Consider the following 120,184-nt stretch of genomic DNA (forward strand, 5'->3'; position numbering starts at 1 on the left):
CAATTCTAAAACGTTAAAATAAATATGAAGATAAGAAATGTTTCAAACACCTTTTTATATGTGGAAATCAGAATGTATAATATAGTTTATTATTTACTGCAATCTATAAAAATTTACTTATAAAGAGGTCATGCAAGCATTTTGTTGGCCTTGGAAGAATTATGTGTCTTAAGAATTAAAGGTAGAGGCTGGGTGCAGTGACTCACACCTGTAATCTCAGCATTCTGGGAAGCCTAAGTGGGCAGATCGCTTGAGTGCAGAAATTTGAGACCAGCCATTGGTACCATGGTGGAACCCCATCTCTGCAAAACAAAAAACAAAAACAAAAACAAAAAAAACCAAAAATTAGCTGGTGTGCTGGTGTGTGCCTGTAGGTCCAGCTACTCAGGACACTAAGGTGGGAGGGTTGTTTGAGCCCAGGAGGTAGAGGTTGCAGTGAGCCAGGATTGTACCACCACACTCCAGCCTGAGAAACAGAGCCAGACCCTGTCTCAAGAAAAAAAAAAAAAAAAAGAATTAAAGCTAGAAATTTGCTCATATTTTCAGACTTAGTAAGAACCTAAGCATACCATGACTTAGTGTGCTTTCTGCTTTTACATTAAAAATGACATATGCTATAAATGCTGTAATTCAAGAATCATTTAAATTTTAAACTGGAGGCCAGCCACAGAGTCTCATGTCTGTAATCCAATCACTTTGGGAGGCCAAGGCAGGCAGATCACTTGAGGTCAGGAATTTGAGAGCAGCCTGGCCAACACAGTGACACCCCATCTCTACTAAAGATACAAAAATTAGCCAAGCATGGTGGTGCATGACTGTAGTCCCTGCTACTTGGGAGGCTGAGGCAGGAGAATTGCTTGAACCTGGGAGGTGGAGGTTGCAGTGAGCCAAGATTGCACCACTGCACTGCAGCCTGGGCAACAAGCAAGATTCCATCTCAAAAAAAACAAAAACAAAAACAAAAACAAAAACAGAAACAGAAACAAAAACAAAAACTGGAAAGAAACTTAGAGGTCATGTGGTAAAATCCATTTAAAAGCAAACAAACAGAGGCTGGCAAAATGAGTTGCCTCAACAGTTAGTTGATTGGTAACCTGAAGAGTTTCTAATTTATAGGTAGATATTCTTTGCCTTGCACCAAGTTGCTTTTTAAAAGGAGGCGAAACGAGGGAGTCTTCCTATGCATTCCTTCATGACAAAGGTTTCTCCAGTCACTGCTTATATTGGTAAATGAAGTACTTTTCTTAGGTTCTTTGGGACACATGCTAAATACTGGAAATTTGCTATGACACGAAGGGTACCAGAAGTCAGTCCTGCTATAGGCTTACCATGATATAGATTATTTCTGAATTTCCGATTTACCCCTTACTCTACAGTGCCCATATTAAGGCACATAAAAAATTTAAAAATCTCTCTCCTTGTGGGACATTCCCTCCCTAAACATTAGTGTGCCCCTGAAAGGTTCTTTTCCCTGAGTAGAATGAGTAAATCAGAAGGCAACATCTCTATACAAGGAGGTCAGAATTCATCAAGCCAATACCCTAGGTCCAGGGCTGACAAGAAGAAAGAAGGTCGAATATAAAGGCCAGTCTACGTTTGGCTCTTCCTATTGGTCTCATTAATCAAATTGTGATTTTTAAAAATAAAGATTTCTAGTGTATTTTTCCTCTAAAGCTGTTTATTCCTTTTTCTTCTTTTTCATTGACTGTCAATAGGCTATGACTAGTGGATAAAGCAACAATTACCTATATGTTAAGACAGATTTATGTACACGAATATGTTCTGAATATGGAAACAAAGTTATCTCAGCTTTTGTCTGGTCTAAAACCCTTGGAATGGGATAACTAATTTATAAGTATTTTACTGAAGGTTTGAGAACATTTTTAAAGAGAATTTTCTGTGTTTAAATTGGATTAGGACTATCCTAATAACATGACAGTGTGCTTCATTGCATGCTGCTGTATTTCCTGTCCTCTTTTTCATTCACTAATAAAAAAATGACTTAAGGAATAAACAGTCCTTGGGACACATCTGAATCAATTATCAGTGCATGTGAAATTTAATAATCCTGCAGTAATTTTTGTGTGTGTGTGAGAAAGAGTCTCGCTCTGTTGCCCAGACTGGAGTGCAATGGCGTAATCTTGGCTCACTGCAACTTCCTCCTCTTGGGTTCAAGCAATTCTCCTGCCTCAGTCTCCTGAGTAGCTGGGATTACAGGCTCCCACCACCACGCCCACTTAATTGTTTGTATCTTTAGTAGAGATGGGGTTTCATGGTGTTGGCCAGGCTGGTTTTGAACTCCTGACCTCATGATCTGCCTACCTCGGCATTCCAAAGTGCTGGGATTACAGGTGTGAGCCACCGTGCCCAGCCAACTCTGTAGTAATTTTTTAAAAAAATAATAAATGACCCACATTAATATTATCTGGGGAGAAGATATTTTATCAAAAGTTTCCTTGTTCAGCTGTCATTTTTTTAAAGAGCATCAACCTTTGAATAAAATATTTGTTCCTTAAAACTTTTCAGACAATTAATATGTTGAGTAACATGTGAAAGAGTGGGGACTACAGAATTTCATAACATAAATTTTCCACACAGAAAATCAAGTCCTTGTTACACTAGCTTTCCTGAGTCATTTTAGTGTAACATTTCAATGGGATGGAATAAAAAGATCTTTTGTGATTATTTATGGTATACCTAGGAGGCAGTTTTCAGAATTGTGACTAGTGACGAAAGAAAATCTCACTGAACGCAGCCTTTCTAAACTTGGATTCTTTGTCATATAAATAATCACAATCAATTGTACTTCTTAATTAACTTTATATAACTATCATTATCATTTTATGTAACATGGAGGTATTTACTACTGTCCCCTGTAAGATGTTTTTTGGGTTGATAATGATTCTGGTTATCTATTGCTACACAACAACCCCAAAACTTAGTGACTTAAAATAAATATTTACATTTGTTCACAATTCTGCAATGTGGGTAGAATTAGTGAGGACAGATGATCTCTATTCCACTTAGCATTAGCTGGCGTATCTGGAAGGCTGGACACTGGGATCATCTGAAGCCTCATTCACATACATGTCTGGTCATGAAGGCTGCTTGTCATCAAGACACTGCTGGGCATCTACACATGGCCTTTCCAGATGGCTGTTTGCCTTCCTCACAGTGTGGTGGCTAGGTTCTGAGGGTGAGCATCCAAAGAGGACCAGGTGAAAGCCATATCACTTTTTATGGCTTAGCTTTAGCAGGTACATAATGTTGCTTCCAATGTAGTCATAGGTCTACCCAGTTTTATGGGGAGGAAATATCTCTCAATGGAAAAGTATGTTTCAAAGAAGAAGTCTCCCAATCTCTCAAAGGAGAAAAGTTGGTGTATTAGCCTGTTCTTACACTGCTGTAAAGAACTGCCTGAGATTGGGTAATGTATGAAGAAGATAGGTTTAATTGACTCACAGTTCTATAGCTGTATAGGGAGCATGGCTAGGAGGCCTCAGGAAACTTACAATCATGGCAAAAGGGCAAAGGGGAAGCAAATACATCTTCAGATGGTGGCAGGAGAGAGAGAGCTACAGGAGAGGAAAGTGCTACACACACAAAGATCTCAGGAGAACTCACTCACTACCACCAGAACAGCAAGGGGGAAATCTGCCCCTATGATCTAATCACCTCCCACCAGGCCCCTCCCTCCACATTAAGAATTACAATTCAACATGAGATTTGGGTGGGGACACAGAGCCAGACCATATCAGTCAGTATTACACGGAAAGAAGATCACGTTGGATAGAGTGTACTGGTGTGGACATCTCAGGAAAACATAATCTACCACAATACCACAGTTATCATGGGAAACCTAAAGGACTAATTTTTGACCAGTGCTCTCCTTGAGAAGGATTAATGTCTATTCTATTTATCTAAATGCAAACCTGGCTTTAAAAACTTCTAGTTATAGCAACGTGATTATGTGTACCTTAATCAGAGTCAAAAGCAACTCTTGCCTCATAAAACCATGCCCCATAATCACAAGTCAGGAAACAAGGAAAATATAAAGAAATACAAAGAAAATGATGAATCATATTGAACCATTTCCTGAGAGAAACAGAAATTAGGAACCAAAGTCTTCTAAATGACCCCTGGTAAAATTACATAGGCAATCAGTATCAAGTGGCCTCTTCTTGGCGTGAGTTTTTCAGAGCTTCTAATTAATATTATGGGATATTTTGCAAAATCTATGGCCCAATATACGGGAATCACTGTTGTGTGACTGTCCCATATCCAAGTTTTTCAAGATGAGCAAGGGTTCAACCCCATACATATATCGAGATGAGAAGTAAAAAAGTGCTTCCCTTGACCTTTCCCATTTTCCAACTTGTTTTGTCCTTCTGAAGAAAATCTAGTACGAACCATATCTAATGGCTTAAAGGGTTTTGACTTAAATTATTTTACTCCTTTCTTCTCAAAGTTTTCCCAGATTCAGGTTTCTAAACAACATATTGACACTATAGCCCATCTTCTGCCTTTTCAAAGAAAACAGAGCATGACAGGGCAAGGAAGGGAAATTCCTCAAACTGTTCAGTGTTTTAAATGACTTCTAATGAGAACCGCTTTTACCTTTTAAAACTCTACTTTTTATGTGTATGCTTTTTTCTGGTTTAGATTTGATTTGCAAATTTTCTTTGCTTTGATTTTCTTTTAGGATTTAAAGATGCTTTGCCCTTTGATTTGTCATCAACATTCCGTTGGTGCCTTCAAGCATTTTGTACTGTGGACACACCTCTTTCCCATGGCTGAAGAGCTGTATGTGTCCCTATGTTATACATACACAGAGAGTGCTAAGACGATACCCAAGGTAGACAGTCTGTAAATCCTAGAAGTTGTGCATACACTATCAAGGTATATTGGCAAGTCTGGATTCAGACCAGGATGGATCCAGAAAATAAGTATTTCATCTTCTCACTGAAATATTTCCACCCACCTTTCTTAAAGAATACTATACTCAAAATGGACAGTTCTCTTCAACCTGTGCGGGAACTCTTATATTAAAGATTTCCAGAGACTGGATATGTCCAGCAATATTGAGGGCTGTGCTAATTTCTCTTCCTCCCTCCCTCCCTCCCTCCCTTCCTTTCTCTCTCTCTCTCTTTCTCTCTTTCTTTCTTTTTCAGAAGAAGTCTTGCTCTGTTGCCCAGGCTGGAGTGCAATGGTGTAATCTTGGCTCATTGCAACTTCCGTCTCCTGGGTTCAAGCAATTCTCCTGCCTCAGCCTCCCAAGTAGCTGGGATTATAGGTGCCCGCCACCACAGCCAACTAATTTTTGTATTTTTAGTAGAGATAGGGTTTCACCATGTTGGACAGGCCGGTCTCGAACTTCGGACCTCAGGTGACCCACCCGCCTCAGCCTCCCAAAGTGCTGGGATTACAGGAGTGAGACACTATGCCTGGCCAAGCTGTGCTAATTTCTTACGAACATAACCTAGAGAGGCTGAAAGTCCCTCAAAAGCCTCCCACTTGGCCTGGTGCACTGTTGAGAGTTGGGCAGGAGGGTGGTGATATTACCTGGCTAAGGACTGAAAGGAGTGACTGAGGGCAGACTCACTAAGTGTTGCACACTGCAGCATACAGCTGAGAAAACACTCGACGATCATGAGCCCTGCCAAGGGCAAGAAAATGCTAAATGTTTTGTTGGGCCAATAGGCGTGACATAAAAACAGGGAGGCCTCCTGAGGGCCTTATCACTGGATGCAGTGGTAAAGTTCAAGGGCAACAGTGGTGATGTCAGCACCCAGGCAACCAAACCAGACCAACATCATCTCATCATTTTCAAGACCCAGATGGAATCTGTCCTATGCAGTGGAAGTCACTGGTGCCAAAGATGAATATAAGCATTGTTAGAGTACTTTCTATATGCCTGGAGCTGCTCTAGACACTTTAATGAATTAAGCCATTCAAATCTTCATGACTTTTTAGAGTAAGTTCAATTTTTATCCTCAATTTCACAGTATGACCCTAAGGTCCTGAGAGGAGAAGCATTTGGCCCAAGTTTACGCAGTGGCTCATGCCTGTAATCCTAGCAATCAAGAAGCTATGCAGGAGGATCCCTTGAGCCCAGGAGTATGAGACCAGCCTGGGCAAGATAGTGAGACCTCGTCTCTACTAAACATAAAAGAAATTAGCAGGGTGCGGTGGAGCATGCCTGTAGTCCCAGAGTGCAACCAAAAGTATCTGAGACAGGTCTCAATCAATGTAGAAAGTTTATTCTGCCAAGGTTAAGAATGCACTTGTAACACAACCACAGGAGGCACTGCTGACATGTGCCCAAGGTATTCAGGGTACAGTTTGCTTTTATACATTTTAGGGAGACATAATACATCAATTAATACATGTATTTACATTGCTTCTGTCTGAAAGGGTGGGAAAATGTGAAGATGGGGGGGGCTTCCAGGTCATACATAGATTTTCAAATTTTCTGATTAGCAATTGGTTAAAAGAGTTATTATCAGTAGTAAGGAATGTCTGGGTTACAATAGGGGATTGTGGAGACCAAGGCTTTATCAAGCTATTTTCTTTCCTTAGCCTCCCAAGTAGCTGGGATTACAGACATGTGACACCACGCCCAACTAATTTTTGCATTTTTGGTAGAGATGGGGTTTCACCATGTTGACAAGGCTACTCTTGAACAGGTGATCAGTCCACCTCGGTGTCCCAAAGTGCTGGGACTTTACAGGTGTGTGAGCCACTGCACCTGACCCAGTAATTTCTTCTTAACTCCTATATCAGAATTTACACATTTAGGCTGGGCATGGGGGCTCATGCCTGTAATCCCAGCGCTTTGGGAGGCTGAGGCAGATGAATTGCTTGAGCTCAGGAGTTTGAGACCAGTCTGGGCAATATGGCAAAACCCCATTTCTACAGAAATAAAAAAAAATTAGCCCGGCATGGTGGCATGACAGAGTGGATAACAGAGTGAGACCCTGTCTAAAAAAAAAAATTACCCATTTAAAGTGTACAGTTTTTTTAAAAAGTCTTTTTTTTTATTCTTTCTTAAGTGTACAGTTTTTAAAAGTGGTTTTTGATATATTTTCAGAGTTCTGTGACCATCACCACCCTCAATCTTAGACCATTTCCATACCCCATAAGGAAACTTCCTGTCCATTAGCAGTCACTCCCCAGTTCTCCCAACCTCCCCATCCCTAAGCAACTACTAACCTGCTTTCTGACTCTATGGACTTGCCTGTGCTGGAAATATCAAGTAAATAGAATCATGCAATGTGTATTTCTTTTGGTTGTGCATACCCTAACAAAGTATATTTGGCAAGCCTGGATTCAGACCAGGATGAATCCAGAAAATAAGTATTTCATTTTTCACCGACGTATTCCCCCCCAGCTCAGAAGACTGACTTCTTTCACTTCATGTGAAGTTTTCAAGGTTCATCCAAGTTGTAGCTTATTATCGGTACTTCACTTCTTTTTATTGTTGAATAATAGTGCACTCTGTGAATAGATCACATTTTATTTTTCCATTCATCAGTTAATGAACATTTCAGTTGCTTCTACTTTTGACTCCTATCAATATGCTGTTATGAATATTTGTGTACAAGTCTGTATGTGGACATATGTTTTTGTTTCTTTGGAGTATATATAAAAGATATCTTTAAATCTAGAAATTTCCACTCATCTCCCTCACTGCCTTATCACCCACTCTCTTGCACTCTCTCATTCCTTGCAAATGGTGTCCTTTTCTAGACTATTACTAATATTGGTCTCCAAAGTCATGAATTTCTTACAGATACATTTATTTTTTATGTTATAATTTTATTCAACAATAATTCAAGAACATTTATTTTATTTATTCTAGTTTTGTACCAGCCACTACACTGGATGCGAGAGATACAAGATAAACTAAAGAGTGTCCCTACTTTTAAGAAACTTACATCTAACTGGGTAAGAGAAGGGAGTAGAAGTTAACATAGACAATTAGAATATCATTAATGTGTGTTGTAGCAGAAACAAAGAGGGTGCTTTGAGGGCAAACCGGAGGAACACTTATGCCGCAGCGTTAAGGAAGGTGTCGGAGAATGTGTGATGCAAGCTGGGCTCTCCTGAGCAATAAAGAGGGAATGCGGATAGATGGGCATTCTAGGCAGAAGAAATAGTATGTGTGAATGTCTTGAGTCAGGAAGAGCATGGCTGAACTTGGAACCATAAAAGTGGGAGCTGAGACACAGAGTGCCTCAAGTCTGGTGGTGGAGGGGTGGCAGCTCAGGTGGAAAACCAAGCAGCACTGACATCATAATGGAACTCCTATGTCTTTCTAAGGGTTTGGACTTATTTTGCAAATAATGTGGTTCCATTGAAAGATGTTTAACCTGGAGAACTGATTATTATTAGAGCGTTTACAACGACATGAACTTTTGAAAAAGTGAGTATCATAAAGAACTCCTGAAACATTATATTTTGGGATGAAGTGTTTGACAGTCAGAAAGCTCAGCGTTGGTGATTGAAAGAACCTATCTGTGCAGGAAGAAGATTTCACCCAGGTGGTGTCGTTTTGCTTGTGTTTCCCATTTACTGGTTCATGTCTCAGTGTAGAGCCCTTTGACTCTTCTTTTTTGCTGCACGGCATGACTCTGCCTTATGAAATGCATGACCCTACCATTACCTTTGCAAGGTTTTAGTATGTTCTGCATTAAGCTCTATAATACCACACAGAAATTAAAAATCACTGAGTCTTCTTTGAAGATCCGTTTCAGCATCTCTAAATACCTTCTTGTTTGCTTGGTTATGCTGTCAGCTTTTCTGTCAAACATGGAATTCGCAGATGGCCTCGAGTCCTTTGGGGGCAAAGCTTTGTCTTGATGAAGGACCTGGTCATAGGATCTTGCCAATTTTTACTCAGCTGGATTTCTGTCAAGAAACAAAGTGGGGCGCAGAGAGAGAAAGAAAGAGAAAGAGAGGAAGTGAATAATATGTGAGAGGAAAGTAGTCAGGGGGAATTGCAAAGAGGAAGGTAAGAATATTATTCGTTCAGACACAGGGTTATAGAGGTAATTTGTAATATCAATAGGAAAATAAAGTCATCTGTTTATAAATTTTACAGATATTTGGTAATAATAATCAAGATGAGTAGATTTGCATTATTAATGTATAATAACACGTATAATTCACAAGTCCTCAAAACAATCACAAAACTGCAAAGGACCCCAAAGGATCTTTCCACACACCCATGACATTTTATAGTTTGCAGCATAGGCCCTACTTTCCTAGATATTTAACTAGAAAAGTCTAGAAATTTTCTTATATACTATGTCAAACGTCACAATTATAACTATCTTCTGTCCTTCCCATTCTTCCTTTCTATTTTGGAGACAGACTCTCGCTCTGTCACCCAGGCTGGAGTGCAGTAGTGTGATCTCAGCTCACTGCAACCTCTGCCTTCCAGGTTCAAGTAATTCTTCTGCCTCAGCCTCTCAGGTAGCTGGTATTATAGGCGCCTGACACCATATCTGGCTAGTTTTTGTATTTTTAGTTTCATCATGTTGGCCAAGCTGGTCTTGAACTCCTGACCTCTGGTGATCCACCTGCCTTGGCCTCCCAAAGTGCTGGATTACAGGCACTTTGGTGCTTTTTTGAGCCACTTCACTCGGTCAAGTTCTTCCTTTCTTAGAATGACTAAGATCAATTTCTTTGTTTCTTTTTAATAATTATGGAGTACAGGTGTCATTATAATTTATTTACCAAACCTTATATGAGTATTTAAGTAGCTAACAAGGATAGTGCTATTTTAGAACAACAGAAAATTTTAAGTGCAAAATGGATCAGTAATCACACTTAAATAGATGTTTAGTTTTAAATAGAGGGTAGAAACAGACTATACTGTGATGAATATTGATACATTGCTAAGTAAATTCTAACTCAGATGTATCACAGTGCTTAGTTTTTATTTATATCTTTAAAACAGGACACTATAAGTTGGGTGTGGTGTCTCATGCTTGTAATCTTAGCACTTTGAGAGGTGGAGGTGGAAGGACTGCTTGAGCTCAGGAGTTTGCGATCAGCTTGGGCAACATAGTGAGAACTCGTCAATACGAAGAAAATAAATAAATAAATAAATAAAACACTATGAGGCATAAAGGAAACATCTGAAATATATGTATATATTTCACATTAAAGATAGTAATGAAAATTCCATTTAAGAAATTTTTACACTTTTTAATTTGGTTTTTAAATTGAGGTATAACTTATTATCAAGAGGTGCATAAATTTTAAATGTACAGTACAATAAAATTGTACACATGTATAAAACCTTATAATCCCAATCCAGATCAATATATAGAACATCTCCAGCACCTATGAAAGCTTCCTTTAATTCTCTCTTCCCTGACTCCATTAATATTGACTTCAAAAGTAACTGTCTTTTTGTTTTTTTTTTTTGAGACAGAGTCTTGCTGTGTCACCAGGCACCAGGCTGGAGTGCAGTGGCGCAATCTTGGCTCTCTGCAACCTCTGCTGCCCAGGTTCAAGCAATTCTCCTTACTTGGCCTTCCAAATAGCTGGGATATTACAGGCACATACCCAGCTAATTTTTGTGTTTTCAGTAGCGATGAGGTTTCGCCATTTTGGCCAGGCTGGTCTCAATTGCCTGACCTCAGGTGATCCGCTCACATCAGCCTCCCACAGTGCTGGGGTTACAGGCATGAGCTATGGCACCCAGCTTAATTTTTCTTTTTCTGCACTGGCAAGTATATAGAGCAATCATTCTGACTTCTATCACTATAGTGTGGTTTTGCCTGTTCTAGAATTTCACATAAATAGAATCAAAACACATTCGCTTTAGGTCTGGCTTCTTTTGGTTCGCTGCAGCCTTGACCTCTCAGACTCAAGTGATCCTTCAACTTCAGCCTCCCGAGTAGCTGGAACTACAGGTGCTGGAACTATAGATGTGTGCCACCATGCTTGGCTAATTTTTGTACTTTTTGTATAGACAGGGTTTTGTCATATTTCCTAGGCTCGTCTTGAACCCCTGGGTTCAAACATTCCTTCTGCCTCAGCTTTCCAAAGTGCTGGGATCACAGGCATGAGCCACTGCACCTGGCCTTGGTGCCTTTTTGAGATTATTTTAGCCATTTTAGAATCTTTGCATCTCCATTTAAATGACAGGATCTGACTGGCAAATTCCACACATGCACACACGAAACCTGCTAGGATTTTGATTGAGATAACACTGAATATAGATTAATTTGGGGGGAATTGACATCTCTCCCATTTAACATAATAATAGTGACTTTTCCAATCTATGAACATGGAATATCTCTCCATTTAATGCGATTTTCTGTATTTCTCTTAGCAATGTTTTCTAGTTTCCTAGGATTTAAAAAAAAAATTACCTAAGTTAATTTTTTTTTTTTTTGAAATAGGGTCTCACTCTGTTGCTCAGGCTAGAGTGCAGTGGTGCAATCAGGGCTCACTGCAGCCTTGACCTCCCTGACTCAAGCAATCCTCCCACCTCAGCCTCCCTAGTAGCTGAAACTGTAGGCACACACCACCATACCCGGCTAATTTCTGTATTTTGGTAGAGACAGGCTCTCCCTACATTGCCCAGGCTGGTCAAACTCCTGGGCTCAAGCCATCCTTTAGCTTTGGCCTCCCAAAGTGTTGGATTACAGCACTTGAATTATATACCTTATATATAAATTATATATACAGTTGCATATATATACCTTATATATATATATACCTTATATATAGATTATATATATAGTCGTATATATACAGTTGTATATATAATTTATACAACTACATTCACAATTTTAAACAAATTTTACAATGTATAAAATATACAATTTTGTGTATTGGTCATGCTAATTAATTTATTAATTTTAATAGTTTAATTGCACTTTACCTTGATATTAAAAAAATATTTACATAGCATCAAAAATATATGGAGTAGGCTGGGTGCAGTGGCTCATGTCTGTAATCTCAGCACTTTGGGAGGCCAAGATGGGCAAATTACCTGAGGTCAGGAGTTTGAGACTAGCCTGACCAAAATGGAGAAACTCCATCTTTACTAAATACACAAAAATTAGCCAGGCCTGGTAGCACATGCCTGTAATCCCAGCTACTCAGGAGGTTAAGGCAGGAGAATCACTTGAACCTGGGAGGCAGAGGTTGTGATGAGCTGAGATTGTGCCATTGCACTCCAGCCTGGGTATCAAGATTGAAACTCAGTATAAAAAAATAAATACGGAGTACTTGGCTGGGTGTGGTGGCTGAACGCCTGTAATCCCACCACTTTGGGAGGCCGAGGTGGGTGGATCACCTAAGGTCAGGAGCTGGAGACCAGCCTGGCCAACAAGGCGAAACCCTGCCTCTACTAAAAATACAAAAATTAGCTGGGTGTGATGGCACATGCCTGTAATCCTAGCTACTCAGGAGGCTGAGGCAGGAGAATTGCTTGAACTCAGTAGACAGAGATTGCAGTGAGTGGAGACTACAGAGAGCAGAGATTGCCACTGCACTTCAGCCTGGCCAACAAGAGTGAGACTCTGTCTCAGGAAAAAAAAAATATCTATCTATCTATCTATCTATACATACACACACACACATACACACACACACACACACACACACATATATATACACACGTATAGAGTATTTAGAATGAAATCTTCAAAAATTGTGCAGGACCCAGTCACTGAAAAACAAAAAGCATTATTAAGAGAAATCAAAGGAGACCCATATCAATGGAGAGACATATGTTATTCCTGTGGTGAAAGAATGCTGAAGTGTCAGTTTCCCCTAAATTGATCTATAGAGTAAGGAAAATACGAGTTAAACTCAGAAGGAACACGTGTAGTAATTGAAAAAGCTCATTTTAAAATGTCTGTGGAAATACCAAGGACCTAATATAACTAAGTAATCTTTGAAAAAATAGAACAAAGTTGGAGGATTAACATTACTAGATTTTCAGATTTATGAAGCTGCATTAATCACGACAGCATGGTAGTAGTGTTAAGGTAGATCAATAGATCACTATATCAATGGTCCAGAGATAGACTCACACCAGCAACTGATTCTTGATAAAGATGTTGATGGAATTCATTGCAGAAAGGACCTTTTCTTCAGCAAATGGTGCTGGAACAACTGAATGTCCATAATAAGCAATAAATAAACTTTTTAAAAATTTATTTTTATTTTTTTTAGACAGGGTATTGCTCTGTTGCCCGGTTCACTGCAACCGCTATTTGTTTCTAGGGTTCAAGTTATTCTCCTCAGTCTCCTGAGTAGCTGGGACTATAGGCGCGTGCCACCATGTCTTGCTAATTTTTGTATTTTTTAGTAGAGGTGAGGTTTTACTATGTTGACCAGGCTCATCTTGAACTCCTGACCTCAAGTGATCCGCTCACTTCAGCCTCCCAAAGCACTGGGATTACAGGCGTGAGCCACCACGCCCAGAGAAGAAATGAACTTCGATCCAAACCTTTCACCATATACAGAAACCAACTGAAAATCAACCATAAACCTACATGTAAAATCCCAAATTGTAAAACTTATTTTAAAAAGGAGAAAATTTTTGTAACCTTGGATCAGGCAGAGATTTCTTAGATACAAAATCAGTAGCACAATCTATTAAAGAAAAATTTGATAAACTGGACTTTATCAAAATGAAAAACTTCTATGCAAAAGACACTGTTAAGAGCATAAAGAGATGAGTCAGGTACTAGAAGAAATGTTTCAAAATTTCATATCAGATAAAGAAATTGTATCCAGAATGTAGAAAAAATTCTCTACCACAAACACCCTATTAAGAATTGGCCAAAGATTCAAACACTTCACCAAAGCTGATACAGAACTGTCAAATAAGCTTAAGATCTTTAAACCATGTGAAGTGTTGGCAAAGATGTGGAGAAAATAGAGAAAATGGAACTACACTGCTGGTGGAAACGTACAATGTTACAACCGTTTTGGAAACAGTTTGGCAGTTTCTTTAAAAAGCTAAAGATAACCTATCATATTCTGCTCCTAGGTATTTACCCAGGAAAAATTAAAATTTATGTGCATACAAAGATTTGTACACAGATATTTACAGAAGCCTTATTTATAGTCGTCAAAATGGAAAACAACCCAAATATCTCTCAGTGGGTGAATGGAAAAACAAACTGTGGTATATACACATAGTGGAATCCTCCTCTAATAACAAGGAATGAACTGTTGATTCAAGCACCTACATGGGTGAATCTCAAAATAATTATGCCTAGTGAATGAAGACAGATAAAAAGGAATACATACTATATGATTTCACCTAAATAAAAGTTAAAAAAATGCAAACTAAATAAAAGTTAAAAAAATGCAAACAACTCATAGTGACAGAAAGACGATTAGTTGTTGTGAGGGGCCATGGTAAGGAGGCCTTGACTGGCAGGAAGGATCCCTGGATATTCTGGAATTTTTATTTTGGATATAAAGGTACTTTAGGAAACTTCTGAAAGTCTGGATATGTTTATTATCTCAATGGGGTTGATGGCTTCACTGGTGCATACATATGTCAAAATGTATTAAAATTTACACATTAAATATGTGCAGTTTATTGTCAATGATACCTTAATAAAGCTGTTAACATTTTTTCAGTAATGTAGTTAAGATTCTTTCATTCATAATTTTTTTCACAAATCCATATAAAATGATTTGTCTTGCTATTTATGACATTTAACTATTCCATAGCAAGAGAAATGTCACTTTATTTCTCTTCTTTTACTCTTTAATTCATTTAGCAAACATTTATTTAAAGTGCCACATGGGCTGGAGAAACAAAGATAAAGCTTTGTAATTAATGGGGGTAGAGAACTAGTATTTATTGAGTACCCACTCTCTCTCTCTTTCTCTCTTTCTCTCTCTTTCTTTTCTTTTACGGAGTTTCGCCTCTGGTCTGGAACTCTTGACCTCAGGCGATCCACCCGCCACGGCCGCCCAAAGTGCTGGGATTATAAGCGTGAGCCACGGTGGCCGGCCCACACCTACAGAGTCCCGAGGGGAGTGGAAAAATCCTAACTCTTTCTGAGGAAGTCAATGAAGGCTTTGCTATTGAGGCCATATTGTTTGAGATGCAGTAGAGACTCTGCAATATTCAGACGTTTAAAGGAGTGATGATTGACAACTCAAGGGCAAGTTATGTATTATCTGGCAGAAGTAATGTTTCCTTATTCATTGCTCCTGTAGTACTTTGCTTATGTGGTCAATTTGTAACTTCATACCTCAGTGAGTTGTATTTTTGCCTGTAATGGACAATTACAGTGGAATGGAAGCTGCCATTTGTATTTTAATAACACTATTTTTTTTTTTTTTTTTTTGGAGACTAAGCCTCACTCTGTTGCCTGGCTGGAGTGCAGTGGCATGATCTCGGATCACTGCAACCTCTGCCTCCTGGGTTCAAGTGATCCTCCTACCTCAGCCTCCCGATTAGCTGGGACTACAGGCACGCACTACCACGCCTAGCTAATTTTTGTATTTTTAGTAGAGAAGGGGTTTCACCATGTTGGCCAGGATGATCTCCATCTCTTGACCTCGTGATCTGCTGCCTTAGCCTCCCAAAGTGCTGGAATTACAAGAGTGAGCCACTGCACCTGGACAATAACAATATTTTTAAGCACCTACTATAATTTGTGATAAATCCTCTTATATGGATAAATTATTATTCACAACTTGCGAGTTAGTATTACTATCTCCATTTTACAAAGAAACAGGCTGCAATATAAAAATTACCTAAAGGTGTAAAATAATAAAATCACTTAAGCCATATAAAATTTGCAACTATATTTTTCTGTAAAATTTTATCTTGGAGCTACATTAAACAACTATTTTTGTAGTCAAACACATTCAAATGCATGAATAAATTACATTCCAAGCCACTTACAAATATAAATTAAATTTGGATTACTCTTATTTCTTTCTATTGTGGATCGCAAAAAGCTGAGTAAGCTTTTAATTATCTCTAGAATTCGACATTTGCCTTTGATGTGAAGTATCATTTGAAAAACACAAGCTAAGACTGAAGTGGTTTGTTCAGTATGATAATGAGGTTGGTTTTTTATATAGCATTATTAATTTTGTGTTCTAAGACATGAGGACATTTAATAGTAGATTACAGAGTCAGGCGTCAACAACATTCATCATTACCAACCAAGGCCAGTGATATGTCTAAAAAGCTATATTTAATACTCCCAATGTTACACACAATTATGTGTTCAATGAATGTTCAGTGAATCCTTCTTTATGATGTTGATAAATATCGTTTACATAGCTAAAACCTTTTACATAGCTAAGGGCAAATCGCTGTTTACTAGAGATACTTATGCCGAGCGGAGTGAATACACGACGTTGTAAATTATATGAAAGCAGGTGACCTATTATAGCCAGGGTCTCAATTTAACAATATATGCCCGTTTAAAAATAGCCTTATTTCCTCCTCTAAAGCTTGGACTCTGTTTTTTTTTTTTTTTTGAGGTAAGATCTCACTTTATCGCCCAGGCTGGAGTGGAGAGGCCCGATCTCAGCTCATGGCAGCCTCAACCGCCCGGGCCCAGTCTCCTCAGTTGCTGGGACTACAGGGGTGCGACATGGGGCTGGCTAATGTTTGTATTTTTTTGTAGAGACGGAGGCTCATTCTGTTGTTCAGGCTGGTCTCGAACCCCTGGGTTCAAGCGATCCGCCCTCCTGGGCTTCCCAAAGTGGTGGGATTACAAGCAGGAGGCACCGCACCGGCCTCGGCTAATTTTAATACCAAGTTAACACAGGTTTGTTGAATGCCCACTGTATGCCTAAAAATCAGTTTGATAAAACAAGGTCCCTGCTCTTACTGAGCACATAGCTTTCTCAGATTATCAGTAACCAAATTTGGAAAATAATCCAGAACGCTGGCGTAGGTCAAGGATTCCCGCTTGCAACATTCGGTCCAAACCAGTCAATTCTAGGCGGCCGGATTTCCCCTCGCCCCTCTATCCCGCAACCTCTGGGTGGGGCCACGCCCAGACTCTCCCTCCTTACGTCCCGCCACGCTCAAGAGTGCGCATGCGCCCTCAGGGAGGAGGGCCGTGTGACCCAGAGTCTGTCGCGCGGTGCACAGATAAGACGTCGCTCGTGCGCAGGCGCTCGGCGTAGAGGCCTGCCGGAAGCTAAGATGGCGCAGAGGTGTTCTCCAGGCCGCAGTTGGCGCCGTATCCGTATCTAAGCGGAGTGTTTTGGAAGGAGTTAAGGGGCTGTGGCAAACGCCCTCTCAGCTGTCATGGCCCGGCATCGGAATGTTCGAGGTTATAACTACGATGAAGGTAGGTGGCAGGGTCATGCCGGGACGTTTTTTCGCGGTTCCAGCTGGGATCCTAGACCGTTGGCATCCACTTCCATCTGTTTCTCGTCTGTGCTGCCCTGTCGGAATTGGGAGAGCCTCAGTTGGGGAAAATTACAGGACTTCTAGTGCCGCCAAATGCCTTTGTTTTTAAGTCATGATTTCTGCCCTCTGGGGTTGATTTTATTTGGGGAGGGGGAGGTGCTGCATAGCGTCATGTGGGTAGGACATTGGTGAGGTTGGGATCCGTTGGTATTTAGGCACGTAAGCATTATCACCTCTTCCATTGTTTCCTCCCAGGTCGGGCACTCACATGCCTGTGTCTTGCTCCTCTCCCCCAAAACCCCTTTGAGAAATGTCCATGAAACGTCGCTTATTTGTAAAACACAGATCAACTTAATGCTTACATTCAACAGACGTGTATCTGTGTTAGATTTACATGGTAAATCTTTTGTGTATGTCCATACATGCTTGTGCAGAACCAGCTTGCGCTAATTTATTTTTCAACGAATTTCAAAGTAGAAACTTAGGAGACAGTGGAAGACACATATTAAAAAGGTCCAGAGAGTAAGTTGATCAGATGATCGTGAAGTTTATACTCAGTTCTTGGCTAGTAATGCTTGATATGAATGTATTTTGAAATGTAAATAAATGACTACTAGAGGAAAGAGTGTATGGGAAAGGATTTTTTGATATTAAAAAAATGAAATAAAAGAAAAATATCTGTATCTATATGAGTGTTCTGTAGAAGTTCACAGGAGTTAGAATTAGTTTTAGGAGGAGCACATCCCTCTTCATGCAGTGGATAACTATAGGCGTCACCAAGCATCACATAAACTAAAAATATAAACAAATACGAACTAGTGCAGAAGAAGAATAAAGATCTATACTTTGCGAAGTGCAGAACATGTAGTGCTTAATATGTTGGTGATTGTCATTGGCACTCCCAATAGATTATTATAGAACATCAGTGTGCTCTAACTATAGTGGGGGCAGCGAACACTCTGTTCTCCATTTGGAACCTGTGACCCCAGGCCGTCTGGAACATGTGAATTTTCTGGTGATTACTTTAGAATGGAGTCCCTTTTAAATAAGTATTGCGGTGGATGGCATTGCATGTGGACCATTGTCACCTAAGAAATGACTTTAGACTGAGAGATACTTTTGCAAATATAAAGTACATGAATAGGCCTAAGTAGTATTCATACATTTCTTTAATAGTCATTTATCATTTCCTCAACCACTAATTTAGTGCTTAGAATACTGTTCTAAGATTTGGGGACTGACAGTAAGGTATTTGAGGGTAGTCTAAAAGGAGATTATACCAGTTACACATTATTAGAGTATGAAAAACGCCACAAAAAGTATTGACAAAACGCTACGGGAGGGATACACAGATGAGAACACTAAATTCAGAATGGAGTGGGGAGATAAGCAGGATTACTATGTGAGGAATCCTTCATGGAGGAGAGGTGCTTGGCCTGAGGGAGCACCTTGGCTACTTGAGATCAAGTTGTCATGTTTCTTTGGAACAATTGGTGACATCATAACCAAGCTGTTCCTGTAACATTAAGGGGGTTCATCGTTTTTTCTTGTTTATAAAAGTTTTACTTATCATCAAGGTCTAGTTTATTTCTCTTCTTCCCAGTTAGGCTTTCTCTTGAATTCTCAGAAGAATAATTTTAAAATTGTCTGAAGTAATATAACCTCATTAGAGAGAGTTTGTGTTCTAAAACCTACTGGTTCCTCTACTTAATTTCCACTTTGTTTTTCTCTGTAATTTATGTAATACTTTGCATGACTGCCTCAGTTGCTGATTTAAAAGTCCCAGGAAGGCAAAATCCATACTTTTTAGTAGTTGACACAATGTTCTTTACATGTAGTAAATACTCCATAATTTTGTTGATTGAGGAAACAAACTACAAAGATTGCAGGAAAGAATTCTCTTCATCTTTTTATGTTGTGGCACTTTAGGGTCAACTTCAGCATTGACAAACTGACCTAGTAAAAAAGAGTCTTTTTTTTTTCTTTTTTTTTTAACTTTTAAGAGTGAGGATCTCACTGTGTTGCCCAAGCTGGAGTGCAGTGGCTTGCTCATAGCTCTCTGTGACCTCTGACTCCTGGGCTCAAGCAATCCTCCTGCCTCAGCCTCCAGAGTAGCTAGGCCTAAAGGCATGTGCCACCATGCCCGGTTAATTTTTTGTTTTAGTAGAGACAGCACCTCACTATGTTGCGCAGGCAGGTCTCAAATTCCTGGGGTCAAGCCAGATCTTCCCTCCTTGGCTTCCCAAAGTGTTGGAATTACAGGTGTGAGCCACCATGCCTGATGTATTGCTGTCTTCAGTATCTAAAAATATTTTGTTTATGAATGGCCCCTTGTTTGCAAATAAATTTTTTAACTTCGGATTATGATCTAATAATTTATTTAATCTTATACGTTTTTTGCCCAGTAGTAGCATTTACATAATTTTTCTTTGCCGTAAGCATTTGGTCTCAGCCTTTGAGCATGCTGTTCCTGCTGCATGAATACCCTCCTAAACTAGCTAACTCTAGCCTTTGGAATTGTTTTGGGTATTATATTCCTGGGGATCTTTTCCCTAGCCACCCCACTCCCAGTTCTAGTTTTGTTGTTCATGTGCATGTTCCCAAATTGCTCTGTGTTTCTCACGTCAGGCACTTGTCACATGGTTTTGTAATTGCCCATTTTCTTGTGTGTATTCCTTGTCAGATTTTAGGTGTGGCTGGATATGTGGATAACTGGAAATGTGTTCACTGTTATACCACGGTTGTCTCAACTCCTCCCTGGCATGGCGTTAATGTTTGTCAAATGAAATTTATAAATATACTTATGTTCTTTGTGTGTTTTTAGTTGTAATTAGTTTGATTCATTAATTTATAATAAAACAAATATTAATTTAGTGCCACATTGTGCCAGGTAGTTGTCTAAACCCAGTCTTGCCCTGAAGAAGCTGATAGTCTCATGGAGTGAACAGGTATAGTGCTTTGAAGACATACCATAAATTGGAGAAATATGCTGGAGGGTGACAGTGGCAGAGGGGTTTACTACTTTACCCAGAGTGCTCAGGGAAGACTTGTGCAAAGAGGAGGCATTTGAGCTGGAATGTTAGCAGAAAGAATGACCTTAGGAAAATCTAGGCAAAGAGCATATCCCAGGAAGCAGGAAAAAAAAAAGGGCAGTTAGCCATCAACGGGTGAGTACAGGGTGTTTAGGGTAAGTTGGTTTGCATAGATGTTACCTAGCTCTCCATGAAGAAATATTACTTTCATGATCTATTGTATACCCCCATGTTAGTTCTGTGGAAGAAAAATGCTTTGGTTATAGAGGGCATTGGATGAAAAAAAAGGAGAACCATTCAAGTATTTTTTTTTTCTTTTTTGAGACATAGTCTCTGTTGCCCAGGCTGGAGTGCAGTTGCATGACCTTGGCTCACTGTAACCTCCGCCTCCTGCGTTCAAGCAGGAGCCTGCCACAGCCTCCTAAGTAACTGGGATTACAGGCACGTGGCACCACACCCTGCTAATTTTTGTATTTTCAGTAGAGACGGGGTTTCACCATCTTGGTCAGACTGGTCTCAAACTCTTGACCTTGTGATCTGCCCGCCTTGGCCTCCCAAACTATTGGGATTACAGTTTTGAGCCACTGTGCCGGGCCTCAAGTATGTTTTTTATAGGATTATATTATATTTTGATCACATGAGGTGAAAACTTGGGACTTGGGAAAACATAAACCCAATTAACAACTGAAGAAATGTGTATGTCTTTATAAATATAGAGGTAGTAAATACCTATTTTGTGGGTGAAATTCTTAGAATTTTTTTGAAAATAGACATTCTAGATTCCTTAAATTTTGATAAACAGTTTATTTTGAAGAGGATTCAGATGCTTCCTCACTAATAACTAAGAATATAAAAAGAACTTGTAAATGAATTTATCTTTTTTGTCTTTATTTTAGATTTTGAAGATGATGATCTCTATGGCCAGTCTGTAGAGGATGATTATTGTATTTCTCCATCAACAGGTGAATTTTTAGAAATAATTTGATTCCTTTGATTTGGCGTTTAAACACGTAAATGTTATTGTCATTCAAGGACTAGAGTGTTCGGTAAGATTGTAATATGTAACATTTAAAAAGATAATTGTATGTCAGTTTTTAAAGGCAAATAAAATAATTTCTTTACCTGTGAGTAGAACTTAAAGTTATGATTCTATTATTTAGTTTTAAACAATATGAAAAAGACTGTGGCTTTTTTTCCCAACATACTTTGCATCATGCAGTTAATCTAAGAGTGCTAAAATGGTAATTTAGTCAGTAATGAATTTCTGAAGCCTCTGGAGGCCGGCAGCCATTATCTCCCCAAGGATCTTTGAGTATTAGAAACATGGAGGTGTTGTGCAAAGACTTCCCTTTATATAATACTTTATCTGTTATTAAACAGTTCAGTAAATAAACCAAGTACATGTAGTTCAGACTTCTTTTGGAGCCACAGAGGGATTTGGCATTCATATTTCTGTATGATTCCACATCAGAGCTGCGTCTTCTAGATTATCAGCCCAAAGCTTTCTCCTCTGCCACCATATATGGAAAACATTCATATATTCTTTCCAGCAAAGACTGAGTCATTAATCCTGATCTTCCTCTCACTTATTTCCCTAACACTACATTTGTGTTCAAATTTCAGCCTACTGTCTATACAAGTTAAAATGCCCTGCTAAGTTTTAGTATGGTATAGACCAGGTGTGGTGGCTCATGCCTGTAATCCCAGCACTCTGGGAAGCTGAGGTGGGTGGATCACCTGAGGTCAGGAGTTCGAGACCAGGCTGGTCAACATGGTAAAACCCTGTCTCTACTAAAAATACAAAAATTAGCCGGGCCTGGTGGTGAGTGCCTATAATCCCAGCTACTCAGGAGGCTGAGGTTGCAGTGAGCCTAAATTGCACCATTGCACTTCAGTCTGGGCAACAAGAGTGAAACTCCATTTCAAAAAATGAAAAAAAAATTTTTTTGGTATGGTATAATTTACCTATAGTTGGGTGTAGCATAAATGTAATTCAAAAAATTAATTTTTCACAAGTTTAAATATTTAATATAATGAACATTTCTTTCTTTCTTTCTTTTTTTTTTTTGAGAGGAGTCTTGCTCTGTCTCCCAGGCTGGAGTGCAGTGGCACTATCTCGGCTCACTGCAACCTCTGTCTCCTGGGTTCAAGCAATTCTGCCTCAGCCTCCCAAATAGCTGGGACTATAGGCATGCACCAACACCTGGCTAATTTTTTTTTATATTTTTAGCTGAGACAGTGTTTCATCATGTTGCTTAGGCTATCTCGAACTCCTGACCTCAAATGATCTGCCTGCCTTGGCCTCCCAAAGTGCTGGGATTAGAGGCATGAGCCACTTGCCTAGCCCTAATTAACATTTCTTCCAGAACCTTCTGCCATGGTCTGAATGTTTGTGTTTCCCTCAGATTTACATGTTGGAATCCTAACCCCCAAGGTAATCGTATTAGGAGGTGAGGCCCTTGGGGGGTGGTTAGGCCATGAGGGTAAAGCACTTATAAATAGGACTAGTACCCTAATAAACGAGGTTCTAAGGAAAACTCTTGATTTTCTGTCATGTTAGGACACAGCAAGTAGGTGCTGTCTGTGAGCCAGAAAGCAGGCTTTCACCAGACACAGACTCTGCCTTGATTTTGGACTTCCCAGCCTCTGAACTGTCATGTATTTCTGTTTATAAGGTGCCTAGTTTATGGCATTTTGTTATAGCAGCCTGAATGGACTAAGACATCCCCCTTGTCTTAATTACCCTGTAGTTGCTGGGCTATCTTATGAACTGTACCTGCTTTAATCCCATTTTTAGACTCTGTAGACCAACTATGTCCCTTCTGACTTTAATAATTATTTTTCTTTATAAATGCATAGGTACGATAGAAGTTTCTTTATCATATCTACTCTTATCTGTCATCTTTTTCCTGCTGACTGGTTATTCTGAAATGCATCTAGCTCTTCATAGACCTGTTCTTCTGGTCAAGTATTTCCTTATATCTACTCTTTCTGTCATCTTTTTCCTGTTAACTGGTTATTCTGAAATGCATCTAGCTCTTCATAGACCTGTTCTTCTGGTCAAGTATTTCCTTATATCTACTCTTTCTGTCATCTTTTTCCTGTTAACTGGTTATTCTGAAATGCATCTAGCTCTTTATTTATAGGCCTGCTCTTCTGGCCAAGTACTTTTCTCATTTAGCTTAATCATGGCTTTTCCTCTCATCTTTTAATGTTTCACTGTTATCAGTACCTATTCTGTTAGGAGATAAAAATTACACCAGTTATTTTATCAGAGAGCATTTAACATAAAAAGTTGTTAACCAGGTATTATAGAACAAAAAATGCAAAAAGTACAACCAGGATATCAAGAAGGTCAAATTGCAGGTAAATTCAGGAAACACTTTACTGTCCCTAGTTCTTAGGGGAACAAATGGAAAGGTTGAAACCACCTTTAAGAAGCTGGTGTAAGCTCCTCGGAACTGGGACTTGGATCTTGAGGAAAGGGTTCTTTGCTGCTTTGCCTCTCAAGTTCACAAGAGGGACTCTGGAGCCGGGACTCAAACCTCTGGGCAGGGAGGTACTGCATGGCTGATGCTAGTGCCTCAGAAGGTCCCTGAATCTTCTTGGAGTTGGAATTCAGCTTTTAAAGAGGGAATTCCAACCACCTGGCTGGTAGTGGTGTCTGTGGAGTGAAGAGGCAAGTTCAAGCTGGTTCTGGGAGTTTTGGAAAAACTGAAAACGGATATTAATTGCTGTTACTGGAACAAACTGCTTCTGGAAGGTGAAGTTAGTATTGCGGGGTGATGCCGGAACAGGAAGCAAAAAGGAAGGAGCATGTGGCTGCCATCTCTGGCTTTCCAGTGTCCCTTTAGTATCTCCTTACTGGCTGATCCTAAAAGGGAGCCAGGTATCGAAGAAGAAATGTGCTTTGCAGTGACTTCAATCTAGCATCACAAAGCTGAGTAAAGGGTGGTGGGTTAGAAGCTGAAAGATGGCTTAATAAGCAGCCTTCCTTTACAGATCCTTATTCAGGGATTCAAAAGAGAAGACATAGTGATTCAGGAACAAAACAATTTCTAGGAACTCCTAGGCATTTGCCCTTTGCGGCTGCTATAATTCGGCATCATAGTTGACTAGGTAGCTTAAATATTAGAGGTGACAAAGTGATGTCTGGTAGCACTATCCTCATCACTCACATTCTAAGCACATTAGAGAGCATGGCATATTCATGGAACTGGTTATGTTAGATTTGAGTTAAAAATCTCTAATATATGGATAATGAATTAAAGGTGGTATATGAGTGGATGTAAGTAGACTCGTTAGGAGACTATTATATGTATTTATCTAGAGGAGATGAGGCTATTTTAGGACAGTGTTCTCAAAGTGTGATCCCTGAACCATCAGCATCACTTGAGAATTTGTTAGAAATGCAATGTTGGGGGCTCTACCCAAGAGTCAGAAGCTGGGAGTGAGGCACAGCAGATGTTTTAACAAGCCCACTGGGGTACGCTCATGGTATGCATTGAGAACCATTTGTTTAGGGCAAGAGTGGTAGCATTGGATTTGGGAATACATTCCAGAAAAAATTTATAGGAGTTGCGGTCTACAGGACTTGGAAGTTGTTGAATATGGCTTTGTGTAAGTGTGGAATCTTTCACAGAGCTGGGGATTACTGAAAGACACCTTAATATTACACGTTAACACAGTCATTTATCTAGGCTTCTCGGATAAATAATATGTTATCTTGAATAATAAACTAATAGTACACAAGGTCAGACTTGCAAAGGCTGTTTCTCTGAGTTTTGCATTTATGACCTAGCTTTCTTGAGAACAGGGTCAGAGTTTATCCATGTGTCTCTCATAGCTTTTGATGTGGCTCTTGCATGTGGTTTGTATTCAGGACAATGTGACTCTGAGAGTTACTTTTTGTACATACCAAGAAGTCAACTGATGTTATCAAAGCAGGAGATAGTTAAATGTTTTTGAGTTTCTTCTGTGACAAACTGATATTTTTAACAAAAGCATACGACTTTGGATTTTTTATTTTTTTAATTTTGGATTTTTTGAAATTTGCTATTTCAAAACATTTTAAAAATAGCAGTAACATCAGGTAAGAAACTTAATTTCCTCTTAATGGTCTATTTTCCAAGTAATTTTCAATAAAAAATTGAATAGTTTTAGAAGAATATTTTCTATTCTTAAAGAAGCAGCCAATGTCATTGAAAAGCTGATGATATTCATGGTGTAATGAAGTGTGATAATTGAATGACTTTACCATTTAATTGGAATTTCTATCAGATTCATCAGCATGTGTGTATTTTTTTGAATTCAATTAAGCCCAGTTTTCCTGGTCTCACTATGTTGCCCAGGCTTGTCTCGAACTCCTGAGCTCAAGTGATCCTCCTGCCTCGGCCTCCCAAAGTGCCAGAATTATAGATGTGAGCCACCATGTCCAGCCTAAGATGGTGATTTTTAAATGTTAACTTTTCTTTCTTTTAGAAAGGTTGACTTTGATACTGAGTATTGAACCTATATTCAAGAGTGGGGATAGCAAAAACAGTTTATATATAAAACTTTATTTGAATGATGATGTATTGTTTCAACTAATATGATTAGAAGTAATCTTTAGTTGCTCCACTCTAATTTCAAACCTTTATCGTATATTCATTTTTTTGTAAGAGAATCCTATTCTAGTAAGTTTATAAATTAGTTTGGTATAAGGAAACTTGTTGTAAAGTCTTGTTCAAATAACTTGCTACAACAGTGTGGTGGGTAAAGAAAATAACCATGACTGAAGGAGTCTGGGAAGGTTTCTGGAAGGAGTTGGGATTGGAGCTAGTAAATTGGGAGTAAGAATGGCATCCCAGCTAGAGGAAACAATGTTGCTTAAGCAATGACCTGTAAATGAGGCTTGTTTCATCAGACTCCCAGGATTAATGCAAGTGGTGGGAGGAAGGAGGGCTAGGAAAGAAAATAGGAACCAAATTGTGAAAGACAGTTTTTAATTTTGTGTGTTTAGTGGCAACTTATTGGAGTTTTTTGAGTATGGGAGCTAGTACTTTGTGCAGATAACCGATCATGGTCCACAAAGTGGCGTATAGGTGGGACAGAAGAAACGGGGGGAGACTTGTAGGTCACCAGTATTTCCTGATCTTTCCTTGTGATATTAATCAGCTGGCAATAATTCCTTTTTTTTTTCTTTTTTTTTTTTTGAGACTGAGTCTCATTCTGTAGCCTTGACTGCAGTGCAGTAGCATGATCTCGGCTCACCTCATCCTCCACGCGGCTCCCAGGTTCAAGCAATTCTCGTTCCTCAGCGTCCCAAGTAGCTGGGATTGCAGGCACCAGCCACCATGCCCAGCTAATTTTTATATTTTTAGTAGAGATGGGGTTTCGCCATGTTGGCCAGGCTGGTGTCAAACTCCTGATCTCAGGTGATCCACCTGCCTGGGCCTCCCAAAGTGCTGGGATTACAGGCATTAACCACTGTGACCAGCCGGAATAATTCTTAAGAACACAAATTTCCTGCTTCATTCCAGCACCACTGAATCATAATCTCCAGGGGAAGATGCCTAGAAAGCTGTGTTTTTAATGAATGCTACACTTGATTTTTATTTTAAGATGTTAGAAAACAATTTTAGGTTTTGAATTCTTTGGACTTTTTTATGTTTGTCAAAATAACTTAAATTTAAAAAATTAGTATAGGTGTCCATTTTTTCAAAAAGCACTTCCATCAAAGTTTGTGATTTAAAATTTTAGAGAATAACATTTTGTATTTTTCATTTTCTCACCATTACTTTTCTCTCTCTCCATTACTTGTTGTATTTGTTGCTTTTGGGTCAGTCAGTACAACTTCAGAGGTTTGGACCACTCCCCGCCTCACCCGCCCACTTTAAAAGTAATGGCAAAACCTGCAGTTTTGTACCAAGCCAATATTTCTTCTGGGGGAGTTTTCTTACTCTTTTTCTCTCCCTGGCAAATCCAACCATTACTACTTCAAAAATAGTGGCCACAGTATAGGTTTCTGAGTTGGAGTTAGGTGTGGGGTGTGTGTGGTGGTATAGGACCAACCCCAACCTCATCACTAAGAAAAATTAGCTCTTAGGAGGCAGAGGAGGAGCCTGTACATTGAAAACTTCCTCTTCCCTGTTATTATTTCATGAATGAAACTTGTTGAGGGAAACATCTGATTTCATGTCTTATTTATTTTTTATTTTTATTTTATTTTATTTTTGTCTTAGGTTTCTCTCTCATAGTTCATGGGTATGAGGAGAAGTTGGGGAAGTATGTTTGTTACTTTTAGGCTAAACTGAATACAGTTTATTAAAGCCAGGAAAGCACCATGCACAAAATGGCCTCATTTATACCGCATTTTATTAAATCTAAAACGCTATGAATTGTAAGGTATATCATTATATACCACTTTAAAACAAAAGGCTATCAGTCTAAGTATTATGTAATGCTAAGATGTCATTTGATTGAAAGACACATCTCTAATTCTGAGATTTGTAATGTGAAAAAAAGTGGTTCTTTTAGAGAATTTATGAAATAGGATGTGTCTTCTGCTATTTAGCCATGCTGACTTTATACCAGTAGTGTTACCTCCTTGCACACGAGGGGGAAAATAGGGATATATATATGTGGGGTTTTGTGTGTGTGTGTGTGTGTGTGTGTGTGTGTGTGTTTGTGTGTGTATATATATATGCACAACATAATGAACATTCTTAAGCTCTGTGGTCTTCAGAATTATATACTAAAAATAACAACTTATGGGAAAAATAGGATCAGGACAGACCACTCCACCTATAGAGTGCTAACAAAACCAATAATCATCATAATAAAAAGCTTGCACATTTGAAAAGATTCATTAATTTCTTAATAACTACTCCAGTAAATACAGGATTTTACACTAAAAAAAGGTGAAAGCTTGACAGGAGATCTAAGAAAGGGTTGAAACTAAAGAGTCATGTTGCAAAGGCACAATGCTCACAGACCTTGGAGAGCCAAGCATTAAGGGCTCTGCAAACAGGGCACATGTCCAAACTGAGCCAAGGGGAAGAATGTGGAGCTATGTAACATTACAGTACAATTACACTTACAATATAATATTCTGCTGTGGTTCATGTTATCAAGCTTTATTCAACCATTGAAGTACTGGGAGAAAAATTTCATAAACTAAAGCATTCTCAATGTTACACTTTCATCATTCTGTATATCCATGATATGTACTAGTTTGTCTTAAGGAAACATGCATTATAGTAGAATGGATTGAATTATCTCAACTGCACTTTACTAATATTTCTCTTACTCTGTCCTTGTTCAGGATCTCTTCCACCTCTTCAAGTTTCTCTGTATTCCTACCTCCTTTATTATAATGCTCCAGTCTTCATTGGTTACTTCTATGCTTCCACAGTGCTTGTTGTCTGTATTAGTCATTTGGCTTTTAAAATAAATCATTACATTTTTCTTCTTTGTCTTGCCTGCTAATTTGTCAGGCCATTGACTTTTTTTTTCTTTTTCTTTTGAGACAGAGTCTTGCTCTATCACTAGGCTGGAGTGCAGTGGTGCGATCTTGGCTCACTGCAACTTCTGTTTTCCAGTTTCAAGCAATTTTCCTGCCTCAGCCTCCTAAGTAGTTGGGACTACAGGCACGCACCACCATGCCCAGCTAATTTTTTGTATTTTTAGTAGAAACGGGGTTTCACCATGTTGGCCAGGATGGTCTCGATCTCTTGACCTCGTGATCCACCCACCTCGGCCTCCCAAAGTGCTGGGATTACAGACGTGAGCCACAGCGCCAGGCACAGGCCATTGACTTTTACAATGAAGAGAGAATGCTTATTAACCTTCTGAGTACAGGTGTTACACATACACTGCAGCTTTATGTTCTATACATTATTTATAAATTTTGATTTCTTTTTCTCTACCCCTCATGTGATCTTTTGTCTTTTTGAATGTAGCTTCCCTTTAATAAATATCTTCCTAATGACCTATACACAAGTCAATGGAATTAACATGTTTCGTGCTCTTATAGAAAGCTAGATAATACCTCTGATAATACCTTGCCTTTTGAATATTGTATCTATATTTCTGTACTTCTTAACATATTCTTTAATTTTGTTGCTTTACAATTGAACAGTCTCCAGGATTAAGTTCAGTAGCCATCCAATAGAGCTGGAAGCATTAGTACTTTGCATATACCTGTGATTTTCTCCTTTGCTCACTTGTATTTCATTTATGATACTCAGGCATGTATTGGCACTTTGATAATCTGCCTTTTCTTTTCTTGATTTTTTATATATATATACACACACACACACACACACAATTATATATTGAGTGATGATATTGGCAGTATTGCAGAGTAGCACAGACGTCTGAAAGTTAAAGTTAGGTATATGACACTAGTTTACAGTGTCAGTGTGTGATTGGAAGTGTATGACTGAAAGCATGAGTTGTTTAAAGATTAAAGTTTGTATTTTTCATGAACTCTTAGATTCAGGCAAAATCAGCACTTTTTGGGAAGTGAAAATTAACCTTGTGTTTTCTTTCTTTTTCTTTTTTTTTTTTTTTTCGGAGACAGAGTTTTACTCTTGTCATCCAGGCTGGAGTGCAATGGTGCAATCTCAGCTCACTGCAACCTCCGCCTCCTGGGTTCAAGTGGCTCTCCTGCCTCAGCCTCCTGAGTAGCTGGGATTACAGGTGCCCACCACCACGCCCAGCTAATTTTTATATTTTTAGTAGAGATGGGGTTTCAACATGTTGGCCAGGCTGGTCTTGGACTCCTGACTTCAGGTGATCCCCCTGCCTCAGCCTCCCAAAGCGCTGACATTACAGGGGTGAGCCACGGCATCTGGCCACCTTGTGTTTTCTTCATTATGCAAATTAGAAGTTTGATATTTGGTTTGAAATGTTTGTATCAAAGAAGAGAACGTTTCAGGGGACACAGAATAGTATACAAAGAAGAGATATTAGGAAAGGTGAATTTTGGAAACCATGAAGAAAGTAGGCTGAGTGGAATGGTTTCAGAGATTGGGGGAAAGAAGGAAGATTATAAGAGATTAGTAAGTAATAAGCACATTCGAGTAGGATTTTGGGTATATGTTTTGGTATGATATTGTTTTTGTTTGCATTTCTTATGAAATGTGGGTAACTATAGGTGATTGATCAGAATTTTTTTTTAATTTTAACTTTTGTAAAAAAAGTTGATAGGAAATGGCTATACCATAGCATTCTTTGATCGTTTTATATTCTAGCTGCTCAGTTTATTTATTCACGGCGTGACAAACCTTCCGTTGAGCCTGTAGAAGAATATGATTATGAAGATCTGAAAGAATCTTCCAATTCTGTTTCAAACCATCAGCTCAGTGGATTTGATCAAGGTATAGCAAAAAGTAGTGTATCTGTGTTTCTTATCTGAAAAGTGATTAATAACCAAATACACCAGAATGTATCAGTTTTATTGTGATTGTTTATAACAGTGACTGGCAACAGTAACAATGTAAACATGTCTTTCATATTCAAGGAAAGTTTATGTTTTATTAAGTATGTTTTGTGAGGAATTTATTTAACTATGATTGGAAAATTGTATGGCTCTTGTTTAGAAACTGGAATTTTAATTGAACTATCCCATTTAAAAATTTTTTTTCGAGGGAGAGAAACTCCAGTGATTTGCTAAAAAGAACTTTTGGAGATGATTTAATTGTTTAATAAGCTGTATGTGGAGCTTATGATTAGAATACATAAACTCTTTTACTTACAAAGATGTTAAGTTCAAAAGGTTTGAAAAACAACAGTTGAAGTCTAAAGTATACTGTATAAGTGTCCTCAGGATTTACATCTATGTGAATTAAGTTTCAAGATAGAACTTGGTAATGACACTTATTCTGAGTTTGCATATTTTCAACTCTTTTAAACATTTTAAAGAACATATTTATATTTTGGCTTTCTTCTTTTATAAATAAGTTTCGAACATGACATGGCTTCAAACACCACTCAAGCCGTAGATTTGATAGCAGAACTAAAATGACCAGGTATAACAATAATGCCAATTGTTGATAACATGGCTGAGTTGATTCGATCTTTCTCTGGAGTGTGTTTTTGTTCTATAATTTTTTTTTTTTTTGAGACAAAAGTTTCACTTTGTCACCCAGCCTGGAGTACAGTGGTGCAATCTCAGCTAACTGCAACCTCTGCCTCCCAGTTTCAAGGGATTTTCCTGCCTCACCCTCCTTCCCCCACAGAGTAGCTGGGATTATGGGCCCCTGCCACCATAGCTGGGTAATATTTGTATTTTTAGTAGTGGGGGTTTCACCATGTTGGCCAGGCTGGTCTTGGACTCCTGACCTCAAGTGATTCACCTGACTCAGCCTCCCAAAGGGTTGGGATTACAGGCGTGAGCCACTGTGATTGTTTTTACATTGAAAATTTATAATATTTTTTAAAACAGAAGAAATTTATGAATCTAGGAATTGATCTTTGACTGGCTAATTTTTGTATTTTTAGTAGAGATGGGGTTTCACCATGTTCTTCAGGCTGGTTTTGAACTCCTGACTCAGGTGATCCACCTGCCTTGGCCTCTTAAAGTGTTGGGATTACAGGTGTGAGCCACCACACCTGGCCTTATAACCTCTACTTTTAACCCCCTCACTATACTGCCTCTTTGGGTGTGTATAGAAAATAGTTTCTACAATTAGAAGAGGCCTTGATGCTAGCTATGCTAAGTATTTTGTTACAGTTTCCATAATTGATGTATTTATCAAATAAATATTATTTTCCCAGTATAGCTTATTAGCCTTTAAAAGTTAATTTTACATTGAAGCAAAGCAGAATTGCCCAAATATTTCAGGAATTTAATTTTAATAATTAAATGGGCCAATGGAAAAAGTATTAAATACGTTTTTTTTTTAAAGAAAGGGTATTGCCAGTAGATTACTTGTTCATCATGTAAACATGTACAATTAAATATGAATTGCATTCTATGAAATGGTTTTATGGACTAGGGAGTTTGAAAACCTCAGTTCTATTTTGATTATTGCTAACTTCATAGTGTCATGATTTTCAATCTTATCTTTATTAAGTTAGAATTTGCCTGATATATCTAGCTCATAGAGTTATTATGAGGATGACAAAAGAAATATATGTAAAAGCATTGTGAAAATTGTGAAGTGCTATACAAATATAAAGGAATATATCATTCCTTTTTATTCATTGGCCCCTAGTTACCTGGTACTGTTTTAGGTTCTAGGGATACAAAGCTTCTCTGCTCTTATGGATTTTACATTATTGATAAGTATTACTAATAAATACTTTTTATAATTATGTCATCATCAGAAAATTAAAATTCCTAAACAGCTTAGATAATTCCAGACTTAATTTTTTTTTATTTTAAAAATGAATGCTGGCTGGGCGTGGTGGCTCACACTTGTAATCCCAGCACTTTGGGAGGCCGAGGCAGGTGGATCACCTGAGGTCAGGAGTTTGAGACCAGCCTGACCAACATGGTAATACCCATCTCTACTAAAAAGACAAAAATTAGCCAGGCCTGGTGGCAGGTGCCTGTAATCCTAGCTTAGCTACTTAGGAGGCTAGGGTGGGAGAATTGCTTGATCTGGGAGACAGAGGTTGCAGTGAACTGAGATCATGCCACTGTGCCCCAGCCTGGGCAACAGAGGGAGACTCTGTCTTAAAAAAAAAAAAATGAGAATGCCTATTCTCCTCTTAATCTATTGGACTTTCTTATTTTTGTGGCATGTTTATATTGCATTATCTTGCTGTTTCTAAAAGAGTCATTAAGGATTATTTTAGTTGACTGGGAAGAACTGAAGTTAGCCAAAAAGGAAACTTAAGGTAGCAGCTTGAGAAATATAAGAAATATACTTCGTGAGTAATTGGGTTCACTAACAAATTAGAAATAGTTCCACACTCACCCCTCCCTTTGTGTATATGCAAAAAATGATCAATGCAGATACCATCATTATTGTTGACTGAAAATAGGTATCAGTGTATACTTTGCAATACACACTTTTTTTCAAACATCTCAGGAGACATTTTATTATGGTGATTTTTAAATTAATGAAATCATTCTTCTGATAAGGGAAGATGGATAGATTATAGATAAAAATGTGATCAATAGAAATAATTTTTGCCAAAGAGAAAAGAGAGTTGAATATTCTAGTACAGCTGTAAATTTTAAAATCAGTTTTGAAGATTTAAAGTTCTTTCATTGCACCATTTAGTGTAGCTTTTGATCATTGTTGTCTTTTCTAGCTCGTCTTTATTCATGCCTTGATCACATGAGAGAGGTACTTGGAGATGCTGTGCCAGATGACATATTAATTGAAGCAGTTCTGAAGAACGAGTTTGATGTGCAGAAGGCTTTGTCAGGGGTTCTGGAACAAGATAGTGTGCAGAATTTGAAGGACAAGAATGAGGGAACTATATCTACAGGAAAGATAGCAAAAGGTATGCCTTTACTGATTCTCTTTCACTTGTTTTGGTTAGTGCCTAAAGAGAGGCTTTCATGTGCTTGAGCTTTTAAGAAAAAATTTAATTTGCTTGAGCTATTAAGAAAATCTTGCATATTACTGTCAACTTTTGATTATCAGTTGATCTTCTAGTGTGTGAACTTTTAGGATGAGTAACGTGTTTCCCATCTTCTGTTGTAGCCTGTTTTCTTTGGTTATTTCACTACTTGAATTTTTTTTGTTTTGTTTTTTGAGACAGTCTCACTCTGTCACCCAGGCTGGAGTGCAGTGGTGTGATCTTGCTCACAGCAACCTCCACCTCCTAGGTTCAAGTGATTGCCCTCCCCTCAAGACTCCGAAGTAGCTAGGATTACAGGTGCATGCCACCATGCCTGGCTAATGTTTTTTTCTTTGTATTTTTAGTAAAGATGGGGTTTCACCATATCGGCCAGGCTATCCTCGAACTCCTGGCCTCAAGTGATCTGCCCACCTTGGCCTCCCAAAGTGTTTGGATTACAGGTGTGAGCCACTACACCCAGCCTCACTACTTGATTTTATAACTAACAACATAGTGGAAATAAAATTAGATAAGATAAGACATCTTTTTCTTTTTGTTAGTAGCTTACAGAACTTTTAAATTTTTTTTTTAACTTTAATGTGATAAGAAAAGGAAATTAACAGCCAATTATGTTAAAGAAAAATCCCTTTATCCTTTTACTATGTATAATTTTATTTTATTTAGATATCATTAGATATAAGTATTATAACTACACTAGTTTGCATTTTATAGCCAGATATTTAATTTTAAATTTGTAAAATTTGGTGTTAAATTTGGAATTCGTTGGACATAAGAGGGAACTGAGGTGGTACCATTATATTAATTGGCATGCTATCTCTCAGTATGAGTATGGCGATTTGTTAACTATGTCAGTGTTGATTGTAAACTCTGGGCTAAATTTTTGCTACAACAAAGCTGCATACAGCCTTGTTACCATGAAATAAGAGTGTGTTTTGAGGGGGACGGTGGGCGCACAGATGGGCACTTTTAACTGACTGTGATGGGAATGAGTCTGGAATATGTCATCTTGTATTGATAGTGTATACAAGATTGTGGTAGAAATTACCAGGGGTTATTTTGCTTGTTTGTTTCTAATACATTAAAATACAGAAGAAAATGAACTTAGTTTTTCCTGTTTGTTTTTTTAAAGAAGTTTTTGAATTTGAGACAATCCTGACTATAATTTAATTATGGTTAAAACCTCACATTTTAAAATTCATGAAAATTAGAACATTGATTGACTTGATACTTATATTGTATATGTCAGTGAACGTATAAAGGTTACTTTAAATTGCTAAAGGAAGGTAATATTCCCTTATTGTGTTTTGGAGTATTCACTTAATGTTAAATAATGATCAAGTATCACTTTATTCATGTCATCATCAAAAGAAGCATTTAGTAATTAAATGCCTCGTTTCATGTTTCCTTTTGGTTGCTGTGACTGTCTTCTTCGTATATCCACCTATTCATCTGAAAATTAATGGCTCTTGTAAGGTAAGGAGTCTTATTTTCTTCTGAAGTTTCAACTGATAATGGTCAAAGTTCTTATCCTCAGTCAGCAAATCATTTGGATTACAGTAGCAATCCCTTTGATTTTTCTAGCTCAGTAGGAAAATATGGATTATCTCTTAATTCTTCAGTTCCAAGTCACTGTTTGCTCCATAGAAAAAAGCAACTTGACAGACTTAAATGTGAAAAGAAACTAGAATCATGTAAGTTAACAAAAGAACTTTCATTAGCTGACCTAATTCATGATATATCAAGAGATTCCTGTGAAAGTCAGCCATCAGTCAGATTATCATCTACAGATAGTCTGGAAAGCCTACTTTCAAAGAAACTAGATGCTGATTTGTTGAGACCTCATGCATCTGAATGTGTTTCCAAAGATGATTCTGCATTCAAAGAAGTACCAGATTTAAAGTCCATAATGATAAAGAGCACAACACCGAATAATTCTTTATATATTCAAAATAATTCACTATCTGGTTTTCAAAACATTCCAGTACAGGATAGTTTAGGAAGTTCAAATAATCCTTTGTACTTAACTAGCTCATTGGAAAATATGACTGTTGATAATTTAAACGCTAGTAAGAAAACTGAAGTTGGAAGTGTTCCTTCAGTTGAACAAAGTGCCAAGAATTACATTTTTAAAAATGACAATTTGCAAGTTTCTCAATGTGAAAGTCCATCCCTAACTGAACTGTTTCAAGAACACAAGGAAAACAATATAAACCAGTGCTTTACTTTATCTGATCTTTGTAACCAGTCATCTGCCAGTTTCACAGATCTAAGTTTGGGATCCTTTCCATTGTCACAATTAGCAAATCGCTGTCAGTCTTCACCTGGAATATCAGAATTAACAGGATCTCTGTCATCATTGGCATTTCATAAAGCTTCTCCCACAAGAGACCTTGAGAATTTGTCACTTTCTGAATTGATTGCAGAAACAATTGATATAGACAACTCTCAGATTAAGAAGGAGTCCTTTGAGGTCAGTTTATCTGAAATTAGGTCTCCTGGAATAGATTCAAATATTGATCTTAGTGTCCTTATAAAAAACCCAGATGTTGTTCCAAAGCCTGTAGTAGACCAATCGGTTGCTCCATCATCACGATCTAAAGTTCTAAGTTCAAAGCTAGGGAAGAATTCCAGTTTTGCTAAGGATAATAGGAAAAACAATAAAGGCTCTCTGACTAGGAAACCACCTTTTTCTCTCTCTTGGACCAAGGCCCTTGCTGCTAGACCTTCAGCTTTTGCCACAACACTGTGTCTTCGTTACCCACTGAAAAGCTGCAAGCGACGCACCCTTAACCTCTATAAGACTTTTCTTTATAGTAGACAAGTTCAAGATGTAAAGGACAAAGAAATAAGTCCTCTTGTAGCGATAACACCATTTGACTTCAAATCAGCATCACCTGATGACATTGTAAAAGCTAATCAAAAAAAAGCATTTACTAGAGAATAGTAACACAAGGAAAACTCGATTGCTGTTGTAGAGCTTTTTATTTTTAATTAAAGTCTTCAGAGGATCACTTTATATTATGGGATTCAAATTGTGTTTTTTATGAAAATTGTTATAGGTCAGTTGATTAGTTGATACATATTTTTGCACTGAATTTTTTTTTTAAACTACGTCTTCTTTTAGTGATAACTGACTATATTTAAGTTGGTAACCTATACTGAGTATATGTTTACAAAGTGGATATGGAAACTTGATGTTGTGAAATCAGACCTCAGATATTTCTGTTTGAAACATTCAACTTTCTATGTTTTTTATGATGAAAATTTTTTTTTCTATGAAATATTTTTGTACTTTGTTCTTAAACGAAAATGCCAGCACTTGGGATTATTATAGTTTAGTGTGAAGATTATTCTTATGTGGCACAGCATAGCTGATACATTATATTTTAAAACAGGATGTAATTCTTATTTTTCTGTAGATAAATACTAAAATTTTTCTATTAGGAAGTCTTAAAATTCCTGACTTTTGAGAGCACTGTGGAGATTGTTGAAATACATTTTTGATGATAATAAAATGAAAATCTTTTAAGGGACCATGTAAATAGAGAAGTTGGATTAATATGTGAATTATTTTTATACATTTTTAAAACCATTTGTCCTGAATATACACTTTAAAGTAAATAAATATATAAAAGTGTTTTCAAGTATGGTTGCATGCTTTCTTTGAATGGAGAATTTTACCAGATCTCTTTAACTTGTTCTTTTTTTTTTTTGAGACGGAGTCTTACTCTGTTGCCAGGCTGGAGTGCAGTAGTGCGATCTTGGTTCACTGCAACCTCCGCCTCCCAAGTTGAAGCGGTTCTCCTGCCTCAGCCTCTTGTGTAGCTTGGACTATAGGCACATACCACCATACCCAGCTAATTTTTGTATTTTTAGTAGAGATGGGGTTTCACCATGTTGGCCAGGATGGTCTCGAGCTCTTGACCTCCTGATCCACCGCCTCAGCCTCCTAAAGTGCTGAAATTACAGGGGTAAGCCACTGCACCTGGCTTAACGTGTTCTTTACAATAAGTAATGGAATGTGGAGCTTTCCTTTTTGCTTCTGACAGCTTTGTGTCCCACAGGACAAAGTTTCAGCAATGGAGGATCAGTAAGAGCTTTTTTAATCAGTAGAGTTAAGTATGTAATTCATCCCTTAAAGCAGTGGTTCTCAACTAGCAATCAGAATCACTGGAGGAATTATTTCAGAACACAGATACTGTAACTTTACTCCATACATGCTTAAGCAGTCTCTGAGGAATGGCACTTGGGAATGTGTATTTTCAAAATTATCCCCCCAAATGATGTGTATTTCTGTCTGAGAACCATTGCCTTAAAGAGAGAAATCAGTGGAATGGAGTTACCAATGCTAAGAATAACGTCTGACCAACTTGAAAGAATAATTTCTAGAAATCAGGAATACCAAGGAAAAATGCAACTTAGGAAGTATGGCTTTTTGCAAAAAATGATGCAGATATTAGTAGTATTCTTTGTAAAAATGTATTACAGTAATATCTAAAATATTATTTTATTGTTATTATTTTTTGAGATGGAGTCTCACTCTGTTCCCCAGGCTGGAGTGCAGTGGCGCAATCTCAACACAAACTCCACCTTTCGGGTTCAAGCAATTCTTCTGTCTCAGCCCCCCAAGTAGCTGGGATTATAGGTGCACCCCACCACACCTGGCTAATTTCTGTACTTTTAGTAGAGATGAGGTTTCACCACGTTGGCCATGCTGGTCTCGAACTCCTGACCTCAGGTGATCTGCCCGCTGTGGCCTCCCAAAGTGCTGGGATTACGTGAGCTACCATGCCTGGCCAAATAATATTTTTTTTTTCCTCTGGCAGCTACTTCACTGTGCATTTGATAATTTTTTTGTATTATTTTGTTTCTGTTTATTTTCAGAATGACATTCCAAAATTTTAATCTCTGTGTGTTATTTTTATGTTCAGTATTTTGAGGGAAAAGTTAAGATGGCATTATGTCCTGTTTTTTTTTAAACCAAATACTTCTTTATTTCTTGTGGTGTCTTCAGGTTTTTTTTTTTTTTTTTTTTAGACGGAATTTTGCTCTTGTCACCCAGGCTGGAGTGCAACGGCCCAATCTTGGCTCATTGCAACCTCTGCCACCCTGCCTCAGCCTCCAAAGTAGCTGAGATTACAGGCATATGCGCCACCATGCCCAGCTAATTTTGTATTTTTAGTAGAGATGGAGTTTCTCCATGTTGTTCAGGCTGGTCTCAAACTCCTGACCTCAGGTGATCCGCCTGCCTTGGCCTCCCAAAGTGCTGAGATTACAGGCATGAGCCACCACGCCTGGCCCAGGTTTTTTTTTTTTTAATTGAATATTTCGGTGCACCGTAATACTAATGCTTAGGAGATCGTTTAAATCACAAGCTATATTTTGTAATTGATTTTAAAATTTGAATTATCCCAATGGTTGAGATTGTTTTTCTAGTCTTGAAACTTGATCAAACATTTTAGTAACTTTGAATTAGTGTATGACTGAACTAGTGTGTGTACGTATATGAATTAGTGTATGTATGTATAGGCAGTCTACAATTTAGGAGTGAATTAATTGAATTCTAAAAGTTTGTAACTGATGATATTCCTGATGGATTATGTGCTACACAAGTGGTCCACATTGCACATGAATCCACAAATACTTATTTAATGTATACTGTAGTTGAATAGCAGCACTATTGTGTTACCTTCTGTTTTTTTTTTTTGAGACGGAGTTTTGCTCTTGTTACCCAGGCTGGAGTGCAATGGCGCGATCTCGGCTCACCGCAACCCCCGCCTCCTGGGTTCAAGCAATTCTCCTGCCTCAGCCTCCCGAATAGCTGGGATTACAGGCACACGCCACCATGCCCAGCTAATTTTTTGTATTTTTAGTAGAGACGGGGTTTCACCATGTTGACCAGAATGGTCTTGATCTCTCGACCTCGTGATCCACCTGCCTCGGCCTCCCAAAGTGCTGGGATTACAGGCGTGAGCCACCGTGCCCGGCCTTGTTAACCTTCTTTTATAACAAAGTAATTTTCAAGTGAAAGTGCAGTACTTTTAAAGCCATGTAGTAGACCTTGTAGGGTCAACTAGGTCTGCATTTGTTGGCTGATTAGGGTTGTAATTACCACGTATGAGATTCTTTTGGTGGGGGAAAAAATTCTATATTATAGGGTGGTAAGAGAAGACAACAATGTCTTAAATAGGTTTCCAGGCTTGGCTGCTGGCCTGTCAGGCATGTATATGACAAGTACTTGCCCTGTAGACTAAGGGAACGTCACAGTCTCTGAGATTGCGAAGGTGGAACGGTGCAGACCCTTCCATCTAACACCCTTGGCCATTGGTCCTTGGTAAAAAGGCAAGTGCCTGCTTGTTCATGAATATATTCCTTGTGATGATTGTTGGCACTAAGTGTATATTCTGTACCAGCTGCTGTTCTGTTGATTGACTGCTGTCTTAGTAGCTCAGGTATGCTAGGTGTTTTAGTTTACTTTATTTTTCAATTCACTTATAAATTTTAAAATGCAAAGCTGTTTTTATTTGCATTATGATGAAGGGCATTAATAATTTATTTTAGGAATAGAAATAATACTATAATTATATTCTAAATGATATACAATAAATTGCCAAGAATCAGGGTTTCATTTCTGTACAGAGTACTTCTTAAAACTTTTCCTTTTTGTTTTACCTTTTACCCCTTTCTTAGTTACTAAACTGGCATTTTAACCTCTTTTTCTCCTTTCAGCTTTACATCTGTCTTTCTTAAACTCATCCTTTGCCCTTTTACTTCTCATATGTAATAATAACTATAGTCAGTATTTTATAATTAGGTTTCAGTACTCAGTGGGGAGAGTCATGTAACTAATTGTCATACCAGGGATAAAACTAATAAGGTGCTCATTTTTTGTAAGTAAAAGGAACCACTGAAAATAAATACAGTTAAAGAGAAAAATATGAGTAAATATGATTATTTACCTTTTTTAATTAACCCCAAATCTGTATGTGGACCATTGGAAATAAACAAGTATACACTGTATGTTGAGAAAGAACTGTGTATCAACATGTTTTCTCTTTTGTGTTCATTCAAGTACATATTTGGTTATAAAGTCAGTTTTATAGTACTTTAGGAATTGTTTTCTATTATATATAAACAGTAGAATGTATATAGATAATGTAGAGTGGACAGGGAGGGATTAATATGCATTTCTATAATAATTTTCCTTTACTTATATACTTATAATGACTTAAAGCTCAGCTTATGTAGTTATACAATTTTAGTTTTTAGATTGTAAAAAATGTGTTACATTTTGAGTGTATATATACATTTTGTAAAAACTACATTGAAAGAAATTAAAATTCTGAGCTTTTCCTAAATCAAATGTAAAAACATGCAATCTATCCATTAGGATTTTCTATATAAACTTGATATTTCTGAATGGTCTTTTAATCATTTATGTTGAAAGTACTGTTTTATTTCTATAAACAAATTAAAAAAACAAACTACCTGGTTGTGAAAATTTTCTTTTAATGTATTTGGCATTTAGAATTCTTGCTTTCCATGGGGTAAAATTTTATATATTCTTTTTACTTTTTAGTACTCACATAGAAACACTATTTAAGTATAAGTTGTGGTAAATATTGGTAATGTAATTGCAAAGATGACAGTAGAAGGCAAAAGAAATGATAAGCTGGGTGTGGTGGCATGCACCTAGAGTCCAAGCTGTTTGGGAGGCTGAGGTAGGAGGATTGCCACTTGAGCCCAGGAGTTCAAGTTCAGCCTGGGCAATGTGGTGAGACCCCATCTCAAAAAAAAAAAAAAAAAAAAGGAATGATAAAATGCATATTTATTGCTGACATTGATGTGCCAGATTTATATTAGATGAGTGCAGGAAGGTATTTCAGATGCAAGATATGACCCAAGATGAACAAAGATAAGATTCTTACTGTCAAAGGGGAGGGGAGATATGCACACCTTAACACATGATTATCTTTATTACAGTGTGGCATATTACACCTTTCAAAGCTGACATCTTTGTCTTCCTTATTCAAGGTTCCACCTTCTCTTCTGTTTCCTGTCTTTGTTACTACTATCACCATCTAGTTAACCAAAATCAGGAACCTAGTATCCTTGGTTCATCTCTCTTCACCTACTACTCATAATTGATTACCATTCCTGTTATTCCCACCTTATAAATAAGTAAATATATGTGTGTGTGCACATAATATGCATACATATATAGTCGACTCTTGTTATTTGCAGTAGTTAGTTTTATAGTCAGTACGAACACTGAATCAGTGAATACTGAACCATTGCTCCTACAAGAAATACGGGGGTAGGTACCTGTGAGCTTCTCATAACACTTTTATCAATCAGTGAATACGTAACATTGTTTTATATGTGTCTCTATTTGAAGACACCTTATTTAATATATATGTATAGCACGGACTCATTAACACTGAACTCAGAGGCAACAGCACTGTAATTCATGCCTTATCTAACATATTTTATTTGTTAGGCACATCCTAGCCTTCTTGTGCTTAGAATGCTAAGTACTTGCGGGCCATTTAAAAAATTACCAATAAAAAGTACAAAATTACCAACAAAAGGTACAAAACTGGAAAAAATGTGACACTAAGTAGACCATGAAAAGGACATTTGTTTACAGTATGAGAGCGGTAACAAGAAAGCTGACTGTCGCCTTGCCTCACCTCACCTGGGAACTTGCATGTTGGATGACTCAATTTTTTTGCTGCTCTGCACATGTCCACAAGTGAGTGCAAATGTGAGTAGTGATTTTGGGATTACAAGTAAATTGCAGTAAGTAGGTGAATTCACAAATATGGAACCTGTGAATAATGAGAATCAACTGTACCTTTTTTTGGCCCACTACTATTTATTGTTACTTTTCCCCTATTATTTTCCTCTTTATTGTTACTTTTATTTTTATTATTTTATTTATTGTCACTTTTCCTCTTAAAGGCCATTAGCTTTTAGCAGAATTACCTAAGTATCTAACTTGTTTCTTGACTTTTCAGTTTACTCTCCTTAAAATATTTTTTCTATATTTTGGCCAGTATAAGTTTTCTAAACTAAATATCTAATTTTCTCCCTAAGTCCTTTTATTTTCTAAGCCCCTCTATGAACTCATTTCTGTTTTGTACTTCCTTATCCAAACCTACCCAACAACACCTACCTGAGTTTCCTCTGCTTCTGGAATGCCTGCCTTTTTTTCTCTCTTCCTTCCCTCCTGGCTAATTGCTCTTTGGATTGTAGTTTCAGTATCACTACGCTCAATTGTGAGGTAGGGGAACTTTCATATGCACCCATACTTCACTGTTCTCCCTTTATTTCCACCCCATGTGAAGTCCTAATTCCTCCCCCACACATGTATAGACCTTCTGTTGTAACTCAGCTTTATTCTTCACAGCACTTGTATCCTCTGACACTGTTTGTTGTATATACACTTGTTTTTGTTATGTTTCCTCTCTGCTCTCCCTCCACTTCCTCTTTCACGTAAGGTTTACAAATATAGGAATTTTGTGTATTCACTGCGATATTCCCAACTCAGAATATGTCTGGCACATAAGCGTTGGCAAGGATTTTAAGCAAAACTTGAGTCTTTCTCCTAATATGGTCCCACAATCTTGTTCCTTAGAGGAAGCCACTGTAAATACGCTTTATTCTTCCAGAGGTTTCACTAGTTTGTTATACATATGTGAATATACATATACATGTTTATACAAATGGAGACTATATCGTAACACCTATATATGCATCACTTAATAAAGCATTTTGCAGATCTTTCTTTACTGCCGTATACAGATCAATCTCATTCTTTCCTAACAGCTACCTAGAATTCTCTAATATGATTGTACCATAATTCATTTAAACAGCCTGTATTGATGAACATTTTAAGTGTTCCAGTTGTTATTGCTAATGATAAATGAATATCCTACATTTCTAGAAATTGAGTTTATATGCCTGAAAGTTTTGGATAGATACTGCCTAATTGCCCTTAATAGAAATTAATTTCCTTCACACTAGTTTATGAGCATTTCTGCCCAAATTCTTATGGATAGGGGTATTACTGCTTTTGGTATTATACCAACCTGATAATTGGAAAATATTTTTTCATTTATTTTATTTCTTACATATGAAGCTATGTTTTTCTCCCTGTCTGCTCTTAATGTGCCCATTTTTCTGCTGGTTTATCTCTCATGACCTTAGAGAGTGTGTGTCTGTGTATGTGTGTGTGTATGTGTATGTGTGTGTGTATATGTGTGTGTGTGTATTTATGGATTCATGTACACACAAACATGCGTATTTATATACTAAGGAAATTAGTCATCAAAATTATATGCATGGAAAACACTTTCTGATTTCTAGTTTGTCATTTCTTAAGTCATTTTTTAGAAGATAGATTTTGAACTTTTATATATTCAGATTTTTTAGCCCTTTTCCTTATTGGTTTTAGAAAGTTATGCTCTACTACAAAAATTAAAGTAGTCATTGTTTTTTCTAATAGCTTTGTCAGATTCATTATTTTACATTTTTATCTTTGATTCAACTGATATTAAGGGCTAACACAGGAATCTCATTTCTCTACCATCTTTTCTCTTTATGGAAAGATGGATTTTTCATAGTACTTTTTAAAATTACTATAGCGTTTTAGTATCAGTTCTAGTACTTGGTAAGCTGTCTTGTTTTTTTCACTCCTTTTTGTAGTTTTCCTGAGTTATCTCACATGCTTCTTTTTCCCATTCGAGCTTTAGAAACAGCTTATCTACTTACTAAAAAAAAAAAAATTCAGCTATAATTTTTATTTTTGTATTTAATGCCAGCAAGAGATTTTTGGAGGCAAAAAAAAAAAATACTGTCTCCAGAGATGCCAAAGGCTTTAGATAACATTAGACATTATAATTATCTTAGTAGATTTTCTAGTATTATTCTAGTCTTATGATGTAGAACCATCTCCAGTTGGTCATGGTGGATTATTATTTTAATGTGATGGATTTTATTTACTAACATTTTATTTAAGATGATTTCACCTATTCATAAAATTATTTGCGATCATGTGTTTATGTATGCTCTTTGGATATTGGTTTTTCTTGTGATGGTTTTACAGAAAATTTAGAATGATTTTAATTTATCTTCAGATAATTTATTAGCATTGAAATGATGTATTTTATGATAGGATTTATCTTTTTGAAGAATCTCGGGTCAGTTTTGAAAGTTTTAATTTTCTTAGAAAAACATCCATTTCATCCAGGGTGACAAATGTATTGGTTGTTCGTTGTACCAAACATTGTCTTATTCTTTTAAATTTTTCTATGTCTGTGGTTAATTCTCCATTCTCATTTTTAGTATTGTTTTCTCTCCTCTAGTCTCCCCTTTCTCTCTACCCAGCATTTTTTTTTTTTTTTTATTTTGGATTACCTTGCAATTTATTTTGTTTTTTCTTCCCTAAATTTTGGTTCCTAGATCTGTAATTAGTTCTCCTGTTTTTTTTTTTTTTTTTTTTTTTTTTGAGGCGGAGTTTCGCTCGTTACCCAGGCTGGAGTGCAATGGCGCGATCTCGGCTCACCGCAACCTCCGCCTCCTGGGTTCAGGCAATTCTCCTGCCTCAGCCTCCTGAGTAGCTGGGATTACAGGCACGCGCCACCATGCCCAGCTAATTTTTTGTATTAGTAGAGACGGGGTTTCACCATGTTGACCAGGACGGTCTCGATCTCTTGACCTCGTGATCCACCCGTCTCGGCCTCCCAAAGTGCTGGGATTACAGGCTTGAGCCACCGCGCCCGGCCAGTTCTCCTGTTTTAATTCATTACTTTGTAAGTTCATGTATGGCTTAAGCTGTTGTCTTTATGTTTTTGCTTTTTATTTCCTACCCTTCTGAGTAGAATATTTAACTTACATGCATTTTTAATTCATCTTAAAAGTTTTTATGGCCTGGTTTGGTAGCTCATGTCTGTGTTCCCAGCACTTAGGAAGCTGAGGCAGGTGGATTGCTTGAGCTCAGGATTTCAAGACCAGCCTGGGCAACATGGTGAAACCTCATCTCTACCAAAAATAAAAAATATTAGCTGGTGTGGTGGCATGCATCTGTGATCCCAGCTGCTTGGGAGGCTGAGGTGGGAGGATGACTTGAGCCTGGGGACAGGTTGCAGTGAGCCAAGATTGCACTAATGCACTCTAGCCTGGGTGACAGAGTGAGACTGTCTCAAAAAAAAAAGTAGTTTTTATTTATGAGATTTCAAACAACAATGCAGAAAATAAGTAACAAACACTCATGGAACTGGCACTTGGTTTTAACAGAGGCTAACATTTTGTCATATATATTTCAGATCTCTGAAATTGTTAGTTTGGAATCTAGCCTCATCCTTTGCTTGTTCCATCCTAATATTTTAAAGTTGATAGGCGTCGTTCCCACTCTTTCTTATTTATATCTCTGTAGTCATTGCTTTTGCTATGAATACTACATTTCCTGTGGCTGATTCTTTTAGAGTTGGTTATTTTCTGGATAATCCACAATTTTAATTTTCACTTCCTTTTTAAGTCAAGAGTCCAAGAGAGTTTTAAAATTTTGGTTGTTGAGGAGTTTTGTTATTTTTGTTATTATAACTGGTTTTATTGTACCATTTATTAGAGTATCTGGTCTGTACTCTGTTTATTGAGTTTGTCTTTGTGGCCCAATGTAGTTCTATGTAGTTTCATAGGCATTTATCAGCAATACTGTTCTGTTTGCAGAATACAAAATACAATAATTTTCTGTTATTCTCTTTTTTTTGAGATGGAGTCTCTGTCGCCCAGACTGGAGTGCAATGGCATACTCTTGGCTCACTGTAACCTCTACCTCCTGGGTTCAAGCGTTTCTCAAACCTCAGACTCCTGAATAGCTGGGATTATAGGCACCCACAGTCACACCTGGATAATTTTTGTATTTTGAGTAGAGATGGGATCTTACCATGTTACCCAGGCTGATCTCAAACTTCTAGGCTCCAGTGATCCACCGGCCTTGCCCTCCCAAAGTGCTAGGGTTACAGGTGTGAGCCGTTGCACCCAGCCTGTTCATTATTTTTATATTCTGTTTTTTTTTTTTTTGATTGGCTATAGGCTGAGAGTGATAAGTTAATATCACTCTTGCATTTTTATTTCATATTGCCTGCAGAGTTTACTTTGTAAAATTTGATATATAAAGATACATGATCTTTCTATGGATTTGAATTTTTCATTAAAGTTCCCTTTTCACTAATGTTTTGCTTTTTGCCTTAAATTCAGTTTTTAACGTTAATATCATGATTGCTGCTTTCTCTAAATTTTATTCGTTCATTCTTTTGCTTTCAATGTTTTGAGTCACTTTGGTTTAGTTGTAACTCCTGTACTTGTATATACTTGGGTTTGATAGAGATTCTTTGTTTTAATGGATGGGTTTTTCTCATTTATGGGATTAACAGACCAAATAATAATATCTGTCATTTTTTTAAATGTTGTGATCTTTTATATTTACATATTTTGATATGATTTGTGGTTGTTTTGATCTCTGCGTATTCTTTGATAACTTGGAAATTTTATAGTTAATTTTTTCATGTAATAACATACTTTAACTTTTTAAATTTGCCAACTTTAAACAATGTATATTGATCTCTCTCTGTTAGAAAAGGAGACATGAACATTTATAATTCATCCCTTTTCTATTTCTCATTAATTTTGTTAATATTTTAAATTCTTAGGGAAAGTATTCACCTTTACACCTTTGATAGTATATTTAAACTTCTGTTAACTGAATTTATTAGCTTTTAAACAATTATTTTTCTAAACAATTTATTAAATAGTTTTAAAAAACAGTTTATTAGTTATTTTAAAAGTGATTTTGTGGCCTATATTTGCATGAAAAATGGAAAATAATAGTTCAGCATTACTCTTTCTTTTCTGGAGGGCTTTGTAAGCTGTTGCTCTACTGTTTTCTATTATTGTATGTTGCTAACTAACTATCTCGATTCTGCCACCTCCAGTGTGGCTTTTATTTCTGTAGGAATTTCCCACTCCTCCTCTGTTTTTCTCCTGAGCCTTGCTGGCTTACTTTTCAATTTTTCCTCCTATTTGTTTTTATTATCTTTATTTTATTCTCTATGTCTTTCTTTTAAGCTCTTGTCTCAGAGACTGTATTTTCTTTGCTGTATTTGATACCATAAAATTTAACAAGCCTGTTTTTTCTTTTTTCATTCAACTGTTTATATATATTCTTCTGCCTTTTAATTGTTTTCCTCCGTATTTATTCTTAGAGTATCTACTTATAGCTTCTAGGTCATACCCTCTTTGGATATTTCTTATATTTCAAAAGGGACAGATTTCCTTTTCAACAGCATTTTATAAAGAGTAATGCGAGGGATGTGGTGACTGAGCTGGGACCACCTTGTACTCTTGAACTTGCTATTTACCCTATAGGTCATGTTGCAGCACAATTTTCTTAGTACTGCCAATTTTTTCTCTTTGAGGCAAAATAGAAGCAGTGAAAGGCTAAGTGAAATTCTCTTTTGAAGGTTTTTATGATTTCCTTGTCCTTGGTGTGGATGGGTTTTGAGATTCTTCCTCAGCCTTCACAAATCTCCAGATGTTGCTGTTTTCTTGATCACTCTTTAGTTGGGTCCTTCAGAGGTACGCTTTCAACTCTGGAGAGCTCTGTCTTCTGAGCAGAATCTGGAGTCTATGTTTCTCATGTGCTCTCAGTTCGATCCACATTTCTGTTCGGTAAGATGTTCTTCATAGTTTGTGCTTTGGTGTTATGACTATTTCCTACTTTTTAAAAAGTATACTGTTCTGTTTTTCTTGCTGTTTCTCTTTTGGGAAAATGAGATGGGTGTTTTTGGGAAGAAGAATGGGATAGAAACATCTTTGCTTTGGCTCTATAACTGGATGTATTTTACCAAGCGCACTTGTTAGATTAGATACCCCCTTTTCAACTGTGAAACTAGACTGATCTGAGAGGCTTGTGATAATTTCTTTCTTGGTGTGTGATATAGCAGGCCTTGTTCTAAAGATTTAGGAGTTTACATGTAATGCTTCCAGTATCATATCAACTTGATATCACTAAACATTCTGGAAGAAGAATTCTTTTTTCCCCTCATTCAGAGAAATTTCAGTATTTTAATATATTTATAGTTTTGGAATATGAACTTCCTAGTATTTACATAAAAATTAGCCTCTTCTGGTAAAAATTAGAACTAACTTCTAAAATAATATATTAAATGTTAACATATCTTAATTTGTACATTTTAGTTCATTTTGTTAATAGCAAATACATATAACCTTAGAATATTATCATGTAATTGTGTTATACATTCCCATGAATGAACTGCTAAAAGAGCATATATTTGGGGAACAAAATCATGGAATAGTCTTAGTTTTCTGATGTTATTTTCCTTGCCACCTTAAACCTACCAAGAAAAAAAAAACAGCCTCAAGAATATAAAACTGAGTAACACAGACTCTTCTCTGGAAAATTCAGGAATTAAAATTCGTACATCATTGTTGTTTTAAAGGAAACTCTTGTCAGCAAAATATTATTTATGGATTAAAATTTTATAATTAGTCAACTGGAAGATAGTTTACAACAGAATAGATGTTATTATATGAAGTGAGATTTCACTCTTATGATTCCTATTGAGGCCTTTTCTACCATTGGATTAATTTTGTTTCATTAAAAAAATAGTTAATGTTAAAAAAATGAGCATTGAAAAAATGTTTGGTCTAAAAATCTTGAAAAAGTATCATGTGTAATTTAAATTTGACATTGCTTACAGTTTTCAAAATTGGTGTTTCCATTGCCTCACAAATAAAGTAGCTAATAAATGTTTATACTAATCAGATTATTAAGAGAATTGATTGTTTAAAAGTATTGCATGGCTTGAAGAAATAAATAAATGTATTTTATAATTGAGCTACTATTTTTGACAAGGTGTACTTTAAGTAATAGTGGTTTGCCTATACTGGGTAGAAATCTATTATATGTCATTTGCTTTTCTTTTGAATTTCGCCTAATTTTCCCTTCAAGTAAAGCTTTTATTTAGAAAGTAAAGCCTAATTTTATATAATGAGAATATAGTTATTTTTTTCTAGCATTGTTTGCCATTTTCAAAATGTTAATAATCTATTAAACAAACTTTACATAATATATCTGTATATGAATATCTATTTAATGTTATTTATAACTCTACTCAGATGATGGTTATCATATTTTTGGTTCTTAATGGCAGGTTATTCCCTATCGAAGATTCAAGAATTAAAAAAAAAAGGATAAAGCAGAGCTGTAAAGTTTCCATCAGATCATTTTTTTTCTACTTGTTTATTTTGCTATATTTGTCTTTCTCTTAGACATCATCACTATATCTCATCAGTAAATAGGAAACAGTAACATTTGATTTTTATGAGGAGTTACAAACTCTTTTTTTATTCCTGCTTAGGTCAAATGTATTATGAGATTTTATCCTTATCCTGGAAATAAATCCTATGATTAATTTGAAAAATTTATGTTACAAAGAAAGATTATTAATATGAGATATTATGAATAGTACGAAATCTATATGAACTTTTCAATAATGCACTTAAAATGCATCTTTCATTTTAATACTTTTTAGTAGATTGTTAACATAGTGATATTTAACTGCATCTCTTTTGATTTCCCCTTTTAAATATATTTTTCATTGAAAATATTTTTTCGCTAATTTTTTCACTGAGTATTTTTATTGAGACAGGAGAATTTTATATTTATACAGGTAACTTCAGAGTTAATTGGCTTTCTGTTTAAAATTTTGTGAGCTTTTGAAAGGAAGTGGTTTATTTCAGTGAAAAAAGTAGTTCAGAATGTTCTCAGCTATGTTTTAAGATTCTCTTTGTATATACACTTACACTGGAAAAACTGAAACACTAATTGCTTAATTTAAAAATAATTTGCTTTAGACTCTCAAACAGCGTATCTTCTTGAACAGCTGGGACTATCTATGAATTACATGAATGTTAAATATAGAGTTTTCTTTTAATACTAATTACCTTGCTTTTTTAAAATCTTACAAATTCTAATCATATTATGTATATTTGTATATACTTTCTTGTTTTATTCTAAGGCAATTATACATCCTTTTAATAAAAAGTAATTTTTGAGTCCTTTTTTTTTTTTTTTTTTTTTGTGACAGAGTTTTGCTCTTGTTACCCAGGCTGGAGTGCAATGCAGTGATCTCGGCTCACCACAACCTCCGCCTCCTGGGTTCAAGCAATTCTCCTGCCTCAGCCTCCCGAGTAGCTGGGACTACAGGCGCGCGCCACCATGCTCCACTAATTTTTTCTATGTTTAGTAGAGACGGGGTTTCACCATGTTGACCAGGATGGTCTCGATCTCTTGACCTCGTGATCCACCCGCCTCGGCCTCCCAAAGTGCTGGGATTATAGGCATGAGCTTGTGCTGGACATTGCTAAGTACTTTAGCCAAAGAATAGAATGGAGGGAGAGGACAAATAAAATTCAGTTTAGCCAGCTTTTTTTGCATGCTCCTTTTTTTAAATTAGAAAAACGTGCTAGGCATAGGGGACATCAAACTAAGGTACAGACTTTCCCTTTCAGTTTCATGGTAGCCCCTCAGGGGCTAGGTCTCTGATTTAATAGAAGCGCCTATATATGGCCAACTGCTTTCACTCTGAACATGTTGTCTGCTTCTTTTTCTTGGTTGTCTGTAAAGCTTTCTGTTCTGGGAGCTACCTCTCAAGAGAAGATAGGAAGGTGAATTAACATATTGAATATCAGCTATGCATCAGGCTTTGTATATGTTTTATTTGGTTATTATAAGAACCTTTGAGGTAGGTGGAAGAAACTGAGGCTCATATAAGATAAATAAATTGCCTTATTTTACATGGGTGTTAAGAGACCAATTGTAATTTGAACAGAGTTCTTTGAATCTCCAGTGCCCTTTTCATTGTTACATATTACTTTCTTGCAACTAACTTTTATTCTGTAACAGTTTAATCTTGTTAGGTGATAAGTATCTTAGGGATAAAATTGAATCCATTGTCAAGGAAACCAGCTTTATCATTAGTGGGGTATTTAAACATATTTTTATTTTTTTTTTCTGCTAGTATTAACCAAGAGACTTGTCATTCATGTATAGAGAATTATTATCAGTTTCTAAATCATGCAAATTAGCAGTCCTAAGAAATCAAGTCATTTGCTTGTCTGTTTAAATTTCAAAACACTTTGTGGGCCTTTGGGTTGTAAAACAATAATTCTGTTTGATTTAAAATACTGTATTTAGTTTTTCAATATTTGTAGCTTGGTGCCATTGTTAAGTACAAGCTTAAATAAATAATATTGTTTATTGAGAACCAATTTAAGAGGAAGTACAGACCTAATCCTGTGGAATCTAGAACTATTTAGCATTTTGATGCATTTAAGCAGTAAATGTTGGCAATATTAATAAGTACTTTACACCAAATGTGCTAAATTCTTTATATCTGCTATCATTTAATATTCACAATAATCATATAGAATAGGAATTATTTTTATCCTAGTTTTATAGTTGGAGGATCTGAAGCTCCATAATGTGTAAATATCTTCCTCAAGGTCACAAAACCAGTAAATGGTGGAACCAGCATTCAGAACAATATGTTTCTAATACTGAAGTCTTCATTATTATACTTGGTGTGTGTTTCTACATATTAGGATATACTAGTCCTTTTTTTAAAAAGTGGTCATCTGCCTTCTTAAAAAACCCATTTTAACTTAATCATGTGCAACATTAAACAGCTCTTTATTTTTCCCTGCCCCTAGTTGCTGACAACCACAAATAGACTCTTTTTTGATACCAATAAATTTAGATTTCATAGTATTCCATTGTCTGGCTGTCTGGTTATTATAAGAACTTAAGTCTTTCCATTTATTCTTATTTAAAAGATATGATTTTAGAGCGGAATTGCTGGATAAAAAGGTATGGGCATTTTCAAGACTTCTAGTACATATTGTACATATAGTGCTTTTTGTACACCCTTCAGAAAGATTATACTAATTCTTAAACTTAATTATTACTCATAAATAGCATTGATAGTGTTATTTTATAAAGGATAATTACACTCCACTAAGGATTTTGTATTTGTATTGAAGTTTCATTCATTGACAAGTGGATAAAAGATAAATTATGCTGTTTTTCTTAGGCCTGTTGTTAATGGCAGTTACCTTGTGTCTCTGAAAATTGTGTCCATAGTGCATTGACCATGCCATTATAGGCTGGCATTGCCAAAAATACCATTTATCCATGAGAAAATAATATTTACCTTACAAGTTTCTGAGAAATAAAGTAACCCATGTGATGCAGTTACCATAATATCTTGCTCATGAAAAATGCCCAGGAAATGATCATTGAACTTAGTTCAAAGAAATAGTGTTCTTTTATTACCACTTAAGGAACAAATGCTATTAAAAAGTGGATTATTATGTTAAAGTCTAATGAATTGAGATGCTCAAGTTGCTTCCACTGATTTTTTTGGGGGGGTTATTTTTTAATCATTCGTGATGTTTTTATGTAGCCTCTTTTACCTGTTGCCCCTTTCTCCACTTAGCTATTTTAACAATCTGATGTATATTCTTTCACATAATCATTTTTAAAAATAGACACATACATAGAGAGATTTTTGATTATGCTTTTGTAAATAAAAGGCATACTATATTTTCATTTTCCTTTTTTCCCCCATAATACACTATAATGCTAGAATAGTAGTCCTAAACAATATCAATTTTCTTTTCCTTTACTGATTGCTTTAAAATTCATTACCTTTGTTACTATGTAATTATTTCTGGATATTGGTGCCATTACCAAGTCTTCTTAAGCCATCTTGCTCACACATAAGAATTCAAAATGGTATTTGGAAATAATGTATTATATCTGGAGATACACAATGACCTTATGTATCTTTTTTAAAACTTAAATTGGTTTTAGGATTACTCAAGTGGAGTAACCTCCCCCTGTCTCTAATTAAGGTTATGTTCCTGAAAGTCCCAAAGGTAAAATTTATTAAAGACGCTGAAGACTAGGTTGAAATAAGGATTACACTGAATCTATGAAGGCCTATGTATGTGTATTTCATTGTCACCAAAAACAGTGTGCGGCACCTAAATATACAGAATATTAATAAATTTTGATGCTTTTTAAATTTGATTAATACAGTTTAATTTTCCTTTATCATCTCTGACTCTAGAACCCTTGAAATTTTCAGTAAGGTCCTTGTAAGCCTTTTTTCTTTATTTCAGCTCATGCATACTATTAAACTTTTATTTCTCCTGAACTTTTTCTTGTATCCAAATGATCACTATTTTTCTGATTTTATGACCAGAATTTATTCTCACTGCTGCTGGTTTCCACAGTAATTTAGAAGAGCACTGGTACTTGTGTTAGACTGCTTAGATTTAGATTTCAGCTGAACCAGCTACTAGCTGTGTGGCCTTTAGCAAATTACTTAACACTATGCCACAGTTTCCTCATTTGCAAAAGTAGGGTTATAAGTCTTCTTTTTTTCTGGTGGTTGCAATGCTAATACCTCCTGATTGTTCAGGAGGTATTTCTCAAGTATACATTCTTAGCTTTGCTTGTAAATAATATGCCTAAGCTTAAGACAGAAGAATTAATGTGATTTATTAGGGAGAGACTTAAGGGTAGATAGTTCCAGGGATGGGTATATAAATCAGATCTCTCAGAGAGTTTGGGATAAATGAAAGAAAGGCCTAGGGCAGAATGGTAAAAAACACCAGTGTATTTGTTTAGTGTGAGTTTTTTCTTTTTTTTTTTTTAAAAGGATGTATATTGTTTCATTCTGTAAAGTAAAAAGGCTTTGTTTTGTAGGCTGTCCTATTTCTAGTCCATCAAAATTTTGAGTCACAGTAATACTATTTACAAATAAAATTCAAATAATTCTCCTTTTTAAAGGAAAATTATTAGTAACAAGAATTCTTAGTACTATAGAATGGTAATAATATGATAATTTAAATTTATTGCATGTGTTAGATTATAAATTTTTTAAATACTTCCTCAAGGTATATAATCCAATCTAATATGTAGATTAATTTGTTCATTTAAATGTCTTTGTTTTAAAAAATTGGTGGTTTAGTGATATTTTTATAAAATTGAAATCTGATCTCAGTGAATCTTTTAGGTTTTTTTCTTCTAGTGCGATAGGAGATGGATGCTTTATAATGGATTTGATAAGGCAAGTTATGCTCTAAAGCTGCTTTAAAGCAAGAAAACAATTCATAACAAATAAATCACAGTCAGTGCAGCAGTGCTATTGAAGGAAGTGGTTTATTCTCCATAGCCCAGGTGGTGTACTTTCTGAATGTACATCTGCTAACTAGAATTTAAATGTTTAGTCAGATTCAGTGAAATGATTTCATATTTTAAGTAGTGTTTTTTTCCATTGGAAATTTAACACTGATTTCTTTGAAATTTTGAAAATCTTAATTTTTTGTGTGTGTTTACGTATATCTGTATGTTCTGGCATATTGAAACATTTATAGGAAAAATATCAATTGATGGCAAAAAAGTGTACTTACCTGGAAACCCTCCCTCCCCCTTTTTTAAAAAATAAGTTTAAATGTTTTTTTTTTCACTAAGGCATTTTGATCGGAATGACTTTAAATTGTGAATCGGTCTCATGTTGAAAGTCTTTTGTGAATTTGTTTTGACTGTTTCTAAACCGTATACATATTTAAAAATTCCCCATTTTGAAATCTTTCAAATAACCTTTTCACAATATCAAAGTAATATATTAATATCATAAAAAGGGAAAAGTCACTCATGATTTTCTCACCCAGAGAGAGCATAATTTATGTTTTGCCTTATTTTCTTTCAGTTTTTTTTTTAATAGAAAAACGGAATAGAACTGTATTTCTATTATTTTTGTTAAGGTTATATGGTACATACATTTCTGTATCCTGTATTTTCCTCCTTTTCTTTATGTATATATTTTTAAATGTGGAGTAAATTTTTAGATCTCAATTTGATTCAGAATACTTTCAAAATATTGATTAAAAGTTATAAAGGCATTTTTAATTTAAAACAAAAACTTGTGTTCTACATTAGTGTTTTCATGTCTTTATAGATACTAATTAAAATTGAAATTATTTAATGCCACAAGTTTACTTTTAAAAATTGTCCCTTGTAATATTTCTCACATTCCTCACAGTTGAGGATTTTATGTGAAGAAAGAAACCTAACTTGATGGCTTGGATTGCATTTAAGAACATTATCCCTAGGCAACAGTTTTTATTTACTAGTACCCTCTTTTATATCAATGATAGAATTAAAGTGTTCAAACATCTTGCATTTGATGTCATTTAGAAATAAGGATCTATCTGTATAGGGGAGCGATTAGGATTATAAGGACATAAACCCTAAAAGGTCATCTAGTTTTCTGATTTGAGGCAGGTCTTCAAACATCTTTTTGGTTAGGAACCTGAAACTAGTCAACACTAGATAGGTGGTTATAATTGTAAATAATGTTAAACTGGTAAATTGTTTAATATACGTGAACCTGACTTCTTTATCTATAAAATTAGTTTTATACCAGATAAATAGTTCTAAATCTTTTTTTTTTCTGTTCAAGGACACATGAGAGAACACGTGTCAGTATCAGTGTCTCCTAGTGACAGTGCTTTTTAAAAGGGGGAGGAGCAAGGATATCCCTGTTATTTTGATCTACCTGTTCCTCCCAAGCTGAGAATCATTGGGTTAGAGAGTATGTTCCTTTTTTCATACATAAAATAAAGAATTTTATTAAATATTTGAGTGCCTAGTATGTACCAGGCACTGGACTGGGTGTTGTAAAATATATCAAAAAGTAAACTTGTGGAGCTCTTAGTTTATTTGAAGAGGTGAGGCACTATATATTTTACAGTACAGACAGAAAACAGTATATGCTACACAAGAATATGCAATAAAGGCTTGATATGCAAATTATATCATTTTGGTCTGTAGCTATTATTTTTAGCAATTTGAGATTATCATGTGTGACCTAAAGTTGATGGCATTATGTTGTGATGTGTGTTTTAGAGCCTAAATATACCTTTCTCACCTCCCAAAATCAACATTCACAGAATGTTAAGAGGACAGTATCCAGGTGTTCATTATTAAAGGAAGACTAGCCTAGCCTTCTGATTTTCCATTGGAAGTTAAAATTGTATTAAACAGAAACTTTCTCTCTGTTAAGCAGAAAATGATCTAACTGCTAGGCTTTAACTATGTATATTAGGACATTCTGAAATACAAACATTAAACCTAATCAGAGTAATTGGTTTTAACATTAACCCTTATTCAGAAGTATCTGAGTAGATGTTAATGATGGTTAACCTCACTTAAACTCACAAAATTGTGATTTGGATAAAACATTAATATTTTTAGAGGGGCTGGGTATGGTGACTCAGGCCTGTAATTCCAGCACTTTTGGAGGCCAAGGTGGGCAGATCACCTGAGGTCAGGAGTTTGAGACCAGCCTGGCCAACATGGCGAAACCCCATCTCTACGAAAAATAAAAAATTAGCTGGGCATGGTGGCAGGCACCTGTAATCCCAGCTACTCAGGATGCTGAGGCAGGAGATTTGCTTGAACCCAGGAGGTGGAGGTTGCAGTGAACTGAGATTGTGCCACTGCACTCCAGCCTGGGCAACAGAGCAAGACTCAGTTTCAGAAAAAAAAAAAAAAAATGCCAAGTGCAGTGGCTCATGCCTGTAATCCCAGCACTTTGGGGGGTCAGTACAGGTGGATTACCTGAACTCAGCAGTTCAAAACCAGCCTGAGCAAATACTAAAATACAAAAAATTAGTTGGGCCTGGTGGTGTGCAACTGTAGTCCCAGCTACTTGGGAGGCTGAGGCAGGAGAATTGCTTGAACCCTGGAGGTAGAGGTTGCAGTGAGCCAAGATAGCACCACTGCACTCCAGCCTGGGTGACAGAGCGAGACTCTGTTCCCATCCTCAAAATAAATAAATAAGTGTGTGTGTGTGTATTTGTTTGTTTGTTGGCAGTTTTTGTGTACATTCAACTTGAAAATCACTCTGCTTCAGTTACCTTGGGAGCACCAATTCCGTGAGGTCCTGAGAAGATTCAGAGGACAGGGAGTGGAAAGGGGAGGGTGCCTTGGAAGCAACCTGGAGAACACCAGAGTAAAAACTCCACTAATCAGCCATGTGAACTTTGGAAACTCACTTAAATTTTCATCTGTAAAATAATGGACAGGACCAAATGACTTCTAAAGTATAGCTCTCAAATTGTATGATATGTGATTCTCAATTCTAGGTAAGGATTCTATGAGGAAGGTAAATACTTGTTTTCAGCCTCCCTCTCTATTGAGTATTAGAGTTCCTTCATTGATTGCCTTCTTATTCTTTTCTGTAAGCTATCTAGGTCTTGAATTGCTTCGTGTGTTTTAATGTTGTTCAAGATTTCTGTAAACCTGATTATCCAACAGTTTTCTGTGGATTTCTATCTGTATGTCTGGGTTGTTTTTTGTTTTGTTTTTTTTTTTTCCATTATATTCTTTTTTTTTTTAATTGCATTTTAGGTTTTGGGGTACATATGAAGAACATGCAAGATTGTTGCATAGGTGCACACGTGGCAGTGTGATTTGCTGCCTTCCTCCCCTTCACCTATATGTGGCATTTCTCCCCATGCTATCCCTCCCCAACCTCCCACCCCTCGCTGTCCCTCCCCTATTTCCCCCCAACAGACCCCAGTGTGTAGTGCTCCCCTCCCTGTGTCCATGTGTTCCCATTGTTCAACACCCGCCTATGAGTGAGAACATGCAGTGTTTGATTTTGTGTTCCTGTGTCAGTTTGCTGAGAATGATGGCTTCCAGGTTCATCCATGTCCCTACAAAGGACGTGAACTCATCGTTCTTGATGGCTGCATAATATTCCATGGTGTATATGTGCCACATTTTCCCTGTCCAGTCTATCATTGATGGGCATTTGGGTTGGTTAGTTGGTTGTTGTTTTTTTGAGATGGTCTTGCTGTGTTGCCCAGGCTGGAGTTCAGTGGCATGATCTTGGCTCACTGCAACCTTTGCCTCCTGGGCTCAAGCTATCCTTCCTCAGCCTTCTGACTACCTGGGACTACAGGCATGTACGACTACACCCAGCTAATTTTTTTGTGTTGTTTTGTAGAGACAGTTCTCCATGTTGCCCAGGCTGGTCTTGAACTCCTGGGCTCAGGTGGTCTGCCTACTTCTGTTTCCCAAAGTAGGGGGATAACAGGCGTGAGCCACTGCACCTGGCCTCTACCTGTATGTCTTGAAGGAATCTCTGACCAACTGTGTCTATATTCATGAACAGTGCGTAGGTTAGAGTCACAGTAGTCATTTAGGTTTCTATGTTTTACCTTCCTAAGATTTAATTAATCTTCATGTTCTATTAATGACTCTCATGTCTGTTCCCGCTTACTCATTTCCAGTGCTATAGTACTTGTTCAGCTGCAGTCATAGTGCTTGTGGTCGCCTAGAAACTTATCTTAATTTCTCTGTCTCTTTTTTCTTCATCATGTCTATCTTGCTGTTCATGATATCTGTTAGAATGAAAGCTATCGGAACACAGAGTCTGTCACTCATCTTTGTGTCTTCATTGCGAAGAACATGCTATCATTTAACCTGAAAAACTCTAAAGATCCAAGTTGGTATCTGGGCAGTCTTTAATAAAATAAAATTTTTGCTGACAGTTTCTATCTACTTAGGAAGAGGAAGCAGAGTTCCTCTATGAACTGTTGTAATTTTGTACTGAATGAAAGGAATAAGAGAAACAAGATTCTGACCAGCAGACTTCTCTTATTTCCTGGAAGGTTTGTTCGTGGCATCACCATCTATCCTTTCTTTCTTGGCAGAAAATCTGAAGACCGTCCTTTCTTTCATCTCTTCTATTCAAATATCAAGGATTCGTGATTTTACCTTGTGCACTTGACACTCATGTCCTCAGGTATCGGTTCTGGTACCTCCCCAGGAAGCGTCTGCTGATACTTAAATCCCCGATATAATATGTCATTGTATTTACATATAGCCTGTGCATATCTTCCTGTATACTTTTAAATTATCTCTATATAACTTTTTTATTACCATTACATGAAAAGGAATCTTGATTATAAGTAACATAGATACCAAATACTATGTAAATAGTAGTTAAATACTGTATTTTTAAATTTTTTCAAATATTTTCAATTTTTGTTTGGTTGAATCCATGGATGTAGAACCCGAGGATATAAAGGACTAACTGTAATATCTTTTAAATATTCCTTTCTCTATCTCCATTGGTCTTATCTTAGATCAATTAATAGAATTTCTTACATGTATTTGTCCAACAGTCTTCTGTCTGCTTTCCTTTTAGTGTCTTGCCTCCACAATCCGTTTTCCATTCTGGGGTCAGAGTAAGTTTTAAAGCTATGATATGTACCTCCAGTGCTTATTCCTTCAGTGGCTCTTATGTCCCAACATCAAGTGCCTTAAATGTTACACATGGTCCTAAATGAGATACCTGCTTTTCTGACCTTATATCTCACCATGTTCTTGGATCTGTTTATTTCAGTACCTAGCGCAGTGTCACACAGTTGGCATTTCTCACTTTCTCATCATGAATGAATATGTGATAGCCAGAGAGTAATTTGTGTCTGTAAGTTTCCTAGTATGACATGAGAAAAAGAAAAAGTTGATATTTTGGTGATTATCAGAGACCCACAGACTGTGTGCTTTCTGTTAGTTGTGTGATTAGGTATTTCATATGTGCCAGTCTTTTCTCTAAGTGCTTTACATGTATTAGCTCATTTAATTCTCAATTCTTCTACCATCCCTGTTAGGCAGATACTATTATTTTACAGATGAGGAAACTAGGCATAGAGAAAAGTTGAATGATTCACTTGAGGTCATACGGTTGGCAAGGCCTGGCTTCAGACTCAGGTTGTATTGCAGCAGAGTCCATGTCTTATCTACTAACCTAACTGACTGGTGAATTGGAGGCATTTGGTGTGGAATGGTTGTTGGGATTCTCCTGTGATAGCATGAAAATATGCACGTAACCTTATTGGTACTTCATTCTGTTGGTAATTACCTCAGAGACTTTCAAAAATCTTTGTGGAATGAGTCTGAGAGTCTTTGATCATACATTGGTGAAGTTGGTCTCTGTGATTCATTCATGACCAAGAAGCTATGACTTCCTTCTATTTATAATCACAAATCTTAGTGCAATAAAATTAAAGTATAATTTTCATGAAACTAGTGGTTTTTGCATGAAACATGGAAATTGATGAGCCATGGCCATGCATGTGAGAAAACAAAAGTGTTTATGTCAGAGGTTCTCAGTCTGTTTATGGGAGTTGGAAGGAAGAGATGGATCTTGAAGGGTAAATTGGAGCCATGTTGCAAAAGACTAAATGTACAAGTAGATATTTCTGTACAGAGCTAGAGAGTATATTTTAGCAGGTGAGATGATGAAAACGCTAGTGAACAGAAGTAGAACATAATTTGAGAAGCTGGAGATAGAAAGCAGAGATACCATATCAGTCACTACAGGCAGGAGCCATTCTTATTATAAAAATGATATATAGTTATTGGAGCATAGAAGTATATAAGTTTGAATTGAAAGTCAACTCCTCTCTTTCCTGCTATCACTCCCTAGAAGTAATCACTTTAAAAAGTTATGCACTTTTAATGCCAATCACATAGTGATATAGGACCATTGCTATATTATATTGCAGGGTTTTTTTCTACTTCATGTGTCATAGCTATCTTTTCATACATGTAGGTCTTCTATATGTATAGCATACTATTCCATTGTTTAGATATATCATAGTCATTCCCTTATATACATCTACAATTTTTTGTCATTACCTGTGGTACCACAGTGAACAATCTCATTCATATATTGTTGCACGTTAGTGTTAATGTTTCTGTAGACCATATTCTCAGAAGTATGGTGTACATAGCAACGTTTGTTTTTCCCTTTCCTCTGCCATACCTTTGACTTGTGTTTATTGACCTAGTCCATCTTTGCTCACCTCTTTTTCTGAGGAGTTTTTTCTCACCAGCTTTTCAGAACTTTTTTTTTTTTTTTTTGAGACTGAGTTTCACACTTGTTGCCCAGGCTGGAGTTCAGTCTCGCGATCTCGGCTCACTGCAACCTCCACCTCCTGGGTTCAAGCTATTCTCCTGCCTCAGCCTCCAAAGTAGCTGGGATTACAGATACATGCCACCATGACTGGCTAATTTTTGTATTTTTTGTTAGAGACGGGGTTTTACCATATTGGCCAGACTGGTCTCAGACTCCTGACCTCCCTACCTGCCTTGGCCTTCCTAAATGCTGAGATTACAGGCGTGAGCCGCCATGCCCAGCCAGGAACTCTTTATTGTATTTATTGACTAACCCCTTGCATGTATTTTCCCCACATATTTTATGCTTACTTGTAGTATCTTTAATCAGGGAGAACCTTTTTTGAAGAGACAATGTCTCACTCTGTTGTTCAGGCTAGAGTTCATTGGCACAATCATAGCTCACAGCAGCCTCAAACTCCTGGGCTCAATCGATCCTCCCATGTCAACCTCTTGAGTAACTGGGACTACAGGTGCATGCCACTACACACAGCTAATTAAAAAATTTTTTTGTGTGTGGAGACAGGGCCTTACTTTTTGCACAGGCTGGTTTTGAACTCCTAGCCTTAAGTTATCCTCCCACCTTGGCCTTCCAAAGTGCTGGGATTGTAGCCATGAGCCACCACACCTGGTTAGGCAGAAATTTTTGTAACGGATTTGTACATCTGTCTTACCTGAAGTAATTATACATATTTTTTTGTTTTTCTCTTTGCTTTATGTTCATATTACTAATCAATAAGGAATTTACATATGATATACTATATATATGAGAGGACTTTTTCTCCAAATGAATTGCCAATGTTTCCAGTATAACATGTTGAATAACTCATCCTTTCCCATTGATTTGAAACACTTCTGCATATACTGAATTTCTATTTATAACTACATATAATATATAAATTTCTATATATTTTTCCATATGCTTAATCCCTGTTAATTCCTACATATAACATTCATGTAAATATATTTCTACTAATCGGATTATTTGCAGATGCCCTATTCTAATTCATTGAATTAGATATTTGGTATCTTGATAATCTGGTAGTTCACCTCCCCCATCATTAGTCTTAGTTTATTTTATTGGTCATTCTTTCACATTTACTCTTCCAGATGACCTTCAGCATCAACTTGGCATTTTTTCCCCCAAATAGTCCCACTGGATTTGTTTTACCAGAACATTTTTAATTTGTTTTGTACCCTTGACACTTATCTGCATGACACTTAAGCAAATGAAAAACACAGGGTTCAAGCCAAGGTAAGGTACTTTGTGATACTATTTATCTATGACTAGATACATATTTATTGTACTTCTTGATCCTATTATCACCTAAAATCATTCTAAAACTAAAAGTGATGACCAGATGTGATGGCTCACGCCTGTAATCCCAGCACTTTGGGAGCCCGAGTTAGGTGGATCATGAGGTCAGGAGTTTGAGAACAGCCTGACCAATGTGGTGAAACCCTGTCTCTATTAAAAATACAAAAATGAGCCAGGTGTGGTGGTGCATACGTGTAATCCCTGCTACTCAGGAGGCTGAGGCAGGAGAATCTCTTGAACTTAGGAGGCAAAGAGTCATAGTGAGCTGAGATCATGCCATTGCACTCTAGCCTGGGTGACAAATTGAGACTCCGTCTCAAAAAAAAAAAAAAAAAAAAACCTGAAAGTGGTTAATGGGTGCAGAAATATCCAGTAAACTCAAAAAATATCAGTAAACATATACTGATAACAAACTTCAGCAATTACTTTTAAGAGTTTTCTTCCAGGGATATTATAGAAACAAAATAATTTTATAGAATAAAGGTCTGCTTTTTAAATTTTGTTTGAAAATTTCTTAAATGCTTTTATGTATGTAATATGTATTATATCATTGTGAGGTAGGTGGTACGTTTTTCGGATGGGGTAAACTCAGTCTCTGAAATATCTGATGACTAGGTCAAGGCTCAAGTTCTGTGAATTGTCTGAAGAACTGAACCTTCGATTTCTAGCCATAGTAGACTATTAGGATTGGTTGTCCTTGCGTATAGATGGTATGTGTAAATGTAAATAGGATCCTAGAGCCAAATCTTAGGGAATACCTTATTAATGGCTTGGAAAAAGTAAGGAATTTTAGAATGATGAGACACAGCAGCATATTTTATGGAGAAATCACATAGAAATTTCTATGGTTTTTCTCTTCCATAATCTTAATTTTGCCTTCCTCATTTCCAGACAGTTTTACTAATTATCCTTCCTAAGAATATTTAATACTACTTCTGTTTTACTTTCTACTTATTTTAATGAGGAAAGGAGTCCATGAACATAAATCTACAAAAGATTTTTTTTTTAAAGCTGGTTTTCAAAACTTCAATCATATAGTCTTTAAAAGTTTATTGGTGAGTGCCCACATTTAGAATTTTTGCCCCACTGACCACTTCATATTCATTTTCTCATATTATTTTTGCCTCCTCTTTATTACGTTTCAGTCAAGTCAAATTTCATTTCATTTGTTAAGCCTTCCACATTTACTCAGGTACGTATTTTGAATTTCTCTTGCTTATTAGCTCTATAGCTCAGCTCAACACCTTCTATGACTTGTCTCTCAGAATAGTGTAGAACACACTTTTTGATAATAGTACCATGTAATTCATATCTTTTTTTTTTTTTTTAATTTATGTCACAGGCCACAGTTGTATGACCTCTGGCAGATAAGCCTGTCTGAACCACAGTTTCTCTAAAGAAATGTAGGAGTAATTATACCTATTCTGCGTGGTTATGTAAAGGTAAAAGACCATGTAAAGCACCTGGCTGAAGTGCATATGAGAGTGCCAAGTTGGCTTTCTAGAATTTTTATCTCAACTTTGGGAGGTAGCTGGTATTAAATGCAAGGAGTGAGTAAAGAGAGTAAACTGAGGAGGTTATTGCTGTCTAAGATAACTTGTAAAGACAATAGAGGTCACCTTGTAGTCTCACGATTTAAACTCTTAGGGATTAATCATTAAACTGTATTTTATTGGTGGCTTATTATGGGCAGAGCACTGTGTCATGTGCTGTGGACTGTGTGAATGTGTATAAGGCACTTCCTGCCCCCTGACAGCTAGTATTCTGTTAATGAGCATGCTTAAAGACCAAAGGAATGAATCAGAAGAGCATAAATTGGGGATATGCAAGCTGAAGGTTTTGTTAAATTCAGTGAGTCTGAATCAGTTGTGTGATGTGAGAGAGATCTGGGTTTGCATCCTTCACAAATGAATATACATTGAAAAAAAAATCTTCAGGACAAGAGACCTACATCATTTCATGTTCAAGAGAAAACCTAGACTCTATTTAGATCTTAGCCCCAGGAAGGAACCAGGAGAGCCCTGGGGAAAGCAGCTTCTCAAGGGGTAAACACTAGAGACAGAGGATGTGGTTTCTAATTACGCTTTGCTGCAGAGATAGCTGGGGTATGAGAGAGGTCAACTGGACACGCTGCAGGGTAATTTGGTTTAAGTGCAAACTCTGCCACTAAGGTGAAGCCACTTATTTGTCCTTTGTTTCTTCGTCTATAAGATTAGACTTGATCAGTTGAGTAGCCCTTCAGCTGTGTAGCTATTATTTCTATCTGAATAAAAAAATATACCTAATACAGATGATCAGTTCTTCTCTATTCTAGAGACTGGACACTAATCATGAATGTATGAGTTTTTAAAATGCATATCTTTTGGGTGACCATGATTTGGTGGGTGGGTCTTGTGAGGCTTGGGGGAGGACATTGATAATCTTTCTTTGGAATAGCGCATTTTACTTTTATCTCACAGTGGGCTAGTTGATTTAAAGGACATCCTAGTGATTTAATTCACTTCACTATGTGAAGTGGAAATTTTACATATTTCATAGATGAGTTTAGAGGAAACTGAAGCTAGTGAAATTAGATGAACTACTTAAGCCATAAGGTAACAGCTAATTAGTGGTAGGGCAGGGACCAGAATGGAAGCTTCCTTCTTTTTATCCAGTACTCATTTCTTACTGTCATATTTTGGGACTTACTGAAGACTTAGTGTTCAATTTCTTGGGATTGTTAAATGGTGAATGAATTTCCAGTTGTTTGGGGAAGATGGGAGAACACAGTAAACATTTTACATTTTCAAAAATATGATGGATTTGAATAATTATATATATGTATCTCTTATTGATCTGTGACTGGTTTTTTAGTTATGAGTTCCTTTCTGACCTATGTCAGTAGAGTTTGTCTGCCTTCCAGAATGGTGCTAGTCATGAGGGGGACTTTGTAATATGATTGGGTAAGTGGAAGTATATCACCTTGCTGTTAAGAACAGCTCAGTGGATAATTTACTGGATGTACATGTTTGTCCTAGACTGTGGATAACATCATTAACTTAAATTAATGTATTTCCAAAATAGCCTTAGCCAATGGTTATCTCTCAAAGGAAGGGTTCTAGAGTTGGACTTATTGATCTACTTGAAATAGCATGTAAAATTTTATATGTATCGTATATTTTTTGATGAAGAATGCCCCATAGTTTTTATTAGCTTTTAAAAGGGGTACCTGCCTGAAAGTAAAAGTTTAAGAACCACTGCTTTAATGGGGAAGTATTCAAATCCATATCAGACTTCCCTTTCCTCTACTTTCACTTAAATAACCACATTTTTAAAATGTTACATCACAAGTTTGATGTTCTATAGAAAAACATCACAAAAAAGAAAAGTAATATATTTATTGCATCCCCAGAAATATTACAGGATCACATTGTGATTTTTTGTGGCTTAGGGACCTTTTATGACCTTGTATGTCCCACCTACTTTTTTAAAAGTCAAAATTTCAGTATTTCAGTGTACTAAATGTGTTAAGTGGGACAATAAATTTTTTAAGTGCAAAATGGTTGGAAGATATTAAGATGAACTGTAGTGGGAAGTTGGAATTAGTATGGTAAAGGCTGGATTGAGACATTTTCATGCTCTATGTTTTTTTTCCCTCTTCTTTTCTTCTTATGACAGAGGCCAGAATCCCCCATGCCACTTTTCCTTGTTTTAATCAGTCAGGGTGTCTTCCCCTTCCTCTCTCTCTCTCTCTCTCTCTCTCTCACACACAGACACACACACACACACACACACACACACACACACACACACAGGGTGTCTTCCCCTTCCTCTCTCTCTCTGTCTCTCACACACACACACACACACACACGCATGCCCATACCCACACCCTATCATCGTCATCATCATAATGCTCTTAAGTATCCTCCTTCCTTATCTCCTCTCCGCTTTTGCTGTAACTCCAGGAACTGCTTTTTCATGCAAAGCCAATCCTTCTGTAATTCTCAATCTCTTTTCCTAGTGTTGTTTTTTTTTTTTCCTACTTCTTGCTTTACTTCATTTATAGCTGCTTAAACCTCAGGCTCTGGAAGATAACTTTGTTTTCTTTCCTTCTTCCCATCATTATTCTTTCATCCATTTCCCCCTTGGTTTCTATTCTTTTGAAGTTGTTGTCTTTAGCGGAGCCAGCCTTCTGTTAGTCCTTGCTGCTGTCATCTAGTGAACAGCCTCATGGTCACTTCTCCTTACTCATTGGAGAGTTTGGCAGCTGGCTTACTCTTTTCTTCTCCCCTTGAGCTCTTCATGATCACAGCTCATTGATCCATGTGTGTGGAAAAACACCACCAAGTCCAACACTGGCTTTTCAGTTCTTTGACTACCTTATTTCCAGCGCTCTTCACCTCTCATCAGTAATTTAAAGATTTCTTTTCTTTCTCTACTTACAGACCCCTCTACTTTCTCCTAGTGCATCAGGACTCTTCCTTTGTCAATTTTATTTATTTTTAAAAATCAGCTTAGATTTCATTACTTGTAATTTCAGTGCCACATCATTTCTTCTTATACCTGTGTGATACATCCTTAACTCTTAAGGAAGCAGTTAATGTCTTCTCTGTGCCTTTTCGTGGATGGCTGAACATTGCTAGAGAAAGTCACACAAAGGCAGATTAATTCCACTATAAATTCATTATCACAGATCTTAATTGGGACCTCAATACTGTCTAGCAATTCCTCTAATTTTTTAAATGTTCAGCTTACTCTCTTTTTGCGAAGCAGTTTTTGAAAACCTTATTTACTTCACGAATCTTTTTACTTTCCTTGGGTGCTGTATTATGTAGAAAATAGAAGTCATCTATTAGGAATTTTCATTTTCCAGTTCCTAAACATGCAAATCTGCCTTCTATTGCAATAAAAGAGTGTTTCTCCTGTCTCAGTTTAGTTTCTACCTGTACTTTGGATTCCATCTCATTCTACCTTCTCAGAAACTCTAAAATATTGATGACCTCATATCTTCATAATATATTCAACTAAATCTTTTCCATTTAATCTTTTCCATCAGCTTGATCCCATATCCCCCTTCTACTGCTATTCTGCCATATTATTCCCTTTCCAGACAAACTTTTTAAAGAGTCATTTTCATACATATGCAATCCCTAAAGCCCTTGGGTCAGATTAGATTCAGAATTTGGAATATTTTGTGTTTAGAAAAACATTAACATGTACATACCATCTGTAGTATAATAGCCCCAGTGAATTGTGGAGCAGTTCCCTGTAATCAGACACATTGCTATTTCTGCCCTGAGGTGTGTGGCTTCTCACTTGAAGTAGGATTAATAAGTGCTACAGATAAATAGCCTTATGTCATCCATGTCAGATTTTGCTTCCAAGTGAGTAATTAAAATAAAACCCAAAAGTTTAATATTTGAAAGCTTTTGGATTTTGAAATTACAGATGAGAAGTAGTGAACATGCCTTCATTTTCTCACCTTATATTTTTTAGCCTAGTTTGGCTTTTACTTTTCTCACTATTTTCAGCTGTTCTTGCTAACTCTACCAATGACTTTTATCAAAAGTGATCATGTCACCAGTGAATGTTTTTGGTCTTCATTCAGTTGACTGGTCCAGAGCCCCAGATCCTAGTGATGCCAACTCCATCAAACACTGTCTTCCCTTAGCTTCCTTGGTACCACCCTCCCTGGCTCTCCTTCACCTTTTTGTAAGGCATATTGTCCACTATCTTGGCATTAAGTGCTAGAGTTCTTTCAAGGCTTCCTAGGACCACTTCTCTTCTTACTCTGTGCTCTCTTTCTTGATGCTCTTGCTTGTGTCTATGTGTTCAATTACTGATTATGTGCTGATGCAGCTCAGACCTCTCCTTTGAGGTTGACCAACATGTTCAACTGCCCATTTGACGTTCATTGTCATTTGGAAATCTCAACTGTTAGGTCCAAATTCCTAATATGTCTCAATCTCAAAATTCTCACATCCCTAAACTGTTTATTTTCAGATGTCCCTTTACTTCATCCTCTCTTCTCTCTTCCCACTTCCCCTCACTTTTGCTTATCTCATTTTGGTAACTTCCGTCTTTGTTAGAATAAGCATTAGGATCTTTGGTATGGCCTAAAGGTCCTGTACTGGCTGGCCCTGCCCATCTCTCCAGCTTCATGTAGCTCCCCTTCTGCTCTCATTCCCTCTGAAGAACTGTGCTTCCTTCTACAAAAGGGCCATTATACAAGCTTCTCTTTCTGCTTGGAATGCTCCTCCTTTCTGTGCTAGTTATTATAATTTAGATTCATTTTCCCCATCATAGCTCCATTTCTCACTTTCCTAGAGAAGCTCTGTAAGTCATTTGCCCTATCATCAAATCTTATGGCACCATATATGGATTCTTTATAACACTAATAACAGATTTAATTGTACTTAAAAAAAATCATTTAGTATGTTTTCCCCACTAGAATGTAATCTCTCTTAGAGCAAGTGTTATGTCTGTTCTTCACCATCACATTTCCAGCATAGTGCCTGGTACGTAGTAGCAAATAGCAAATATTTTAAATGATTTTTATACATTAACTTATCTTTTCTTAATTGTTTGTGGTTTCTGTATATGTATTTACCAATGTAGCTTACGTAGTTTCCATAGTTTTATGTGGATCCAATCCTGATGGCATTCTTTCTGAAATTATAAAGGTAAATTTTTAAAAGTTGAATGAATTATGTAGGGATCAAATGCAAAAAAAAAATTTGATCTAGCTCATAATTTATTCTCCTCCTTGTTTTTTTTTTTTTTTTTAAGAGATGGCCTCTTGCTTTGTCAACCAGGCTGGAGTGCAGTGGTGTGATTGTAGCTCACTACAACCTTAAACTCCTGGGCTCAAACCACCTTCCACCTTAGCCTCTCAAGTAGCTGGGACTATAGGCACTTGCCACCATGCCTGACTAATTCCCTCATGTTCTTAATTTATTTTTTCTACATTAACCTCTTTCCCCAGGTTCCTTGTAGATATCAGTATTTTAGTAAGTCTAGTGTTGTGTTCAAGTAAAATATATACAATATTCCAGCGTAATTCAGCAGACTCTCAACTTGTTCATCAGTTCATAAATCTCACAGGATTAAAAATAGTTTAGCCATCTGCTAACTGACCAAACAATTTTAGTATTGTGAAAGGGCGTGGTAGGAAAGCGAGATATAGGGCCTAGGTATAATGTCAGAACAAGGCTCCGTGTAGAAACTACCTTGTGACCTCTTCATAATGAAACTTAACAGTCAGTTCAAAATTAGGAAGAGATTTGGTGGAGGTTAAGCATAGGAGAGTCCTGACAATAGGGGATTTCCTAGATTAAAGTGACAGAATTTCTTTCAGCATTAATATCTCACTAAATTTTTTTAGAGAAAAGATAGTACGTTTATAAAGACATGAATTCTGTGAAAATTATAATCTATAATTTAAAATAATATGTAATAGATTTCTGTATATTACTAAAGAAATTAATTAATTGGCCTTTTATATTTTACTCCTTAATTAGGAAAACCAGTAGATTCCCAGTCATCGCGAAGTGAATCTGAAATTGTGCCGAAAGTTGCTAAAATGACTGTATCTGGAAAGAAGCAAACTATGGGATTTGAAGTGCCTGGGTAAGACTTTGAGTACCTCCCTCACCCCTGCCCCCATGTCCACCCCCAACCTCACGTATTGTCTTCTATTAGCCTGTAAGAAAGAGACTTTCAATTTTGTATAATATGTCATTAGCATTGAAGTATCATATATCCTCACTATAACATAGTACAAAGAGACAAAAGGAGAAATTAGGCTTGATTCTGGCCTTATGTATGTGTATTACTTATCCTACCTCACTGTCAATTTTCTCACATAAATATTTTATAGCTACTTTAACATAAAAAAATCTGATTTAGTGAAACCTAGCACTGTCAGATAGGGAATTCTTATACTACTATGTGGCACAGGTAACCAGACATCAGAGTGAGTCAGCAAATCATGGAATCATTAGTTAAATTTTTTAATGACTGAAATATTTTTAAACTCTTTTGAATTTTCATATTGAATGAATTGGATCATTGTGGCAAAGACAGATGATATGAAACACACCTGGAATTTCAAATATCTTGTGAAAATGGAAATCACCATACCTTGGTAGCTCGTGTTTGTTCTCATCACAGTCTCTAGAATCCTTCCAGGAGTTCTTAAAGACAAGGGAAGTGAGTTGCTATTAATTTTTAAGTTCTAAAATTTTTCAGAATTTTCAATTGTTCAATAAAGCTGTTACTTATAAATTATATGTATTTTGTCTGCCAAATTGATAAAGAAACATTGTTATCAAATATAAACAACAGATTTTTGCTATAAACAATAGATTTTTATATACTTTTTTTCCCCTTGTTTTCTCCCTTTTCCAAAATTATATTTTTTAAGAAACACAAACTCAGGAGCCTTATTTTTTTCCCTTACAATATTATCTAAATTAGTGAGGTATCATGGGTTTTGGTTGGGAAGAATGTTAATCATCACCTAGTTCAATTTCTGGATTTTATAGATTTCAAAGTCAGTGAAGGAAAGGACTCCTTCTCTAAGACATAGTAGGCATTCAGTATACATTAATTGAATGATTGGATGAATGAAAATTTAATTTTTATCATGAGTAACTTTAGCCTGTTAAAATAATTTTGAATTCTGATTCAGTCTCAAAAATCTTCATGTATGTCTTTTTTCCTTCTGAATTAGGATTGGGTTATCAGAATCATAATTGCCCTTTTTGTCCTTATTCTTGAGTGCCATTTAATTCTATTACAGGATTTTTCCATCGAGGGAGAGAGAGGAAATACATAGAATACATAATTTATTATTCTAAGGATTTTATATTCTTTCAAGGAAAGAATAAGTTAAGCTGGATAGTCTTGTTTCTCCTTTACATATCTGAGTTCCTCACTAGATTGTAATCTTTTGGGAGTGGTAGTTAGCTTTTTCATTTCTATGTCATTTTCTTTTCAACATCAGTCCCTAGTATATGTTGTAGTTTTTAGTAAATCAAGTGTTTGTTGAATTAATTAATTAAAGCTCCACTGTCAAAAATGTTTATGAACTGTAGTCATTTAGAGTTATCTCCCCTAAGGGAGATAGTAAAAAGGATCATAAGTTTATCATGTTGAAAGGATGAGTTGGGGTAAAACTATATTTTAGTACTAATTCTACTCCAGTAATACATTTGGTGCCATTTTTACAAAATATCCTCTTCGTATACCATTGATTTTGATAGGATGGATTATATGGCCAAGGCTGTGGGCTCAGATTTTGAATTTTAGTTAATTTTAAGATTTTTCTTCTTACCTTCATTTTTGGTACACTGTTTTTCTCTTGGGATCTTCCACATCTGTATTTGTGTGGTTTGAGTCTAGCTATTTATCATTTCTACCTTAACAGACTCTAGCTACTTAGCAGACATTATGTTTGGTCTGGAGTATAAAGAATTATGAAGAAACAGTTTTTCTGCCTTTCTGACATTATAGAACATCAGTCGAGTTGGTTTAAAATGCTTTTTTCCTATCTGCCTTCTGTAGAGTAACTTCTGAAGAAAATGGTCATAGTTTCCACACACTTCAAAAGGGACTGCCCAGTGAAGATGTCAGCATTGCTTCTTCTGATGTTCTTGAGACTGCTTCTAAATCTGCTAATCCACCCCACATGATTCAAGCATCAGAAGAGCAGAGTTCAGCCCCAGCGTCAGTGAAAAAGTCTGGCAAGCTGAGACAGCAAATAGATGTGAAGATGGAACTAGAGAAGCGGCAAGGAGGGAAGCAGCTCCTCAACTTAGTGGTCATTGGTAATGCCCTTTGTCCCTCTGGATCGTCAGCCTCCATGCCTTTGCCTGCCCACTGTCTTGTGGCTGCATGGAAATTCTGAGTTTCTCCATAGGTGGAATGGACAGAAAGCGAGGAGGCACAGCCTCATAATGCTTTCTAGTCACCTGAGGAGAGAGAATGCCAAGTTACCGAAGAAGTCATTACACTTGGTTGTGGGATTTTTCGTTTTGTGAACATTTTGAAATTGGCATGTCTTGTTGACAATTTTAATTTCCAAAAATCTGAGAAACTTACCCCCTCTGTAAAGAGACATGCTCTTTTTTTTTTTTCTATTTAGATGTTTTAACTGTCATTTGATAAATACTGGTATTATTACTGTAAACCACTGACATGAAATATTGAGTTATACATTTATGCAATGCCTCAATGTGAACGTCTGGAAATGTACCTGGTATTAATCCTGAATCAATTTTCTTTAGGTCATGTTGATGCTGGGAAAAGTACTCTGATGGGCCATATGCTTTATCTTCTGGGTAATGTAAACAAAAGAACTATGCATAAGTATGAACAGGAGTCTAAAAAGGCTGGCAAAGCTTCGTTTGCATATGCATGGGTCTTGGATGAGACTGGCGAAGAAAGGGAAAGGTAGTCACTATATTTCACAATTTTCAGTTTGAAGTCATACAGTCTTCTAAAATAAGTGTATAATATGTCTTGAATTTGTAAAACATATGAAATACTTTAGAGACTATTTTTAGAAAATAGCTTTTAAGTATCAGGGAAATATTTTGATTTTTTTGCTGTAATCTACATACTGTTTTTACTCCTGAACTTTATGGAAATAGATTAAAAGAATGTTTGTCAGAAACAAAGTAAAACAAAAGCCATGCAGAAAAAAAAACAGTAAAAATCATAAGCTAATTATTCTATGGGATAAGTTTCAGTTGTCACTTCCTTAAGTATATGTCAAATTGTCTTGATTTTGAATTAAAATTATGAGTAAGACTTTTAATTTCATGTCAGCTTACAAAGGAAATGTAACTATAGTAAAACCTCTTTTGTCTAGAATCTAAGTAATCAGCAAATTCAAATTACTAAACAATTCATTTTTATACTTTATATATTCTGTTTTTATGAGACAGTCAGCAAACAAGTAATTCTGTAGCTATAATGCAGTCAGTTATTTATCTTTCTCTGTTACTGTGTTGAGTGCTAATTTTGGGGAGATTCTAATAGGAATATGCAGCTACTAATATACTCTGGCCAAAGAATAGTATTTCTTTTGAAGTATTTTTAGAGTGACAGTATATATCATGTTAGGATGGGAGAGCCAAAGGACACCTTGATAATGTCATGGCAGATATATCAACTGTGTCAAAATAATAACTCTTTACAAACCAAGTCCTGTGAAAGTCTTAAATTAACAAGAAGATTAAACTGTGTTCCAAATTAACAAGGAGATTAAACTGTGTTCCCTAATGTCTTCAGTCTGATTATTGGAGAATATATCTGGATTTTCATGCCATTTTAATGTGTATTTTCTTGCAGTCTTGGATAGTCTCCATTATAATATATAAGATAATGCTCTGTAAAGCAGGTCACAGTATTCCTTACCTCTTCTGGTAAACTGGAATTTGTATCATAATGTTTTATCTTTCTTTGTGGGTGTCTTTAATTCTATATAGTATCACAGACCTGTTTTCTATCCTAGTAAGAAAAATTAGCTGGACAGTTGCCAATTATGGAAAACAATGGAATTGTAATATGATACAATATTAGAAGCCTAAATAATTTTCACCTGTCAGTTTAACAAGCACATTATTAAAGTATATAGCTTTTTAGTTTTCTTTGCATTATCTAATAAGTAGGTAAAGACATTGAGAACGGTATAATTTAAGTTAGAATGGTTCACTTGAATTTACCTAGTATCTTAGTTGAGCTGGCAAGTGAACTAATAATCGATTTGAATCCTACAATGGTCAGTCATTTTAGCTTTTTTGATAATGTATCTATTGATTGGCATATTTTTGCTGCTGCTAGTTCTTTATTGCTCAGCATGATATAAGTTTTAGAATATTTCTTCATTCCATAGATAGCAGATGCTTTCAGGTATATAATGGGAGTTTTAGCTCACCACCATATGTTCCTTAATAGCATTTACAAAATGTAATATGTTAAATATTTGTAAATCCCCTATTCTTCTCAGATACTGAAGAACAGAAATGAGTAAATTTCATATCCTTTGGGTTGCAATGACATTTCGTATCCTTAGGGTTACAAATCGAAATCAGAGCTGGGTCAGCAGAGTATACTTAGGTCAGTCTACAGAGGATCTCAGAATAAGTCTTAGTTCACCATTATTCTGAAGGTGCCCGTGGTCCTTGGATTATTGGGAATTATTAAAGAGAATTAAGCATCACTTTGTCAAACTTGGATGGCCCATGCTTTCAGGTTAAACTCAATGTCTTGACTAAGGAGACCCACAGTTACTTTATTGCTAGGGCAAACCTATAGTTTGTTATTCTAATTGTTGTACTCTTTCGGTAGTAAAAGGGAGTATTATTATTCATTACTTTGGATGATTTGGGGGCAGACCTCGTTTATTGCCTGCATGATTTCCCCATCTAAATTTCTGAGGCCTAGAATGACTGAGTGTCCCTGTAGACCTTCCTTAGGCCTTCTTATACAGGCTGAGCATCCCTAATCTGAAAATCTGAAATTCAAAATGCTCAAAAATCTGAAACATTTTGAGTGCTGACATGACATCACAAGTGGAACATTCTACATCTGATCTCATATGACAGGTCACACAAAACGACTGAAAATGTTGCATAAGATTCCCTTCAGGCTATGTGTATAATGTGTTTATGGAACATAAATGAATTTTGTGTTTAGACTTGGGTCCCATCCCTGAGATATCTCATTACGTATATGCAAATATTCCAAATCCAAACAAATGTGAAATTTGGAAAGCTTCGAATCCCAAGCATTTCACTAATCTGAATCTACATTTTTTTTGTGGCTGAAAGAAGGCACTGTGTTTGTCTCCAAGAAGCATTAAATAGGATAAAAAGCAGTCTGCTGTTCATGTCTCTCCATTTCTTAAAAATTAAGCATCTGCTTTGATACTTCATGTTTTCTAAATATGTAACATACTGACCAGCCTTGCAAATGAAAGTTTTAGAAGCTTATTTCTATAACTAGTAAAGCATAAGCATAGAACATGAAGAAAATTACCTATTGGTAATGGTAATTTTTCATTTATCTTTTCTCATGTGCAGTATTTTTCCCTCATTTAGAGTTGTCCCCATATATCTTTCTTTGTTCACAATTTACACTATTTCTTACAGAAGAAATAAGGTAAGAGGGCATAACTATCATTTTTATTGAGCTCTTACTGCGAACACAACTTTGTGTTAAAGCCATATGAATGGACTTCTATGATACCAGACATTCCAGTCCTGATTGATAATTTAATTATTCAAAAATAATGGTCTATAAATAAAATTTCCATTTTTACCTAAGAATTTAGATGGTCATGTAGACAATTATTAATTTACTCTATAGCACTATTTACATAATACATTCTAACCATTTTATGTTTTGTTTAAGGGGAGTAACCATGGATGTTGGTATGACCAAGTTTGAAACTACAACCAAAGTTATTACATTAATGGATGCTCCAGGCCATAAAGACTTCATTCCAAATATGATTACAGGAGCAGCCCAGGTAACTGATATTTTCTTCATGATACTGTACTGATTGTACTTTATAAAATTTCCTGATGCTGAGGTTACAATTCTAGGATTTTAACTTTTAAAATATTTTATAATGGAAAGTTTTAACCTTTATCAAGTTTGAACAAGAAAACAGCAATATTGTATTGTTCATGATCTTTTTACCTGTACTTTGTAAAATCTTGTTAAATTTCTTACAAAGAAACAATGTTTAAAAGCTATGAATTTCTTTATCATAAAAGGAATGGTAAAGGACTTGAGGTATAGCTTCATATTTCCTTTATTGATAAGTTGGCATGAATATTTCAGAATCTGCCTTATGTCTTTCAATATATTCAAGTCCTATATCTTTTTAAAGAGCTTATTTATGCAGAAATAATGAAGCTTGGGTATTTTCACCCAGTGGTTTATTTACTTCCTTTGTAGTATTAAAAAGCATTGCAATTTGTAAATTACATGATTCTTAATAAGAATGCTACAAAAAATCAAATATAATTTGCAGTCATGCATCCCTTAATGATAAGGATATGTTCTGAGAAGTGAGTTGTTAGGCAACTTCATTTGTGGACATATTAGTGTAATTTACACAAACCTGGATGGTAACATCTATTATACACCTAGACTACATGGAGCCTACAGCTTCAAGGCTACAAACATGCTTAACATATTACTGTATTGAATACTGTAAGCAGTTGTAACACAGTGGTAATTGTGTATCTAAACTGATCTAAACATATTATAGAAAAGGTACAGTAAAAATAGGGCATAAAAGATATAAGATGGTCCACCTATATAGGGCATTTACCATGAATTGAGCTTGTGGGACTGGAAGTTGCTCTGGATGATTTGGTGAGTGAGTGGTGAGTGAATGTGAAGGCCTAGGGCATTACTGCACACTACTGTATACTTTACGAACACTGTACACTCAGGCGACACTAAATTTATTTAAGAATACATTTTTCTTTCATAATAAATTAACCTTAGCTTACTATAGCTTTTTTTACTTTATAAACTTTAAAATTTTTAAACTTTCTGACTCTCTTATAACGCTTAGCTTAAAGCACGTATTGTACAGCTGTACGAAAATATTTTCTTTTTGTATAGCCTTATCCCATAAGCTTTTTTAATTTTTTTTTTTACTTAAAAAATTTTTTTTTTGTGAAAAACAAAGACACAAATACGCACATTAGCCTAGGCCTACACAGGATCAGGATCATCAATATCACTGTCTTCCACCTCCACGTCTTGTCCCACTGGAAGGTCTTCAGGGGCAATAATGTGCACGAAGCTGCCGTCTCCTATGATAACAATGCCTTCTTCTGGATACCTCCTGAAGGACCTGCTTGAGGTTGTTTTACAGTTAACTTATTTTTTAATAAATGCAAGGAATATATTTTAAAATAATTATAAAGTGAAAAATAGTACATAAACCACTATCATAGTTATTATTATAAACTATTGTACATAATTGCATATGCTATATTCTTTTATATAATTGGCACACAGTAGATTTGTTTATAGCAGTATCATCACAGATACATGAGTAATACATGGTGCTGTGACATTGTGGCAGCTATGACATCACTAGGCAATGGGAGTTTTTCAGCTCTATTATAATTTTAATGTGGGACTACCATTGTATATGTGGTCCATGATTGACCAAAACATCATTGTGCTGCACATCACAGTAACTCTAAATGATTAAAGCAATGAAAATAGCACTGCATATATAGGGCATTGATTTCTTTCATAATGGATGATTACTGGAAAACAGGAAGAGTTAAAATAACTTGGTTCTGTAACACGGCAAAAGTGTGACTTCAAGCAATTAACCATTTTCTGGGTTCCACTCATTAAAAGAGTAATTTTTTGAGGCAGAGTCTCACTCTGTAGCCCAGGCTGGAGTGCAGTGGCACAATCACCAGTCCCTGTATCTGCAACCTCCCAGACTCAAGTGATCCTGTCACCCTAGCCTCTTGAGTAGCTGGGCCTGCAGGCCTGTGCCACCATGCCTGGCTAATTTTTAAATTTTCTGTAGAGACGGGATCTCATCGTATTGCCCAGGCTGGCCTTAAAATCCTGGGCTCAAGCAATCCTCCCACCTCAGCCTCCCAAACTGTTGGGATTACAGGTGTGAGCCACTGTGCCCAGCCAAAAAGAGAATTTTAAGATAAACATTTGTCTGCCAAAAAGGATATTGTATGAATATATTACAATATATATGAAGATAAATGAGAAATTATTTGATTCCATTTTAGAAAGTTGATATGTAATTTTAGAATATTTAATTCAAGATTCATGGACTGAATGTGATAAAAGATTGAAATAAAGTAATTATCACTGTTAATTGAGTATCGAATATGGGCCGGACACTATATTAGGTGTTATATGCATTTAGTTTAATATAATCTTATAACAACTCTATGAAGTATATATTAAATTAGTATGCAATCATCCCTCCATATGCATTGGTTCTGCATTTGTGGATTCAGTCAACTGTGGATAAAAATATGTGGGGGGAGTGGTGGAATTCCGCAAAGTTCCAAAAAGCAAAATTTGAATTTGCTACATGCTGAGTACTGTGTTGAATCTATGTAAGTGAAGTGAAGTGATGTGTAGGCATTGTATTAGGCATTACACATAATCTAGAGATAATTTAAAGTGTGCAAGGGGAAGTGTATAGGCTATATGCAAAGACTATCCCTCTTGTATAAAGGACTTAAGCATTCATAGATTTTGGTATTTGTGGGGGTTGGGAGGTCTGGAACCAATCCCTCACTGATACTGAGGGAAACTGTACTTCTCATTGCATTTACCAAAGAATACAATATAGTTTTGATTTTTCTTTATATGTGTGTGTGTGTGTGTGTGTGTGTGTGTGTGTGTGTGTGTCTGCGAGTCTTTTTCTTTTTTTTTTTATTGAGTGATTACTTTTTGAATGCTGGCTATGTAGCAAGCACTGTGGTAGGCAGTCTGGGAATACAATGTTTACAAAGCACTGATAGTTTAATGGGAGAGACAAACACCAGAACAAGCAGTTATAGTAGAAATGCTTTTGAATTCTAGGACCTTAGAGCCATAGTTATTATAAAGATCGTTTATTCCAGGCCCAGGTGTGGAGGCTCATGCTTGTAATCCCAGCACTTTGGGAGGCTGAGGTGGGCAGATCACTTGAACCCAGGAGTTCAGGACCAGCCTGGGCAACATGGCAAAACCTTCTCTCTACTAACAATACAAAAAAATTAGCTGGGTGTGGTGGCAGGTGCCTGTAGTCTCACTTACTCAGGAAGCTGAAGTGGGAGAATCACCTGAGCTCGGGAAGTTGAGGCTGCAGTGAGCTGTGAGTGAAGGGAGTGAGACCCTGCCTCAAAAACAAAAATCATTTATTTCCAACTCTTTCTGGAATTATGGTAGGAAAGGATTTTAGAGATCATCTAATTGAATTCCATTATGTAACAAATAAAGAGACTCAAAGATGTTAAGTAACTTGCCCAGTGTACAAAATATTGTAGTAGGCTTTGGAAACACGAAACATACAAAGCATCTCCCTCACCTCAGGGAAATCACAGTGTAGAATATGAGACGTGAAGATGAAAGGCTAACAGTTACACTCCAGGAAGAACAGAGAAGATACACATTGTGAAGAGAGATCACTTTATTCTGCTTGATCTTCAGAGGCTTCCTTGAAAACATGTAGTAGGCATTTGGATTCCCAAAGACGAGAGCTATTGCCTAGATATAATATTAATAGAGAAATTGCCCAGTAATTTTTTGGCGATCGTAATAGGGAAGATTAGGTAGAACATTTGTGGCCTTAGGTATCTTAATACCAATTCAATGAATTTCACATTTTAATCTAAGAAGGTAAATAGAGTTTTACAGTTATTATGAAAACCTAATGAGAAAAAGATTTTCAATTACTGAGACTAGGACTTGGAAATACAGGTCTGAATGTTTTATATAAACTATATTTATCCCCTAGTGTTTCTGTGAAGTAAGTACATTGATAACCCATACAGGTTAGACAACTTGCCTGAGATGTGGAGAACAGTTACTGACTACAAGTATATGTGAAAGAGCCAATTTTCAAATTGACTGCTTCCGTTTGTGCTCTTATCTAAGAATCCTTGATCAAAAGAGCTGGATCTCATTGAGGAAATTAGTGTTCAGCTTTATAAAATATGAAGGATTGGAAGTGAAGACTGCACTTAGGAGTAGTGACAAAGCAGGAGTATTTAGGTACAAGTAAAAGGAAATGGGAATAGTGTAAATTGCCCCACCAGACAAAGTATATGGATGGTACTTCAATTTATTTATTTATTTTTATTTATATTTTTGAGAAGGAGTCTTGCTCTGTCTCCCAAGATGGAGTGCAGTGGTGCAATCTTGGCTCACTGCAACCTCCACCTCCTGGGTTCAAGCAATTCTCCTGTCTCCTGAGTAGCTAGGACTACAGGTGCGTGCCACCACGCCTGGCTAATTTTTGTATTTTTAGTAGAGACAGAGTTTCATCATATTGGTCAGTCTGGTCTCGAACTCCTGACCTTGTGATATGCCCACCTCAGCCTTCCAAAGTGCTGGGATTACAGGCGTGAGCCACCCAGCCCGGCCAGATACTTCACTTTAAATTGTAATGTTCTATTGTGAGAAAGTATCTGAGACATTCTTATTTTATGACCATTTGTTTTCCTTATGGTGAGGATTATATATTACATGTGAAATTATTATTATTACTATTATTATTTTTTGAGACAGAGTCTTGCTCTGTCACCAGGCGCCAGGCTGGAGTTCAGTGCTGCGATCTCAGCTCACTGCAACCTCCGCCTCCTGGGTTCAAGCAATTCTCCTGCCTCAGCCTCCTAAGTAGCTGGGACTACAGGCGTGCGCCACCACGCCCAGCTAACTTTTGTGTTTTATTTTAGTAGAGATGGGTTTCACTATGTTGGCCAGGATGATCTTGATCTCTTGACCTCGTGATCTGCCCACCTTGGCCTCCCAAAGTGCTGGGATTACAGGTGTGAGCCACCGCGCCCAGCTGAAATTTTTTAAAAACTGGACAGCACAGTCATTCGGGAAGCAACAAAAAAACAAGCTGTTGTGGACTCTGTTCTGACCAGAAAGCAGGAGAACTTAATGATGTGGATGGAATATAAGAGGACCCTGAGAGAAAGTGATTATCATTCACAGTCTCTAGATAGCTAAAGAGGGGAATGCCACGTGTAGTCATTGTTTCCTGGATTACACAAAAGTGGATTTCTGTGACAAACAGGTATGCGTACAAAGCAAACGCTGTAAAAGAGAAAATAAAAGAGTGTTCTTTAAAAAATGCCCCTACAGTGCATTGACAGAAATAATTGATAAGAATGAAAAGGAGGAACACCTATGGTTGCACAAATTGTCGATTGCACATTTTAAAAGGCTGGATCCACATGATGTGGCATCAACACAAAAGAATAGTGGGAACCTGTAAAGTTGGTTTCAATGAGGCTAACAAAGAAAGTGAGCTGAGCTAAGCTAAGGTTAGCTTGCTTCTTTTATGGGGTGTGTAATTTGAGTCTGAAAGAAATGTCTTTCTGATTCACAAGATGGTCCACAGAGGTTAGAAAACTTGTTATACAAGGCTCTTTTTCAATAGCTGTAGAGGATGAATATGCTGCTTTTTGATAATTCATTTATTTGCCTTTTTTCTTCATTCTAAATAATATTCTGATGAATATCTTTGTAAATCTGTGCTTACTTCTCTGGGATATATTCCTAGAGGTAGAATTGATGGGAGGTAAAATACTCATAATTTTTAAGTTCTTGATACTTTTCATCAAAACGCCCCCTGGAAAGTTGTGCACCTACAGTTCCATCAGCAATATTTGAGAATGCCCTTCTTGCTTACAGCAAATAATTTTGTCTTTTAAATCTTTAACAACGGAGCGGGGGAATATGTCAATATGTTTTTAATTTACTTTTTAAAAAGTTTTGGTTTCTACTGAATTTGAATTTTTTTCATGTTTGTTGACCATTTATATTTCTTTAGCAAATAGCTTACGTGTATCCTTTAAAGCTATGTCTTCTTGTTTTCTGTTTTTTTGTTCTTTTTTTGGTAAAGACTCTATAGAGATTATAACTTGTACCTTATATGTTACAAATGTTTGTCCCTCTTTGTTTGCTTCTTTTTGTTTTTTGAGACAGAGTCTGGGCATGCTTCTTTTTGTTTTTTGAGACAGAGTCTCGTTCTGTTGCCCAAGCTGGAGTGCAGTGGCGCGATCTTGGCTCACTGCAACCTCTGCCTCCCAGGTTCAAGTGATATTCATACTTTAGTTTCCCAAGTAGCTGGGACTACCGGTGTGTGCCACCACATGTGGCTAATTTTTGTGTTTTTTGCAGAGATGGGGTTTTACAGTATTGGGTAGGCTGGTCTCAAACTCCTGACCTCAGATGATCTGCCTGCCTTAGCCTCCAAAAGTGCTGGGATTACAAGCGTGAGCCACTGTACCCAGCTGCTGTTTACTTATGTTTTTAATTTTGTTTGTTTTTCCTCCTTTGCTTAGATATTTTAATTGTTATATAATCAAATGTGGACATTTTTTCTTGTTCTTCATATCATTATTTTTGGTTACTTTTTTATCCTAAAATTTAATCCATCTTTGGGAGTCTTTTGTTTGATTTGCTTTGGTGGTGGTGGTTAGGGTCTTCCTTTAAAAATCTGATTAACATAATTAATTGAATAATCTGTCCTTTGAATTAAAATGCTGAAATATTATTTCTGGTTTCAATTATTTTTCTTTTTTAGGCGGATGTAGCTGTTTTAGTTGTAGATGCCAGCAGGGGAGAGTTCGAAGCTGGATTTGAAACTGGAGGACAAACACGAGAGCATGGACTCTTGGTCCGTTCTCTGGGAGTGACGCAGCTTGCAGTTGCAGTTAATAAAATGGATCAGGTATTTAAGGGCTTTGTGAGGATTTGTTTAAGATGCTAATTAAGATGTTATTCTGCTCATATAGATGACCTCAAATGTGACTAGTATGTATTTTGTTAGTCAATTGCCATGTTTTTAAAAATAAATTCTCTGTTCTCATCTTAAATAAATGAGATGTTAGTAATTTTTAAGCAAGAAAATGTCTTCTTATTTTCAAAATTAGTTTTTAAAACCTAAAAATTATTTTAAATTATAAAATAATACATGTTTATTATAGTGGAATGAAAGCATAAAAATCAGAAATAAACCTATATTTCCAATTCTCCTTCCTACCTAGCAACTTATAACATTTCATTTTATATATCATCCAATTTTTAAAAATAATCTTTTTATTTACCGCATTGGGTTATCTGTTTTATTCTGCTTTTTTAAAAAAGATAATTTTCTTGTCTTCTTGTGCATGTTTCCAAGTAATTAATAATCCTTGGATAAAGAGGGTGCTGTTTTAATGGCTCTATTCTATTTTAAAAATGTAATTTATTAAACATCTACTTTTGAACATTTCCTCTGTGTATATTTAGAAATGGTTCTTTCCATGGAAATTTCTGGGCCTAAGAGAATATACCTTTTAAGATTTGCTGAACCTTTTAAGATTTGATGATTAAAATGCCTTTGAGCAAAATTCTAGTTATTTACTCCTGGCACATATGGTGTATTTACTTTCCTTAACTCTTATCAACACTGCTGTTATTACACAATTGTTTTCCCAATTTATATATAAAACACGATTCCTCTTTTTTAAAAAATGTACTCCTCTGTGAATATTAGTATGTAAATATATTCTGTATATTTACAATTTGTTTTTTCTTTTGGGAATTTATATAATTTGCTCATTTTTGGAACTGTATTTTTTTCTTATCAATTTGTAAACATACTTTATTTATTAAAGATATCACCCCTCTATCCTCTCTTAGATATCATTCCCAATTTGTTACTTTACTTTTTGTTTATGGTATGTTTTGGAGATATACTCAAATTTATAAATAGTTCCTTTTGACTTCTGTCTTTATGCTTATGTATTTTCTTTTTTTTGAGATGGAGTCTTGCTCTGTTGCCCAGGCTAGAGTGCTGTGTGCCATCATAGCTTACTGCAGCCTCATTTCCTGGGCTCAAGCAATCCTCCTATGTCAGTCTCACTAGTAGCTGGGACTACAGGTGTGTACCACCATGCCCTGCTAATTTTTAGTTTTTTGGAGCGATAGTGTCTCTCTGTGTTGCCCAGGCTGGACTGGAACTCCTGGCATCAAGCTATCTTCTTGCCACAGCCTCTCAAAGTGCTAGGATTACAGGTGTGGGTCACTGCACCCAGCCTACTTAGGTATTTTCTTACCCTGGGATCTGATTCACCTATGTTTGCTATTAGTTCCTTTATGGTATTATTAGTACATGTACTTTTAATTTTTTCCCAGCATTTGACCATGAAAAATTTCAAATATAAAGAAAAGCTGAAAGAATTTTACAGTAAGCACCCATATTACACCCACTTACTAAGACTCTATCTCTTACTTGATCACATGTTGGTTTCTCTGTCTACTTCTTTATCCATCCATTAATCCATTTCTTTGGCATGCATTTCCATGTAAGTTGCAGACCCCTAAATACTGCAGTGGCATGTCATTATCTAGAGTTCATATTACATATACTTTTTTAGTCTATTTGGCTTGAGGGGGGTGCTAATAATTTTATTTTATTCTAACATTTGGTCCAAGCAAAAGGGAGTAAAATACTCACTTTTCCACCCTAGATTTGAAGTCACTTTGAGCATATATAAAAAATTCTAAATGTACTGGAGATTATTTCTAGGCTTTCTCTTTTAGGGAAAATTGCTTTTGAATTGTATTAGTGTCAAGATCTGATATTCTGTGTTTTGATTTTAATAGATTTTATATTTATATTTTATCTAGTCGATTATTTATATTTCATTGCACAAATTTAAATTTTATGTATCATGTTCTGAAGCATAGTTTTAAAAATAAATTGGATCTTTATCAGGTTAAGTGGCAACAAGAAAGATTTCAAGAGATTACTGGAAAACTTGGGCACTTTCTTAAGCAAGCAGGTTTCAAGGTAAGATCATTTTAAATTTATTTGTTGTTACTTTCCTTAAGTCATGAGAGGAAAAACTAATACTTTGATATTCTTATTAAATTTGTTTAATTCTCTTTGCTTTATTTCCTCTTGAATATCCTGTATATAATATATTCTTTGGATTATTTCACCTTAGAAAATTGCATATGTTTAACATTCGGGTTGATTTTTACATAAGCAAAATACTTATATCCTACCTATTAAATTAGATGGTATGGGTTTAGGGAGGTCATAGAGGAATGTGGAAATTGATAGGGAGGAATTTGTCCAACAGGCATATGTAATACCAAATGCTTGAATGTTTTGGAATAAATTTGCAAGTTTCCCAAAATCAAAAAAGTTGAAAATTATTGGATCAGATAACTTTGGGGCTGTAGTTCTGTGATTTCTATTACCTTTTAAAAAGTACATGGTTGCTTTTGCAAACTTGGTACAGTTATGGTAATGGTGAATCTGTTAAGTTTTTTAAAAATGTGTTAAGTTTCATAAGTCAATCTTTTTAATAGGAGAGTGACGTAGCTTTTATTCCTACAAGTGGTCTCAGTGGTGAAAATCTAATCACAAGATCTCAGTCAAGTGAACTTACAAAATGGTATAAAGGACCGTGTTTATTAGAACAAATTGGTAAGTATAATGCCATTCTAGCTTTACTGCATTATAAACTTGGTATTAATTATTATTTAGAGTTATTTATGGGAGACAGCCACATGTATGAAAAAGCATAGAATTTGTAGTCAGAGGAAGTAAGTTGCCTGTTTCGTCCACATGTGCAATACTTAAACTGTTAGCTCTGTCTTCCTCAGTTAATGAAGCTAGTTGCCTGCCTTACATATCTCATAGAGTATTGTTGAAATTAAATGAGATTAACATTCATTTTATAAACTGCAAAGTATTACTGGTTGAATATCCCTTATCTGAAATGTTTGGGACTAGAAGTGTTTGGATTTTATATTTTTTTGGATTTTGGAATATTTATATTATACTTAACATTTGAGCAGCCCAAATTCAAAAATCTGAAATTCAAAATGCTCCAATGAGCATTTTCTTTGAGCATCATATTGGTGCTCAAAAAGTTTCAGATTTTGGAGTATTTCAGATTTCAGAGTTTCGGATTCGGATGCTCAATGTGTATATTAGTGACAGTTCATTTGCTATTAGTAATAATAAAAAGTAGTTATTTTCAAGGAGAAGTGGGATTATAATGAGTTTATTGAAGTGAGTCAAAAATTTAATTTTAAATTAAACCTTGCCTCTTGCATTTTTGTCCAGATTCCTTTAAGCCTCCCCAGCGATCTATTGACAAGCCTTTTAGATTATGTGTATCCGATGTTTTTAAAGGTAAGTGCTATCTCTGCAGTGCTTCTTCAGTAGAGCCCCCGTTTCCCCATTCCCTCCTGACCTTTCCTGGACTAAGTTATGACAGTATATTGCCTTCAGAGTCTCTCTTCTTCATGCCCAAGTAAGGATCACTGTCAATCTTAAAATGCACAGTTTTAGTCACTTAGCTTCCCTGTCCCGGAAAACCTTCAGTTTATTTACCATTTCTCATCTTTCAAGCATAAGAAAACCTTTTGTCTTTCCAACTTTATAGTTTTTTTTTCCTACCATTAGATTCCTTTAGTTTTCAAGTTCTTCAACCAACTGGATTGTTCATTGTTTCTTAACCACACCGGTTGTGTTTATTGCCACATGTCTACCCATGCTTCCCTGTTGTGTCGTTCTTTCCCTTTACTTGTCCATTTCCTGCCCATCTGTAGCCATCTGGGTCCAATTAGGAGTTAGATACACATAGGTGAAATGGGAAATGTAATATAAAGAATTATTGACTGATGAAAATGCAACTAAAAGATATACAGAAACTTTATAGCTAGGCCTGAGGAAGGACCAGCTTAGAATAGGTTCAGACCTTGCTGGAAGAGATGATGTATTAAATGCCTAAGAATATACCTAACTTAATATAGGCAAGATCCTATATAGAAAACTATAAAATGGAAATACAATGTAAAAACTCAATAAATAAAAGGATATAAGATTTATCTATTAGAATAATAAAAACTATAAGGATGTCATTTGTTCTCTAAATCTCCATTGTCACAGAGCCGGCAATGCAGAGTGGATCTAGAACTGAGCAGCAGTAAACTGGTAACTGGCGTGCTTACCTGTGCACGTGCCCTGATGCATCCCTCTGTATTCTCTCTACCCTCTGTCATTGCATTTTCATGCAGCATTATAATTTTTTCTGTGCTATTTATCCCGCTTACATTATGAACTCCTTGAAGGGAAGTACTATCTCTTCTTTATCTATATCTGCAGCCCTAGCCCAGTGCTTGGCACATAATACATTTAATATATGAATTAAAAAATGAATGAATGAATGTGCCTTGAGAAAATCATGCAATGAAATTGAAATTTATCATTATCATTATTAGCTTCCAGTGTTCTAGTAATAGAGGAAATATGCTAATGGTTTCCAGAATGCCCATTGTTTATCAAGAATACAAGAGCTGGTTACTTTTATTAACAGTGTTTGCTGACTGTACTTTCTCACTTCCTGTTCCCCATTCAGGCTGCTTCCTGGCTTCTTCCTACGCTGCTTTCCTGAGTGTGTTCCTCCTGAGGTCATGAAATGACCTCTTGGTTGCCAAAGTCAATTACACTTTCAATTCTATCTTACTTGAATTTGGCATTGGTTCTGATGCTGGTAGCCACATCCACCTAGAAACTTTCCTCCCTTGGTTTCTGTGACCTGCTTTCTTCCGTTAACTTGCCTGGTTCTCTGACCTCTGTGTATCTTCTCTATGGGCTCCTCATTCTCTGTCTCTTAAACAGTGTTCTGCTGCCTCAGTCCTCTTCTTACTCTGCAAGCTCCTTTTGAACTGACATCCATGAGTTTCTCTACCTTCTGCATCTTGATGCTTTCCAAATCTCTATCTCTAACCCAAACCTTTTGCTTATTCTCCACACACTTGTACATCTCTCCTGGGAGTGTGTTCTTTTGGGGGTACCATTCTCATGAAATGTGGTGTGATTGGTCCCCACTGGAATGCAACTTCTGCATGTGTATGTCTCATAGACACTTCAGATTTACCAAGCCTAAAATGGATCTTGTCTTTAGTTTCATATCTCACAGTTAATGCATCATCATCTCAGATTTTCCCCTTTCTGTCATTACTTTTCACTTTCCTTACCACTCCAAACTTGTTATCCCTTATTCCCAAATTCTTGAGTTTATTCCTTTCTGTAGTAAGTGTGTGCATTTATATCAGCTTCTACTCTAACATAGAAATACCTCCGTTCACAATGTTTGCTGGCTTCCTATTACTTAACTGCAGGATGAAATTTAAACCCTAAGTGTGATTTGTGAGTCCCTTTTATTATTTCTCCCTTGCCTATCTCTGTTGCCTCCTGTCTTGCCTTTTCTTTATTATTCTGTATGGTCCCCTCCCCACAGCCCCCAAAACTGACAAATGGCTCTTAGCACAATCCTTTATTTGATTATGCCTTTGCACAGTTTCCTGGGGCAGCAATGTCTTCCCTTTTCTCCCGATCCATACATACAAGCTACCTAATAAACACTTATTCCTTCTTCAAAGTGCCCAGATTTCTGTTCTCACTATCATGGATTCTTTGGTACACCTTTCTGTTTCTATCGTACATTTTAAATAGCGTTTGTCTCAGGACAATGTAATTGTTTTCATCTTTCTCTTTATTAATATAATATCTTTATGGGCCAGGACTTATATTTTTATTTTTTTATCCCACGAGTTTAGTATAATGTCTGGTACTCAAATACTTATTATTTCTCAATTAATATTTGAGAAAGGAATGAACCTCTATTTTTTGTAATATGAGTACTTTTATTTCCAAAAAAGAGTAAAATATATGCCATATTTAGTAGAGATGTTGACTCTGAAATGATTATTATTTAATGTCCATTGAACTAGTTTTATATAAGTACTTAGGAACTAAGTATAGTTAGTAATATTAATCATCAGATAACGTTGCTGTATGAATCATAAGATTTTGGTATGTTTTGCAGATCAGGGATCTGGATTTTGCATAACTGGTAAAATTGAAGCTGGTTATATTCAAACTGGTGACCGACTACTGGCAATGCCTCCTAATGAAACTTGTACCGTAAAAGGTATTTATCTGCAAGATGCTTTTGCTAAACAAGCCTTAAGTTGAGACAGCAAATTTTTAAAAAGTGGTTCAGTTACCACTCCAAAGTAAGTAACCTCTTACTGAAATTGTAACTGACTGTCAAAATGATACTAACTGTTGAAGATGAAAATGTGAAAACATTAAACGATTTTTTTCTGTTGTGACTGTGTATGTATATATATTTACATATCACATTCTAACTGTGATAGCATTCTATTTTTGACACTGATTAGAGTAGACTGTTTAGGATTTAACCAGATATGCCTCACAGATACATTTGGAATAATATTCTGTAGCAGAAATTAAATCCAGTCCCAGCCTGACCCTAACCAGTCAGTAGCAAAGCAACCTGCTACAGTCTGTTACTTTGAAAAGTATATTTCAGAATAACTATAAATTAACAGCTTTGGTCATGTTTATGCCAAAAATATATGTTTATTTTATAGGAAGATGTAAGTAAGATTCAAATGCAGAAAAACCCAATGTTGAAAGGAGAAATTGAGCTAGTAAATTGCCACAGTCACTGTTTCTGCACATAGACCTAATTTTTTTTTATAGTGACTGATAATTATTTCTGTCTTCTAATACATACATATATACATACGTACATATTTATGTATGTGAATACATTTTATATGTTACATGTATATATATGTATATTATTATTTTCCAGATTTTGACTAAAGCTTTATAATTCTATACCTCTTTTATTCTGGCTTCCAACTAAGCCTCTGACTTGTGAAGATCTGTTTTATACTATAAAATAACATTATTTGTAACCATTTTAAGCTGAAGTATAGCCTATTGGAAATAAAAATTTTTTTTAGATTTTAGTATTTTTCCCTGTTACTCTTAATTTATAGTTCATATCTGGAGTTGTACCTGACTGATTTATAAATTTGAATGTATATTTTGCTTGAATTATTATACTGTCTTTAAAAGAAGATTTCTTGAAAAGTTTAAGAAATTAATGAATATCTATTGAAGTTAGTGGTTTAACCTACATTTAAAGATGAGTAAGGGAATGAAAACCAGTTATTTCCATTTGACCTTTTTATTTCTGCCCACTAGGGATCATGAAATTTCTGTTTTGATAGAAAGTAACATGCACTTTAAAAATAGTGTCATTTTCAATAGATCTGTTCATTGTGTGCAAGTACAGCTCTCTGCTTTTGTTTTATAAAGTGACAACAGCTATAATAATTTTGAAACGCTATGTTTTTGGTGTGCTAATGATCATTTTTGAGAACAAGAATTTTTTTTTATGATTGTGCCATGAATTAAAACCATAATCCTAAAGTTATCACAGACCTTAAGATTGACTCCCTTGTAACCTCTCAAATCCTTAGTCACCTCTGAAAGTCTCACATTCTTTACCCACTTCTTCTCTATACTTTCCACACAGAGAAACTGGAAGCATTGTCTTTAATCAGTGTTTGTTAAGAGAGAAGTCTTATCAGAAGCCGCAGGGAAGAACCACCCTACTCCTTGAGAGTTTTAACTTAAACTGACAAGTTCTCAGTCCTCAATTTCTCACCTTACTGCTTTTGCTTCAGTTTTAGGTTCTTGAATACACTCTTCTGTCTAAACATTTTTAGGTACTACTGTGGCTCTCTGATCAGTACTGTCCCAAAAGAAAGACTTGACTGAGTCTACTACCAACAAATAGAAATTCTGAATTCCATTTCTACTTTATTCATGTCAAACTCATGGAGTATTAAAAAAGAGCCTCTTTTTGTAATGTTTGTCCCATGAGAAAAGTTTATTTTGATAATTGTTATATGTGGAATAGTATAACCTGATTGAGGGAAAGAACCAAATAATATAAGTACCTTTGGAAAATTTTATACTTGTAGTCTGAAACCTCTACAAATTTTTAAGCCAAAGGCAATCTATTATATGTAAATATCTAGCTTCTGTTTTCAGTTCCATATTTCATAGCAAAACTCAGGGTCATTCTAAATTTACATTTTAAAACTAAATCTAGTTAGCTGATATTTAACAAACATTCTTTAATACCACAATTGCTAACATGTTTGGGAGGAAGAATCTCTGATACTTGAAGAAAGTTATGCCTTCTTTTCTCAAATTAATGCACATGTGCACATACATGACATTTTGCGTAAAATTCTAGATTGTCTCAGAGATCTTAAAGTTATCCTTGAGTTCCCTAAAAGTCAGAAACTCTCCTTGCTGCATAGGAAATGAGTATTTTCAGAAAGATATGAGTGGATTATAATTTACTAAGAACATGTCAACATGTCATTCTCTTTGTGAAGAGAATGTGGAAAGGAACTTAATCCATAAATGTATTTCATAAAATCAGAAAACACGAGATATATTTTAAAAGCCTTTGGATAAGGTAGCTGAGTATTGCTTTTGGGAACTGGTCTCTACGACTACCTTCAAGACTATGTCTAGGTAAATAGATGTATATCTCCAGATATATAGCAACACCAAGGATCATTTTCAAATTTTCTTATCACTATTTCCTTAATGTTTTTCTTTTTATATAACCAATCATTAGTATGCAGATCTTTCTCTGGGAAGAAGTTCTTTATAAGCCAGGAGTAGTTAAGAGGCCTGCTGAGAAGACCATCTGAAATTCTTACCTAGTGTACATGTCCCATAGGTTTACTTGGAAAACAAGGATTACTTGTTTAGGTGGTTGTTTAATTAAAAGCAAAATTCGAGAGAAGAAAATACTGCTAGACATCTTCTCCAGTCCCATGTTTTATGTCATTTTGAATAATTTGAACTGTTTTATTTGTCTGTATCCATTAATATAACATTCAAATATTTGAATGAGGCCTGTTTAATGAATATACCAATTGGGTCAATGAGTTTAAAAATCATGATTAAATAAGCAGAAGTCAGCCTTTTATGGGCAAATACAAGTCTCTTTATGTTTAAGGTGGTATTCTAGGAGAATCAGTTCTAGAGGAGGTGTATTCCTCAACGCTCACAGTTATATTTCTTATTCTCAATCCATTCATATTGAAAATGATGAGTAGTGACTGAGGAAGCACAAATCAGCCAAACTCTGTTGGTTGTTATGGTTTGATATCGAGGTGTTTCACTGTATGCTTTGGTTCTTACTCATTTCCAGGAATCACTCTGCACGACGAACCTGTCGACTGGGCAGCAGCAGGCGATCATGTTAGTCTTACTTTGGTCGGGATGGATATCATCAAAATCAAGTGAGTGAGAAAATGAGTTTAAGCAACTGCTGTCTTCATATAGGACCTCACCTCTGAACACATATATTTTGCAGTCTACTAGTTCAATTTTGAATTTCATTTGACCAGAAATAGACAACTGTGGAAATGTAAGCAAACCTACTTAAAATTTGAATTAATACATGTCAGTGCACATACTTGGCATGTGCTTCAAGTGAAAGCTCTAATGTGTAAAAATGATGTAAGGTTTAAAGCCTTGGTTTAACTCAGAAGGGAATATTTAGAAAAAGTCCCTAATTTACTTAATTGTTTTACTTTCCTTGTAAATGGTTTTGAGGTCTTTCTATTTGATGTAAATTTCTCCGCCAACTACCTTTCTTCTTGTTTTGTTGTTCTTACAGTGTTGGCTGTGTATTTTGCGGTCCCAAAGAACCCATTAAAGCTTGCACTCGTTTCAGAGCCCGAATCCTCATCTTTAATATTGAAATTCCTATCACTAAAGGATTTCCTGTAAGTTCCAAAATGTTTTATTGTTCTTATTTTTATAAATTCAAAGTAACTTTATCCTAAAAGTGATAATTTTCTTTACAAATGAAGAACTATATTTATTTTCAGTTAACATCTTATTGCTATAATCCAGAAAAACTTAAAATTGTAATTAGAAAATCATTTTTATTTTGTTTTTTATTTTGTTCCTTGAGCCTGAGGACTTTTTAAAAGGCATTGAGAAGATATTTCGTAACAAATAGGATACAAAGTAATGATAATAAAATTTATCCAGAGAAAAATGATAGACACATTTTCACTGTGTTCTAAAGTTTACCCAAGTTTTTTAGGTTGAATCTTTCTGGGTTTCCATTTTGTTTAATATGTCGATTTGTAGTTTTTCTGATAATAAAAGTAATAGATTGTTTAGAAAATTTTGGAAAACACATAAAAACATGGAAAATAAAAATGTTGTATACTTGCATAATACCTAAATATGTATCTTTACATATCAGTGTTTTTATGTAATCGTATTATCCACCCAGTATGTGTATATACTGATACGTATTGGGTGTATTCTGGGGATCCTAGACATACAGTAAACTTCAGTGGTGCTGAAGCAACACATTCAGACCCTGCATGCTATAAGGTTGGTTTGCCAGCATCATTTGAACATATACATTTTATGTGAAGAGGGAGATTTTACACAGTAATGTTACTTACCTTGAAAAGTTGTTACTTATGAATAGTCTGGATTTTTTGTTTTATGTGTAATTGTTTTGAGATATTTGGGACTATACTCTTATAGTTTAGTATCTTGCTTTTGCCATACGACAGATGGCCATTTTCCCATTAGAATTTTTTTTTCTGATTATCTCATATAGTACAGATTCTGCATGACAATAACTGTTTCTCCGTGATGTTTCTACCATTCGATGCATATTTGAAATAAAAGTAAGACATTTTTAAGTTAGTGATAGTGGTTTAGAGGTTGGCAATACATTTATTTGGATCATTTATACTTATACACCTATATCTGAGATAACTATGTACTTTATAATTCTTTGTAATTATTTCTATATTAATTTGATCATGTAAAATTGTATTTTAAGGTACTATTTAGGTACTTTACTTTCATAATTATATTCCATTTCTTCCATACACTAAAACAGAAATAAAAGCTTTTTTTTTTAAAAAAAAATGCTATAATTAAAGATACTTAAATATTCAGAATTCACGTATTGATCATCAAGTAACAACAAGTTAATTGCTGTGAGCGAATGGAACTCATTCATAGAAAGCAGTATGTCCTGTGGGGCAAAGGAGAGGTTGGTTACGGCATGTTTTTACTCATGCAATAATAATATTTGCCAATGGAGAGGTAGAGAGGTCAGGAGGTCAGTAGTTACTTTGAATAGTAATACTGTCTTCCTGACTACTGTAGTTTCTTAAAAATAAGCATGAATTGCAAGTTTTTCAGTGTTTCTTTAGAAGATTCTGCCTGCATATATTGATTCAGAAACACCAGGATCAAATTTGTTTCAGAAAAAAATGGTCATGTTTTATCAATCTACTCCCTATGGGAGAAAAACTTCAAAAAAATTTTTTTAAACAAAGGTTTTCTAAGCTATTAAAATTTTACTATTTAGGGACTAATTCCATAATACTATGTAAATATATTTAAATTTCCCCTATTTTATATGGGAAGCTCTCTATTTTTAATATTTTTTTAAAATTTCAATAGCTTTTGGGGTACAAGTGGTTTTTTCCTTTGTTTTTTAAAATGTATTTGACAATTTTCTTTTTACTTCTTTTTACCAACTAGTGGGTTTTTATTACATGGATAAATTATGTAATGGTGAAGTCTCAGATTTTAGCACACCCATCACCCAAGTAGCTTACATTGTACCCAAGATGCAAGTTTTTTTATCTTTCATCCCTGTCCACTACTGAGTCTCCAGTGTCTCCTATACTATTCCGTATGTCTTTGTGTACCCATAGCTTTGCTCCCACTTTTAAATGAGCACATATGCTATTTGGTTTTTCATTCCTGAGTTATTTCGCTTAGAATAATGTCCTCCAGCTCTATCCAAGTTGCTGCAAAACACACTATCTCTACCCTTTGTATGGCCAAGTAGTACTCCATGTTGTACACGTACATTTTCTCTGTCCACTCATCAGTTGATGAGCACTTAGGTTGAAGTGCAGTTTATTTTTTACTTTGTTGCCTTTGTTTTTGGCATATTATCCAAGAAATCATTGCCAAATCCAGTGTCATAAAACTTTTTGTGCTATGTTTTCTTCTAAGAGTTTTGTTGTTTTTACTTTTATATTTAGGTCTTTGATCCATTGTCATTTAATTTTTGTATATATGTGAGGTAGAGTCTCATCTTCCTTGTTTTGTGTGTGGATACCCAATTTTCCCAGCACCATGAGTTGAAAAGACTGTTCTTTCCCCTATTGAATGGTCTTGGTACCCTTGTTGAAAACCAATTGACTATATATTTGTTAATATTTTAAAAATACAGGTTACCTCAAAAATTAAGGAAAATAATTTTTTTCCACCTAACAGATTATATAGCCCATTTGAGTTTATAAAACACCAAATAATTTGATTCTCATAACCCTACATGAAATATAGAATCCCAGCCTTTACCTGAAACCCTTTAGGCCAATGGTTTTAGAATTCAGAAATGTTAGAACTTTAAAAAGGTAAATGATGCATGCAAGTTGCATAATAGAAGAAAACAACACTCTAAAATCAAAATATTAATGTTTCTGTACCAAAACTTATTAACATTAACTGAGATAAATAAGATCTATACATTACCTCACTTCAGGTCTGGTTTTGCACTTAAATGGCCTTGTTACAGACTTAGGAAAAAACTTTAGATTTTCAGTCTTTTGGGACTTGAGAATTGCAGATAAGTGATTGTGGACCTGTATTAGTATGGTTCTCATTTATAGAAAAGGAATGAGAGGTTGTGCCATGTAAATAATAAGTGATTAAGCCAGGACTCCTTATTAATTACTTTTACTCTGAAATTAAGTACTTTTTTTCCCTATTACACTATGCTGCACATTGCTTTGAATTATAGATGACTTTGGTTAAATATAATATGAATTAAAATGTTGAGACAGTGTACAGTCACTTCTCTCTGTTATTTTCATGTAATACTTTGTTTGAGCTACTATTTGTAAGATACTGAGGAGATAAAAAGACATATAAGACCTAACTTTGGCTGGGTGTGGTGGCTTATGCCTGTATTGGGAACACAGCACTTTGGGAGGCTGAGGAGGGCGGATCATGAGGTCAAGAGATGGAGACCATCCTGGCCAATATGGTGAAACTCCGTCTCTACTAAAAATACAAAAATTAGCTGGGCATGGTGGTGCGTGCCTGTAGTCCCAGCTACACCGGAGGCTGAGGCAGGAGAATCGCTTGAACCCGGGAGGCAGAGGTTGCAGTGAGCCAAGATCCTGCCACTGCACTCCAGCCTGGGGACACAGCGAGACTCTGTCTCAAAAAAACAAATGAACAAAAAAACAACCTACCTTCATGCTGCCACACCCATTCTTTGTCCACCTTGATTTTACCTGGAATCCATACATAGCCCACCAAGGGTAGAAAAAACATAATTAGGTTTATGTGCTTCTGTTCTTTCAAATTTGGCCATGGAGACTGGTTCCAGTTCCTTAGTTGAACCCTGGCTCAGTGAAGTGAATTCTACTTGCTCACCTAAGTTGTTTGCTACAAAAGAAATGTTTCTTAGATATTTAGACTTATATTTATGTCACATTAGTACTGGTTAAGACCTGAATCCTTTGAATGCACAGAGGTGTTTCTCACCACTTTACCATGCACTGTGGCAAATGTTTCACCCCCAATAGTCAGTTTTTAATTCTTTTGGGATCTTTCCAGTTCTGACTCCTCAAATGTCATTGAAAAAGAAAACCACTTTGTCATTTTGGAGTAATGGAGGCTCAGCTGTGTCTTTTTTTTTTTTTTAATTGAATGACTTGGTTTAGAAAGTTCCCAAAGTCTAGGATTGTGCATTTACAGTCCCCTTTGCATTTCTGTTTTCGGAACGTGCAAACTATTTTGGCTAGAAAATTCCAGAGTAGAAGTGTCAATGTTTCTACAAACAGCATTAAATGATACTTATAAACCAATTAAACTTTGATAGCTCTGATATGTATGTCGTGGGAATTTGGTCTTTTCAATATCTCCAAACTGTAGACATATTGCACACTTTTTTTTTTTTTTTTTGAGATGGAATCTTGCTCTGTCGCCCAGACTGGAGTGCAGTAGCGTGATCTTGGCTCACTGAAACCTCCGCCTCCTAGGTTTGAGCAATTCTCTGCCTCAGCCTCCCAAATAGCTGGGATTACAGGCAGCTGTCATTATGCCTGGCTAATGTTTGTATTTTTAGTAGAGACAGGGTTTCACCATCTTGGCAAGGCTGGTCTTGAACTTCTAACGTTGTGATCCACCCACCTCAGCCTCCAAAAGAGCTGAGATTTACAGGTGTGAGCCACCATGCCCGGCCTGCACACTTATTGCGTGAGGATACTTGGTCTAACTATGTTCTGGTTTGGATTAGGGCATATCCAAAGCTTAGCTTTATCTTTCATAAAGTGAAATGTTCCATTTATATGATTTCTATAGGCCTCCTTGGAAGAGGCCTCAAGTGGGAAGAGCTTTGAATTTGTAGTTTCAACAGACATAAGCCTAAATTCAGCTCTACACCTAGCATCATGACCACATTAAATTCCTTGATCTTTTTGATTTTAATTTTCCTTACATATAAAACATGGAAATAATAGCTTATATAAAAGGTCATCAGTTAACTGAATGCTTACCATGTGTCAGGCACCACTTTAAAATAACATTATCTGATTTTCCTCATTTCAGTTTTAAGGAACTGGAGGCTGGGGATTTTGCGGGTAGAGGATTGTTAAAGAACTTGCCCCAGGCCAGGCGCAGTGGCTCATGCTTGTAATGCCAGCAGTTTGGGAAGCCGAGGCAGGCAGATCACCTGAGGTCAGGAGTTCAAGACCAGCCTGGCCAACGTGGTGAAACCCTGTCTCTACTAAAAATACAAAAACTAGCTGGATGTGGTGGCGTGCGCCTGTAATCCCAGATGCTCGAGGGGCTGAGGCAGGAGAATTGCCTGAACCTGGGAGGTGAAGGTTGCAGTGAGCCAAGGTTGCGCCACTGCACTCCAGCCTGGGCGACAGAGTGAAACTCCATTTCGAAAAAAAAAAAAAAAAAAGAACTCGCCCCAAAATTTACACAAATAGAGGTGATTTGAACCCAGGTCTGTCTGACTTCAGGGCCTACTAAGCTGCCACATTAATTAAATAGTACATATAAGTCATATCATACAATGCTTGTACCCAATATGCTTAAAAATGTTATTTTCCTTCCTCTTTACCTCTATATTTATTTTATTCTTATCCAACAATGAATACATTAATTGCTGTGAATATGATATTATCCCCCTCTCTTAACTTTTATGATGAGACAATTCGTATTTGTTGAACATCTACCTTTTCAGGCACTGGGTCTGAGCCTATTTAATTTTCATCGCAACGCTATAAAAGCCTACTTATTTTACACTTGAGGAAACTGAGGTACAGACAGATAGAAGAGAAAGAGTTGAGATTCAATCCCAGATTCTTTCCCTACTGCTGCTTATAAAGATAAAAGTGACATCAATGACAACATTTGTTCTATATGACGAATTATCTTACTTAATCTTTATAACAGCCCTAAGATGTTACCCTCCATCGTTACAGAGGAAAAAGCTGGTAGGTTATGCACTGAACTAAAGTTGATACAGTAATTTGTGGAGTAGAAATTTGAAATGCCTCTCATGACTTTTTTCCCTCTTATTAAGTTAAGTAACCACCTGATTAGAGTGGTGGGCCCTAGAGAAAGCAACTGGAGATCCTGAAAGACTCCAAGCAGTAGTGCTGAATTGAAGATAATTAAGTGTAAGTGCCAAAAGAAAAGGCCAGAGATGCTATGGAAGCAGATTTTTAGTGTTATAATTTTTTGTTTTAGGTGCTGTTACACTACCAAACTGTCAGTGAACCCGCCGTTATTAAACGATTGATTAGTGTCTTAAACAAAAGCACGGGTGAAGTCACAAAGAAAAAGCCTAAGTGAGTGTTTTAATGCAGAAATGATAAACAAACAATTTAAACACATTTTTTAAAGATCAACTCATTTGTATGGTATTTCTCTTTGTGGTAAGTGAAACTCATTTTTACTTGTTCCAGAAATTTTTTTTTCAAGGACTAAATTAAAACAAACAAAAACAAGCAAGTATTTAAGCTCTTGTTTAGATATGAATGCTAGATATAAGTATCTGTTATGTGTGGTGGTGGAGGATGTGAATTATAAATAATTGTAAATGTAAACATATATGTATGTACATTTTAAGCCATAGATACTGATGATGTGAAAATAAGGGCATTTCAAAAACCAGACCTATGTTTTTAAAGATGAATTTGAACTATGTCTAGACACTGGTTCCAAATTTCAACTGTGTGTTTAACTTTCTTGTCACATGCTTAATAAGATCATTCCCTATGCTAAGAAGAAAATCATCTACACACTCTGTAGTGCCTGCTCTTTTCCCATGTGAAAGTTTTTTTTTTTTTTTTTTTTTGCTCAAAGTCCACCTGGAGCCTTAAGTTGTGGTGAACACCATTCTGTTGGGCCTGCTGATTACCATTAATGTCCAGGCCTAGGTGTGACACTTCTCCTTTGGCTAGGACAAGATTATAATTTTTCAAAGGAAGTACTTCCTCAGAAACTGAGTACTGTAAATAAAAACAAAATACAAGACTAGAGATTAATGTTACAAAATAGATTTCTTGGCCACGTGTGGTGGCTCATGCCTGTAATCCTAGCACTTTGGGATTCCGAGGCAGGCAGATTACCTGAGGTCCGTAGTTCGAGACCAGTCTGGCCAACATGGCGAAACTCCGTCTCTACTAAAAATATAAAAATTAATTGGGCGTGGTGGCGGGCAGCTGTAATCCCAGCTACTCAGGAGGCTGAGGCAGGAGAATTGCTTGAACTGGGGTGGCAGAGGTTTCAGTCAGCCACGATTGCACCACTGCACTCCAGCCTGGGTGAAAGAGTGAAACTCCATCTCAAAAAAAAAAAAAAAAAAAAAAAGATTTCTTACCCAAATCCAAGTTAAAGCTAATTGCAGTTTGGCTTGGCTGCTTTAGCTTCGGGGTTTTCCTTCCAACTTCATCGTATGGGGAATAACATCCCAAATCCCCTTTTTTCTGACCTTGGTGTTCCTCATCTTTTTTACACCTGCAGAAGAGGCCAAACATGATTGGTGGGTTAATAGGCTGGCTGCAGGTGGAAGAGAAAATCTTGCATTGCTCTAAACCCTTGTCGGTTCTCTGTTAAGAGGAAAGGGCTACTTTACTTCTCTCCTAAAGGTAGATCTTTATATTTAACCCGAGTCTTTAGCTTCTGGCATGAGTGTTTGCCATAATGTTCTTAGAAACACAATATAACTATATGACTAACATTACTTGAGGGCCACTATTTTTTAGGCTGTATTGTGAATGCTTTCACAAGGTGTAAATTCTTAGCAATCTTGTGAAGCATCTAGCAAGTGTCACAAAGCTCAAGTGGTAGAGGCAGGATTCTAACCTAGTCAATTGGTTTACATAAATTATATTCTTTTGTTCAGGAGCCAGGCCATTTGACCCAGACAATTGATTTGTAAAATTTTCAATCTGAAATTGGCTCATCATATATAATCCTGAGTCTTTTCCTCCATGCTCCTGCTACAAGTCCTAGCTCAATGATGGTAGGGTTTAACATAGTCTCGTGTTTGTGTTTCCTGTCACCTTATTTGTAGCTTTATCCTTTTATTTTGTACAACCATTTGGCCTTTCCCTTTTATTCCTGTTCAGGCACATAGTAGACTCTTGATTGCTTTATGGAAAATGGAATTTAATGTTCTAGAAACTAAATTCGGAACAAGCCATGTATATATTAGATGCTTTCCTTCCTAAGGAATGAACTTAAGGCTGAAATCATCCAAAATGAATACTTGGAATTTTTGGTGTATTTTTTTTAGAAACTTACTTGATTTATTCTGTCTGTACCTGAACTAATTTTTCAAAAGGAGAGTTTATGATTTCTGTCCTCTATCCTTCTAGAGTATATCAAAATTAAATTAGAAAACAATTCCAAAATGGCCCTTTTTAGGTTCTGCCTCTCTCACTAAGTCTGAGCAGGGGCTAGTGTAGAGATTTCTGTTTACTTACTTGTGTGAAGCCATTTACAGTGTGGCCCATGCCCTGTCTCCTTTCATTTTTTATAAGTTTTGTATTGTGGAAAAGCTAATTACGTGATTTTTGTCCTGAATTCCTGCTAAGGAACTTTTATTCCTGTGTGGGGAAAGAGAGAGAGAGAGTGATTGATTGAGGGTAGTCCTGGCACCAAGAGATTGATTGTCCTCTTTACAGATAACTTCCTAATATACATTCTACAAATTACATTTTTACTAGGAAAGATATAGGGTATTATATTCCTCTTTGCAAATACTTCTTTATAGAAATGAGCCGTAGTATAACTTTCTTTATTAGATAATTGAACTCAATTTCTTGAGGGAATGAAAGAAAAAACATTTCGTTCATGAGGAGGGGCCTTAAGAATTTTAGGCTATATGGTCCTGTAAGAGAGAGAGTTATATTTGGAAGATTGGTAAAAATGAACTACCTAATGTTTCTTAAATCTAGAATTACTCCTCATTTCTTTCAACTAAAGCAGAAAGTTCAAAGACATACATTTTCATTCAAAAAAAATCTTTTTCCTGTTTTTGAAAGACTTAGTTGATGGGTTGGTTGATTGTGAAATATTTGTTTTTCAGATTGTTATTATTACATTTATTCACCTCTATCATATATTTGTTTGTTCTTCTTTTTTTTTTGCTTAATAGGTTTTTGACTAAAGGTCAGAATGCATTGGTGGAACTACAGACACAAAGACCAATAGCTCTTGAGCTATATAAAGATTTTAAAGAGCTGGGGAGGTTTATGCTACGTTACGGTGGTTCTACAATAGCTGCTGGTGTGGTCACTGAGGTATTTTATTTTCAAGTGACTCATTATATATCCATAGTTATGATGTCTTTTCTTTTTTACCTTTTAGAAATAAAAAGAAAGCATTGAGGGAATAAAAGAAGAGCATTGATGAGGAGAGGCCTTAAGCATTTTAGGTTGTAGTAGTTTTTTGAGAGAGAGAGTTACATTTGGAAGATGGTAAAATCTTCAGTGAGATTTTATGACTTAAAGGTAACACAGTTATGCTATTAGAACAAGGAATTAGAATTTATATCTAAAAATTAAAAGAATGATGGGAAGAAAATGTTTGGTTTTATACTTTCTCATAGTGAGATTTTCAAATTATATTCCCAACAGTGATATTGCTCAAAATTAAATGAGTACTGCCTTTAGGAGTCAGATGAATTGGGGTAGTGATTTTGTTTAATAGAAAAGCCTTCATTAAATTTTTTTTCTTCTGGGCACGGTGGCTCACGCCTGTAATCCCAGCACTTCTGGAGGCTGAGGTAGGTGGATCGCCTGAGGGGTTCAGAGAGTTCGAGACCAGTCTGACCAACATGGAGAAACCCCGTCTCTACTAAAAATACAAAATTAGCCAGGTGTGGTGGTGCATGCCTGTAATCCCAGCTACTTGGGAGTCTGATGCAGAAGAATCACTTGAGCCTGGGAGATGGAGGTTGCAGTGAGCCAAGATCACGCCATTGCACTCCAGCCTGGGCAACAAAAGCAAAACTCCATCTCAAAAAAAAAAAAATTACTTTCTTCAAAAAACTGGCTCTCATTGTATTTGAGTGATTTATTCAACAAATTTAACATATTAGAATGTTTCTGCAACGTGTCTATTATATAATGCAAGGTGCTGGAGGAAATAGCCAGAAATGAACCAGAAAATTTCAATGATTTAATTTCTTCTACACTATCATAATTAAGATGAATCTTATGAACATTGTATATTTTAAAGGGTACTTCATTACCCCGAATGATTGTTTTCTGCCTAAAACTAGTTCATTTAATTGGATATAACATAAGCTTTAAGTTGCATCAAAAGTGAGTTACACATATCATGAAAAATCTTTCTTTTAAGTTGCTAAAACCAAGTTGCACTAAGAAACTTTATAATTTATGTAAAATACATATGGAAGGTGGTGTGGGGTGGAGGTGAAGAGAACAGCTTTCACTCAAACTGCCCATTTGTGTTCTTGCTCCACCAACTTTTAGCGGCATAAATGCATTTCTCCTTCAATTTGCCTCCTTCAATATAAAAATAGGATAATAGAATCTACCTCCTAGAGTTGTTGTGAAATGAAATGATAACATACAAAGCACTTGGCACAGTAGTTGGCACGTACAGAGCATACAATATTGGTAGATGATATTGTTGTCATCAACCTCACATCTAATCTATCAAAGCATTCTTTCTAAAAGAGCATTCTAAAAATAAGATAGAGTTGTTTGTGGAGAATAATGGAGAGATTATAGTAAATTACAGAAATAGCATGACTAGAAAGGAAGAAATTTGCCAAAGAAAAAGATTTCCTCTTGACATAATAGTTCTCTCACTGTAATTTTCTCTTTGTTGTTCTTATTAATGTGATTGATTAAATTATAGCAAATATCTTTGTTTGTTTGTTTTTTCAATAGATAAAAGAATGATGGGTCAGAATTTCTACCATGTTTCTGGATACAGTGAAATAGCCACCTTCTGTTTCGAAGAATCCAGTTATTAAGTCAAAGGAACAATGTACAATTGATACTTTTTTAGATGAGACAGAAAAATTAAAGCTAAAATTAGCTGCAAAGAAGTATTAATAATCACCTCTGCAAAAATTTTAAGTTGCCAACTGACAAAGAAAGGCTAGTATTAAAAACAACTTTTCCTTGGAAATGTTAGTAAATTAATTTACTTCGCTGAGATTTATGTCAAGTGTCAAAAATAGTATCCAAAGATACTGAATCATCATGAAATGAACTCTACGTCCAGCCAAAGCACAATGTATTTGCAGTTTTCTCTTTTGATTCAATTGTATTGCACATGTTTTAAGGAAAAGTAACTTAATTGGGTTTTTCAGGCAGTTGATATTTGACCTAAGCTTTTTTTTTTTTTAAGTTAACTCTAAGAAAAGATTTGGGGAAGGTTATAATAAAGGTATTTTGTGGTGAGCATTAGAATGTCCCTCCCCAAACAAGTAAACTTGTGAAAGTTTAATTTGGAATTAGTGGAAACTGTTCCTTTGATAGCCAAGATAGTATTTAAGTTTTAAAGCCAGCTAATAAAATGCCTTAGTTTGAGCATAATACAAACTGTGTTTTGTTCTTTAGACATTTATGAAAGATTCTCTGCCACTAACACAAAATATGATTTAGGGGTTTTGTGGGGTCTTTTTTCACATAAGCGTTTCCTAGCTCTGACACATGAATTCCTTTTTATCCTAATGCAGATCCAATTTCATCTCATCCATTTTTAACCATAACTTGCTTTTCCACTAAAATTCTCACTTTTAGAATTACACCTATGATGGTCCTATCTTTATCTTGCTTACCTTATAGATTATAAGTCCCCTGTGCGTAAGTCATGTTTTTCTTTAAAGTTTCAACAACAAATCCCAAGGTTTACTTATTTGAAAACAAGTATTCATTGAGTTGCCTCCTGGGTGCAAGGAGCTTTAGAATAAATTTTGTCCTCAGCTGAACCTGGAACTCTGATCTGATGGACTGTTTATAATAAGCTTTATTTTTATTAGAGAGCAGCATGATTTGCATATGGATAGCTTAACATATACAACATCATTTCTTCTCCCTGCTCCTTTTCATGAACCTGACATTATGAACATAAGCACTTCTTAACTGAAGCATAATATCCATATGATAGAGTAGGCAGATTATACATGTGTTGCTTAGTGAGTGATTATACAAATGAACACACCTGTATATTTCTTTACCAAATACATATGTAGTTGTCAGTTCAAGAGAAATATACAAGTGAACACACCTGTATATTTCTTTACCAAAATACATATGTAGTTGTCAGTTCAGAATAAACTCACTGAGTTAGGTTTTATTTATATATTAATCAGGAATTTAACAGATACATGTGACAAAAATCTAACTTCAGGTAACTTAAGCAGCAAAGAGAAACTTTTGAATGACATAACTAAGAAAATTAGAGCTAGCTCTAGCTTTGATCTGTCTAGATCAAGCAGCTCACACAATGTCAGCAAGGACTCATCTCCACTCTGCCTTCCCTGGTGCTGGTTTTGCCCTCAGACTCTACAGAACTCTCGGCTGGGCATGGTGGCTCAGGCCTGTAATCAGAACACTTTGGGAGGCTGAGTTGGGAGGATAGCTTGAGGCCAGGAGTTTGAGATCAGCTTGGGCAATATAGTAAGACCTTGTCTCTACAGAAAAAAAATTAAAAACAGATTATTAGCTTGGGTGTAGTGCCACATGCCTGTAGTCCCAGCTACTCAGGAGGCTGGAGTGGGAGCCCAGGAAGTCAAGGCTGCAGTGAGCCATGATCACATCACTGCAGTCCAGCCTGGCTGACAAAGCAAGACCTTGTCTTAAATAAACAAATAAAAAACCTCTCCTGTAATGCCAGGTTCTTAACAAAATGTGATAATTCCACACTTACAGCCTCAGATCTTCCATCCAGGGCAAGAACAGATTAGAAGAGCTTATCTTTTCCAGAAGTCCTGGACACATCTCATCATTGACTATGATTGAGTTTTAATTATTAGTTCTTCCCTAGGATATCTTGTGTTTGAGTGTGAAGTAAATATCATGCAAAGCATACAGCTAACAGTTGTGGGAGGATTGGAAATTCAGGTTGCTGTTAGGAAGGGGAAATGGATTGGGGTTTAAGGTAGGAGGGTAAAAACAGGAAACCATCCATCTATATATTATATAAGACCATGGTTGAACTAAGAATTTTAGTTTACAATTTAGCATAAACAAATAGTAATAGTAGAAATGAATGCATTTATTCATTTCTTCTCCAATAGTGATTAAGTACAGTCTTTTTATTTGCATTCTATTGATCAACTGTGATTGAAAGGAGTGGTGATATTATTTAGAGGACCCACTGTGTGAGAAGACTGTTGGCAGTGGAAGACTTGAGTTAATTAAGTGACAAAGAGGTACAGCAGGCATGCCCAAGCTTTTTTATGGTCTGATTTCCTCACCCTGATACTTAGATCCATAATTTATAGTACATTGATTTTGTGTCATTTTGCTTCAGGTATTTCTTGTCCTGACTCTTCTTTTTTATGGTTTCACTGTTTCTTCACACTAATGGCTTTGTCCTCTGACTTTGACTGTGAGATTCTACTGAGCAGTTAACCTCTAGGATAACATGGCTTGAACACGTTACAGAACCGTGTTTTGACTTGTTGGTATTATTCACACATTCATGACATTTGAGCCTCTCTACTATGAGAAATGTTTTAGAGACCAATTTCTAGGCATAGCTTTTTTTCTCCCATGCATATGCAAATCAATAGTTTTAAACATTGTTAAAATGCAATCATACTGACTTCAGAAAATCTGGAAAATACAGAAAATATAGGGAAGAATAAAATTAACCTACAGTTCTGTCACCTAAAGGTAACTGCTGCCAATGTTTTCATGGATTTCTTTTCCGTCTCTCCAATGCAATTTTTTACATAGTTGTGAGCATTAGCCAAGTTATTTTCATTTTTATGTAATCAATATTTTTCAATAGAAATGTTAGAGTTATTTTTTATTGATACAAAAACGACAATTACAGATCCTGGTGTACAGAAATTAGTGAAAATTAGACAGTTAAAAAAATCAAGACAAGTAGGCCCAATACAAACCACTGAATCATCATCTTCTAATTTCCCTCTAAAAAATTTATAGAAATATGTAAGTAGAAAAACATTCATTCTTTCCTCACCTAATTATGAGCCTGCAATATTCCGGGCACAAGAGAAATCTCTGGAGCTTGGGCCTTCATCAAAAAGAGATAATTCAAAACTTTAAACTTAGGACTGCAGGGGAAATGACGGTAGAAAATTCTGTGGCAAGCATTTGTTGATGCTCATCATTTGTTGATGTCATCAGAGATCACTAGGGCATAATTGTAGTTAAAATTAGTTTTACTAATGCTTGCTGCAGCAAGAGAGACTGCACACCATTGGGGTGTATAGGTGCTTCTCAGTGGGAAGGTGTAAGGAGGGGCTTGCTAAGAATTTGAGCACATTTAGCTAATTTCAAGGGCGGCTCAAGTGAGTGAGGGTTTCTTCTGGATTGAGTGCTGTCAGAAAGTGGGAGTGATTTTGCAACTGGGTATCTTAATTTTTTTGTTGTGGGTGGGAGGAAAGAAAAGAAGCAACTGTCACCCATGTTAGCCACAAAAAGAGATTAGTTATTTATGGTTTACACAGTGACTTTGTTTTTGTCTGTGCTCAGGCATGATTATCATTTAAATGATTCCAGACCTAAAAGGTAACTGGACTACAGGTATAGGAAAAACTGGTTACAAAATATAATATAGCTGGTTAAAATATTTAAATATTTAATATTTCCTTATAAGAGGTGGAAATGTGAGTCAACAAGAAGAGACTGTAAAATGACCATATGTGTTTTAAAATCAAGTATAACTTTTAAGTGTGAAATGTATAATTGAAACTAAAAACTATTTAGATTAAATAGATACAACTACTAAAAACTATTTAGATTAAATAGATACAGCTAAAGAAAGAATTAGTGGCTGGGAGGATAGGTCAGAAAATTTACCTACAATACAGCACAATAAGATAAAGATATGAAAAAATTCATGTGGAATGGAGACGAGAATGAGAAGGTATATATTATATAAAATTAAAGTTTCAGAAAGTGGAAATACAGAGAATAGATGTACAATATCCAAAATTATAATAGCTGAAAAATTTTCCAGAACTGATGAAAGATGTGGATTCACAAATAGAATCAGTACAATATATTTCAAGGATGGTAAATAAAAAGAAATCCATTTCTAAGGACATTAAACTGCGGAATACCAAAGAAAAAGATTCTAAAGTTGGTCAGAGAGAAAAGTCAAATCTACAAAGGAGCAGGAATTAACAACAAAATGGAAGACAAAAATCACAAGATACCTGCAAAGAGGTCTGTGCCATTCATAAGAGGGTTTGGTTATCCTTGTATTCTTGAGAAAAGGCATTTAAAGCCCTGTCTCTCAGTCTGTTCCAGCTCCTCTAACAAAATACCCTGAATTGGGTAATTTATAATAACAGCCATTTATGTCTTACCATTCTAGAGGCTGGGAAGTCCAAGATCAAGACACCAACAGATGTGGTATCTGGTGAGGGCTCTCTGCTTCAAACATGGCATCTATTACTGTGTCCTCACACGGCAGAAGGGACAAACACTGTGTCCACATGTGGTAGAAGAGCTGAAGGGACAAACTTGCTCCCTCAAGTGCTTTTATAAGGACACTAATCATCCATAAGGATGGAACCCTCATGGCCCAATCTCATAATTAAGAGGCATCAACTCTTAATACTGTTATATTGGGAATTAAATTTCAACATGAATTTTGGAAGGACATAAATATTCAAATGATTGCACTCTGTCCAGAAAGGAAAGTCTCCCCGGCTCCCTTGGCCAGGCCAGGCCCAATTAGGAGATAAATATATAACTGAGATAGATTCAAATACTGTTGAATTTTGATTTGTCTAATGTCTCTTCTGGTTCCTTGTTGGTTCTTTAACTTTATCTGAGCTGCATAAGTTCTGCTTAAGGTAAGAATAAATGTGCTGAAGTTTGATTATTTGGCAATTCAAGTAGTTTCATTAGAGGAAGGGAATGTGCCAGGAATGAAGACACAAGAATCTGTGGGTTTTCTGATATACTTCTCATAGTATATAAATAAATTGGAATTTGGGTGTTAAATATCAACCTCTTGAATTTAGTTAAATGAGCCTATTCTCAGTGCATTGACATAATCAGATCCCAAAGCCTATAAGCCAGATATCAAACCATGGTAATTTCAGCAAAATACTGTTGATGCCCTACGGAGCCTCCTGCCTGACAGCATACTGACATTTTCATCTGAGGAATTTTATCTGTGACTAGGCTTATTTCCTTAAACACCTTCTAAAATGTTCATTTACAAAAATTGAGTGTATTCTCAGTGATGAAGAAAACCCCAGGTTATCAAAAGCATGATATTCAAAAGTTCTATATATTAAAATGAATTTTTAGAAATACCTTACTCATGTGACATATAAAAGACACACTTCTAAATAACCTAATGAAAAAAGACAATTTAAGATTATTTTCAAAAATGAAAATATTAACCTTCAGATAGCTTTATACTGATGATGGTTTTCTTTTTGTTTTGGCTGCCAGGAAGCTGACAGCCAAATTTGAGGCCCCAAACTGTACAGGATCCTAGGCATTTTTAAACTACCCGTATTCCTGGCTTTATCTTGTTTGCAAGCACTTAGTTTTCATTCTTCCCAACATTTTCTCCCCCCTGCAACATATTATAATGTGTGTATTTTTATTTCTGTAAGTCATCTCAAATCATTTGTGGAATACAAAGTAATAGAAGTAAATCAGCAAAGTAAAAAATTTCTAAAATGTGTATAATACATATACATATATTTATATGTGTATACAACAAATATATATAAATATGCATGTGTATATGTGTGTATATTTGTATGTAATGGAAAGAAATCAGAGTATATCCTTAAATATTTTTTATTGTAGGCTTATGGGAAAACTAAATAAATAAGCATTTAACTAAAAAACCTGGAAAAGAAACAAAATGTCTGTCCTTAGGAAATATACCCATGAGTCCATACTGATATGAATACATGATTAAATAAATAAAGAGAGGTTGAATACATAAGAAAGGGTTTAAAATGAAGAGACAAATCTCCCTTGTAAAGGCATTTCAAATAATTTATATAGAGATTTCACCTTCACAGAGGTAGAACATAACACTCTACTCCTGTGTTGGGCTGAGTGTAGTGACTTCTTTCCAAAGAGTACAGTATGGAAAAGCAATGAAAAGAAGAATTTTATAGCAGAAAAACCTGACAAGTACTACTTCAGCCAGGTGACCCACATTAACATCAACAGTTATGTCATGTTGATCATTGCATACCAATATATATCTATGTATAATGATGTGGTGAAGATGGCACTTTACCTCTTTGGCCTTCTTCCTAAAAACTCATAACGCCACTCTAATCATGAGAAAAACAGGCAGATTTTGATAAAGGAGCATCCTGCAAAATTATTGGCCAATACTCAATAAAACTGTGAAGGTCTTCGAACATAAGAAAAATCTGGGTAACTCACTGCCATGAGTACCTAAGGAGACAAGCAAATGTAATATGGTGTCATGAGTGGGATCCTGTACCAAAGACATTAGGTAAAAGCTAAAGAAATATCAATAAATTATGGATTTTAGTTAATAAGAATGTATCACTACTGGTTCCTTAATTGTGGCAAATGTACTATTCTAGTATAAGATGTTCATATTAGGGGAAACTGGCTGCAGTATATCTATAAATATAAAACTAATAAATAATAAAGTTATAAATAATAAAGTCTATATAGTTCTTTAAATTTTTGTTATATAGTATTTAATACAAGCAAAAGAACATTTGTAATTATTACATAGATTAAAAACGAGAAACACATGAACTGTTCCCTCTACTAATAATTAGAACTTTGGCAATAAGTGCCATCGAAGCTATCCTAATCTATCACAGCCTTTCCCCACTCCTATGGGGATTTTAAGTTTAACATTTTCATTTTTCAAAAAAAATTATGTAATTTTTACATAAATTTTGGTTTAAAAATGTAATTTTTATGTAAAAAATTTACACAAAACTTTACATAAAAATTTATGTAATTTTTAAAATGTATGATTAATATGAGGTAAGAATCCACTTCCATTTTTTTCTGTTATGGATTTTTGGGAAAATATTTCAAATAAATGAAAAGTTCTAAATCCAACAGAAACAATTTTTTTCCTAAACCATGTTGCTACTTGGTGTCCCATCACTACCTAATTGAATATTTGTTTCCTAACAGGATTCTCCACAGGTTGGGTGTGGTGGCTCACACCTGTAATTCCAAAACTTTGGGAGGCCAAGACCAGGGGAGTGCTTGAGCCCAGGAGTTCAAGACCAGCCTGGGCAACATAGTGAGATCCCATCTCTACAAAAAAAAATAATAATAAAAAATAGCCAGTCATGATAGTGCATGCCTGTAATTCCAGCTACTTGGGAGGCTGAGGTGGGAGGATTGCCTGAGCCCAGGAGGTCGAGGCTGTAGTGGGCCTGTTTGTGCCACTCATTCCAGCCTGGGTGACAGAGTGAGACTATCTTGTCTATCTGTCTTGCAAAACCACAATAATAATCAACAAAATCAAGAAATTAATATGTATAGATTACAGCTACTCAACCAGCCTCTATTAACATTTCACCAATTGAAACAAAAATGTCTCTAACCCTACTTTGTCCCTGCTGTAGGGAAGGCAAGGCTGTTCTCTGACTGGTCTTGGAGCCCTGCTGTGTAGGAGTTGGGGAAATTTCACACTCAGTCCCACTTCCACCACCCTAATTCTTCAGTGGATGGAAAACTGCTGAGAACATTACTTCCACTTTTCTGGCTCAGCATCCAGCACAGGGTCTCACTGTGTCACTCAGGCTGGAGTGCAGTGAGCAGTGATTGTGCCACTGCACAATCACGGTTCACAGCAGCCTTGACTGCCCGGAGCTCACGTGATCCACCTCAGCCTCCCAAGTAGCTGGGACTACAGGCATGCCCCACCATACCTGGCTAACTTTTTCTATTTTTTGTAGAGATGGGGTCTCACTTTGTGACCGAGTTGGTCTCAAACTCCTGGGCTCAAGTGATCCTTCCACCTTAGCCTCCCAAAGTTCTGGGATTATAGACATGAGCCACCACGCCTGGCGTTAAAGAATCCACTTCAAAATACAGTCTTTTTCTGGGAGACTCCTGTTTGTGTTGCCCCTGAATCCCACTTGCCATAGAGAAATTTATCTCCACTTTGTTGTCCTTGGCACCTTACAGAGTGTCAATGTAGATTTCTGGATACCTATTCTGCCTAATGCTTATCCGTGTTTAGCTATATACTGGGCAAGTCTTTGCATCTGTCCTTTGTTCTTGATCCCAGAATGAAAGTCTGAGCAACCAGGGCTTCTTCCCAGGGTGAACAAATAAGCAGTGAGATCTGTGGCCTCATTCCTGGTCAATTGTATAGACTGACCAAGAAGCCCATGTGATAGGCCCTGTGCCTCTTCTTTTCTAGATATGCCTGAAAAAATCTTGTTAAATCTCTTGGATGATAAGAAGTGGTCCCTGGCCAAGTAAAACCCTTCCTGTGAAAATCAATTTTTAAAAATCTTTCCCTTGGTCAAACTGGATCTGACCGCAGAGTTAGGAAGCCTGGAGGATCTGCTGCTACATGCGAGTTGAGAGTGAGGGGTCTCATACCCCAGTAGGTTTTGAAAAGGAAAACGATGCCAGTCACATCATCCATTTTACGTTATTGTGGGTCAGAATCATTTCTATAGTCTACTTTGCTAAGCAATTTTTTCCACCTTGTGTATTTGGCACAAGGTACCATTTTCTCTGATTATCCTTGGCCATTTGACCCAGAACAACTGCAGCTTAATTGATCCTAATGTCAGATCCTTTCCAAGTGTCCAGTTTTAAGTATCATCTGACTGTGGAGTCAGATGGTAGCTGCTTCTACAGCTTGTGGCCTTTGTAATATCAATTCCATACCCCTGAACTGGGTTTAAGTTTTGTCATCTTAGCACTCTTTCCATACTGGAGGAGTTGTATGCCTTCACCCCCGAAGGCTCCACTGACCACAGTTTTAAGTCTTGCCTCTGAGCTGGGCTCTGGACTTTCACCTCCTAGGTTAGGGAAGTAGGCTAGGGTTGCATCATTAACATGGTATGTAGCTGCTGTCAGTCCCCAGGCATTTGGCCATGAGCTTTTCTTTAAGGAAAAGAGCTGCTTCTCCTCACAGAGGGCTCTATTCCTGTCTAGATATGGGATTAGTGCCCAGGGACTGGTATCTGCAAGACAGAGAGCATCAATGAGAAATTTTGAAATTTCAGCCAACTAAAATGATATGTCTGCTAACCAGGGTAGGCTTGTTCATGCTATGATTTGTTAGAAATTGACTCCAAATACAGTGGCATAGGAAAACACATGTTTATTTCATGCTAATTATCACCACATAATAAAAGTGTACTCGATACAGTGACTCAGCAGTCCAGGCTGACAGAGTTCTGCAACCTGTACCTACCACCTGCAACACACAGCCTTCCTGGTCTACATGGAAGTGGGAGGGACAGTGGACAGTCCCTCAGCAGGCTTGGCTCTTAACTCAAAGACCCTTGCCAGAATGATCCAAACGGCCCCACCTAATTGCAAAGGGGCTGAGGAGTACTCAGGAGGAGAACTGTATATTAGAGAACATCAGGGGCGGCCTCCACAGGGGGCAGCTAGCATTTTCCCCAAAATGGCTGAGTTTAATATAAACGTATGTGTTAGGTCTTATCTGTTCACACTTGAAACAGAATCCCACATACATCTTGAATTTCTCTCTTATATCTTGTTCTTCTCCTCACCCAGTTTCTGTAGCCTTCAGCTCTATCTCTTGGGGAATCCTGCAACTATCATCCGAAGACAGTGGTCCCATTCTGAGCGCCAACCGTGGAGGCCAAGGGCATGTCCCCAAATTCCTCAGAGTGGAGCACATACAACCAAAGAGACCTCTAGTGTTTCATATTGATAACTTTGCATAGGATAATTTTGATGTGTGATTGTGCACAATGCTTCCTCCTAGGAGTGAGGCTGAGAAGATTGGAGTTGGGGGGCGGTGGTGGCAAATGGGCAAGAGAACAACATCCTGCCACATATAAGTGAGGGTAGTTACTCCTGTAACAACAGCACTTACATTTTCATTCATTCTAGGTCATGTTTTCAGTAGGAGAGAAGGATTATAGAGGAGAGGACAGAAGGCCAGAGAGCCAGAGAAGATTCTTTTAAATTTTTGTCTATTGTATTATTTTGTTGATATGATATTATATTGGAGAGAGGAGCTCATGTAAAGGCTGGAAGCACCAGGAGAGAGAAGAATGAAGAGTTAGATGATGATCCAGTGCGCAAGGTTCTTGTGGAGACAGAAGGAAAATCGTGCCCCAAAACAGGTATTTATTTGGCCTGGAATTACCGTCTTTTAACTGCCTCTCCATGCTTCTGTATCCATCCTCCCCTATCCTTCTCCAAAGCCTCATTGCCTGATCGCTTCATTTCATGCTCATGGCACTCGCCATTCCCCACCCGTGTTTCTCCCGAGTCTAGTGTACGCCTCCCAGCTGCCTCATGCTACTGTGCTGTGATTTTTGTTTACCACTGTGGGGAGTTTAGAACTCCAATACACCTGCTGCCCCCTAAATCAGGATCGTCTCTCCCTTTTTAAAGACAATAACTTTCGTTCTATTAGATAAAAGCACTCTATTCTCTTTTGTAATGTTCTAGAGCAACTAGTTTTCTTAGAATCTTAGTATACTTAAAAAAAATTAGCTGGGTATGGTGGCGGATGCCTGCAATCCCAGCTACTTGGGAGGCTGAGGCAGGAGAATCGCTTGAACCCTGGAAGTTGAGGTTGCAGTGAGCCGAGATTGTGCCACTGCACTCCAGCCTGGGCAACAGAGTAAGATCCCATCTTAAAAAAAAAAAAGAATATTAGTTATATTAGTATATTTAATATCTTCCATTTATAATTTTTTTTCAGTTGCACTCAAGGTCTTGAGATCCCTGTCCTCACAGTGCAGGACCTGGCAGTGAATCCACCCCTTGGGATGTGGTGGGTGGTAGATTCTGTTACTGCCAGTGGGAGTACGCTTCACCCATGGGTCAGGACGCTGTTACAGGGATGTGGTAAGAACAGATCAGCATTCAGCAGTACACACTGGTGAGCAGATGGAGCCAGCCAGAAGAATTCAGGAGCAGGTGATACCCACATGTCTGGTGAAGCAGGTAGAACTGCCTGGAAGTAGGTTGTCAGCCACTAGACCCAGATAGAGTATTTCATGTCTCTTCAAGAGAAACCGACAGAAGAAAAGTTGGTGCCAAGCTTAGAGAAAAGGCCTTGAGGGCATGTCAGAGCTCAGGTATCAGGACTGGGGTCAAAGACATGGCCAGACTCTGAGTGAGGCCCATGTCCCCCAGGGTTAAAGTCTCTCCCAGCCCAGCTGAGCTCTGGTTCCAGAGTCAGCTCTGTGGTTGACCTGCAGGTAGGGATCAAATGGTTGCACTATGGACAGAAAAGGGCTGACAGGACAGAGCGGGAAGGGAGGGAAGGCCCAGTACATTATGAAAAACCAGCAAAGGCCCAGCTTGAGCAGCCAATGGCACAAGGACGCCACTGTAACTGACAGACATGCCTGCTCTGCCGCTGGGCCTGCTCTAGTGTGGGGAGTTCTGATCAGCACCAGGAACTGGTTGTTTTTTTTCTTTTTCTCTGCTTTGTCCATGTTGAACCAGGCACTCTTTAGAAGCACTGTGTCTGGTTTCTGTCCTCTTCTGCTGTCACTCCTCTCTCATGCCATCCTGGGAAAAGTTCTTTCTTCAAAAAGATCTCCCTTCCATAGTCCTCTCATTAGAATCCTTTGGATTCTATACAAAAAGACAAACATTCTGATGAGTCTGTCAACATTAGGCTGAATTGTTGGAGACCCAGGGAGATGGGCTACAGGAGTCTATGCACACACTGGGTGGACTCGCCGGCTGTCAGCACCAAGCTCACTCTTTAGTACTTTGCTCTGTGCTGCCAGAGCTGGGCCCTGCGTATTTCTCATGTTCTGTCTCTGTCTGGCCTTCTGACCATGGGCAGCACCAGAAAGAGCCTGAGACTACCTTCTGCCTCCAGTCCCTGTCAGCAACTCTCCAGCGACAGGCAACCCGGCTCCAGCCTCAGCTGCTCTGGGCCTCCCAGTATCAGCCACACCACGCCCTTCAAAAGTCCCAGCACCAGCTGGGGCAGAGGGCGGGGGGCTCCCCTGCAAGTTTCTGGTTTCTCGTAGCCCACCTCTTCCGTTTTGTCTTCCAGTTTAAAGAATGGCAGCTGCTTTTTGTGGTTGCTAATCTCTGGGTTATCTCAGCAGCTCTTCTATGCTGTTTCAGCTTTGTCTGGGTAAACATTTCCTGGTATTAAACTTCGAAAAACCTACCATGCTTTCTGTTTTCTGAATGGACCCTGACAGCATATGTGATTGTATTTATTTACTCATATATGTACTTATAGTTACGCCTTGCTTCATGATAGGAATACATTCTGAGAAATGTGACATTAAGTGATTTTTATGGTTGTGCAAAAAATTTAGAGTATTTACACACACCAGGGTGGTGCAGCCTACTCCACACCTAGGCTAGATGAGATAGCCTATTGCTTCTAGGCTAAAAACCCGACAACACATTACTGTCCTGAATACCGTAGAGTTGTAACACAATGGTAAGTATTTGTGTATCTAAACAGAAAATACATAAAATAAGGTGCAGATAAAAAATGGGCTGGGCTCAGTGGCTCACACCCGTATTCCCAGCACTTTGGGAGACTGAGGCAGGCGGATCACAAGGTCAAGATATCAAGATCATCCTGGCCAACATGGTGAAACCTCATCTTTACTAAAGATACAAAAATTAGCTAGGTGTGGTAGCACACACCTGTAGTCCCAGCTACTTGGGAGGCTGAAGCAGGAGAATTGCTTGAAACCGGAAGGCGGAGGTTGCAGTGAGCCGAGATCAAGCCACTGGACTCCAGCCTGGTGCCAAAGCGAGACTCCATTGCAAAAAAAAAAAAAAAAAAAGATACACCTGTATAGGGCACTTAGCCACGAAATTTGCTTTGGGTGAGTCAGTGAGTGAGTGGTGAGTGAATGTGCAGCCTAGGACAGTACTGAATACTGAGGCAGGAGAATCACTTGAAACCAGGAGGCAGAGGTCAGTGAGCTGAGATGGTGTCGCTTTACTCTAGCCTGGGTGACAGAACGAGACTCCGACTCAAAAAAAAAAAAGCACAGACAGTAAATACATAAACCACTAACATAGTCATTTATTATCATTATCAGGTATTAGGTACTGTACATAAGTGTGTGTGCTAGACTTTTATACAACTGGCAGTGCAGTGGGTTTGTTCACATCAGCATCACCACAAACGTGGTAATGCCTTGCACTGTGACATTACGACGGCTGTGATGTCACTAGCCAATAGGAACTTTTTAGCTTCATTATAATTTTATGGACCTTTGTTGTATATGGGGTCTGTCATTCACTGAGATGTTGTTATGTGGTGATAACTGTATTTATATATACGTGACCAGTGTTTAAAAAAATCAGAAGAGATTTTCAACAAAAGCATAGTAATATGACCGAAAATCATTAACACAAAATAAAAGGAAAAAAAGTTTGAGACCAGCCTGGGCAATGTAGGCAAGACCCTGTTTCTACAAAACAATAATAATAATAATTATTATTGGACCTGGACCTCTCATTGAACGAAGGGACAGGAATAGAGCGGTTCTAAAATCCCTTCTGGTGATTTTAGCAGCTGTGATGTTGGTACCTGGCGCAGACCAGGCCAAAGTTCTGGAAAGCTGTTGCAATCTGCTGAGGTGGCAAAACTAATTTATTCCTAGTTGGCTAGAACTGGGTGACCAACAGCTATGAAACAAACTTCAGCTGTTTGAAGTTGGGTCGTTTTGAGGTTTTTCTTTAAGAATGAGCTTCATCCTTGCTTCCTCTCAGTCATTCTCCCCATTTCCAGCCATTACCCCTTAGCCACCAAGACTGAAGGAAATAGGGAATAAATCAAATTCTTCATCTGTAGGTCATGGGTCAGGAAGCGGTTGGGAAGCTGCTCCCCCTCTGGGCTGTGGTCTCTTCTGCAAACCATTTTAATTAAAAATCTCAATAAAGATGGCCCTCTCCACAATGAAAAAAAAAAAAAAAAAGGGTGTGGCATGCCTGTTGTCCTAACGACTCAGGTGCCTGAAGCAGGAGGATTATTTGAGCCCAGGAGTGCAAGGCTGCAGTAAGCTATGATCATGCCACTGTGCTGCAGCCTGGGTAACAGGGAAACTTGTATCCAAAAATAAAAAATAAAAAAAATAGATTCAAAAAAATAATTTTTGTATATGGTACAAAGAATAAATAAAAGTTATTTCGAGGCAGGCGGGTCACGAGGTCAAGAGATTGAGACCATCCTGGCCAACATGGTGAAACCCCGTCTCCACTAAAAATACAAAAATTAGCCAGGTGTGGTGGCGTGTGCCTGCAATCTCGGCTACTCAGGAGGCTGAGGCAGGAATCACTTGAACCCGGGAGGCGGAGGTTGCAGTGAGCCGGGATCGCACCACTGTACTCCAGCCTGGCGACAGAGTGAGAGTCCGTCTGAAAACAAAAACAAAAAGAAAAACAAAAAGTTCACTTCAGAGCAAAAAAGTAACCTAGAAAAGGAACGTTAACATTTTTAAGCTGAGAGAAAAGGTACCTCTTTAAACATCTTTACACTGCTCTCCTTCTTTTTACTGGGTGAGGAGATTGAGCTCTTGCCAAGAATGTGGTGATGGCTGGGTGCAGTGGCTCAAGCCTGTAATCCCAGCACTTTGGGAGGCTGAGGCAAGAGGATCATTGGAGCCCAGGAGTTCAAGATCAGCCTGGCCAACATAGTGAGACCTTGTCTTTGTAAAAAATACAAAAGTTAGCCAGGTGTGATAGCAGGCGCCTGTAGTCCCAGTGATTTGGAAGGCTGAGGCAGGAGAATCACTTGAGCCTAGGAGTTCACATTCCTTGATTAACCAGGCTGAGCATGGTTAAGATATTCATTAGCCAATTGTGTTCCTTTACCTGTGGATTGCTTCTTTTGTATGTTTGCTTATCTTTTCTGTTGGGGTGCTCGTTTCTCTTACCAATTTGTAGAAACTCTCAGCTACCTCATGGATCTGAACCCCTTGCTATATGTGTCATACACATTTTTGGCTTGTCTTTATTTGCATGGCACACCTAGGAAGATGTGAGTGCCACTGTGCCCTTGGTTTGGGGATGGATGGAGAGACAGCTCTTCCAAGAGAAGGCAGCCAGGGTAAAGAAAAACAGAGGAGCAACAGAAAGAGGGTGTCTGTCTTCAGTCACCTCTGCAGGTTGAGCAGTCATGCGCTGAGGAGAAAGTCTATGAC

At 36.6% G+C, this 120,184-nt stretch overlaps 1 protein-coding gene across 8 annotated transcripts; it reads left to right on the forward strand.

The window, feature by feature from the left end:
- Positions 1-17,102: 17,102 nt before the first annotated feature.
- On the forward strand, positions 17,103-111,510 carry HBS1L (HBS1 like translational GTPase). 8 transcript variants are annotated; one of them, XM_064360657.1, is made up of 19 exons: positions 17,134-17,324; positions 21,315-21,380; positions 30,657-30,782; positions 33,670-33,864; positions 34,290-34,385; positions 70,895-71,003; positions 72,942-73,204; positions 73,664-73,829; positions 76,797-76,914; positions 83,707-83,853; positions 85,885-85,959; positions 86,487-86,604; positions 87,250-87,318; positions 90,020-90,124; positions 93,254-93,344; positions 93,725-93,833; positions 99,880-99,980; positions 102,797-102,941; positions 104,562-111,510. In XM_064360657.1, exons 1-19 carry the CDS (start codon positions 17,282-17,284, stop codon positions 104,571-104,573), a joined length of 2,154 nt encoding a protein of 717 aa, XP_064216727.1. In that variant the 5' UTR covers positions 17,134-17,281; the 3' UTR covers positions 104,574-111,510. The 8 variants fall into 8 exon arrangements, with proteins under 8 accessions (XP_012329865.2, XP_064216728.1, XP_064216727.1 ...); XM_064360658.1 differs by lacking the exon at positions 30,657-30,782 and having other exon boundaries at positions 17,133-17,324; XM_012474440.2 differs by lacking the exon at positions 34,290-34,385 and having other exon boundaries at positions 17,140-17,324.
- Positions 111,511-120,184: the final 8,674 nt, after the last annotated feature.

The sequence above is a fragment of the Aotus nancymaae genome, unplaced genomic scaffold (genome assembly GCF_030222135.1).
Source record: "Aotus nancymaae isolate 86718 unplaced genomic scaffold, 86718_ANA_hifiasm-v0.15.2.pri h1tg000040l, whole genome shotgun sequence".
In the NCBI taxonomy this organism is placed as follows: Eukaryota; Metazoa; Chordata; class Mammalia; order Primates; family Aotidae; genus Aotus; species Aotus nancymaae.

What these genes read in the sequence shown, in the direction of transcription:
- HBS1L (XM_064360657.1), top strand. Translation starts at nt 17,282, where the DNA reads ATGGCCCGGCATCGGAATGTTCGAGGTTATAACTACGATGAAG. An exon ending in CCTCAACTTAGTGGTCATTG is followed by an intron (nt 73,205 to 73,663) that starts GTAATGCCCTTT and finishes AATTTTCTTTAG; the next exon opens with GTCATGTTGATGCTGGGAAA. An exon ending in CTATCACTAAAGGATTTCCT is followed by an intron (nt 93,834 to 99,879) that starts GTAAGTTCCAAA and finishes TTTTTGTTTTAG; the next exon opens with GTGCTGTTACACTACCAAAC.